The following is a 137,073-nucleotide window of genomic DNA, read 5'->3' as shown; positions in this document are numbered from 1 at the left end:
AAAGACCAGGAGACACTTCTGGCACAGGAAAGCCCGTGTGGTCTAGCATTTTGCTTTTAAAAGATGGGAGAAGGCTTTGGCTCTGTTTTGGGACCAGGACCACCCTGCTGGATCCCACAGCATTGCTGGAGCAGGCCCAACGTGTCAGACCTTCTGCCCCACTAAAAGCCAAGGGTGCAGGGTGCAAGCTGTGCCCCCCCCAGCCTGGCTGTTGCTTCTTGGGGGCTTTCCCCAAAGCAGAGCAGAGCCTCAGCTGCAGCTCCGGTGGGTGGCAGCACTGACACGGCTTCTGCAGGTGTGACACACGGGTGTGACATGCCAGGGGACCTTTGGTGGCCGCCAGCCCCGAGCACAGCTCCTCCAGGAGGTGGGCATTTGCTGGGAATGAGGAGAAAGAACTATTTGCTGGGTTTGGTCCCTGATGTCCCGTGTCACAGTTATTTTCCTGCATCGGTCACAGCTGGGAGCTGCAGTCTGCACTAACTGCTCACTGAGGTTTGTGCTCTTTAAGCCACTTCTGCTGCCAGACCAGAGCTGTCCTGCCTGGCAGTTGACTCCAAAGGAAAACACTTTTGGGAGCCAAAGGGTGTCGGGTTCAGCTCAGCCAGTGTGGCTGCTGGGTGCCATGCAGGGGACAAGGCCAGCAGGAGAAACACCTTCTGTTCCGCTGGCCACAAGGGTTGAAGTCCAGGGGCAGTTCACAAACAGTGCAGGACATTCACCTGCCAGCAGTTCAGAGCAGAGCTGGGGCTGCTTCTCCCAGGGCCGTTTGCATTTCCTTTCTGTGTCCAAAAGAAAGGCAAATGGCATTGTTTCCCTCTCTCCCCACTGCCCAGGTCCCACATTCCCCGACAGCTTATTCTGGGGTTGCTGCTACCTGCTGTTCTTGGTGCTGTTTGCTCTTAGCTGCTCCCCTGCTTGCCTCCTTGCCCTGACCCTGAGCAGTACCAGCCCCAGCTGGAGCACTCAGGAGTTCCCCAGTTGTGGTTAGACCAGCCACTGCTTCAGGCTCACACCAGCAGGGACCCTGCAAGAGGCTGAGATGCTGGGTTTGGTAACAAAACGGAGCCCTACGTGGTGCCTGCAACCCATCAGGCTGCACTTGGGGCGCCAGGTGTGGGTTAGCGGGGTGAGGAGGTTTTGGGGAAGTAAGGAGGGCTGGGCTCAGTGGTGGTTATGAGCAGTGCCCAGGGCCTGCCTGTGCTTGCTCTGCAGGAGGGGCCGGCTGCAGGTAAGGAGCCCAACCCCACCTGCTCACCCTCAGCTCTGGGAACGGCCTCACTGCTTTGCCATGGAATACAGAGAGAGCTCACTGCACCCCCAGAACAGCAGCTCAGCTCCCAAGCTCCCCTGTATTTCAGAGCAGGGTATGCTCACAGTACAGGGACACAATGCCCTCTGCTGTGTCCCACTGCCACCAGAAGGAAACGAGCCCAGGGTCAGCTGCAGAGCAGCCTGGAAGGACCCAGAGCAGAGCAGACACATCCCAGCAGGTGGTGACGAGGGCGGGCTGGAGGCAGCTGCCCCAGGTTCTCGCTTTCCCACAAGGTCACTGCTGAACTGGGTGGGTGCCGCTTTTTGAACTCGAGGGCCTATAAAACTGGGAGAATGAATGCACACAGTGTCCTGTTATTCAAAAAAAGAAAACCTGGTAAGGCAGGTGCAAGGCCAGGCCGGACTTTGCCCAAGCAGGGATTTTCTGCTGTTTGCGCCCACTCCCTCTGGCAGAAGGCAGAAATACTTTGTAGTGGCAGAACCCCAGCAGCAGGATTTTGGGGTAGCCTCTAAAGGGCAGGCAGGAATAGCAGCTTTTGTCACACTTTCCTCGCATGCTTGTCATAAAGCAGACCTGGGGCAAGGGTGGCTGTCTCAGTGCAGTCACGCGCTGCTACGTAGGGAATGGGGAGCCTGAAGCAATGAGCCTTGGTCAGCACTCCTGAGCAAGGCACGGCTCCAGCTTGAGCTCTCTTGAGCTGGGGAGCAAAAGTGAGGAGCGAGGATCCTGAGGACACAAGCAGCTACAGAGCAGAAGCCCCAGCCCTCAGCAGGCAGCCACCTCTCCCTGGGCAACTTCGTGCCCCCTCCCAGCTCATACCTGAACTGCACAGCCCCTCCAAAGCCCTTCTGCAGGACGAACCACACGCTCTACCCACAGATTTGACACTTTTTTCCTTTATGTTGCACTGCAGCTTTAACGAAGATATGAACCATGCAGAGGAACGCCGCTCGTCAGCAGGAGCTCAGAAGAGAACGCAGCAATGCCTGTCAGCAGCGGCAGGGAGAGAGGCTCTCGGCAGAGAGGCAGGTGAACTCTCAGTAACAACATTATCCCAAAGACCCCCACACCCTCCCCTGGCCCACAGTCACAGACCCCACAGCCTTCCCTTGCCCTAGAGCAGCACGTCACCCTCTCCAGCTGGAACGGGAGCCCTTCCTTGGGGTCAAGTTTGTCCCACTTCTGGCAACAGAAGCAGCAGGATGGAAGGCACCTGAGTGCAGGTCAGCCACTAAACCCTCTGCTCAGATGTGATTAAACCTAGAGTCCATTACAGGTGAGAAGAAAGGAACCAGTTTTATCCTTCCCCATTCAGTTTTTGGGCGGCAGCACAATGCTATCTGCTACCTTGAATTGATGGGTTACAGCAATGACGAGCAATGTTCTTTCTCTACTGCAAAGACTATATTTTGTTTTTTGTTTTTTTTTTAAAAGACTGCTGTTTTCCCTGCTCAGGGAGGCAGAAATGTAAGTATTTCCTAAAATAAACTGGCCCTTGTTTTCACAGAAGAGCAGGAATGCCAGAGCAGGGAGGGAGTAAAAACTCAGGAGCACCTGCAGCCAGAACTGAAATGGCAAAGCAGAGGTGAACAGCTCCAAAGAGCCAGGAGATTAAGCTAAGCAATGCATTAAGGATATGTCCCCAAATCTCTCAAGTCTGGCTCTTGAAACCTCAATGCCCTTTTTGCTCCAGCCCCTCCTTCTCTCCTAACTGCTGCTTGGGAATTGCCACAGATGGCTCTGACTGGCGTTGCTGCAGACTGGTTCTATGGTCTTACATTCTGCTCAATACAGGACAACTGAGGACGACTTCATGGAGCTGCCTTCACAGCAAGCTCAGCTGGGGATGCTGCAAGTGCTTACTTGCCCAAGGTAAGGGATCCCTACTTATCCAGCAATACGTTTCCTGTCCCATTCAATGGGCTGCCTGAAAGAGCGGGGAGAAGGATCGGAATCAGTTGAATTTAGCCTTTGAAAAGTCCATTTCTGGATGCTGTTCCATGAACCTGCAACGAACACAAAGACAACAGCTAAGTTGTAAGTCAGCAGAAGACACAGAGCTCTCCCCAGGGACACGCAGCGAGTACCTGCAAGGCTCAGTGCTCCTCCACTCCATTTCAACTCATTCATTCAGCCTCTCCACATCCCACTTTTCAGGTGCAAGGCTGCCCTCTCCCAAGGCGTGCATCCCAAGAGGCATCCCTACTTCCTGCACTATCAAGTTCACTTCCTCTCCACATCCTCCACAGCAGGGATTGTTTGCCTGAGCCCCAGGTCACGCTTCCCAAACTACAAATGGTTTCTCCTCAGCTCGGTACATCAGCAATCCTACCAGCCACCAAGGTCAGCAAGCCCACACACATGGCAGTTTTTTTTATCAGCTACACACCCTTAACTGCTGCCTCTCGGACAGACACGTAGCACTGTGACATGGATTGTGGGGCAGAGGGGAGATTGTAAGGGTAGATTAGGATTTAAGCTCGAGTGTGTTACCTTATGCATTACTGGAGACATAGGGAATATCTCCAGTGCAACCTGAGACTCAGCACAACCTGATTTCAGATGTACTGCAAACTCAGCAGATATGACTATTTGGACACAGATTGCCACATCAGAAAGCTCTGAGAACTGAACTGTGCCTACGGGAGATCAGGAGCGGGGTATCAGGGCACAGAGACGTCCCTGCATTCCTCCTCTGCCCTGCACTTCGCCATGGGACACAGCACAACTCTGTGGGGGTGTACCTATGAGGTGGAGGGACAGGGCAGGCATTTCACTTTTCATCTCCATGGAAATACGCACTGTGAGAGCAGCATCTTTGTTGAGCAGGCAGGAGGAACTCACCAGCACAGAGCAGAACCCACCTGGGTGTCACCCAGTCCGCTCTGGTATGAACAAAGTCTAAACTTCCTATCCATTCTTACCAGCCAATCTGCACACGGGCCAAGCTCGCAGAGCACTGAACCAGTGCTGAGATGCCCTGTACGTCCACCTTCCAGCAGGCAAGGACTAGCTGCCATTCCACAGCTCCTTCAGACGCTGAGGAAGCCTGGTCTATAAAAGTTACACCCTGCTCTAAACTCAGCGCACCGCTCAGAGCAAAGCTTCTTCCAGGACAGATAAGCTGAGGAAGGAAAGGAGCCAGGTGCAGAAGGAAGGCCTGCCTCACCGATCCTCCCTCCAGCCCTGAGACATGCAGGTTTGCACTTTCCAAGGAAGATGCCTGACTCAGAACTGTCTCCACACCTCCCTGCCTGGCCTTGGGGGCTCCATGAGTAATTTCCCTGCCAAGGTGCGTTTGTGCCAAACAAGGCAATAAAGGCATAAAAGGACTATTGGCTTGGAGACAGCTGTCTGGTGACAGGTGTGTAAGGGAGATTATCTGGGCTACCGAGTAGAGGGAGATTAGAAAACAATCAAGACCATGTTAAAGTTCACTAGAGTCAGTACTTCCATGCTCAAATATGCTTTCTGGACTTGAAATCAGAAGATTAAGACAATGCCAGAGCTGGGCTATTCCCAGAATTTCTCATTATGTTATCTACCCCCACTGGCTTTTATAGATGCTGGTGGTTAGCCAACAATTCCGTGACTTTGTAACTGCAGATTTGAACTCAGGTAGAACTGAAGGGCGACCCGTTCCTCGCTCCGTAACACCGCTAGGTACTGGTGTGGAGGGAGGAGAGGAGAGGAGAGGGCTGTGGGAAAGCAAGCACCCCCAGATCAACTGGCTATACCCACTTTTTCAAAATGTCTTGCTTCTTCTGTTCATCAGACGTGGGGAGGCCCATGGATTTCTGTCGCTGATCATACATCATTTTCTCCACCATACTGCGAGTCTCACTGTCCAGGTCTGAGAGCTGAAACCAAGGAATGCCATCAGAATTGAACTCACTTTGCTCAACACGCACACACACACACACACACACACTGCTTGCATTCTCTGATGTGCACAAGCTAGAGAAACATTAGCCGCTCTAACTTATCTCAGCTTTGTTTAGTTGAGGCTTTGGGAGCACCTATCAGATAGGGGCACACACAGCAGTGCTCCCAGCCTTGTTTTGTTTCTGCTGCTAGAACAAAGTCACAGAAGTTGAGTGTCAATGTGTTTATGAGAAGCTACGTTCGTTCCAGAGGAGGGAGTTCTCTCACCTTGGAGTTTTCTGGATTGATTTTCTTGGTGTTGATCTCTGGGTCTGTGGAGACCAGTTTGTTCCACCATTCCATCTTGTTGATCTGAGGGAACGAAGAAGCAACAGTTCTTTCTTTTTCCTGGGCTTGCTCTTAGCATGCTGTGTCTGGAATCAAACTTTATTTGACAGTTCTCTAAGCGTCAGTAAAATCTGAACCTGGAGGAAGGGCATTACTTTCATTTCTAATCACTTCAGCTATCTGGAATTTCCACAACTGACAAACCCAAGAGCACGTTAGATGTCATGGCAATTGCCTGTAGTAGCCAAGAAGGGACATGAAAACTCAAGGACAGACCTTATTGCTGCTCATGTCACTAACAGATGTGAAAGAACAGCATGAATGCACTAAGGAGCAACTTCAAAATACTGATTTCCTTCAGATTCTCCTGAATCGCTGAGAAATTAACTGGAAATCCTGGATTATAGAATCCATCATCCAGAATCCATCATCAAATCCTTAGGATGGGAAGGGATCTTTAAAGGCCACCTGGTCTAACTCCCCTGCAACGAGCAGGAAACAGCTCCATCCGTGCTCACAGCCCTTCCAGCCTGACCTCGAGTGTCTGCAGGGATGGAGCACAACTCACTGTGCCAGAGCCTCACCTCCCTGCAGACAGGCTGCAAACAGCACCAAGTGGCAACACCCAACAGCATCCCTGAGACAGGACCCAGGACGAGCACGATTCTTCTGTTCCAGCTTATAAAGCCCCGTGCTTTCATGAGTTTGGTGACTCTGGTTTCACCAGGGAAGAGGCAGACAGGTCCCAGCCCTCCCCAGTTGACGCCGCTTTACCTTCTCCAGGTGCACGGTGACTGTTTTACCATCTTCAATCAGCCAGGAGCTCTCCTCCACCTTCACTTCATTGAAGAGCTCTCCATCGAGAACAGGAGGATGGCCTTTCAGGCCAACTCTGAGGCGCCGTCTCTGGATATCCACCACCACATCCTTCCCCTTCAGCCGGAAGGTCACCTTGAAAGGGACGGCCAGCTGGAACAGACAAAGGGCAGATGTGAGGAGCAGAGCAATTAAGCCTCTCCTTGCCCTCTTGTGCTGCTGTTGTAAGACTCTTTGCCTTTTGCCAGAGTAAGATACCATAATCCTTGTTGGTCGAGCAAGAGGTGAAAGGATACAAGTGTAAATGCAGCAGCAGGGTGGCCAATGGGTCTTTAAGGAAGGGAAGCAGATTTTCACATCCTGTTCAACTTTGTTTGCCAAAGCTTGGCAGAGGTAACTACAGCTTCTGGGAATTTAATTCAGTTACCAGGCTGTCCCCCAGCTACTGAAATGTCATCATTAAGTGCAATTAACAACCTTCAGGTCTGCTGTTCTTACCAGCACCTACTTTTATTTTGTGGCTGAGATCCCTCAGACCCTGCATATAAGGCAGCACTTACATCCAGCTCTGAAAGAGTCTGTGTCCATCTGTAATTTGGAAGGTCAGCTCCATTGCCAGCATTGGGTTTAAGTTTTCCTTTATCATTCTCATCTTTGTCTTCTTCATCTGTTTCCTAACCAACCAACATAAAGTGAAAGGAAGTTTTTCAGGCCTCCAGACACCCTTCCCAATTCCAGATTTTTAGAAGAGTTCCAGGTCAGTAGAACATATTTGCATAAACTTAACCCAAAACCAAAAGGTTTTTGTGTTAAAATAAAATTACAAGCAGAAAAAAAAAGGCACTGCAGTCTTTGGGAATTCAGCCTTGTTATGACCAGGGCACAGCACAGAAGACAAAATCAGCTTCAGTGCATATTCCCAAAGAAAGGCAGGCAGGACATCCCCTAATATTGACAAGAGTTCTCGTGGTTATCCAGAAACATATTGCTCTCAGTCTAAAACAAAACCCACAGATGACTTTTACCTGCTTGTTAGAATCTGAAGAGTCACCTTCATCCTCTGAGGATTTCACCGGGACATTGTTAACCTCTTTTTGTGCCTCTTTCTTCTGTTTAAAAAGAGAATTAACAGAATAGTCCATATTTGTGTTACTTGCTCACCTGACACTAGGCAGCTTCCACTTCTACAGCAGAAGGTACTGCAATACCTTGCTGAGGGCAGAGGGACTCACTGGCAAACCCACACCAAAATCTAACAGTTGTTCTAGAGTGCTTTACTTCAGAAGCCCCCACCTGCTGCCATCAGGAGGTTCTGATGCTGCAAAGCAGTGAGTCCAAGCCATCTGAACAACCCCCACTACTTGAAACATGCACTGGCAAATGGAGGAGACAGCCTGGACCAAGCTGGCACCCATAAGAGCCAAGTGAAACCCTCACCTGATTGATTTCCAGCTGCAGCCTTTCTGCTTCCTCGTCTGTAAGTTCCTTAATCCTTGGCTCATTTGCTTCCTGTTTTGCTTCCTTGGCAAGCTTTGCAGCTCTCTCTGCCTTCTCCCGTCGTTCTGCCTCTTGTCGAGCCTTCTTCTCCTTCCTCTCCTTTTGAGCCAGTTTGTTGTGATGGTTGAAGGAGTCTGTGATCAGCTGGAAGACAGGGACGTGTACCAAAGGGTTGAAAAAAAATAAAGAAATCTCCCTTTTTTTTATTCCAAACCCAACTGAAGCCAACTCACTAGATACCAAAGTTTTTTGCTTTTTTGTCCTTTGTGCTTTGAGCCTTCCTAACCCAGCTACTCCATACATCCAGGAAAGCTGGAAGAATGGAGACACTGGTCTTAGTTTTTATGCCTGCTTCTGACCTCTCCCCCAGCTGGGCTTTCCCCAGGCATATTTAATGTCTGGATTACAAAACCTTTGCCATGAAGAATTTCTATAGCTCCTGGAATTGTGGCTACCACTGCAACAGCAAAATCTAGCAGAAATCAGTAAGTATCACAGTTTCACTGTGTCACCATTTAGAGGAGGAAGATTCGAAAAGCTCCTTTTACTGAGGGTGAAGTTCCAACAGAAATCTTTGCTTCCAACCTAACTTCAACCTTTCACATTGTTGTGTCTGTGAAAAGCAAACTCTCAAGGTCTCTGATGCAAACGGCTGTGCTGCTCAGAGGGAAAGCTCAGTATGCAGGCAGGAAGCCAGAGCACTGCCTGCTGCTCAGTAATGCCACAGAGCACTGTGCAAAGCTGCACGGATGAGAACTGCTCCAGAAAACAACGCAGAATCTCACAAGAGAAATCAGAGTGGAGAGAGTCCTCAGACGTAGGAGCCAGGTATTTCTGTATGTACAGCCCAGAACCCCTGCGATGAATCAGCACCTTTCCAGAGAAACTCAAAGCAATGGGTTTTGTAACCAACCATCAGCTCTTTCTGCTTTGCTTCTAAAGGGCAAAACAAGGTTTATTTACACAGCCTGAGTCCGGTGTCTCCTAGGACACAGAACTCAAGACATGCATCTCCCAGCCTCTGCTCCTAATTGAACCCACAGGGAGCAAAGCTATTTAGCTATGTAAGTTCCAATAAGAGCAGCCAGGACCCCCAAAAGCACCCATCAGGGCTCATCTCCCAACTGCTACTCAGTTTCATTCCCTGGGAACACAGAATCCCCAGGAATCTGAGGCAATATGTCCTCCAATGGAAGGAAAACAGCACTAGACTTCAATTCATTCTTCCTTTGAAACCGTCCACTTTCCCACCCCTGACCTGCCTTAGTTGTTACTTTGGAGACCAGAGAGAGTACATTCTGCTCTCCATTAGCAATTAATGCCTTCCCTAATGCATTTACCATGGCAACAGCACCTGTTTTGCTCACAGGGAGTTCTAGTAGTCAAAAAGTGCTCACAAAAGACGTGCACTCTGAGTTTTTCCCTCTGTTCCATACAGGCCGTGGGATCTAGAAGCATCAGACCCTTCTACAACATCAGCTTCCCTGTAACCCCTTCAGCAATCACCCAAAGATTGTATGCAAGCAGGGCAGGGACACAGCATCCAGCCGAGCATTACCAAGCAGTTCACATGCTAAGTGAGGGGGAACAGCAAGTACAACTGAGAACCCTTCAGAAAGTCTGGCTAACTTGTGCTGGGACGAGCCAAGGCGCTCAGTCCTTACAGTTACAGCAGCCCGGAGACAAAGGTGCAGCTGCTGGTGTGCAGATGTGGACTTTGAGCTCTTCCTGGGGTGAACAAACAAGGCGACACGCAGTTATCGGCACAGCGGTGTCTGTCACCGTTCAGTCAGCGCGTCTGGCAGATTTGCTTTCCAAACAAGCCTTTGGCCAGAGCATGGCAAATCCCTGCACCACCAGCATCACCTGAGCAAGCGGTCGTGCCTCACCACAGTAGGGACAGCTCGCTGTTCCCTCGTTTCAGTGGTGTGTTTTATTACTGCTCATCCCCAGTTGCATTACAGGGTTTTAGGATGTTCAGGAAAGGAAGGCTTAGCAAGGCATAAACGTGGCTGACACATAAATCAAAAGACATAACACAACTTGCAGACTGTGGTTTGTTACCTTCTCTGCTACGCCATCTTCTCCACCAGTGAAGAAATCTGTTTTACGCCTCAGGAAACTGAAGAATGTGTTCACAAGCTGGGAACAAGGAAGGGGGACAGGAAAAGGACAGGGAAAAAAAAAACACCCAGAGCAATGAGAGCACATCACCCCAAGGCACCTCATGTTTAGTGAACAGTCTTTATTCTGCTCTTCCCATCTGAGTCAGGATCATAATTCTACGATTCCATAATGAAACCCTCTGATTGTTTCCCAGAGAAAATATTCCATGGCTTGTGTGAAAATCCACCTCCTGGCTCTCTGTTTTTCAGGACAGGCACCTATGTGATTTACATTAATAATGTAGGCACGTTATTCTCAGATCACGTTGGAGATGCACAGATGTGGGCACCCCAAGCTGCTAATTAGACCCACTTGATGCAGGAACACTGAGCATGCACATATCCATACATGTGTATGTGTACAGGTTTACACACGTGCTGTATTTTGCTGCCCTGCATGTCTAAGCCCTCAAAGCACACAAGCCCACCTTTCCCAGCTCTGTGTCCCTTTACTTTTACAAAAGAACAAAGTCCTTTTGTTTCCCACTAACTGCCTTGCTACCTGCCAAGTGTTACTGATGAATGGAAACGCACTCTCTCAAAGAACACTGTTGTTTTTTGTTTTCCTTGTATTTTTTCCTCCCATCAGGAATTGCATCTTGTCGGTATTCCAACCTGAACTTTGAGGATTGAAACAAGATGTTTTTAGCACCACTTCTCCAAAATTTTGGGGTGCGGGCGATGCTCCCATACAGCCCTCCTGCAGCTCAGCTCCGGGATTCCAGCTTGAGCTGCCACGTGAGTAAAAGTGAGGCCGCACCGCAGCCTCAGAGCCCCACGAGGAGCCGGGAGGGGGCCGCCGCCGGGTTTTTAGCGGCTCCTTCCGCTCACATCCCCGCCCTCGTGCACCACGCAGCGGAGCCGCGGCCGAGGAAAGGGGTTCCGCACGCTGTTAGCAGCCGCGCCCCGCAGCTCCTCAGCCCCTCGCCAGCACCACGCGCCCCGCAGAGCCGCTGCAGCCGCCACGGCGGGGCCGGAAGTCACGCGCTGCCCCTCCTCCCGGGCCCGCCCGCTCCTCCCACCCCCCCAACCACCACCGGGAGCACGGAAAGGCTTTGGCCGCCCAGGGAACGACGGTGCTACCTCGCACACGCCGCCTTGGTGCTGCTGCGCCATGGCCAGAAGGATGCCATCGAAGCGATCCTCCTGCTCCGCCGCTTCCTCCGCGCTCAGCCCCATCTTGCCCGCCACCGGTCTCCTCAGAACCCTCACGCTACTGCTAACCGGAACCGGAAGCAAGCTGGGCGGAAGCGGAAAAGCGGTACCTCCCTCAACAGCCAATCGCAGCGCTCGGCTGCGCTGCTGCTTTCGCGGATTGGTCGAGGCAGTACCCGCGTTGGAGAGGCGGGAAGAGTGGCGCGGGGCTCGGTTGCTATAGCGACGGCCGGGCCTGGGCCTTTCCAGAAAGCTCGGCCGGGGCTCGGGGCTCGGGGCCGGGCAGCGTTGTTTACTTCCGGGTATTTCCTGTTCTTGCGCAGGGTTTGGCTCTTCCCGAGTCCCCTCCCGTCACCACACGGTTCAAAGAGCCGCTCGTTCAGGCCCAAGCAGGGCCAAGGCTCTGCAGTCTGAAGCAGGGAGAGACTGTGGCAGTCCTGCTGCCTGCTGTGGGCCTTTCCTTACCCCTCGCTGCTGGTTTCACTCCTTTGCACCAAGAGCTGTGTGCCCTTAGGATGAGTTGGCCTTATCCCCACTGCCTACTGCCTGAGGTCCCCCTGAAATCAATCAGCAGATGCTGCCAGTTCCCCAGGCTGACTTGTGCTGGCCAACAGACACAAATACCCGGGTATTTTGTGGTGAAAATCTATAAACGTGGCCCTCAGTTCCCGCTTGTTTATGCCCTTAAGATGTTTGTTCCTTGCAGGGTTCACTGGGCCTGAGTGAGGAATTCCTCACAGGCCCCCCTGAAATCCATAATTGTGTGCTGCCACTTCACTTCTGCTGATCGAAACATACAAATTCAGCGCAATAAAAGGGAAAAATGTATAATCTGGCTCTCACCTACCCAGCATTTCTTCTGCAGCACATGCGGCGCTGCCTCGGGTGTAGTGTGGCTTCACTTATTCACTGGCTTCCTTAACTGTAACAGCACGAATCTCCTGTCAACAAGGTTAGGCAAACATCTGCTGATAAAATGACTTCCAGGTTGCTCTTTCCAAGGCCAGAGCACGCAGGCCATTTGCCATGGTGTCCTCGCTCCAGACGAGCACCGTGTGTGTGTGTATGTGTGTGTGAACTCCTTGGCAGCGACACCTGCCAGATAGCACAGCCTGATTGCAGCGCGGGGCCTTGGTGCCATGGTACAGCCCGGGTTAATGACTTTGTTTATACTGTTTGGGTAATTGTGATAAGGCTGCCCAACCCGCTGCCCCATCCCCGCGCTGCGGCTGCTGGCGTTTCATTGAGAAAACGGCCACTGACGCCATGCTGAGATCTTGCTGGTCCCAGCCAATCAGTCTGGGGACAGCTGGTTGGTTGGGTTGGTTTTTTTTTTCTTTTTTTAATGAGGACCGCTTAATCACAGAGCGGTCAAGGCTGGGAAGGGGTGTTCCACTTGTGACTGAGCCTTATAAGAGCTTGTTTGAACAGCCATGTGCTGGCAGAGCAGAGGGGACAGGTCACTCCCAGGCTGAGACGGGGAGGAAACTTACAGTTCTCTCCTATCTGTGGAGCTTTACAGAGGATACAGGCTCCCAGGCTCTGATGACCAGTAGCACGGACATGGACTGCGAGAGGTGTCAGTGCCAGCATGGAGACAAACACTCAGCCATTCTCTACACCCTCCTGAGCCAGAACCTGAGCCACAGCCCACCCCACCAACGCTGCCTGTGTCACCAGCGCTGGACAGTTTGCCTCCGGACACCCCATATCACCTGCCAGGCTGCCTCCGATGTGTTGGTGAAAACCATCAGCTTCATGAAAAACCTCCCTTCCTTCCACCTGCTGCCACGGGGGGATCAGCTCCTGCTGCTGGACAGCTGCTGGGTCCCCCTTTTTCTCCTGGGGCTGGTCCAGGAGATGGTGACGTTTGAGGTGATGGAAACCCCGGCCCCCAGCATGCTCGAGAAGATCCTCCTCGATGGCCAAAGCAAAAGGCAGGAGCCTGAGTGGACGCAGCCCATGCTGGCCGCCGTGCAGTGGCTGCAGTGCAGCCTCAACACTTTTTGGAGCCTGGACTTGAGCCCAAAAGAATACGCTTACCTGAAGGGAGCCATCCTCTTTAATCCTGGTGAGTGCTCAACCCTCTCAGCTCTGCCTGCTGGTGGTGAGAGAAAGCCCTGCATGAGTTAGCATTTAAAAACACAGCTCTTGGCTTGGAGTCACTCAGAGTTTGGGCAAAAGTGTGTGTGAGAGCAGGGAGAGCTGCTCACGTTATCGTTAGCATCAACAGTGCAGCTTACAGCTGGGATGCAGGGAGGAGAGATACTGAATGCAGTGTTTAAAAGCAGAGACCTCCTCACCTTGCAAACAAAGACTTAAATCTATAAAGGGGGACTTAAATCTATAAAGGGGGACTTAAATCTATAAAGCTTATGTCTGCCCTGTTAGTTATATTTACTCCCTCAATGCAACAGCCCTGAAATCCGTGTCATTAGGGTGGCACTCGGAGGTTTTCTCCAAGACACAGGGAAGGAGATGGGAGAAACCTGGAGCTGTTTTCCAGCCTTCCTCTTCACATGCCTTTCCTCCTTTCTCTTGGCAGATGTCCCAGGGCTGACGGCCTCCCTGCACATCGAGAGCCTCCAGCGGGAAGCCGAGCGAGCGCTTCAGGAAGTGGTGAGGATTCTGCACCCTGAGGACCAGGACCGTTTTGCCCTCATTTTGCTCATCACCTCCACCTTGAAATCCATCCCTCCTGCCCTCATCACAGACCTCTTCTTCCGGCCCGTCATTGGCAGCGCAGACATTGTTGAGCTCATCGTGGATATGCTGTATGAAATCACCAGCTGGCAGCCGGCTCCCTCACCACACACGGCTCTGTGAGCTGCTGTGCTCTGCCACAGCTCTGTGCGTGCTCTCCATCAGCTGGCAGGGCAGCAGGGAGGACTGGGGAGCAGGCACTCGGGACAGGCGCCCTGAGCTCCACAGCTGGCTTTGCGTGTGCCTCTTGCTAGGCTGCAGGGCTCAGCAAGGTGTTAGCAGAGCACTCAGGAAAGCAGCCTTGATTCAGCAGATGTCTGTGGCAGCTCCTGCTCCGCCTCTGCCAGTCTGTTTCAAGGAGTGTGACTGTGTGTGTGTGGCTGTTTCCCTGTTCTGCAGCTGGTAGTACTCAGCTGCTAGCAAGCAGGCCAGCCCCGTGACACAGGGCAGATTGAGTTAGAGCCTGCTCCAGTTGTTTTTTTATCTCAGTGAATCCTCAGTTCAATTAAAACCAATGTGTGTTTTGCTGTTAACTCCAAGAGATGAGGTCTGACCTCAACTCACTGCCCATGACAGCTCAACCTTGTGATAGTGGTATTTAGGGGTGCTGAGTATCTTCAGTGGGATCACTTGTAGAGTATGACCAAGTGCAAACAGTCAGAAATTAGATCTTTAAGTATTGGCCAATGTCTGTTGTGCACGAAATCTCAGAAATATTCATAAAGAATCTTCCTCAGGCAGCAAGAGGGAAAAGTACAAAATCTTACAGGGTGTGCAGCCAGCCGAATTAACGCCTTGTGCCTTTCATCAGATTGCTTCTTCTCTCCATTATGCCATGAGCTGCAACAGGATTGCTCACAGAGCAACGGATTACCTAAGAGCAGTGAAACATATGGCAAATAATGCTGCATGAACACCAGGGAGTCCGTCCTACCCATACACCACAAAGGTGCTTTTAGCAGCATTGAGAATGGCTCAGGCTGTGGGCCTGCCTCTGTTCCTGCGACAGCAAGCAACACACTGAGCTACGGACACCGAACAAACCAGCAGAACTGTTGGTGGCAGAACAAAACATCCCTGCCTTGAGTTACAGCTGGTTAAACGTGTAGCACGTCTGGAAACCTCACTTCTCCTGTCTGCAGCTTTTGTAAACCATTAGATGTCAGTATTTTGTGGGTGAGCCTTCTTTCGGTTTGTATATAAGACACAGTAAATTATTTTTTTAATAAAGCGTTTTACCTTTTGGAAAGCAGTGGTGACTTTCAGGGAGGGTGTCTGTTACATTCCTGGGATTCCGCACTTAAATACTGGCTGCAGGCCTGGTGTGGAAAGGACACCTGAAAGCAGGGCCAGAGCCTTTCCCCTCTCAGCGAAATCCTGCTGCCTCGTCATCGCAGGGCAGCGTTGCGATGTGGTCACAGCAGTGCCTGATTCACAGCCCTGTGGCACACAGTGCCCTGCGCACCCAGCAGAGAGAAATCTGCAGAGGCAGCAGAACCGCAGCCTGTCTGCATGCTGTGCCTTCCTTCATGCACGCAGCCTCGCCCGGAGGTGCTGAGGCAGGAGGTGGGTGCTGACTCACCTGGATGTGCACACAGCCGTCAGCAGGCACAGAGACCAGGCTGTGTGCCACGCGTGGCCCCGCCGAGGTGCCTGCTGGAGCCACGCAAGGTCTCCTGGTTCCCCATCGCCCTGAAACACATCGTGTTTGAACAGGAGCCTGGTGGGAGAGCGGCGCGTTCTGCCCAGCTGTCCCTTCACCCCTGCTGCCAAACCGCAGCAGGATGCTTCCAAGGGGATCTCAGCCCCTGACAGCCATTTTCCAAAGGGAAGGAGGCTGTGAGTCACCGGATGATTTCCGCAGGCCCACGCCAGCCACGAGCTGCTCAGCACGGTGACACACGCGTGAGTCACTGCGTGCAGGGCACCCAATAGCCCCGTTGGCACAGTAACCCAGCAGCAGGCAGGCAGGCGTCTGGGCACAGGGAAGAGCCCCCGGTGCCTCCATCCCACTGTGCTCCCAGCAACTCCTGGAGACAGGAGAGCCCCGTGCATGGTGGGGCGGCGCCTCACTTCAGCCTGATACCACAGCATCACTCTTTTTCCCTGTCCTACGCATAGCTCTCAGAGCTGCTACATTACCTAGCGTAAAAGAAATTAAAAGGAAAATGAAAATAAGGAAAAGGAAAAGCAAACACCGAGACCCCTCCCCGGGTTAGGTTGCACTGACCCCATGGCCTGCAGTACCCCTCCCCGCCACGAGGCGGCGCCATCTTCCCCGCAGGTCTATTGATGACGTCATCACCGCGCGCCCAGCCCCGCGTGACGCACCGCTCGGCGGACAAGATGGCGGCGCCCAGTTGTGAAATCCCTAATGGCGGCGTCGGTGCCGCCCGTTATTGCCTGGTAAGCGGCATCCCGGCTGCGCTGCGCTCTGCCCATCTCCGTGCCTACTTCAGCCAGTTCCTGGAGGCCGGCGGTTTCCTTTGCTTCCACTACCGCCACCGCCCCGAGCGCCCGCTGGCGGGCGGCAGCGATGGGCAGAGCGCAGCGCCCAGCACCTGCTGCTGCCCGGTGGCCGTGCGGCCCGGCCGGGCCCGGCGCTTCGTCCGCATGTACTCGGGCAGACGCTGGGTCGGGCCCGGCGGCACCTCATTGCCTGGCCGCTGCCACGTCCGCAGGGTCCGCCTCAGCCCCGGGACAGGTACGTCTGGGCTCCCCTGTGGGCCCGCTGAGCACAGGGTGGGTCGTCCCCACTCCCTTCCCCCCCCCGCTTTCTCCTTTCTTCCCCTCTGTTCCCTTTTTCCCCCTCTCCCCCCCGGTGGAGTTTCCTTAACACCTTACATCTGTTACGGGGCAAGCAGAGTCAGTTTGGGGGCTGTTCCCTAGACCTTCCCAGGAGGGCCCTGATTTGCCCCTCTCTAGTGTTGGTGTGTTTTCCCTCTCCAGATCACTCCTTCCCTCTTCCAGGCACAGAGACGTTTCCCAGTGCAGTGGACATGAAGGCTGAGGGTGAAACCGTCACGGAATCGGACTTGAAGCGGCTGCCTGAGTTCAACCCCCCTTCCTTTATGCCTTTTGGGAATGTGGGCACCCCTCTGAAAGTCTTTCTGGAGCTGATCCGTGCCTGCAGGCTGCCTCCCAGGATCATCAAGAAATTACAGCTGGATTTCCCAAAGACAGGCTCATCCCGGAGGTATGGCAACGTGCCTTTTGAATACCAGAACACTGAGACGGTTATAGAAGAAGAAAGAGTTTACACTGCTACGGGGGATGAGATCACAGAGGATGAGGGGCCTGTGGCAAGATCTGAGGTGACTGATCCAGCCAGTGCTGAGGAAGACGAGGTGGGGCAGGAAAAGGAGGAAGAGGAGTCGCACTCGGATGACGTGAGTGGATTTTTGTAGTGCTGCCTGCGGTCAGGCATTGCGCTGCAATGCTGAGAGAATTGAGCTAATTTTTAATCTTTTAATTGTACTGGGAAGTCTGCTTGTCTGAATATGGTGTTAAATGTGGTTGTTCACATTCTGAGCTCTTTGGTGCATGTAGTGGTGCAGGTGTTAGTACTTCCAGAGCAGCTTGTCCAAGTGAAAGTGCTTCATGGTGTGAGCACAAAGAGCTCAGTCCAGAGGATGGAGCCCCGGTGGTGGCTGGTGCTGCAGGAGGGCAACTCTGCCTGCTGCGTGGCAGGTTGGTCTGGCTCTGATGTTGCTTGTAAATGAGATGGCTGGAGACTGAGGAGCACATCAGTGTTCTGGAAATGACATGCAGAGTCGTGCAGATGGTTGACCTTGAATGTTCCTGCAATACAAATTAGTCATTTGGAGAAAAATGACTTTCTTGACAAAGACTTCTAGAAAACTGGGCTGGTCTGGCTCTCCAGAGATTATCTTGCTCCCCCCGACAGACGCCTGTCTAGCCTGCTCTCCCAAACCTTTGTTATTACAGAGGCAGTGCAGTCCTGAGGCAAGCCATTCCCGTTCCTGGCTGTCCTGCCATTATGCACCAGAATTAACTTGTATGTCAAATCTTTGCTGCAGTTTTATTCCATTAGATTCTCCTACCAACAGCGGACACAGAGAACACTTTGTTCCTTCCTTTAAAAGCTCTTTATTCAACAGCTGCTTTCAGTCTTTTCCAGACTAAGCCAGTCTGCTCCTCTGGCCGTTTCTCAGGGGCTGTTTCCTGGATCTCCAGCTATTCTTTTGGACATTCCTTAGCTGGTGTCTCCCTTGAAGGGCTGTGCCCAAAGCTGGGCAGACAGCAGTAAAGCTGTCAGTCTGATCTGTGGCTGTGCCAGCAAACTCCTTTTCTGGAACCGATACAATCTCTTTAGGGATCTACTTGAGTGGAATTAATTTGTTGCTAGTGCTGACTTTACCTACAACACACCTGCTCCTTAAATGGACATCTCTGCGTTACAGATCAGGTACGCTGCTGAAAGCATGCTGTGAAGTGGGTGTGATGTGGTATTTTTCACCACTTCTGTCTGCTGACTCTGGCATTAGTCAGGGGAATGAGGTCATCAGCGCTGGTCGTGTCAGTGCCTGAGAACAGCAGGCTGAGACGAGCTCTGTTGACAAAGGTGTTTTATTGTAAAGGCTGTGAGGGTCAGGGAAGTGAAAAGGAGACTTTGTGCTGCTGCTGTCCCCCACCTTTTGCTGGTTTCTTTGCAGGACAATGATACCTGTGAGGAATGGGAGCGACACGAGGCTCTGCATGAGGATGTGACCAAGCAGGATCGTGTGGAGGAGCGGCTGTTTGAGGAGGAGATTGAGCTGAAGTGGGAGAAAGGAGGTTCAGGCCTTGTCTTCTACACAGATGCTCAGTACTGGCGGGAGAAGAATGGAGGTAATGTTGCTGTTTGTGTCGCTGCACTGCAAACTGACTGCCACAAGCTGGGGACTGGGGGCCCAGCCTGGCAGGATCAGATAAATCAAGTATAACCCTTCCAGCTCAGCTGCAGATATGGGCATCTGGTGATCGATTTTTAAGCCTTCCCTTGGTGACAAAACCTGCAGAAGTTCCATCTGATGGCTCCAGGACCTGCTGGTCCTATTAGCAGCCTATTCTGTAAGCCTGTGGCTTGTATACCCTAATATCTGTTCCTTCCCATTTTGTTAGAGAAAACAGGGGATCGACTGCTAGCTAGCAGCTCTTCTGTGTCAGACATCCACAGCCATTACCAAAACCGGTGCTTTTCTTCTCTTGGCAGACTTTGATGAGCAGACTGCTGATGACTGGGATGTGGACATGAGCATCTACTATGACAAAGGTATTTGAGCTTGGAAAAACTTCATAGGAAACAGGGGAGGTTGGGAAGTTCTGAACCTGCAGAATTTTTGACGTGGGGAACTCAGTCATCCTTTGAAAGCATCTGAGACGTCACTGTACTTGAAAGAACATTTTCTGGCTGTGAGAGCTGCCAAAAAGAACAGGTTCTGCTTCCTTGCTGGGTGGTGCTCTGGGGGAAATCACAGCAGGAAATAGCTTTCCTGAGCTGTTCTACTCCGACTCTTGCTTCTTTTTTCCCTAGATGGAGGAGACAAGGATGCTCGTGACTCAGTCCAGATGTGGCTGGAACAGAGACTTCGAGATGGTTTGGAGGATGGGTCTACATCAGGGCAGCAAATCGGCACCTTTGAGAGATACACCAAGGTGAGCTTTGGATACTGAGTGGATGGGGAAAGGCTGTGCTGGTGACGTTCAAAATATGTGTGTGTTGTGGAGGAGGCTCTGGGCAGATGAGGGTGGGCTTTGTTCCAACACCTTTATGACTTTTTCTGCTCTTCCAGGGCTTTGGCAGGAAGGTTCTGGAGCAGCAGGGCTGGACGGAGGGGCTGGGATTGGGGAGCAACAACTCTGGAATGGCTGAAGCTCTTGACAATGAGGGTCAGAATCCCAGGTGCAGGAGAGGTCTGGGGTAAGTACCTTGTACTCCCCTGCCAGCCTGTGTTTGGAGCCTCTGCCTGGCGTCTGCAGCTAACTGGCTTAAAAAGTGAGGACTGTGAACCAGAGCAGTAAGGCTGTGTCCCAGGGCCCTGCCACAGCACTCCTGAGCTGACTGCTCTGCTCTTCCTGACAGGGCAGTACTCTTGGAAGGGCTTGTGTTGTTACATTAAAAGAACTGGAACCGTTTGCAGGTTCATGCAGCACACAAGCATAAGGGAAATCTGTGCTCAGGAATTAAGGGTCGCCTGCTGCAGTATTTCTGTAGGAAAAGCTCAGGTGACCGAGCAAGATTTGTGTGCCATACTTCTGACTTGTTTGTGGGCTTTGCTCAGTGCCTTGTCTCACTGCGAGGGCTGCTGCTTGTTCCTGTCTGTGGGATGGCTCCAGGACAGAACACCTGCACTGTTTCTGCCCGTTCCTCCTTTATAACACGTGGTGGAGACAGCCTGCATCTACAGGGGCGTCCCACTGCCCCAGCGCTACTGAACCCAACGCTGCCTGCTTCCCTCTAGGTACCATGGGGAGAAACTGCCAGCATTCAGCAAGGTGAAAAAGCCACGGAGAGAAACTCCTGTCCTCATCTCAACCATCTACGATGACCCTGAGCCTGTGGACAGTGGTGACCAGCTGCTCAGGCGCCAGCCACCCACTGCCATGAAGTACAGACAGGGCATGCCTTTCGTCCGGGCGTCGCGTGGCACTCTGCAGAGCTCCAGCACTCAGTCACACTGAGCAGAGACAATCACAGAGCCTTTTTACTGCTCCTGCTCCTGTTGACCACAGGCTGGCTCCTGCTGGTCTCAATACTGGAGTAGTTTGTTCATATATTTATTTTTGGAAGAAATAATTTGTAACGGAAAATGCCCTGATTATTTTTTTTTTACTCCTCCTAGAGCTATTAAAGTGAGGGGAGATATTAATGGTCCTATTTGTTCACTGGGAACGAGGTGGGAATTGCATTTTTATGCCAAAGCTTTAAAGCCACTACTGCTGCCTAGATCAGCAGAGCTGCTGTGTTAGGTCCGCAGCCAGCTCAGCCCAAAAAGCAGAGCGCATAGTTCACAGCTCCTTGAGACCTAGGGCAGGACAAGTACAGACAGGGCCAGCTGTGGCAATGTAACTGTCCTGCAGAAAGTTTGCTGCGGGCTCACAGCTTTGTCTTGCTTGGGCGTGACAATCCCACAGTCCCAGCAGAAACTCACTGGGATGAAAGACACGTCCTGGCAGCCTTCGGGAAGGCGTCTCCCTGTGGTCAGGTGTAGCAGCTGCTTCCTTCCATGCTTCTCTGTGACAAAGCCTGGGCTGCAGAGAGCCCTGGGCTGAGAGCTTTCATCCATGTGACCTGGCGTTGTGGTGTTACATGTGAATTAAGTCTCCTCCGAGTCAGTGGGCTCCAGCCTTTTCCTGCTGCTTACTCTGCACTTCTCATTAGGTGTGGCAGAGACAACGTAGAGAGTCATTTCTCTGTTTTTGGAGGCGGAGGTGGGGGTGCTGGGTTTGTGCCTGGAGGAAACGGGTGGAGCGGGGAATCGAACCGGCAAACCCGAGGCACCATTCGGTCCGCTGCGCCCTCCGACCGCTAGGGGGCGCCGTGCAGGCGGTTGCCGTTCTGGGGCCGGAACGCGGTAAGCGGGGCCCTGCGGGCACCCGGACCCAGAGCTGAGACACCGGTGGTGGCGGTGAGCGGGAGGGGGAACACGTGGGGGTGTGGGGGAGACGTGGGGGGGTTTGGGGGCTGGGAGAGGTGGAGGAAGAAGAGAAGGGCCGGGAGTGGGGTGTGGGGACGGATGTAGGCGTAGAGGGTGTGGGTGGGGACGCGGGGGGAGAAGGGGAATGGGATGTGGGGCTGGCAGAAGGGACGAAGGGAAGGACGCGCAGCTGTGATGCTGGCTTTGGGTCCTCACCCTGCTGCAGCACCCTTCCTGATTCGCAGCCACGGGCTCAAGGCCCACCTCGCAGCGTTCGTATCCATGGAAATAAAGCCGTGAATGAGAGCTTTGTATTTCTTGCTCAGGAGGAGGAGATGAGCCGCCATGTCTGAGAGCAGCAAGGGCAGCCCGCTGGCCTTTGGCCAGGTTGTGATCGGGCCTCCAGGCTCCGGCAAGACGACCTACTGCCATGGCATGCAGGAGTTCATGGGCAGGATTGGGCGCAAGGTGGCTGTGGTGAACCTGGACCCAGCCAACGAGGGGATGCCCTATTCCTGTGCTGTGGACATCTCTGAGCTCATCACCCTGTCTGACGTGATGGAGAACTTGAAGCTGGGGCCCAACGGGGGGCTCATCTACTGCATGGAGTACCTGGAGGCCAATTTCGACTGGCTGCAGGAGAAGCTGTCTGCCTTCAGAGGTCACTACTACCTGTTTGACTGCCCGGGCCAGGTGGAGCTCTACACCCACCACGATGCCCTGAAGAACGTCTTTGCACAGTTGGCCAAGTGGAATTTCAGGGTGGGTTCAGTGCTGTGGGCACTGCAGCTGTGCAAGGGGCTCAGGTGCTGCACACCTTGCAGTCGGGGCTTTTTGGTTGTGGATGTGGCTGCTAATGGCTCTTTTCTTCACCATCCTGCTTGTTCTCAAGTTGCCCCAGGAGGCTGTGGATGCCCCCTCCCTGGAGGCATTCAGGGCCAGGCTGGATGTGGCTCTGGGCAGCCTGGGCTGCTGGTTGGTGACCCTGCACACAGCAGGGGATTAAAACTAGCTGATCTTTGGGCTCCCTTTTAACCCAGGCCATTCTAGGATTCTATGATTTTATGCTTGGTGGGACAGGCAGGAGTAGCTTGTTCAGGACGTTTAGCACGGTGCTGCTATGCTGAGCAGAAACATGGGTTCCTTCCTCCGAGATTCTCGCTGCTGGAAGGTTTGTTCTGTGTCTTATTTGAGTCAGTGCTGTATTTCAGGGCAGGGAATGCAGTGTGCGTGCAGGGCGAGTGCAGATCCTCTGCATTGCGCTGTGAGAAATTCAGGTGTCATCTCAGGCCCTGCCTGCTGCTCCTGCAGCCAAACCAAATCGCTGTGCACATCGTAATACGTGCTCTGTGCTTTCTTGCACAATGGAAGATGCAAATTAGGAAGCGCGGGTGAGAAGAGTCCCATAACCACACTAACTTGCCTACGTTGCATTTGTTTTGCATTTGGGCCAAACCATGAATGTGCAAACCACATGTGATGCGAGCAAGAAGGGCAAGTTCGTTTGCTTGAGAGTGTCGCTGGGAATCTGCACATTAGAATTCATCTTTATTCAAATAAACATACACGAAACTGCAGTTACTAAAAAAAGATGGTTACGTTCCTGTTTTGATGGGCACAGCAGTGCTTACACCTGCCTGTGAGCTTTGCTCTGGCTTTGTGTTTTTTTGTGCTGCAGAAGCACGGCTGTGACTCAACCACCCTCAGCTCCAGAGCTCTGCCTGTGAGTGGCATTGTGCAACTGCCAGCAGCTTAGCAGAGATCGCAGACCACATTGTTACAGCCGCGTGAAACGCAGGGAATCGAGCAGCTCGTTAATTTAGTGATTAATTATTATTTCAAACCACAGGGCGCTTGCTTCTCCTGGCACAGTGTGGTGTTCTGCAGTTGCTGCTGTTGAGCTGGCAAACTTTCCTGTGGGGAACGTGGAAACGTTGAGGCAGTTGTGTAGCTCAGGATGGGGTTCACCCCCAAAAACCTGCAGAGTGCAGCCGAGCAGGGAACTGCTGCTGCAAAGAGAGATGTCCTCAGAAACGTGGGAGCAGCTGGGGTGTGAGGGCGTCCTGCAGTGCTGCAGCCTTCCCACAGCCCTCCCTGCGCACAGCATCCTCACTCTGAAGCCCCTACAGGTGTGAGGGTGGAGATGGTGGACCTATCCATGCATTGTACAGATTGTATATCCATATGTATATCCATAGGAGGGTGTTTTATGTACGTGTGATAGCTTTCCCCACGTAGGAATCTGTGTGGTTAGTTACATCTGGGTGGGTTGTCCTTCTCAGAGTCTCCCAGGATTAAGCAGAAGGATTTTCACCTGTGTGCCTTTGCTCCCCAGCTGGCTGCAGTACATCTGGTGGATTCTCACTACTGCACAGACCCTGGCAAGTTCATCTCCGTGCTCTGCACTTCGCTCTCTACCATGCTGCATGTGGAGCTGCCCCACGTGAACGTCCTCTCCAAGATGGACCTGATTGAGCAGTATGGCAAGCTGGGTATGGCGCCTTTCAGAGAGGGAGACGTGGAGTCAGGTGGTGTCAGATGCAGATCAGCTGCCATGGTACAGGGCTGCTTTGCTGGGAGCTGGTTGGGAAAATGGTGTAAATCTCACTGGGTTCTCGGTAGCAGGGAATCACCCACATCTACAACAGGTTTTCAGAGCCTCTCGGTGTTTCCCCACAGCTTTCAACCTGGATTATTACACGGAGGTCTTGGACCTCTCTTACCTGGTTGACCATTTAGCTTCTGACCCCTTCTTCAGAAACTACCGCCGCCTCAATGCGAAGCTGGTGGAGGTGATTGAGGACTACAGCCTGGTGTCCTTCGTTCCGCTCAACGTCCAGGTGATGCAGTGGGAGGAGAGGGGCAGAGAGAGCCAGGATGTTTGGGAGCAGCTGGGTTGCACGTGGACGTGCAGAAAGTGGGGGAAATATATCTTCTGCAAATGCTGCCCCCAAATCCCATATTGCCTCTGCTGCTTTTCCCTCCGCCCCCAGAAGTTGCTGTAACAAATGGGGACAGTGGGGGCTGAAAGGCTTTACAGTGGAGAGACTCAAGGATGGAGGAGGGCAGTGAAATGCACCCAGACTTGCACATGTTCTGTGGCAGCCGAAGGAGAAGGAAAAGCTGATGGGCTTGGAGCTATGTGGGCCTCCTGTCCTGGGGTGGGGAATTGAGACTCCTTCGCCTGCATTGCAATTCTGAGCCATTACCTAAAGCACTTTCAAATCAGGGAGAGCAAAGTAATTTGGAGATGGGAGGAACGCATCTGTGAGCAAGGACTCAAAATGTTAATTTTGCAGTTTGCAGAAGTGTCAACAAAGGGAGATGGGCTGAGATGAGCAGTGATGAAAGGGAGCGAGAGGGCGGAGGGTGTCAGCCCATCGTGTATTCAGACCCCAGGGGGGAGCTCCTCCTTGTCCTGTTGCCCTCTGGGCTCAGGGAGGAGGCAGGCAGTGCCATGGAGGCTTGGAGTGTAGTTCAGGTGGCCCACAGCCTCAGAGAAAATGGGTGGTAAAGGCCAGCATGAGCTCTTGCCCCTGGGAAGGGTTGTGTTCCCTGCGTGTCACCTCTCTCCCTTTCAGGATAAGGACAGCATGCGGCAGGTGATGCAGGCAGTGGACAAAGCCAACGGCTGTTCCTTTGGGGACCAGGAGCACAGAAGCCTGGAAGCTCTGATGTCGGCAGCAGTGGGAGCAGATTTCCACTTTACTTCGTATCCTTCTCCACTGATCCTCCCTTGCTTTAATTTCTCCTGGGTAAGAGGGGCTGGAGGTGGGGCTGGCAGCTTGCAGGTGGTTCCTGCCATGGTCTGATGCTGTGCTGTGATGCAGATGCTCAGCCCAGAGCTCAGCAGGCAGTTGTCCATACCACAGCTACTGCATGCCTTGCTAATTGACGCTGTACATGTGGGAGGAATCTTTTGACAACTCTCCTCTCATTCACACTCACCTGAACTGTTTCTTTACGCTCTGTCCAAACCATACAATTGATTCTCCTGTACTTGTCGGGTCTGGGATCAGCCAGAGCCAGAAATAACTCAGGTGATGCGAGCTGCTGCCAGCACTGCTGCCTCCCTGCCAGCCTTCAGGCACACGTAGGGGTTGGCTCCTCACTGAGAACGTTAGAGCTCCTTGTAGAAGGGAGTGTTTGAGCCCTGCCCTGCCGCCTTGTTTTCCTTAATTAGTGCGTTATCAGCACCCTTGCAGTGCAGGAGAAGTATGTGCAATCTCAGGACAAGACGGTGGAAGAAGAAGTGATGGATATGTAACACACCCAGCTCCGCCGCAGCCGCGCTCTGCTTCGACAGCTCTCCTTTTGCTGCTGAGAGTTTAAGGGACTCTGTGCTGTGTGACTCAGAGCAAGTGAAAGTCTCTCCAGGCAGAGGTCTGCCTGCTGCACTCGCTCACTGTGGGAATTTGCAGCAGTGGAATGGATGGGCTCTGGCTGAGGACAAAGCAAGTTGGGTCTTCTTGGGGCGAGAGAGAGCTGGGTGGGGGTTGTGAGAGAAGAAAACAAGGGAGACTGAGCTTTGCCATGTCTCCTTTTCCCCAGTGAGCCCAAGGTAGATGTGGGGAAAGAAAAGTCGGCTTGTTTCTTCTCTAGTGAGACTTGAGACGTGAGTTCTTGGTTTACTTCCTAGGAGGAGGTGTACGTGGCCCTCGTACTCGGCTAGGAAGCCTCCAGTCTGTCTCAAGGAGGACAGAGAGAAGGTTGTTTTTCTTTTTTTTAAATAATGATGGACTCTTTCTTAATAAAACACTTTGTCTCGCTTTCATCTTGGGAGTTTGCTGAACCTGAATAAATAAAACCGAGTGCTACAAAGCCTGGGGCTAAAAACCCTCTGGTGGGAACGTCACAGCAGGGCTGTTTGCAGTGTTGTGTTCCTCTACCTGGGAACTGTGCAGGTCCTTCTCCAGCTGGAAGTGGGGCTGGGAGCCAACCTGACCAGACTGGGAGCTGAAACTCCATCCTCGTGCCTTGCTGGTGCGGGTTTCCAGCCCGATCTCTGAGCCCCACATCTGATGCAAAAGGGTCGGATGATGTGCTCATAAAAAATAAGCTGATTTATGGCCGATTTTTCACGGCTCTGAGAGATTTGGTGGCTTAAAAGGGTGCTGTTGGGTCAAGCCAGAGTTACCCACGAGCTGCCAAAGCTTTTGTAGCCGCTCGCCTTCTGCTGATTTTACCCCTGCAGCACCTTCAGCCCCAGCCCTGCGGTGGGGAAGATGGAAAATCAAAGAGCTCTGAGCCCCGAGGGGAGCGCTGCCGTGTCCCACAGACCCGGTCCTTCTCCTGCACGTCCCCACGCCGGGAGGGGACAGATCCCGGGGGCTGAGGAGGTGACAGCCTGGCTCCCGTCGCTCCCGTTGAGCAAGCATTGGGCACGGGGCCAGGATTCGTCACCACGGTGCGGGCCTGGCCCTGGGGTCCTGGCTCCCAGCCCGTGTGGTCCCTCCTGCCCCCACCCCCAGCTCTGTGTTCTGTGGGGTCGGGGATTGGGAATGGTTGGGGATGGGGGAATGAGTGGTTGGGGATGGAGAATGTTTGGAGGTGGGGAGTGGTGGGAGATGGGGGATGGTTGAGGCTTTGCTCACAGCTCTGTGCACCTCCATCCCCCTGCCCCACAGCACAGCTCTCCCCCCCCTAAGAGTGGGTTCCAGTGCCCAGGACTGGCTTACTTCGAAGCAGTGGGCTTGGAGTGAGCTGATCCCAACAGCAGCCCAGGAGTGTGGGGCTGGGACCAACACCAACTGGTTTCAGAGCCCCCCAGGCTTGGATGGGCACCATCCCTCACTGCCTCAGCCTTGTGCTATTCTCTGTGTGTGGACAGACACACAGACACGGAGCAAGTGGGACGGAAGGGTCCTTCCAGGCACTGCAGCCATCCCAAACATCTACTCCCAACCACTGCAAAGCCCACCACCAGCCTGGCTGCCTCCCCCTGATTTTGGGTTCAGTGAACTCCCCATCAGGGCAGCACTCACCATGGGCACCCCAAAAGCTGCCCTGCTGTGGCCAGCAGCCCCTGGGATGGGGCTCAGCCTCTGTCACCCAGCCTGGGGACAAAGAACAAGCCTGGCTGTGTGTCCTGCTGCCCGTCTGTCCCGCTTAGGTTGTACAAGCAGTGCCAATGAGGCAGCAGAGACCTATTCCAGTAGCCGTAAAGCCATGGCCAGTAGCAACTGGGTGTGGGGCTGTGCTGGGACCTGCTCCCAGTGCCCACCACCCATCCCCAGCCCTAGGGTGGCTCTGAGTTGGGAACACTCCCTGGACATGGGCACCTGAATCCCGTTGTGCTGCTGCTGCTCAAAAGCCCTAAAATCCACATGCACAGCCCTGCTCTGTTCCTACTTTGGGAAGATAAGGATGGGGAGCCTTGTGGGTATCAGGGATCCCTCCCAGCCCCAAAAAGCCTCCGGGCTGTCTGGGAGGATGGGGAGCAGCACGGCCCCAATCACACTGCAATCTGGGGCATGGTTATCATCTCTCACTGCCCGCCGTCCCCTCCCCGTGTCCCCAACCCCTGGGGTCACGGCCAGCGGGTGCCTGCGGGTCATCCTGCACGTCTGCCGGCCCTGCACTGCCCAATGAGCCTGAGAGCAGCTCCAAGGAGGGGTGGGTGCGTTCTGGGCAGAACAGAGGCCAACCACAGAAGCCGCTCATTTTCCATTCAAAGGGAACCGATGGCACCAATGGACCCCAACCCCATCCTCAACCCCACGGCCTCTCCTCAGCTCTGGGTTGGGGGCTCCCAGCATTGCCTCGCAGGCACTGAGCCGGCTCTGCCACGGGATGCGGGGCTGGGTGAGCAGGTTCTGCTCCACACATCCTCCCACAGCCAGAGCATTCCCACGGCCCCATCCTCCCCACCCCAGGGTCATGCCTCAGTTTCCCCAAACCCAACATTTGACCGTGCCCAAGCGCAGCTCGGTGCAATGTCCCCGATGTCCCCAAGCAAAGACCCCACTGAACCGGCACACCCTGAGTCACGCCGCTTCCTCCTGCCACCCCATTTCCCATCAAAGCCGGGTCCTGCCCACCACGGCCCAGCCCTGCTGCTCTCCATCTGATGAGCTCACGGCCCAGGCTGCCGGGACTGGATTTCAGTGTAATTAACTGTTCGTGTTGAAACTCGCGCTTTGAGAGCTGCGCCCTTCGCTGTGGCTGAGCGCCAGGGCCAGAAGTGCTGAGCTTTCTCCTGCGCCGGCACATCTGCACCTCCACGGGGATGTCCTCACCTTGGTGGGATGCTGTCACCTCCCCTGGGGCAGCTCCACGTCAGTGCTGTAGGGGTTGAAACATCCTGAAATGTCCCCCTGTCTGCACGGAGCCCCAGTAATGGGGTCTGGGATATTGTGGGTTGTGTGGATTGGGTGGGGACAACATGGGGATGGAGACATCATGAAGGTGGGGACACCATAGGGAAAACGTGGGGACGGGATCATTGTAGGGATGGGGACACTGTGGGGATGGAAACACCATAGGGACACCGTAGGGATGGGAAGACCATGAGGGTGGGAACACCATGAGGATAGGGACACTATGAGGACAGGGACACTACGGAATAGGGGCATCATGGGGGTGGAAACTCAATGGGAACGGGAGCACCATGGGGATGGAAATACCATGGGGGTGGGGACACTATGGGAACATCATGGAGGTGAGGACAGTACAGGGATGGGAACAGCGCAGGGATGGGGGCACCGTGGGAACGGGGACACACAACTGCAGGGTTGGAGACGTGGGGCACCCTCTCCCTATGGAAAAACCCACCTGGAATGCCCACCTGGAAAGCCCTTTCTGGGACCCGTCCCTGAGGTCTGGGCTCGCTGAGTATTCCCACAACCCACGGCAGGGCTGGGAGGGGCTGCAGGCAGCCGGACCGGTGCTTTGGGGGCCCTGAGTGCTCCCCCAGCACGGCGTGGCATGCAATGGGACCGGCGCTGGGAGCTTCAGGAGCTGCCTGGGCATGTGCACGGGAGGAGAGATGAGGCGACCACAGAGGCAGGCGTGCACGAGATGGTTTATTGGAGCCGCACAGAGGCTTCGGCAATTCACGATCCTCCAACTGGGTGGGGGGCACATCGGACCCCCCTCCCCTTTTTCCCCATCCCGTCCCATCACCTCCTCCCACTGCCCCCAAGGGACCAGTGGCGTGGCTTCAGCCCCCCAAGACAGTGGGTTAGGGCCCCCCTAAGCCACGCTGGGGTATCTCCCAACCAAAATGCTAAAGGGGTGGGGGGAGCATGACAAGAACATGGGGGGGAGAGGGAAAGGGGAGGCCCTGCCAAAGGGCAAACATATGGACCCCACTCCCGGAACTGGAGGGGGGGTGAGGGTGGGAGGGGGGGCGAAATTCCTTCCCCCCCCCTTAAAAAAAAAAAAAAATAAAAGGAAAAGACACCGAGGGGTTTTGGGAAGGGGAGGAGGGGGAGTCTGGGAGGGAGAGGAGGAGGAAGGAGGTGGGGGACGGACCCCAGCTGCGTGGGGGCCATTCAGTTCTTGGGCTCTTCGCCAGCCTCGCCGCCGTCTTCGCCCGCGCACTCGGCTGTCCATAGCGTCAGGTTGTCCCTGAGCAGCTGCATGATGAGGGTGCTGTCCTTGTAGGAGTCTTCGCTGAGCGTGTGCAGGTCCCCCATGGCCTCGTCGAAGGTGGTCTTGGCCAGCGAGATGGCCTGCTCGGGGGCGTTGGCGATCTCATAGTGGAAGACGGAGAAGTTGAGGGCCAACCCCAGGCGGATGGGGTTCGTGGGCTGCATCTCCTTTTTGCTGATGTCCATGGCCTCTTGGTACGCCTTCTGGGCGCTGTCGATCGTCTCCTTGCGGTCGTTGCCGGCGGCCACCTCGGCCAGGTATCGGAAATAGTCTCCCTTCATCTTCAGGTAGAACACTTTGCTCTCGGCGTCGCCGGCCTTCTTGATGAGGTGCTTCTCCAGCAAGCCCAGCACCACGTTGCAGACCCCCTTCAGCTCCTCTTCCACCTTCTCCCTGTATTCGTTCACCAGCTGCGCTTTGTCGTCGCCCTCCTCGGTTTTGTGCTCGATGCTGGAGATGACCCTCCAGGCCGAGCGCTGGCAGCCCACCACGTTCTTGTAGGCGACGGAGAGGAGGTTGCGCTCCTCGTTGGAGAGCTCGTCGCCGTGCTCCACCACCGCCTTCATGAAGTCCGCCATGTCCTCGTAGCGCTCGGCCTGCTCGGCCAGCTTGGCTTTCTGCACTTGGTGGTTTCTTGCCATGGCTGAAGGCGGACGGGCGCGGGACGAGACGTCGGGGCGAGGAGCGGGGCTGGGAGCCGTCGGAGCCTCTGCTGAGCTTCGCCGCCTCGATTCGCTTTTGGCTGAGCGTCGGAGCCCCGAGCGAGAGCGGGAGGAGTCAGCGAGGCTGAAGGAGCGGCCTCCTCCTCCTCTGCTTCCTCCCCGCTGAGCCCGCCCTTAAAAGCCAAATTGCCGTGAGTCATCGCGCCCCGAGGCAGAGGGGTGCTGGGGAAGGGGTGAGCGGGTGGCACCCACCCTGCCTTCGCTCAGGGTGCCGGGAGGGAGAGGATGAGCTCAGGGAAGTCCTGGGGTCCTCGGAGAGCCCCCCCCCGTCAAGGGGACACCCCAGGGGGACTCCGGATCCGTGGAGAACTCTGGGTCAACGGGAGATCCTGCATTAGTGGGAGACTGAACCGATGGGGGAGCTGGGATCAGTTGGGAACCCTGAACTAATGAAGGTCCCTGGATCAATGGGAGACCCCAAATAAATGGGAGACGTGGAATCCATGGAGACCCCAGACCAGTGGGGGACCCTGAACCAATAGGAAAGCCTAGATCAGTGGGATGCTCGGATCCATGGGAGACCTGGAATCATTGGGGTCCCCAGATCAATGGGAAACCTCAAATAAATGGAAGACTCTGAATCAACGGGGGACCCCAAATAAATGGGAGATCCGGAATCAATGGAGATCCCAGATCAATGGGGGATCCTGAATCATTGGGGGAACCTGGATCAATGGGGGACCCCAAATAAATGGGAGACCTGGAATCAATGGAGACCCCAGATGACCGGGAGACCAATTGGGGACCCTTCCCCATCTGCCAGCAGTGCTCGGAACAGGGAGCAGTGGGGTCGTCACATTGGGGTGAAGCAGGAATGCGGCAGCACCCGGTGCTCCCTTCCCAAACACCCTTAGAGAAACAGCACGGGGTGGGCCTGGCTGTAAAAATGGTCTCCTCCCAAAAATCCTATCGCTGTCATTTTTATATGATGATTAACTCGTTGGTAATTGCGAGGGCTTGAAGGGCAGGTATTTATTCCCACCGGTGGGGAAATCGAGGCAGGAGGAGCAGCACCTTGCCCAGCACTGCCACAGGGATCGGGGCCAGGATTGGGATCGGGGCATTCCCAACCAACACCGCCGGCTCAGGGGAATTGCCCTGGCACTTGGAAGTACTCAACACCAACCCCCTCCCAAAATATCGGGGTGTCCCCAACCCCAGGGCAGCTCCACACCCACAAACCCCACCGGAGCCCCATTAAGGCTTCTCCAGCTCTCCCCCAGACCCATTGCCACGTCCCCCACCCTCTCCATTCAGCCCAGCAGGGCACGTTTCGCTCCCTTCATGCCGCACTGAAAAGAGTTGAGATTTTTTTTTTTCAATTTTTTTTTTGTTTTTTTTCATCCTCATTTTTATTTTACTTCTGCCCAGGAGCGCTGGCGGCCCCGATTAGGATCTGCGCTCAGCGTTGCGCTGCAGTTTCGCTCTCAGCCTGTTCCCACACGCCGGCACAGGGCAGGGTGCGGCGGGCAGGCAGCACGTGGGGATGGGGCCAAGGGCTTCACCAGCACTGTGCCAGCACCCTCGGCCCCATCCCTTCCGTTCTGTCCCTGCTGGGGTTGCTCAGGGCTGGAAGCTGCCGGTCCCAGCTTTGTGCGGTCCCACTCCCCGTCCAGCCAAGCGGTGGGGGCTGTGTGGTTTGGGGCCCAAAGTGGAGCCCACGTGGGCACTGCCTGACCTCACGGATGGAAGGGGCTGTGGTTTTGAACAGAATGCATTTCTGCCCCATCTCATCCCAACATGGTAGCACCCCCCCATCGGAGAGTATGGGGGCAGGTCCCCCTCAGGGCGCAGCGTGGAGCTCGAGGGTTCGGGTGCTGCCAGAAGCACTGAGCTGCTGCCAAATGGTGGCAATGAGCTGAGCAGGAGCTGCAGAAATATTCTGCTCTACCGGTTTTGGTGCAAGTTAGGGGGGGAGGAGGAGGTGAAGGGACGAGCCCCAGCTCTGTGCCCTGCTGGGGGGGGGAGCATGGCCACCCATCACACTCAGAGCACCCACAGATGCCCCTAAACTCACACAGCTTCAGCGAGGGATGCAGGATGGAGCCCAGCACCACAGAGACAGACAGGAAATGGGAAAATCTTTATTTCATTACAAAAGTAAAAGGCAGAATCCTACCAGGCTTGAAGCCCTTTGCACAGGGGGAAGGGACCCATCCCCTCCATCAGAGCCCCATAGTGATGAACCGGGGGGTGGGGAGCTCATAAGGAGGGTGAGTATTGACCATGCACCATCCTACAGGGTCAAGTGGGATGCAGTGGGCAACATGTGCTGGCTCAAACCCAACCCCCCCCGCCCCCCAGGAGGAGCCCCCAGGTAGGGCTGGGTGCTGGGAGCCCTGGCTCAGTTTATGGCCCTTCCCCACGGTGAGTGGGAGGCAGGAGGAACGCAGTATTGCACTCAGGAGGGATGCTGTATGGCTTTTTGGCCCCTGCTGTGGGTGGGGGGCTCAGAAAGGCTTTGGCTTGCACATGGCTGCTCTCCCCCCTGTCTCCCAGCAGGAAGGGGGAAGGCACAGCTCTGTAGAGGCACAGGCGGTGCTGATGGCTGTCGTCATCGGGGAGGTTCGTGGGGTCCTGGCTTCCCCAGGGTGCTCCAAGAGGGGCAGAGGGGCTGCCGGCCTGCGGAGCTCCGTGCTGCCCTGAGCACACTGCACAGCCCCAGGACCGGGGAAGGAGGAGAAAGAACTCACCTTGATGGTAGGCACATGGGAGGACAAATGTCACATTACACACAGGGAAACTGAGGCACGGAGACATGGAGATGAGGGGTGGAACCATAACGTGCTCCCAGTCCGGACAAACCACAAACACATCCCTGCACCGTGCAGGGCACTACTGCAAACATCACGGGGCTGCTGTCCCTAAGCTGGGCTGACCCAGTCCAGCTCCATCTCACAGCACTCGGGGGAGGGGGGAGGGAAGCACCCTGCTGTGCTCACCCAGGCTGCAGGAAGGCGGTGGGAGCATGCAGGTATCAGCACGGCTGGAGGGTGATGGAGGGCTTCACAGGCAGAGCCGGACATGCAGTGGAGATGAGATGGGCTGAAGGAGAAAAAGGAAATCCTTTCTTACCAGCCAGCCCCCAAAATGCAGGGCCAGGGGCAGAGGAGAGGGCACGTCCAATCAGGCTGTGCAGGAAACAGCGAAGTCCTGGCAGGCATCCTCCTGGGGAAGACACCAGAGTTACGCGCCGCAACGCCAGCGGGCACGGGGTGTGCGAGCTGTGATGGATGGAGTGCGGGGCCCAGAGGGAGCTCAGCTCCAAGCAGAGATGCATGAGCAGGGCGACACTTGGCCCAGCCCCGAGACCTGGGGGTAAACCCCCTCCCCCAGTTTCAACTTGGTGCTCAGTGCCCCCTCCCCCCCCCGCGCAGCCCCATCCTGCAGGAGGGCGCCCAGGCGAGCCCTGTGACTAATGCACCATCCAACGTCAACATCCTCTTTTGTCTTAAAGAATAAAAAAATAATTCAAGCAATTAACTCTTTAAAAATATAATTTTATTACAACGAGTAATCAAGGAAACTGGTTTCAATAAGAACAGGAAGGAACCTGGGCCCCGCTGATGACCTGCACACGGCTCTGTTGGCTCCAGGTCCTCCTGCTCAGCCCTTGCTGGCAGGGACAAACCCCTGGGACAGCTGTGCAGCAGCAGGGACATAGGGGCACAGCAGCCTCTCCGGATGCCAAGGTGGATTTTAGGCTTCCAGGCTGAAGCACGCAGCCCATGGGATGGCATGGAGCCACACTGCTCCCATTGCGCTCAGTGAGGGCCATCTGCTGGGATGCAGCAGAAATGGAGCAGCTGCCACGCTCTCACCTGGGCCCCTGGGGCCAGCTGGGCTTTCTGCAGAGGGGAAGGCAAGCTGGTGGCCATGGCAAGCTGGCAGCCCTCCATGTGGGCTGGCTCAGTCACCTGCTGCATACAGCACAGCTCTGGCTAACTCAGCAGGACAAGCTGCCCCCTGCCCCAGGCTGAAACCCCTGCCTGCAACTCCCAGGAAACCCAACCAGGCAGCTTGACACAAAGCCCTGCAAGGCTCCAGCCTGATCCTAACATGCACAATGCTATCTATGTCAAATATAAAAACATTACATAGAAAAAAAAAATCTACAAATTGTGCAAAATTATCCAGCAGCTTTTAGTAACACGATTCAAGTATTGCTAACAAGGCCTGTGAGTCTCCCTCTACTGCTCCTGTCAGCAACCTGCAGAGCTGGGAGCCCAACCCGGCTCAGCCACATCTCCATAGGCTGGGAACTATGCACCAAGGCACACAGGGATCACCCTGAGTTCTCTGCTGGCCCAAAACCCAAAGCAAGAGCACGATGTGAGGCTGTCAGAGATCAGAACACACTTGCTGCTCTCTCTGTGTAACCACCTGGGACAGGCACAGCCCTTGGGAAGTCACCACTTTCCTGCAGCCATCCATTCTCCTACAGGTTGGATGCAGTCGGGCTTCCCTGGCAAGTTAAGGATCCCAAATCTCACAGCTGGAGCTTCCCACAGGGAGAGCTGCAGGATGCTGTATGTGTTTCTTCTTCCTCACTACGAGGGTCCTCCTAACTTGTGCCCTTGCTGCAAAGCTTTGTCTTACTGCCACAGCCAACATGCCAAGATCTCCCCAGCATTGCCCCGGTGAGCAGACAGAATACAGAACCAGCAGCAGACAGGACGCCCAGCCGGCTCCCATGGCTGCACAACCACAACTCAGCAAGGCACAGCAGCTGCTGGACAAGAAAAGCCACTCTGGCAGCAGGTCAAGCTGAATACCTGGCCGCTAAGACACACAACCCCTCTGCATTGGCACGGAGGAGCAAGAAGCGTTCATGGATACAGCAGGGGCAGCAGGGAGCTTCCACCTGCACCAGCCTTGCAGGCAAGGCTCAGCAGCACAGCTCCAAGCAGGATCCCTCTGCCAGCCCACGCCCCGTTCTCAGCTCCTCTCTGCCCCACGCAGGGCACGCAGCCACTGCCCGGAGTGATGCTCCAGGCTCAGGGCTCTCCTCTCCCCAGACCCGTTTTGCTTCCCAGGTGCAGGAGGGATCCCTGCTTCCCCGGCAGCCCCGGGGTGCTGCATCAGTCAGAAGTCCAGGCAGGTCACATCACAGTGAAAGGAAGAAACAAAAAATAATAAATAAATAATAATAATTAAAAAAAAGGCAACGTATGGCTCGACCGAGTCTTTGGCAGATCTGCATCACAAAGCTGTCCTGCCTGAGGCCAGGGAGATGGTGAGAAGGGAAGGTACTGCTGGAGATGGGTGCAGGCATGGCAGGCACTGGGCTACACCCCAGCACCACCTCCTACCATGCTGGTGTCAGGTTTGGCTCCAAAGGAAGGGATTTCGTTCTTTGGACTGGCCGGCGTCCCCACATCTGGCTGGATGAACCCTCTTCTGTCTATCAAACTGGAAAACAAAAGGGAAAAGACGCAAGGGGAGGAGGGTTAGGATGCAGGACATGGAGACCGGATGCACAGCCACTGAATCAAATCATTTTCAGTGATGGTTTCTGCAGACCCTCAGCTGGCCTGGGCTGTAAACCAACCCTGATCATAAAACCAAAACCTTCCTGACACGCAGACAGTTCTGTTGTAGAGATGGAGCTGATGACCCACAGGAGGTCTCCACAGCTCCCTGCCCACCACACAGCCAACAGAAAGGTTTGGGTTGCCACAGACCCAAGTGGGAGCTGCAGAAGGACTTTATAACAGGAATACAAACTAAACGTGGAAAGAATCTAGGTGAAATGTTGTTCTGCAGCCTCCCAGCACGCAGCTCAGCTCCCTGAAACCCATTTAGCATTGCTGAATGGCAATGCTGGCATTTCAGTACCTCTGAGGCCAACAAAGAGCAGTGGGTAATGCAGGGAGCAATGCAGAGAGCAGGATGCAGAACACAGAGCTGCACAGCAGGCAGCCTAACTCTGCCCCAGTGCACCCTCTGGTGACAGAGCAGCGAAAGCAGCTGCTTGTAGCTCCCCAGACAAACACTCAAAGCTGTTCTGGAGAATCTGGTGGGATGCTGCCAAGCATTTCGGGTCATCTGAGCTCTCACCTGGGATGGAATGGTCCACACAGCACCGCACAGCAGTTTGTGAGGATACTTTTATGGCTGTAAGGATTGGCAAACTCTGAACCCCTCTTATTTGACCAGGACCCTTTGATCTGAAAGGAAAGGACACGATTAAGGTAGGAAAGAGGTGATGGTAGGTAATGGCGCGATGGGGGGCTTGGTTCAAATCCTCGCTCAGGAGGTGGGAGGTTGGGCTTAATGCAAACCTCCTCCCTGTGTGATGAGCAGCAGGGCAGCATGACGGCACTGTGCTGCTCCTGCCTCTGCCCAGGCTCAGCAACCAGAAGCTCCAGAGCCGTGTCCCCTCTATGCCGTGCACCATCAGTGCCACTGCCTGACCCTCACCCCTCTTTATTCTCTGCTAAGCTGAAAGCTCTTCAGAGCAGCGCTCTGCCTAACGGTCCCTCTCATGCTCCAGAGGTTAAACAAGCAGTGAGGGGACTCCCAGGTCATTCTGCAACAGGAGGAAGTAATCTCATGTCCCCACCCTCAGCAGCTGTCACAAGGACTCTGATTTTGAAAGTCAGGGCACGTTCAGCATAGGCGCACGCAGGTGGGCAGATGTTGTACCCAGCCCTGGGCCCCTGGATGCAGTGAACCATTCACCACCCTGTTTCCTCCTTCTGTTTTTACTCCCCCTCTGCAGATGCAGCACGTGCCTGGGATGTGGGCAGCACAGCTGGAGGAGCTTTGGGCTCACGGCTGGTGGGGCTGGGCTGTGACAGCCTGCTGCAGTCCAGCCAACCACTCTCAGCCAACAGAATGGGGAGGAGGAAGAAATGAAAGGAGGAGAAAAACAAACAAAAAAAAAGGATTCAAACTTGATGGGATGCAGTGCTGGAAGCTTCCAGCAAGGATGACAGGTACTTCTGATCAGAAGGGTGAATTTTGATTCCTTCTGAGGATCAGACAGATCCTGCTTTTCCATACAGTCTGCCCTTCTCAGGGCACTCACTCAGCCCTTTGAGTCTGCACCACCCCAGCCTTTAAGGCACACCTCTTGAGAAGGCATCTGTGTATTTTTTGCTTATTAGACACGAGGAACTAATAGAGACAAAGGGACTTGCCCAGGGTCTCTCAGGAAACCTGTGGTTAGACAGGATGCTGAATTAAGATCACCCATGTCCCAAGCTAACACCCAAACCTCAGGGGCCTGCTTTCCTTTTTTTAACCTCAGAACTCCTCATTTTAAGCAAACCCATACACAGAATGGAAAAAAGCCCACACGTGTGACCCTGCTGACATTTCAGAGTGCTGCCTCCCAATCTGACACCAATGCTGTCCTCCCACCACGCTGCTGTTTGCTGGTGTTCCCTTGCTCAGCTCTCCAAACCAGGAGCACAGCTGCTTCCTTGTCAGTGGATTATGGCAGAATACCTCACCCAGATCCTGCACCATGGCCAGGGAGTCCTGGGAGCCTCACCTCTGCTGAGAGAGCAGGAGGGCTGGCAGCCCCTCAGCAGATTTTGGGGTGAAAAGTTGAGGGTTTGGATACTCACGTCTTCGTTCGTGGTCAGGTTCGAGGCAACTAAGTAAGTGTGAAAACCTGAGAGGCCCAAAATAGACCAGACTGAGAAAAAACAAATCACCAGCTCCAGCACAGTGAAACAAAAGTCAAGGAATTCTCAGGGAACAAAGTCATCTACACAAGCTGTTTTGGGGAGGCACTCACAGTTAAGACCACACCAACTGGGCCATGAAAGCATCCCAGCTACCTCTCCACCCCCATGCCATTCTGCAGCCATCCACCAATGCATGACTTTCTCCAGATGTTCCTCATCCTTCAGAACCTTGCAAGCTGGGAATCAAATTTGCTACCCAGCCTTAGTCCCTGGCAATGAACTACAAGTGGGAGTAAAGATGAAACCAAACTGGTGATGCCATCAGTCTGTGAGCATCGGATACCTGCCTGCCCCAACCTGGCACCTGGGGTCTGATTAAACCATGGGAATTGCATCAGGCCACCCCTACAAAGAGCCAGCTTCCCTTCTCCGTTACACAATTAATTGCTGCTGCACCAGTGCTCAATTGTCCAAGCAGTTGTTGGCACCAAAAGGATATCTTGCAGGTGTTGTCTTCAGAGTGGTGAGGAATCCATCTCTCTGAGAGCCTGCAAGGCAAATGGGACAAGGAACCACGTTCCAGCAGGCAGCCTCACACCTCCAGGCAATGCTTCACTCCCCAGCACACAGCCACCCCCCGCAGGCCAGAGGGATCTGCCTGGCTGCCCAAAAACACCTGCAGGCTGCAACTGCGCAGAGATGTCAGCGAGCAAGCGCAGGTCCAGGAGATTTAGAGCTGAAGGAGAGGTCACCTCCCCTGCAGGGCTAAGTGAAGACACACTTAAAGCCCACCCATTTGGGATTGCACAAAATGCATTTGCTCTGCAGGGGGATAACTCTGTCACCAGCTCTCAAGGTTTCTCTGCAGAGAGGAGAGGAGCAGTCAGGGCTTCCCCGCAACGTGAACCCCCATTTATTTGGGATACCTGCACTGGGATGCCAGGCTCAAACCCACACAACAACCTCGTGCTGCCCCAGGGCCCCGAGCTGCTTGTCTCCTAAAGCAAGGTGTGCTGCTGCTGCTGCTGGCAGCTGGACTTACGCAGAGTGAGGTGGGTGACGACGCAGGCGAAGATGAAGGCTGTCAGGAAGGAGAGGGAGAGGATGAAGGCGTAGAAGTAGCGGTAGTTGCGCTTCCCCACGCAGTTGCCCACCCAGGGGCAGTGGTGATCAAACCTCTCTGGAACACAGGAAAACAGTGAGGCTGCTGCTGCCCTCCACACGCTGCTGAGCCTCTGACAACCGGCTGAGAACCGAGCTCACACCCACTGTGCCGAGATCAGCAGCTCTCAGCAGAGCATCATTGCTGAGAAGCTTGAAGCAAGCCCTGCAGCCTGTTCATAGACCCCTTCTTAAACATCATTTAAGGTCAAAACTTTCCTATCACCATGCACTGCAAGCTTGCAAGCCCTGTGACCGGTAACATCTCCCATTACTAAAACTGAAAGAGAGCAGGGAAAGCGTGGCAGTTTCTCCAGCAGCCAGCAGCACTGGGTGTGTACCCACAGCATTGCTGCTCTCCCTCTGTGTGTCTGTTCCCTTTGCAGAAAATAATATACAAAGTTATGAAAATACGGCTCTACAATCCAAGAAACTGCCTGGGAACCCATGGCAGGTACAGTATGCCTGGAAGCACTCCCAGCTTCTAATGAAAGGGCTGGATTGCAGACTGAAGCACTGCTGTAACCCTGCTGCAGGGGACATCAACACAAACAAAACTCTGACACAAAGTCAGTGCATGCCTGCTCACCCAGACTGTACCTCCCCAAATGCTGTCCTGCCTGTGGCTGCTTTCCAGGCAGCAGATCCAGTGCAAGGAGGAGCCCCAGCCACCCACAGCTATCCCCAGACATGAAACACATGAGAGCTCCCAAACTTAATCAGAGCCATGGGGTTCTGCTGCTCCATCTGCCCCAGTGAAGTGCAGTGCGTGGCTCCAGGGCCCCACGGGGGACTACCAGGAGCCTCACTCAAGGAGCAAAGCCTCTGCTCGTGCCACTGAGCCCTGTGCTGCTGCTCTGCCCACTCACACTGCTCCCTGCACGGGGACTGGCTGCATGGAGCCTTGGGGGCTTTTCTTGTCCTCCTTCCCTCCTGCCCCACCGCAGCCAGAGGGCACAGAGTGAATGCATAGATGAGCTACACCACAACCTGCAGCAGTTTCTGTACCACCCAGAGGCCAGGGACAGCTTGGAGCCTGCTGCAAACATTGTGCTTGGTGAAGCCTTGACATAATCACAGAATCACAGAACGGCCAGGGTTGGAAGGGACCTTGAGGATGATGAATCTCCAACCCCCTGCCACACGCAGGGCCACCAACCTCCACATTCAATACCAGCCCAGGCTGCCCAGGGCCCCATCCAACCTGGCCTTGAACACCTCCAGGGACAGACGGGGCATCACAGCCTCTCTGGGCAGCTGTTCCAGTAAAACCACACATCATGGAACACTCCCCTCCAAAGCAGGGGAAAGAGACACAGAGCACTGGACATGCTGAGCCCTCAACCCGAGCCACTTCTATTTAAATGAGAAGAGGCCAGACCTCTTGCTATCTCACCATATAACCCCTTGTGAAAAGCAAAAGCAGTCTGCTCAGGAACCTAAGCCGCCCTTACACCCATGGGATGCAAACTGCTGCTTTCAGGACTCACCGACGCAGTTGTCGCAGACGCTGCAGTGAGAGGTGCGGGGGGGACGGAACATTTTGCAGGTGTAGCAGTATTTGAGCTTCACCACGTACTTATTGATGACCACTTCCATCGTGCGGGCTGGCAGGCGGTACGTGGAGGTCCCCATGGCATCTGCAAGGGAGAGGAGGGACAGTCAGAGCAGTGCAGGGGACACCTGACCACCCCAGGATCCAGCTGACACCCCACGGGACCCCAATCCGCTGCCAGGCACGACGAGGCATTGGCACATCCCCATCACAGAGCAGCACAGCAAGCACGTCTCAGGTGCTCCAAGGAAGATTTCATTGACCCATGCACATCAGTGGCACGAAGGGTTCCTTATCCTCGTGGGTGAAACTGAGGATTTGCAGAGGTGCTGTGCGTTTCACCTGTGCGTTGTGCACTTGGAGCTGGCAGCTAGAAACTGATTATCAGCTTGGCAAAATTGGGAGCTGGAAAACCTCTGTGCCATGTCTGCGATTTTGGGTTATTTGTTTGTCTCAGCCGCTCCTGAAAGAGCACATTTCCCACTCCTGGGGAAGGCTTTGAAAATAGAGATGTAACAGAGCAAGGTAAGAGGAAAATAAATGGATTATATTACCAGCAACAGCTGGTGCAGCAGGCAGCATCTGCAGCCAGATTACTGCTGTCAGCACTTATAAATAGAAACACAGATAACCATTCTGAGAAGATTTTCAAGCCAGTTTTTTTAGTCAAGTACAGAATTATCGCCTTGCAGCTGCCCTCAGTGGGCAGATGGGAAATGCTCCATGTCAGCTCTGCTAAAGCATTTCTTACTGAAGGTCAGGGTGCACACACCTTCCTGGCACTGCAGCACAGCAGACAATGGCACTGATGCAGTGAAAAGCAAAGAGCTGGGGGCTGAGCCCATCACATCATTTGTGTCCAGGTCTGGAGCCCCCAGTACAACAAGGACAGAGAGCTGTTGGAGACGGTCCAGAGGAGCCACAAAGATGATCAGGGGACTGGAGCACCTCCCCTACAAAGACAGGCTGAGGGAGCTGGGCTTGTTCAGCATAGAGAAAAGAAGGCTGCGGGGTGACCTCATTGCAGCCTGCAATACCTAAAGGGAGCCTACAAACAGGAGGGGAATCAACTCTTGGAATGGGGAGATAACAGCAGGACAAGGGGAAATGGTTTGAAGTTGAGGGCGGGAAGATTTAGGTTGGATGTCAGGGGGAAGTTCTTTACTATGAGAGTGGTGAGGTGCTGGAACAGCTGCCCAGAGAGGCTGTGATGCCCCGTTCATCCCTGGAGGCGTTAAAGGCCAGGTTGGATGGGGCCCTGGGCAGCCTGGTATTAAATGGGGAGGTATTAAATGGGCTGGTATTAAATGGGGAGGCTTGTGGCCCTACATGTGGCAGGGGGTTGGAGATTTGTGATCCTTGAGCTCCCTTCCAACCCTGGCCATTCACCTCGTCCTCCTTGCAGGGCTCAGGCTGCTCAGCCCAGCCCTCACTATCTGCAGGATGCTTACACAGAGGTTTGTCGTGGTTTACCACAAGCAGCTCTGAAACCCACTAAAGCCTCCAGGAGGGATGGTTCCACTTGGAGTGAGCGCACAGGTTAAGGGCTCCATTCCTTCTCACACTGGCGTTCCAAAGCATCCCAGCACTGGACATCCCCCCCCCTGCACTTCTGGCTGAGTGCTTCCAGCTTACAAATCCACAGTGCCTTTACTACACCCCAAGAGTGGATGGCCCCAGGCCCATCCTGCTCTCTCATCTCCTGCTGCGCAGCCCCTCCACCTTCCCAATGCTGACCTGAGCAAGGAGTGGCAGCTCAGTTCCATCACAGCAAAATTCCTGCTGCGGGGTGACCCCACCAACACCAGCAGGAGGGAGGGCAGTGAGAGATGGGACCATGCATCAGTACAGACCACCCTCACTCACACTGAGATGAAATGACTGGGGGACCACTCTCTGTGCAGCAACAATCTCCATCTCAGCACCAGTTTTAGCTCAGTCGCAGCTGTCCCGTGAAAACAGAAAAGAGGATCTCATCCCTACTTGTTTTTAGAAACATTTCCTTGATCCAGGAACCCTACTCAGGAGATTCTGCCAGTCAAGTTCTCCCCTCAAATCCCAGCTGATGTGGGGATAAGCACATCATCTAGGGAAGCTTTTTATCTTCCAAGCGTGCCTCTTGCTTTCGGCAGCTTTCTAAATGCTGCTTGGTTAATCCTCATCAGCTTTCTGTCTTGTCAGAGTCTCTGCACTACAGCCACGTCACAGAAGGGCAGGGGGGAGGAACTCAGGTAGCACAGAACTGTCTCTTCCAAGAGAGGGAAAATAAACCGAGGTCTGTAGGCTCGGCTGGAAATCAAATCCCCAGAAACCCCAGCCCCAGATCTGCACTACGGCACAGACGATGAACGCTCTGCCTGTCTGCCTCCACGAGTGCAGCAGTGTGACTCTGAATGGGGACTTTGTGCACCCCCAGCTGCAGCACAGCCGCTGACAGCACCACGTTCAGGATGCTGATGTCGTGAGCTCTCCTTCATCTCGGCTCTGTACAGAGCCACAGCCTTGGCTTGCTGCTGTGCTACAGGCACAGGGCTTTGCCTGGGAAAGCAACAGGACAAAGCAGAAAGGAAAGCTCTAAGCAGACAGTGTGCAGAAGCACCCGCAGCAGAGGGCCCAGCTGTCTCACCGATGCGTTTCTCCAGGTCTGCAGCCTCACTGGGGGTGGCTCTGGGCAGGATCCCGGGGTCCCTGCAGCTTGTCTGGAGGAGGCAGCTGATGACGAAGAAGAAGAGGACAGCTGCGATGATGGGGATGGCCAGGGTCAGGTGACGGGCGAGGAAGGGGCAGCTGTGAAATGACCAAAAAAACCCCAAACTCACATATATAAGCACTGTTACCACCCATCCCTTCAGAACCAGCTATCGTTTATTACACAACATACTACAGATTACCGCGGGGAGGGGGTTGGGCTGAAGTAGAGCCCTCTAACACAGCAGGAGCCAGCACAGATCACGACCCGTAACACAAATCCTGCAGCGCCGGAGCTGTGCGGGGCAGCCCCGTGTTCTCCAGCACCAAGGCAGCACCAGGAGCCAGCCGCTCTGCACCTCTGCCCTCCTCAATCGCAGCATCGCCAAACCGCAGGATATCCCCACTAGGAAAGGACCCACGGGGGTCACCGAGCCCGGCCCCCCCCCCCCCCCCCGCAGCCCGGGTTAAGCAGGGATCAAACACGGCACGAGCTTTGCCCAAAGCGGAGAGGGAAAGGAGCGCTCGTTTTCCTCCGCTTCGGGAGGACTCAACACCGAGCTCGGCTGCCCGGCACGGCGCATCCCCCGAACAACCGGCACGGAAAGGACTCCGAGCTCAGCGCTGCCTCCTCCTCCTCTTTTTCCTCCTCCGGGTCCCGGCAGCTCACGCGCAGAACGGGAAGGACGGACGCGATGTCTCGCACCGCACAGCGGGCACCGCCGGCCGAGGGACGCGAAGCGGCGCTGGGGGCTGCGCGGACTCACTCGAAAGCGAAGAACAGAGCGCTGGTGGCCAGGATGAGACCGAGCGTGAGGGCGAAGACTCCGCTGTGCCCCGCCAGCATCAACCGGCCGCCGCAATAGAAGCGGTTGCGGCCCGGGAACACCTCCCATTTCCGTCGGGGCCGCCAGTTCTCGCCTGGACGTTCCGGTATAACGGGCGGCGGGGAAACGGCGGGGCCCGGAGCGGCGGCACCGGGCGGGATCTGCCGGTACTCGCAGTCCTTCATGGCGCCGCCCGGAGCCCGCAACGCCCGGCCCCGCCCCGCCCCGCATTGCAGCGCCCCCTGCCGGCCACCGTTGGGAGCGGGGTGTGACCGGAGAGCGGCGTTGCGGGGCGGCACGGCTCAGCACGGGGGGGTCGGGGGCGTCGTTGCACAGAATCACAGAAAGGCCCGGGTTGGAAGGGACCTCGAGGATCACGATGCTCCAACCCCCTGCCACACGCAGGGCCACCAACCTCCACATTTCACAGCAGCCCAGGCTGCCCAGGGCCCCATCCAACCTGGCCCTGAACACCTCCAGGGATGGACAGGGCATCACAGCCTCTCTGGGCAGCTGTTCCAGCACCTCACCGCCCTCATAGTAAAGAACTTCCCCCTGACATCCAACCTAAATCTGCCCTCCCTCAACTTCAAACCATTTCCCCTTGTCCTGCTGTTATCTTCCCTTTCAAAGAGTTGATTTCCCTCCTGTTTTAGGCTCCCTTTAGGTATTGCAGGCTGCAATGAGGTCACCCCGCAGCCTTCTTTTCTCTATGCTGAACAAGCCCAGCTCCCTCAGCCTGTCTTTGTAGGGGAGGTGCTCCAGTCCCCTGATCATCTTTGTGGCTCCTCTGGACCGTCTCCAACAGCTCTCTGTCCTTGTTGTACTGGGGGCTCCAGATCTGGACACAGTACTGCAGATGGGACCTCACAAGAGCAGAGCAGAGGGGGACAATCACCTCCCTGTCCCTGCTGGCCACCCCTCTTCTGATGGAGCCCAGGATACCATTTGCTTTTGCAATGCACTCTGCTGGCTCATGTTCAGCTTTTCATCCATCAGGACCCCCAGGTCCTTCTCTGCAGGGCTGCTCTCAAGGACCGCTCCTTCCAGTCTGTGTGGATGCCTGGGATTCCCCTGACCCAAGTGCAGAACCTTGCACTTTGCTGTGTTGAACCTCATCAGTTTCAACCAGGCTCACCTTTCAAGCCTGTTGTGGCCTCATGGGATTGCAAAGAGGAGCCCTAACGGGAAGCAGCAGCTGTGAGCAGGGCCAGCAGCTCATTGCCATGCGTTTCCCCTTCTGTGGTAAGGAGGGCAGCTCTTTCTGCTAATTGCACTTGAGAGTTTCGGTCCAGTGGCTCCTTTTGTGAACATAGGGTTTGAGTTTCTTCCCTCCACGAGATGGGAATCTTTCCTTATCATCTTCTGCATAACAGTGGGAGGCAGACAAAACTCTGCCTGCCTGCCAGGAGCTGCTGCTCTTCCACCTCATCTCCTGCAGTGCCAATGGGAAGGTGGGAGGAGGCGAAAAGTCAGGATAACACCCCAGAAAAGTAAGGAGACACTGGGGAACAACCCCATGGGTACAGCCCTGGTGCTGCTTAGGAAGAGGTGTCCACTGCTACGGCTCTGTGCTGAGCAGCTCCTTTTGTTATAATGAATCTGCGAGCACCCATAAAGCACAGGATGCTGTTCAAAGGAAGTGACTTTGGAAGGTGAAGGTGTACAGTTACATCAGCTGTCCATTCCAGGACACAGCCATGCTCTTCAGCTATGTGTATCATCTGCACTCAATCACTACCTAAAGGAAATTCTGTATTACAACACGTCATGTAGCAGAGTGCAGCAGGAGAAAGGCAAGAAAGATTCCTCCATGCTGAAGTGTCTTTTTAGCTGTTACAAAAACAAAGAAATAGCTCTCCAGGTTCACAGTGCATTTCTCAGATGTTTATTTCAGTGCAGATAACTAATGCAACTGCATATTTGAAAGACAGAAGGAAATGTGTTCCAACAGCTTGTTGTATGGGTGCTGTTTATTTTTCTGTAATTACTCTGCTCATATTCTCCAATGTTATGTTAATGAAGTGGCACAAATGTATGCACACACACCTGATAGTTCTGAACTGCTCTCCTGCATCCTCCTTTACATTACAAAAAAACACACCTTTGTTTATTAAGACAGAAACATTACAAAATGAAACTCCAGCAAGTCAGATCTTTGCCAAGAACCCCAATAACCAGGAAGTCGTTTTTCACAAAGCCCCAACAAATCTGACCTTTTCACTGTGGGGGGTCACTGCCAATTAAGCTCCTTGTGTTTCTAGTTGTTATCACAACACCCACACCTACTAAGTTGATAAAATCATAGGATGGTCTGGGCTGAAAAGGCCCACAGTGCTCATCCAGCTCCAACCCCTGCTGTGTGCAGGTCGCCAACCAGCAGCCCAGGCTGCCCAGAGCCACATCCAGCCTGGCCTTGAATGCCTGCAGGGATGGGGATCCACAGCCTCCTTGGGCAGCCTGTTCCAGTGCCTCACCGCCCTCTGGGTGAAAAACTTCCTCCTATATCCAACCTAAACCTACAATATCTGATTGCTTTGGCTTTCAGCTCTCTCTACTACTGCTGACACGAAGCAATGAGTTAATATACTAAACCAGACTGCCACAGAGAACAGCAGCACAAGCAGCTGTGACTCCTTCAGTGTCAGTCCCACCCTCACCTTGCTGCAGGTGGCACCAGCTAACAAGCTGAGTCTTAACTCAGTAATGACAAACCAGGCCAGTGCTTCTGCTTAAGATTTATCAATCCCAAAGAAAATACGTGGAGGCAAGTTAATATCCATCAGTTTAATAGAGAGGCACTCACCTTGGTAGGGGCAGCTGGCCAGCAGAGTGCCCACACCACCCCTCAGTGCTGTATTTGACAGCAGGAGACAAGAAAGCAGCATTCACAGAAAGCAGGGAGACCTGGTTACAGCTGCAGAGCAGTTGCTCACAAACAAGTTTCTTCTTGCTATGTACAGAAGGAAGAGGCAGTGTAAGTGTGTTCCCAAGCTGCCACAAGTCCTTTCTCGTGGGCCAGTCACCTGTTTGGGCCTTGAGCTGTGTTTATCCACGTGTGATGTGAAATGCAAGCTTACCAGGCAAACACACGCGATACAAAGGTTGGCTGGGATCAGTGCTACCTGTAGACTTTCCCCCTTTCATTTTCACATTTTGCAACAGATCCTGAAAGAGAGAGAAAAAGTGAACAAATGTTGACGTCTTTCCATTCCCCCAGGTGGTTCTGGATGGTGCCCTGTCAGTCTCACTTAACCCCTGCTCTCTTCCCAGCCCTCAGCTGCACGTTATGCCTCCATGTTGAGCAGCAGAGGATGCCAAAGGGAGCAGGCCAGTGACTTAAGAATTAAGCCCAACAGATGGCTGGAAGCCTGCAGTGTTTTTCTGAGGTGCAGGACACGCACACCTCACTTCCAACACCATCTGTTACCCACCTTGATGGTGGGAAGTCGAGTCCTAAGATGGCTGCAATTGCTTGTGACATGGGCTACAGATAACAGATATTTGTAAGCCTGCAGAAATCACCAGCACAATTCCTCTCTGAAAAAAGAAAGTTTCGTTTCAGGTCACTCAAACTCTGTCTGTACAGGTTGAAGCTGCATAGGCAAATATGATACTTCAGATGCCATTAAAGGAATCACACGAGAAGAAGGAGGGATTTTGTATTCCATGAAAATAAAACTGGGAGCAGAGCATAAGAATAATGCATGAAATGAAGATATTTATTCTGGGAAATGATTCATGACTGCCTTTAGCTGGCAGATCATGAGCTTGTGGAGGCACCTGTGACAAACTACTCCAGAAGAGATTTTCACTTATCTGAGTGTTGGTTTTTTTTCCCCATTGAGAACTGTACTGTTCTCAGCCTTTTACCCATTGAGAACTGGTAAACCACCTCTTTCTTTCATCTCTCTCTGCAACCAGTGGCTGTGTTTCCCTTTTCTGACTCCCAAAGGGCAGTACTTCAATCACTGTGTGCACTGAGTCTTCTTTCCATTGGTCTAAAATTCATTAAATTATTCACATTGCCTGGTTTGAGAAACATTCAAATTGTGGGCATCAAACAGCAACCAAGCATCCAAGTAACAGCAGGGAACTTACCAAGATACTCAAAGCTTCTCCTTTCACCGTTCTCCAAAAGTCTGCCTTTGGTTCTCCTTCTCCAGTGATGCCTTCCCAGTTGTCCCATGAGGGGATGACAATCACAGTTCAACTCAAGCACCCACCTCAAAAGAAAAAAACAAAGCTTCACTGTTAGCTGGCACAGCAGCAAAGACGACGACAGTGATCACATTCACACCTACCTTCACAATCACCTGCTTCCATGGCAAGTCAAAACAGCAAGAAGATCCATTATTTATGAGCTACAGAATTCCTCCAGAACTGAAGGGATTCACTGAATCCTGACAATTCAGAAATATTTTCTCCAGGAAATTCACTGTTTTAGGTCTTGGTCATATGGTCCTTTCCCATGAAGGAAAGTATGCAATTAACACGCTCCACAGGAAGGTGTGCATGTTGGCGCTGGGAATGTCCCTGTTTTTACTACTTTTATGCTGCCATGCATTCTTATATTTATTTATTATTTCTTTAAATACATTTTCTTTGTATTTCTGAGAGTTCTCAAAATAAAGAAGGAAATACCTCAATGAAAAATGCTGTGCTGAAGCCTACGCTGAATGATCACATATTTGCATGACAACGAATACACAGTGAAGGTGGTTTGTACACCAGATTATCCATCCCTGTTGCTGCACTCATTTTACTACCAATACGAATTCGTGATCTCTGGTAGGGCCTGGACATTGGGTACCAATGTGGAAAGATAAATCTGAATGGGGAAGTGGAAAGGATGATAAAATGCCCTGCTTTGTTAAGTGGCACGTGGAACCAACATGAGACTTGAAACCCTTGGTTAAGAAAGCAAAATAGAGTGGCACTGTAAGTAATGTGGAGTTGTGGTTGTGTGGACACTTCACTTAGCCTCAAGTGGGACCACAGTGACCACATTGGAAGGAATCTGGCCAAGAAAGTACAAGACAGCACTACTTTTGTTGGGCTGGAGAGTGTAATCAGCAGATGTATTTCTCTCCCATGTGACAGGGATGCCCATCCCTCTAAACACAAACTCCACCTGTCTAAAAACCTTGACTTGAGTGGAGGAAAAAGCTTCATCCATGTGTACAAATGGAGTATTATACAAAGCAGAAAGTTAAGGATAGGATCGAGTCAAAGTTCAGAGGCACGTCCCCTGCAGACAGATGTGCAGACAGACCTTGCTCCTCACCTTTCTCCATATTTGGTAGTTAAAGGAAATATTTCATGTTGGCTGGGACATACCACGTAACCAGACCCACTCTCAAGGAAATTCGGCTCCATGGGGCTAATGGGGGCAATGAGAGAACTGGGTGGCAGTGGGGGAATTGGGGGCACTTGGGGTGGTGGGGGCAATGGGGTTAACAGGGGGAAACTGGAATCAGTGGGGGCTACGTGGGGTAACAGGAAGGAAAAACTGGGAACACTGTGGAGAAACTGGCGATAATGGGGGCACTGGGGGAGAACTGGGAGATCACGTGGGCCTCAACCCGGGGAGAAAAGCCGTCGTGACGTCATCGCTGCCCCCCCCCCCCACGTCCCTTCTCATCCTCGCCCCCTCGCGCCCCGCTGTCACTTCGAGATCATCGCAACAGGACGGTGGTGATAACGTCATCATCCTGCGCCGCACCGCCCCCTTAGCAACGTCCCCCTCCGTTAGGCCCCGGGGGCGGACCCACAGTGCAGAGCCGCCCCTGGCGGAGGGCAGGGCCTTCCCTTTGCCCCCCCCATTCCCCCGGCCCGTTAACCCCGCGTTTCTCCCTCGGGGTCCTCAGTTCCCGGCTATGGCTCTGTGGGTGCTGCTGCTCCTCGCGGTGCTCCCCGTGACTCCCTCCGCCTCTCCCCGCTGCGCCCCGCAGTGCCCCCCTGGCACTTACCCGCACCCCCCGGGCCGAACACGGCAGCGCTGCGGTCCCCCGAAGGGCCGCTCGGAGCCCGTCCGGTGCCGAGGTGCGAAATAGGTTGCGGGAGGCCAACTTCCGGTTGGGGGTCGGAAGTGGCGGGCGAATTCCGGGCTAGGCAGGAAGTGGGTGCACTTCCAATAGGGGCCGGGTAGGAAACTGATGAAAAAATGATTTTCCTGCGTTTGGGGTTCCCCGCAATTGGGAATTTCCACAGGGGTCCGCCTGAAATGGGGTCCGGGGGGGAAACAGAACCCCGGGGCCGTTTTGCTGTGGGGTTCACTGCCGCCCCTCACCCCCCGCAGCGCTCCGTTGCCCCGCGCCGCTCTCTTTCCCTCACGGCACCGTGGAGCCGCGCTTTCCCGCGTACCCCTCCGGCAGCGTCCTCCGCTTCTCGTGTGACGACGGCTTCGTGCTGCGAGGGGCCGCGGAACTGCGCTGCAGACCCGGGGGTGTCTGGAGCGACGCCCCCCCCCGTGTGCGACGACGGCGGTGAGTGGGAGAAGCCCTAAAACCCATCGAAAGGGCCCGAAATCCCTCCAAAAGGCCCCCAAGCCTCCAGGAAATGCTCCAAAATTATTTTGTGGGGCCAAAATATCCCTGGGAGACCTCAAGATCCCTCTAAGAGACCCCAGAAATCTTCAACAAGGCACCCAAATCCCTCAAGGTCTTTAAAATTGTCTTAAATGCCCCAAAATTCTTGGGAACTCCCCAAATCCCTGTATATACCCCAATATACTTGTGAGGAGGGACAGAATCTTCTATAGATAGTTCCAAATGCTTCTGGTGTGAGGGCAAAATCCCTCACATAAAAGCCCCCACATCCTTCTGGGGGTGGCAAAATCCCCACAGAGATCCCGAAGTTCTTCTGAAGAGGGGGTGAAATATATCTGTGGGATGGGGCAAATACCTCAAAAGCCCTAAAATCCTTCATAAGGGCCCCAAAATCCTTTCCAGAAGGGGATGTTAAGAGTGTGGGCAGAGCCCTTATCATCACCCCCAAATCTCTCAATGACGCTCCAAAATACCTCGGGGGGGGGGGGGGGGGGGGGGGGGGGGGTAGGAAGGGTGTAAAGTTCCTCTTACAGACCCCAGAATTCCTCATAGAGTCCCCAGAGTTCTTCAGGAGGATGGGGGGGACGACAGGGGTTGGAGGGTCTTTATAGGGCTCTCAGCCCTATAGGGGGGTAAGGAACTTGAGTCTGGGGGATTGGGGGGGTTGGTGGGGGGAGTCTTCATGGGATGGATAGGTGGGTTGCTTGGGAGGGACTCAGTGGTCCCTGTGAGGCTGAGGGGAAAGGAAAAAATATCTGGGGGGTTACGGGGTCCTTGGGGTTTGTCAAGAGACCCTAAGGGCCTGGGGGGGGAGGGGAGATAGGAGTTAAATGAGGGGATTCCTATGGGGTTGGGGAGTCTCTGTGGGGTTGGGGGTCATCCCTCTGAGGTGTGTGGGTCCCTTGGGGAGGGGGTCAAGGGCTACCTCCACTGATTCTCCCCCTAGAAGGTGACTGTCCTCCCCCCGCGACACCAGCGGGGGGGGTGACAACGGGCGGGGGACGGCACCATGGAGCCGAGGTTCGGGTGCACTGTGGGGCAGGGCTGCAGCTTCTGGGACCTTCCCGGCGCCACTGCATGGAGACTGGGAGGTGGTCCGGGCCTGAACCCACCTGCCGCCGTGAGTGGCACTGTGTCCCCATGTCCCCAGGTCCTCATACGTCCCATATATCCATGTTCCCAAATACCCCCGTGTCCCCCAAAATCCCCATGTCCTGTATCCCCATGTGCCATATTCCCATGTCCCTAAATATCCTCATATTGTTCCCTTTTTCCTGTGTTCCAGATACCCACGTTCCTAAGTCCCCAAATGTCTGCATGTCCCCAAGCGTCCCTGCATCTCCACATCCCCATAATGTTCCCAAATGTCCTCATATTGTCTCCACGTTCCCACTTCCCCAAAATGTCACAATTTCCCACATCCCCAAAATGTCCCCACAGACCCCTACTCCTTCGACCTCCCTGAGGACATCAGCAGTGGCCTTGGCTCTTCCTTTGCCTCCATCCTGGAGCTGGCGGGTGCCCACGCTGACAATGGTGAGCTGGGGGATGCTGTGGTGACACCACGGTGACATCATCACAATGACCTCACGGTGACACTGTGGTGACAGACAAGTCCCTGGGACGCCGCATTGTACTGAGCCGCAATGAGTCCCTCCATGTCTACGTGCTTCTGGATGCTTCTGGCAGCGTCCAACAGGACAACTTTGAGCTCTTCCGGCAGAGCGCGGTGGCCATCGTGGATAGGGTGTGAGGGGACAGCAGGGTGGGACCATGGGGAGACCACGGGGGATGGGGAGGGGAGATGGGGTGGGACCATGGGGAGAAGAGGTGGGACCATAGGGGGATCATGGAGAGATGAGGAGATGGGGTGAGACCACAGGATGAGGTTAAGACCACAGGGACCAAGGATGGGATGCGATGAGACCCCGAGGAGATGGAATATGACCAAGGGGGTAGGTCCTACAGGTTGGAGGTCTGGAATGGGTGCCCTGAGCTGTCCTCATCCCCCTGCTGCCCCACAGCTCAGCAGCTTCGAGGTGCCCCTCAGGTTTGCCATCGTCTCCTTCGCCACCCACACGCATGTCATCATCTCCACTATCGAAGATGACGCTTCCGATGCTGACGAAGTCATCGCGCGCTTGGAGGCCATGAACTTTGGTGGTACATCCCCACAGTGGGCGACCCCAAAGTTGGGAACGCACTGGGGACACAGTGACATGGTGTTGTCCCCTCAGTGCACAGGAACGCAACGGGGACCAACATGCATGGGGCGCTGTTGGAGGTCTACCACATGATCCTCTTCCAAAAGGAGCGGTCAACGCGTGACGGCCAACCCAATGCGTGGAGGAACATGCGGCATGTCGTCATCCTGCTGACAGATGGTGGGGACAATGAGGGGACAGCGCTTGGGTGGGTGCTGTGGGGCTGGGCTGAGCTCCATCTGCTGCCCCTTAGGGAGGTTCAACGTTGGCGGACATCCCCGGGATGCAGTGGCCAAGATTGAGGATGTGCTGGAGATCAGAGACGACCGCGAGGAGTACCTGGGTGGGTGTGTGGGGACACCAGCAGGGAGATGGGACACTAAGGTTGGCTTTGTGGATCTCTGAAGTGGATTTGAGGATCTCAGTTGGGGTTTGAGAACACCTGAGGTAGAACTGGGCACCTCAAAGGTGATTTGGGGGACCTCAGAGCTAGACTGGGGACATCCGCGGGGCCATGTGGACACCAATGGGGATATGGATGGGGGAGTGGGGACATCAAGGTAGGGTTTGGGGACCTTGGGAGTGGCTTTGGAGAGCTGAGGAATAGGGTTGAGGTGTCCTCAGTGGTTCTGGGGACCTGAATTGGGCTTTGGGCATCTAGAGGCCATCCTGTCTCCACATCCCTGCCCCCAGTGTCCCTTTGCCCTGGCCACTATTTGCTGTTGCACCAGCAGTGGGGTCAACACCCTGGTTTACTCCTGTCTCCAGGGCCAGTGCCCCATCCTGGGTCACCAACCCTCGATTTGGTGCCTCTAACCCCATACTTATGATCACACCCTGTGGCAGATGGCCCAAACCCCATTCTGGGGGCCCTTAACCCTGTTGCAGTGCCCTGAACCCTGTTCTAGATGCCCCAAGCCCTGCTCTACGTGCTCCAATTTTCATGTGAGACATCCAGACCCCACTTCTGAGGCCTTCAGCCACCTTCATTGCACTCAATCCCAGCTCAGGTTCTCCAAACCCCGCTCCAGGTGTCCCCTGTCCCCTTTCTCACCCCCTGACCTCTCACCCCCAGACATCTATGCTTTTGGGGTGGGGACCCTGGAGGTGGACATGGCTGAGCTGGAGGCAGTGGCCTCGCACCGCCGGGATGAGCGCCATGCCTTCAAGCTGGCAGATGCGTCGGCACTGCGCCAGGCACTGGAGGGGGCTCTGACTGCCACTGCCATCGGGGACCTCTGCGGTGTCATCATCCCTGCTGGCACTGCCCGACCACCGTGGCACGTTGTACTGAGGGTGGGCTCTGGGGAGGATCTGTTCGGGTTGGAGATGATCCACTAGGGGCAATTGAGGATGGAGGGGAACGCTTTGGGTACCATCTTGGATGAGGGATCCTTTGGGGAATGTTGGGGGTCAAAGGAATATTTATTGGGGATTCGTTGAGGATGGAGGGAGGAACCATTGGGGATTGAGGGATCCAGTGAGGATGGGGGGAATGTACTGGGGAACGACCGGGGTTGGGAGGATCCATTACAGATTGTTGGGATCCTTTAGGGATTGGGGGGAAATCATGAAGGATCATTAGGGGTGGAGGAGTCTGTTGGGGATGGGAGGACCCAATGGGGACAGGGGATTCCAATGCAGACCCCGTGTTCTTGCACCCCCTTCCCCATTACTTTCCCAGACTGGAGTGCAGCAGCGTTGTGCAGGGACCCTTCTGGGGGGCCGCTGGGTGCTGACGGCTGCCCACTGCTTCCTGGGGGGTGAAAGCCCCCATGACTGGAGTGCTGAGCTGGGTAAGGCCCCCAAAAGTGGGGACTCCCTCATCCTGATCCCAGAGCCCCCCCCAGCCCACTGGGACCCCAAAATCCAGGACCTCTCCACCCCCATTGGGACTCCCCCCCGATTCCCATTTTTGGGGGTCTGCAGCAGGGGGTCAGGAGCTTTCCATCCGGGGGTGGAACCTCCATGAGGACTTTGATATCCGGGGGAGGGCAGCACGGGGGGTCCCTGAATTCTACGACTATGATGTGGCCCTGGTGGAGCTGGAGAAGGAGGTGGGAGACACAGGGGTCCCCAGGTGAGTGGGATAGTGGGGCTGGGGGGGGGCAGGTTGATGTTGAGGGGTTTCTGACCCCCCTAAGAAATCTAATGCCCGCCCCAAAAAAGGCGCATCTGCATACCCTGCACTGAGAATGCAAACAGAGCTCTGAGAATGGCACCAGGGACCACATGCCAGAAGCAAGGTGGGGCACCCAACATCATCCCCACCTCCCTGTATCTCCGTTCCCACACTCCTCATATTGCCAAATGTCACAGTGCCTCACATCCCTGTGTCTGTATCCCCCCACTATTGTCTCCCTATCCCTACATCCCCATTTCCCCATCTCCACATCGTCCCCAAAAGTCTTCATTTTGTTCCAATATCCCCAAATTTCACAATGTCCCATATCCCTTTGTCACCATCCCCATGTCCCCAGCCCCCCCCATACATCCCCATATTATCCCCATGTCCCCAAATGTCCTCCAGAGGTGGAGCTGTTGGGCCACACTCGTGTCCCCGCCGAGTTTGTGTCACTGGAGGGCAAGAGGTTGAGCGTCAGGATCAAGGAGCAGGAGGAGGTGTGGGGCTGCCCCAAGGCGCAGCTCTACCCCATAGTGGGCCCCAAACACCCTCCACAACAAGGAAGAGTCCAAGGAGGGCTCTGCCCCACAGCAGGATCCTGCCCCATAGCGTGCCTCTGCCCCACAGCGTGCCTCCTGCCTGACGGGTGCAGTGCAGCCTGGGATGCCCCATGCTAATGCCTCTGTGAAGGATGTGGTGACAGAACGGTTCCTGTGCAGTGGGCAGGAGAGCAGCAGTGAGCAGGAAGATGCAGCCTGCAAAGGTGTGTGTGAGGGCACCAAATATCCCCATCGCCACACTCCCATGCCCCCATATTGTTCCCATGTCACTGTACTGTCCCCATATCCCCATACCCCAATGTCCCCAAATGTTCCCAGGTGAATCCGGAGGTTCCCTCTTTGTGGAACGCCGCCACCGTTTCCTCCAGGTGAGTGCTATGGGGGGGGGCCTGAATCCCCCCCTCCAATCCCCCCTCCCCACCCATTTGGGGCTCCCCAATCTCCCCCTCCCTGCAGGTGGGGGTCCTGAGCTGGGGCACCTTCAATCCATGCTACAGGGGGGGCCGCAATGCCGAGGGGGGGCTGCTCCGTGCCCCAGCCCCCCCTGGCCACCACCCCAGGGATTTCGCCATCAGCCTCTTCCGCATTCAGCCCTGGTTACGGCGACACCTGGGGGGGGTCCTGCGCTTCACCCCCCTGTGACTCCCCACCACGGCAGGACTCCCCCCAAGAGTCCTCGCCATTGGACTCCTATAGGAGCTCAACTGGACCCTCCTACCCCAATCTGTACCCCCTCCCCCCCCCCCCCGAATAAAGTTGTGCCTCTCCCAGTTTTGTGAACTTCCATGGGTGGTTGAGATGGGGCAGTATGGGGTGGTGGGACTTCTGGGGTACCATTGGGGGAGCTCATTAGCATCACTGTGCTTAATGAGCTTCAGACTTAACAAGGCCTCACCTGTGGGGAGGGCGGTAGACTGTGTTTAACCACTCCCATTTCCCGTAACTTGCCCAGAGGAGACAATATTACACAATCCTTACTGTCCCCCAGCTCCAAACCCTGACCCACAGAAGAAGCTGGATCCAGACCAATGGCCACGGCCCCATTCCCACAGCTCACTCTCCTGCCGTTGAACCCTCCCAATCCCGGCCTGTAGGTGACCCCAGTCCCACGGCTCTGCACCATATCTCTGCCCCCATGACTGCCCGATAGTGCTCCCTCTTGGCTGCCTAATTACTACCTCACAACCACGCCCCACAGTTCTGTCCTGGGACCCTCCCAGAGGGCTGCTGGGAGCTGACTGCCACACACTGCTTCCTAGAGGGGAGAGCCCCTGTGCCTGGAGTGCTCAGCTGAGTATGGCCTCAAACATAGGGAAGCCCCTCATCCTGCCTCCACAGAATGGCCAGGGTTGGAAGGGACCTCAAGGATCATGAATCTCCACATGCAAGGCCTCCAATCTCCACATTTAACACCAGCCCAAGCTGCCAGGGCCCCATCCAACATGGCCTTGAACACCCCAAAGGACGGGACATCCACAACCTCTCTCAGCAGCTGTTCCAGCACCTCACCACTCTCACGGCAAAGAACTTCCCCCTGACATCCAACCTCCATCTCCCCTCCCTCAACTTCAAACCATTTCCCCTTGTCCTGTTGTTATCTCCCCTTTCCAAGAGTTGATTCCCCTCCTGTTTGTAGGCTCCCTTTAGGTACTGCAGGCTGCACTGAGGTCACCCCACAGCCTTCTTTTCTCCAGGCTGGACAAGCCCAGCTCCCTCAGCCTGTCTTTGTAGGTGAGGTGCGCCAGCCCCCTGATCATCTTTGTGGCTCCTCTGGACCCTCTCTAACAGCTCTCTGTCCTTCTTGTACTGGGGGCTCCAATACGAAGGACACATTACTGCAGATGGGGCCTCATGGGGGCAGAGTAGAGAGAGACAACCCCCTCTCTGTCCCTGCTGGCCACCCCGGCCCCCAGAGCCGCCGGGACTCTCCATCCAGAGCACTCTCCACCCAGACCCCCCCGGCGGCCTTCACGCACCATCACCAGAACGGACCCCATCAGGCATTTCCTCCGCCTTTTATTTCCACGCGGGCGCAGAATTACGGATGCACCCCCACAAACGCGGCGAAATACCTCACGACACGCGACAACTCCGACGTTAGGGCTATGACGTCATCGGCGCCGTTACGATCTGCCACCCCCTCACATCCGCACTGACTTCACCCCGCAGCGACACGCTTCCGGCTGCCCCCGGAAGAGCTCATCCCGTACCCTTGCGCTATTTCCGCTCACGTGCTCAGCGCCGCTGTGCGTCGCATCACGTGCGCATCACGTGCCGCCGTCCCGGGCCGCTGAGGTCGGCGGCGCCATCACGTGACCCGTGCCTACGCGCGGCGGGGCCGAGCGCAGATGGCGGACGCTGAGGCCGAGGCGGCTCCGCGGGCCGAGATGGCGCGGCTGGTGGCGGCGCTGCGGGGCCGGCTGTGGCAGCTGCAGACGGAACTGTGCGAGCAGGAAGTGTCGGAGGCGTCGTCCCGGGCCTACTGCCGCGGCTTCTGCCAGGTACGGGCCGCGGCGAGGGGCCTCTCAGCGCGGTGAGATCGTTGCGAGACTTCAGTGCGGCGGGAGTTGGCGGAGTGCGGCGGGGGGGGGAGCTGTCGCGGTGCGGGGCCGCCGGTGCGGTGAGGCGGAGCGTTGCGCCTTTGGGCCGCGCGGGGGGTTGGGGGGGGGGGGGACGTTCTGCGTTCATCGCAGTTGGAAACGGCGCCGTGTGGGAGTCCGGCCGGCCGGCTGCCCGTTGTGCTGCGTCCGGGTCAGTGCTCGGAGTGAGCGCTGGTTTAATGCCGGTGATGAACGATTTTTGAATTAAATCGTTAAGTTCTTGAGCTTGATTAAGTGTTATGGGTGAACGTGACATATTTGTGATATAGTAATCTGTGCGGTTAATGAGTTATTGCTTCCTGAACGGCATCTGTTAGTGAGAGCTGTGCGGTTACATCATCTGTTGTTGTTGGGTTTGGGTGCTTTTCCTCTTCAATCCGAAAGCGTTCTGTGCTTAAAACCCAACCTGCCAGCCGGTGCTCCCACCCGGCCTTCCTTTCTGAATGGAAGGGCAACACCAGCTGCTGACTGTGGCCAACAGCCTCACGGGTGTCTGAAATGTGGTGTTAGTCCTCACAGGGTTGATTTACACCTGTAGGCTGTGTGCTTGGCCATGCTGTTCTTTTGGGGAAATCAGAGAATCAATAAGGTTGGAAAAGACCTCTGAGATTATTCAGTCCAACCATCCACCCACCACAGTATTGCTGATGGACCGTGTCCCTCAATGCCACCTCCTCATGGTTCTGGAGCACTTCTGGGGATGGTGACTCCACCACTCCCTGTGCAGCCTCTGCCACTGCATCACTGCTGATTCTGAGATGATCTTCCTAATACCCAACCTGACCCTCCCCTGGTGCAACTTGAGGGCATCACCTCTCATCCTATCACAAAAGCAGAGGCCGACTCCCACCTCCCCACGACCTCTTTTCAGGCAGTTGTAGAGAACAGTGAGGTCTTTCCTGAGCTCCTCTTCTCCAGGTGGACCCATCCCATTTCCTCAGCCTCTCCCCAGCACTGTGCTTCAGATCCCTCACAGCTCTGTTCCCTTCTCTGCACCCACTCCAGACCTTCTGTGTCTTTCTCACAGTGAGAGGCTCAAGGCTGAGCACAGCACTGATGTGCAGCTCCAGCAGTGCCAGCACAGAGGGATGGTCACCTCCTGCAGGCTGCATTGCTGCTGACACAGCCAGGATGCCGTGGGGTTTCTTGGCCACCTGGGCACCCTGCTGGCTCGCATCCAACCAAGTGTCACCAACAGCCCCAGGTCCTTCTCTTCACATCTCTTGGCTGCTGTGCCCCAAGCCCACAGCATTACATGGGGCTGTTGTGACCAAAGTGCAGCACTCTGTCTCACTGAAGCTCATCCCATCTGCCTCAGCCCAGCAACCAGCCTGCCTAGCTCCCTCCATTGCACCTTCCTACCCTCAGGCAGATCGATGCTTCCCCCAACTTGATGCTGTCTGTGAACTTAGTGAGGGTGCTCAGTGCTGGAAAGGTTTGTTAGGTTCTGGTATTTGTGCTTTGCAAACTTCAGAGTGCAGCTCACACACACTGCAGTTATCTACCAAGTTACTTGTGCACTGAGATGACCATATGTTTACATGGAAATCTCTGTAAAATGTGTTACTTCTGCCTTGTTTCAGGCTTTACAAAAATGACCTGCAGTGCTGTTTACTGCAGCCAAGCGTTGGAACAAGGATTTGGCAGATGTTTGGCAGATACTGTCAAGATGACCAACACTTGTATTCATTTGGTTGCCCAGAATAAACTTATCCAGTGCTGTCATCAGTTTTGGACAGTTCTGATTGCCATGATTGTTCTCTTAGAGATCCAGGGGAGGGCGTGCAGTTGTTGGGCTGACATCCAGCCACTTCAGTGGGGTGTGAGTTTGTGATGTTGTGCTGTCAAACTATGCTATGGGAGGGTATGATTTTACATCGCTGTTTCCCCTTCCAACTGGGGATGTTTGTGGATGTGGCACAGAGCTCCAGTGATAAAACTTCTCAAGGACTGAATGTCTGCTTCTAAGTTAAACTTAATAGAAAGTTGAATTGAGGTACTTAACATCTTGGAGGCCACCACTGATATCTTGTTATCTGCTCATTGAACTGCAGCAGGTCTTGTGTAGAGAGAAACTCACTTCAGTTGTGTTTAAGTAGGATCTGGAGGTGTAGTTGTGGTGGGGGCTATTAAAATACTTAGGGATTTGCCATCCTGTGGGTACATCTGGCACTTTGGGAGCAACGGATGCCATCAGGGCACAACAGATGGTGAACCAAATAGTATCCAGACTGCTCTGTGCACAGAGAAGCAGCGTTGGCAACACAGAAACTTGTGCTGCTTTCCTGCAGCTCCTTCTGGGAGCAGTGTCTGATGATGCTGCCTTCTTGGTCACCTACCTCTTGGGCAGGAGAGGGAGATGAGTGTTCAGCATGACACAGCTAAGTGTCTCGGCACTAAATAGTGGGTTGGCTCTGCACTGTTGTGATGCACTGCACGTTCACATTATGAGGAACAAGTCTGTTGGGGTAAGTCTATATACACAGACACCAACTGGTAGGGTCAGGTTGTGCGTACATGAGGTTGCTGTGTTGTAAATATGAAGCAGTGTCAATGAGGCAGAGCGTGCAGCACCTCAAAGAACCTCATCTGCTGATCCTCAGCACCAGTTGGGTGGGTGAAACTGTTGGAGGACTTGCAGCTGTGATCAGGTCTGTTAAAGAGGAGATGTCTTTGTATTTATGTTAAACTCAAAGCTGGTGTAAGAACAGCTTTGTGAGAAGTGCACCTGTGCCCTGCAGTGCTGCAATACCTGCTTGGGAATCAGTGCAGAACTGAGGAGCTGGGTCAGTCTGTGGGTTGTGCTGTAGGTGGATGCTTGTGGCCTCTGTTGTCTGTGTCCCACTCTGGTTACATCTGTGGCTGTAGTCAAAGGAAAGAGGATGTAGTGATGGTTTCAGTGTCTGTCTGCTCCAGAAGAAATTCCAGCTCCTTGGCTGCTCAAAGAATTGCTGACTGTAGATGACCTCAGTGGTAAGACAGCACTAAGGGGAAGGGTGTAGTGTTTTCTAGCAAACGAGTATACTTTTGGGAAACATTGTAGAACGTTTTACAGCCTTGTAGTGCCATAGAATCATGGTCACTGAATTGTTTGGGTTGGAGAGGATCTTTAAAGGCCATCCAGTCCAACTGCCAGCAGTGAGCAGGGACCCCCACAGCTCCACATGGTGCTCAGAGCCCCTCCAGCCTGAAAATGATGTACGTGCCTGTCATAAGCAAGTACTAAATTGGGTAAGCTGCCATTAATGGATGTAGTTTTAGTCAGGTACAGTGATCAGTATATTTTATTTCTATAATGATAGACTCCTAGCAGGGTTTCTGGATAGGTGATTTCATGATAGTCATCAGTCTTGTGAGTAGCTCAAGGAATTACAGCTTGACAGCCTTCGTAATTCTTCTAATGCCTTATTTTGTATATTAAATCCTCCACTAGTTTCTTAGAGAGGCACTTACATCAGTAAACAACCATTAGTAACTCATTGCTTTTGTTAATGAGCTTTGTGTGGTTTTAAAGGATGGTTTCTGTAAACTTCCAGCCTCTTTAAAACTGTTAACGTTGTGGTTTGGGTTACTTTATGGTTGAATTCACACAGGGGTTGTATTACTGAGTTCTGGGAGAACAGCCTGCAGAACAGTCTTAGTTTTAGTATTTCCATAGATTTCATTGTTAAGCATCCCATGTGGGTGTGCTGGTGGAGTGGATGTCTGCATTCTTTGACCCTGGGACTGTTAAGGTATGGCTGAGATCACTGACACAGCATTGGGCAGTGCACAGAACAGCATGGAACTAGCTGCTTATTTCTTGCTATGTCAAACACTTCAGAAGTTTCTGACCACTGTAATGACTGCATGTATTTTAGCAGGCTCACCGTTGTGCCTGGTCAGCCATGTCCTGTCACAGTCTGATGTAATCACACGTTATTTCGAGGTGTCAGAGGCACAGCCTGAAGTGATAGGACTTGTCCAAACCCCTGTGACAACTAAACTCTTCCCATACAGTCTTAGCCCTGAGGTTTGCCCAAAGCTCAGCATCGTTGCCTTTTTTTCTTTGGAGCTGACCTTAATGTTGGTACTTGGTTTGGCCTGGAGGAGGTTGTAGTTGGTGAGAACAGCAGCTGCAGGGTGCCTGCCTTCAGAGAGGAGGTGCTGCCTGGAAGCAGGACTGCACTGTCCTTAGCTCAGCACCCTGCCTGCTCTGTGTTATGCAGTGGTTGGTAGGAAAACAACACACTGTTGATTGGAGGTCTAAGAAGCTGAGGAAATGCTACTGTCAAAACTGTACTATTTTTCTTAAAGCAGGCTGGATTTTAGGTGGCTTCTTCAGTACTGTGCCTGTGTTTGGAACATGGGTACAGAATGGTATGATCTGGGTTCTGTAGTTCTGTAGTGTTCTACTGATGGCCTCATGTTTGTTGCATTGTATGTGTGTCTTTAATACAGTACAGCTTGATAGATGTTCTTAATCTCAGTGTTGGGATGTTTTACTGAGGGATGTGGTTTAGTAGAAAGTATTGGTGGGAGGTGGTCTTAAACTGACACAGGGGAAGTTTAGGTTGGATATTAGGAGGGAGTTTTTCACCCAAAGGGGGGTGAAGCACTGGAACAGGTTGCCCAGGAGGCTGTGGATCCCCATCCCTGCAGGCATTCAGGGCCAGGCTGGATGTGGCTCTGGGCAGCCTGGGCTGCTGGTTGGCGACCTGCACACAGCAGGGGGTTGGAGCTGGATGAGCACTGTGCTCCTTTTCAGCCCAGCCATTCTATGATTCGAGGTGGACGGTTGGATTGGATGATCTTGGAGTCTCTTCCAACCTTGGTGCTGCTGTGATCCACTGCTACATGTGTGGATCTGCCTGGGTGACACTTGCACAGAAGAAGCCCTCCTTTGGAATAGGAATCCACTTTCAGAATTCACCCACCATCTCTACTGGATATCACACAATGATGTTTGTTACTTACAGAAAAGTGTGCTATGAGACCTTCTAACAAAAACCCATTTTCTTTCAGACACTTCTTCACTACGCTGGCAGTCGGGGTGCATCAGAACATATTTTACCTTTTTTGGAAGTATATCGGATCTCCATCCAAAGCTTTGCCAACGCACGGCCTTACTTGACCACGGAATGTGAGGATGTTCTCTTGGTGCTGGGCAGGCTGGTGCTGTAAGTGTTAAGTTGGTACACCTGTGTTTTAAAATACATTTAAAGAAAGGCAGAAACAATACTTTACAAATGAACGGGCGAGTGGTTGAAATGCAGTGTAATACTTGACAGCCGTGTTTAAGATGTATTATCTAGTTCCTCCGTACCTGGGTAGGTGTAAAGGTATTGAGAAGACTCTGTTCCTTCATAAAGGTTCTAAAAATTATTTCTTTAGTAGAAGAAGCTGAGTTCTCTTTGAATGCAAGCTTTAATGCTAGACTTTCATGCATAGCTGAAGAAACCTGCATCGGTCTTGGTGCAATTGCTGCCTTTGTGTGTCCTTCTGCTTGTAGTGCAAGGAAGTTGTGAGGAGATCCCCTTCTGAAAACAAGAAGCTGTTTGTGTTGGTTACAGACGAAGTTTTGTGTGTATATAAGCCACGTGTGCCTTAACCTGAGCTCTCTGACCAGTGTCTGTAGGCAGTTGGATGATTTAAAGCAGATGGATTCTTGTAAAGCAATTCTCCTTTTTGTTCCTGTTCTTACTGGTGGATGCAAAATTGGAATTTCTCTTACTTCCTCACAGACACTTTCAAGTGCAGGGGTGCTGTTTGTGATTGCAAAAGCCGCAGTGTAAGGGCTTTCAAAGCCATCAGTTAGCAACCTTAACCCCAGAAGGGTAACAGCACTGCTGGTGAGGTTTTGTTCAAGGCAGAAGGACGAAGTTTCTGAACTTTAGCTATGAAGCTCTGTGTAAAATATGAGTAGTTTGGTTTCTCAGTGGGCTGATTTTTCTCTGTTTTCTCTGCCAGTAGTGATCTGAAGTCAAGTGTTGTTTTTGAGAACACGTTTTGTAATGGATGAGCTTGAAATATCAGTCAGAACCAGATATCTCCTTATGATGCTTTTTTTTTTTTTTAATATTTGGAGTTAAGAGAAAATATGAACTAGCAGTAGTTTATTTTTTTTTTCTACTTCTGCCTAGGAGAGAAAAAAACATAAAATCAGATTCCTTCCCACCTGAATTACCTTACAGTCCTCTCCTTGTTTGTTTAATTTAAGATGCTAACATGGAAACTGAAAGCTTACAGTGTAAATCATTCAGCTCATGGCCTTGTGGTTTCCTGGGCTGCACTGAGTGAAGAGGAATTGTCTTGGGCCTCATATATAATATGTCCCAATGTTGCCAAAAGTAACTTGTTTTAATAAAAAATATATTAGGAAATAAGAGCAGCAACAACACAACAAAACTAGTGGGATGTGTGACCTTGTAGCTGTGAAACCAAGCATCAGTGCCTGGTTGATGGCAGTGGCTGGAGCTCTCAGGGGGTTGTCAGAGATGTCTGATGAAGTTTTACTCTTCCTGTGCTTCATCCATGAAAGCAGAGTTGTTGACAAATGGATGCACTGCCAAAAGGTGATGGCATGAATAAGGTGTGACTGAGAAGTGAGGGGTGTCTTCCTATGGTAAGAGACAAGGCCAGGCTTTTGAGTTGATTTGCAACTCTACACATTCCTCTTGAAGACTGGCAGCTCATATTTTTATGTTGACTGAAACTGGAGTAAAAAATATACAAGAAATTGATGTCTTTCTCAGCAATTTTGAAAACTATTTTCAAATTCTGTTATCAGAATGGAAAGTAGGGCTGCGTGTTTTCCTCTGCTCACAGGACTGTTTTGCCAACGCATTAAAATGCATGAAATCATTTGCCATAACTTGAGCTTGCCGTAACTTGAGCTTGCCATAATTCAGTTTGGTTTGAAGCATAACACTGATGAGTTGATTTTTGACCTCAAAGACACGTTTCAGACACATTTCACTCATTTAAGGAGTGGTCAAACCCACCCAAAATGTTAAATCCAGCTGCCATTTTTAATCTTCAAGTTCTGGCACAGAATTTCCCTTGGATTCCATAAATCCTTGATTTCATTCCACAAACTGTAAAACGTTTGTAACATTTTACCCCAACTTAGCCACCTTCCTTCAGCAAAAGGAGGAACGGCCCATAACCAGCATCTGCACTTCTAAGGAACTCCAGGAGCTGGCGATGATTCAGTCCCTTGGATTGATGACATTCACAGCTTAGATGATGATTTGCATGGCATTATCCTTTTTTAAGCTTTTGCAGATAAATTTTCTTGGTGTAAGACCTGCTGATATTTAACCAGATGTGAGTTGCCGTGGCAATTGCATCCTCTTCTATTAATTTTGTAAGTCCCACTGTTTTACCAACCACCATTGGGGCACCATAGAAGGTCAGAAGTTGGAAGGGCCCACAAATATCGTTGAGTCCAACTCTGTACAGACCACCCAAAACTCAACCCCTGTATCTGAGAGCCTTGTCCAGATGCTCCTTGAACTCCATCAGCTTCAGCAGCTCTACCAGATCTGCTGACAAAAGTTAAATAAAATGGCTTTAATGTAATTTTTTTACTGCTTCATACAAATCATGAGATTTAGTTGTGTATTTTAGTGGCAACAAAGAAAACATTTCATTATCAATACCTCTAATGAGAATGGGGTGTTGGTATTTTCACCGACTGCCAAAGCAGACTATTTAAATTAGCTGCTTTATTCTCCATATTTCCTGTGACAGCTTTTCTTATTTTTCCATCTGTTTGGCTGCAGTCTGCTGATCTTACAGAGATCCATTTTTTATTAGGATGAGTTCTTGTCACATTGCTTGTAGCTGCTGCTGTGATGGTGTGGGGCTGCAGGCCAGGCAGCTGCCTCAGCTGGTGCCCAGCACATCTCTTTGCAAAACACCTTGGCAGTTTTCACTCTCTTATCATGTTCCCATCCTTTTTTTTAATCACTATTCCGCTGGTTCCTACTCATTTAGCTTTAGGTTTGCCTTCTGTCTTTGTATGTGGGGTCAGTGATGCCTGGAGTACAGCTTCTTTCATCTTTCAGGGTGCAGCTTGTGCACTCGGCTCACTTTGTGGCTGGTGTGGTAGAATCATCGTGTTCTTGTTATGGTTACAGTTGAGAGGAATCTGAGGAATGAAAGAGGCGACGCGTGAGGTCACGGGTGGTTCTGTGTCATGGGTTTTAGGTGTGCTCTTTTCCTCACTCTGAGCTCTCCCATCGTATCTTTATATAAGTTTAAATGGGAAGGAGAGAGGAGCTGAGGCAGGGAGTTAGAGGTTGAAGTTAAGTTCTGTGAGGGAGGAATAATATTACTTGGTTTGGGATATGGAAGTGTGCTGTTCTGATGGGAGCTGCCACAGACACAAACACTGCTTTCACACTCCCCTCATCCCCTGAAAATTGATGCTGGTGCAGTGTGAGGATGTTCTGGTCCATTGCTTAACATTAGAAAATAGAAGGAAAGCTTGGAGTGCTTGTGGTGTGCAGGGTGGGCGAGTGAGTGTGAGGGAAAAGGAATGGTCTTCGTTGTGGCCCTTGGATCAAATAGAATTCGGGATGCTCATTTACACAGCAGCAAAGCACAGGATCATAGAGGCTGGGAGGAGTATCTGCCCAACCCAGCCCCACCTGCTAAGGCAGTCATTCGAAAGGGACATCAGCATTTCCACATCTTCAGCAAGGTGTTTTACGTTCTTTTTCAACCAGTGGAAGAAAGGAGACCTGAATGTCTAAGTAGAAAGAACTGTGGTTAGAGCAGCGAGTCTGATGTGTATTGCTTCCAGGAGGAGAGCCCTTGCTTTTCATAGCACCTCTGTGAGGAGGCAGGTGTGGTAGTTCAGTGTCTTTACATGTCTAACACAGCATTATTCTGTCTAATGAGCTGCTGTAATTTAATTCACTAACTCAGCTGTACAGCTCTGCTGGCTGTCCTTAAGGGTTAATTCAACTCAGAGCAAATGCAGAGTAACTTCTGGCTGCAGGTGGATTATTCCTGCTGGTCTTTTAACACAATTAAATTGCTGCCTATAAAAGTGGTAGTGAAATAATTGTATGCAGATATGAAGCGTTGGGTTTATTTGACTCAGAGTTGCTCTGCAGAATAAAAAACATGAAATCAGGGAGTACGTTATGGGTAGAAAGCATGAAATGAAGGAGAAACCCCAAGGCCTTGTTCTTTAACAGAACAAAGGAGTGGGAAGGTTGAACAGCTTTCAGTAGAGTTACACCATGAAATTGTGCCTTTGAATTGTACAGAGTGATGTTAGGAAGAACCAGCAGCGTTCTGAGCTGAAGCCAAAGCTGTTCTGCTCAGTAGCAGTTGACTTTCCCTTTGGGGAGAATGGCATCTTCTTTGTTTTGTGTTCTCATCCAGGGTTGCTCTGAACGGCCGTTCCTCCCTCTTGCTTCTAAGGGAGGACAGAGAGTCTTTGTGCAGCTGTACATGAGTAACTTGTAACAAAAAATTAAAGACAATGACTTGTTTTTCTTGGCAAAAAAAAAGAAACCCAACAAATCTCTGGTTGGCTTTTGTGGCTGTGCTGTAAGCTGTTAGGTGGTGGTGTGCTTCACACTTCAGAAATGGCTCCAGGAGGAGACTGCAGGGCTCAGAGATTTCTTGGCTCAACTCAGTCCTGAGTTGCTACAGCAGATGATATTTTTCTAGGTATAAACTCAGCCCTTTTATTTTCACAGGCTGATATCTCAGTCTGTATTCACATAATGCTTTGGGAATCACGTCTAAAAATCTCTCCATAGGTCGGGCAGCACCCAAGTGCTTAACTGCAGGAAAAGCTCTGTGAAACCTCATTTTGCCTTGTAGTTGAAGCCTGCTATCTTCCCATAACTAGTACATAGATCAAAGAATATTTTTACAGCAAGCTTTTTTCCCCAAATTAAATTAGTGGAAGTAGATAGGACAGTGGAGTCTTTAACGAAAGAAAATGAAGTGTGCATCTTGAAAAGCACATTGACAGCAAAGCTGGGTGTACCCAAACTCACATTTGCTTGATGGCCATCTCTGTCTTTTCCCCTTCCCCACACTTAGCTCTTCTGTCTCTGGGAGCAGTGTGTTGTCCAGTCACATCTTCTAGTTAATATTTGGGAGTGGAGGTATTTAGCAATAATTAGCATGAATTAGAACTGTTGAACAATGTAGGTCTAACTTAGAGCAGCAATTTGGTGTGGTTCTTGTATGGGAGCCCTGGACTGATTTTCTTTCTTAATGTTGAGGTGAAGTGTGGGAACTTTCCTGCTGTACGTCAGCCCTGTGGTTTCTCTAGATGCTGCATTGTGGCTGATGCCTTCAGTTTGACTTGGTGATGTTGTTCTGTGCAGCACTTGGGGTTTTTGTTGTCTGTGTGCTCAGTGTAAGCTTAGATAACCCATTTGTGAACAGTGTAGGCAATAGCCTTAATGCTTTGTCTCCAAAGAAACTGGTCAGCGTTGATCAGGACTTTCCCCTGAGATACAGTGAGTGTTCTAAATGTCTGCAGTCATTTCCTTGTTCTTTTTTTCTCCTTAAAAATCAGCATTAGCCTGATGGTTTAAATGAAGGAACAGCAATTAGGTCTGACGTTCTCCTCCATTTCAGAAGAGTAGAAATTCTGTAGTGCAAAGTTCCTAAGCTGCACTGGACAGAGTTCCTTTTTGCTGATAGCAATCTTATGTTGTGCACGGGGAAAAGGAGCGCTCCTCTCTGTTGATGGCTGCCCAAATCTGGGGCTGCCGTTGGCCTTTAAGTTATTTATGCAGTCAAATGTATTTCAGCGTTGCTGTCACTTCTCTGTTAAGTAATGTCTGTCACAAATGTTATCTATCATAAAGACAGGATTTGTTCAGGTAGCTTGCTTACTTGCCTCTTACTTTTCCAGGAGTTGTTTTGAGCTACTCCTTTCAATTCCTGAAAGTGAATTGCCACATGAGGTGTGGCTAGAATTCCATCAGTCCATACAGGTAAGTGCTCTGGATTTCTTTTTTTTTTTTTTTCCAATTCTACATATTTTTAAATATATATTTTCCTTTTTAAAAAAATCCTCATTCAGCCTTTGCTCAGGTTTAGTAGCATATCTTATTTTAGGAAGAAGCTCATACAGCATGCTGATTTTGATCCAATTTAGCATGTGATCTCAGATGTGAGTAGAGATGTGCTGGGGAAGAGCTGCTGTCAGGACACACTGTTACTTGGTTGTTTGAGTGGCTGGATGTCATCAGCTGAGGGACAGCAGTCTTCTCAGGAGTACAACTTCAGCCTTGCCCAAGTTGATAGTTCTGTTCTGTAGTTAGGTCTTGCTGCAGGGGAGGCAGCAGATGATGTGTGTTTGCAGTGTCTAAGACTGGTGGCTTTGGCTCATCTGGAACATGAATCACAGTAGCAGAGAGGGGCTTGGGATAGGTATCACTAGGAGGCAGCAAACCTCAGCTGCTGTAGTACAATGCTCAAAAATGTGCTTGTCTTCTTTGGCACTTGTTACTTGGGAAGTGCTTTTTGGGTGTAACACATACCTGTCCTCAGATAAGATAAGTTTGTATACCCAGGAGTTGTCCTTTGTGTGTGTGTGTGTCTTACAGAAACTCTGTCATCCAGATTCTTTCTCTGATAAATAATTCCCAGAAGAGATATGAGTCACACTGCTGCATGCAATGCATGCTGAGAACTGGTGACTTCCTAGAGCTGTCTCTTGCAGTATTGCTGCATTAAGCACTTGTAATTTAAGAGATTCTTCTTTGTCTTGTGTATGTTGCACAATTTCTCAACAGTAAGAGCTGGGCATATCTTGAATTACACGCTTTTGTTCAAATGATGCCACAGGAATTATTTATACATTCTCAGGACTTGCAGTAAAACTGTTAGTCAGTAGTGCCATCCATGGCACACAGCACCTTTGCTGTCTGTCCCCTTAGTGCTCACCCCAAGGCTCTCTGCCCTGGCATCCCTAACAGCAGGGAATGTAAAGTCTGATCACTCTCCCATAGGAATGTTTTGAAAAGTGCCTGGTGTTGCACTGCTGAGCAAGATGAGAAGTGGGAGCTGTCAGAATGTGCTTGTACTTTTGTGGATAAGATGCAGGTTTGCTAGCACATCCGTAGCAGTTCTGTTAATCTCCCTGTGATGTTTGTGGTTCCTGTACCATCACATGTGCAGCTCTCCTAAAGCTCCAACCTGAGCATTTTTGGGCAGCAGTGCTGACTTTCCCTGTCACTCACCTGTCAAATTCCATGGCACGCCATCTGGCCGTGTATAAAGTGGGGAACTGATCTTGTGTTAAGCAAAAATAGATACTAAAAAATCTTCCCTCTGAGACTCTTTCTGATGAATTTGTTTTCAAACTGTACAGGAAGAGAAGACCTGAGAGAAAGAGCAGCTGTGTGAGCATGATGGTTGCTTAGGTCATTTTGCTTGAATGCACCTTGAAACTTTTGTGTGTTGTCACTCTTTTTTAGGTTCTTAGCACTGCTTAAGAGCTCCTGGAGCTCTGGTTAGGGGCACTTAAAGTCACTTGAATACTCAGGGTGTGACTGTAATGCTGAATTGTAAGTGACATCCCAGGCTCAAGGGCAGAAATCGCTGCTGTGATCATCACACATCTTTGAATCTGTAAATTAGCACCAGCTCTTCTACTGCTACCAACAGCTGATTTTTGAGATGGTCTTACAGACAGGTGTCTTGCTGGTTTGCTTTTTGAGTAATTTTTAGAGATTGCTTAGTCTTTAATAATGAATTTCAATTAGTGAGCATGCTGGGAGGTCAGAGCTGGAAATCTGGACTGTATTTCTGTCTTTGGGCAGAACTGCATTCCTTCTGTTGGCTTGCTTTTTGTTTTTCTGTCAGAGCAGTCTCAGGTGGAAGCACTGTCTCACGCTAAGTGTACTTGCAGTACATGGAGTGAATGCACTGCATGTGCAGCCCCTTGAAGCTGTCTGTTGTGGAAGAGTCGTGGCACAGCTGGATTTAGAAGAGAGCTCCAGTTTTACCTTGTAGGACTATTTTGGATCAGGTTGCTGAGGGTTCTCCTTCTCATTCTTAGTCATGTTAAGCATCTTTAAGAATTTAAACACCAAAATGCTGCAGTGAGCACATGCTCTATCAGGATTTCCCTTTATTATGACTGTTGTATTGACTCTTACAATTAATGAGGAGTTTAGCTTCATCTGGCTTCTGAGTATTCCCCCTTCATTCTCTTTTCCTGTGGTTGCACAGACCCCTCCAAAGGCCTTTGCTGGACTTGCTCCACTGTGACAAGTGTGTTGTACTACAGCAGAGCCTCAAAAATAGCAGATGGAGGGGAATGAACACTTGGCCAGCCTCTTGGTCATGCTCTGGTTAAGGCAGTTCAGCAGAGGTGACCTTGTTTGCTGTAAAGGCTTGTGACAGACTGATGTTTCCCTTACAGACCCTAAAGGCCAGTTCTACCAAGCTGGAACCAATCCAGTTGGTCACCAGCCTCCACAGATACTTAACATAAGAATCACAGCATGTCCTGAGGCAGAAGAGGCCCACGAGGATCACTGAGTCCTGGCTCAACAAAGGACTCCCCAGAATCCAAACCGTGTTTCTGAGAGCACTGTATGAATGCTTCTGGAGCTGCAGCAGGTGCCTTGGGGTGTTCTGTGCCAGGTGCAACGCTTGGTGTTTCCCTGTGAGGAACTTGCTGATGTATTTCCCTGTGTGGAACTTGCTGAAGTCCTTGTCAGCTCCTTCCTACAGCTTGTTGGAGCTCCTTCTGAACGACAGCTCTGCTCTGCAGCATGCCTGCTATTCTCCTGTTTTTGTGTGAGGTACAGACCAGCAGAAAATGTCCTCTTCCACATTATTCAGCCCATGAATAAAGATGTTGAAAATGTCAGCCCAGCGTTGACCCTTGAAAAATGCTAGTAGGAGACAGCTGCTCTTTAGTCTTTGTATGGTTGATCACAAAGCTTCTGAACCTGACAGTTGAGCTCATTTTGCCACCCACATTATTCTCCCCTTTTCCATATCGTGAAAAGTTAGTTCTGGAGATGCTATGGGAGACTGTTGAAAGTCTCGCTATGTCTGTGTGAGCAACGCTGCCTGCTCTCATGTCATCTGCAGTCTGTTGCTGCAGAGTGTATTCAGACTGATCAAGTGTTACTTGCTAAAGTAAGTCCTTTCTATTTCCAGTCCCACTGTTGTTCTTTATGTGTCTGAATGTCTTAATGTGTCGTTTTCAGGAGAATTTGTCCCACTCTCTTGCTGGAGACGTTGACTGTGATGGCTGACCTGTAGTTCCCTGGGTTCTTCTCCTTGGTCTTGGCAAATGAGGGCAATGTGATTTTGTTTTGTGGTTATTTTGTTGTTTTCTTCTTCCTGTATGCAGCAGGAGCCTTCCCACAGCAGTCATGCTCTTTGTCTGAAATGAGCAGCAGTACTGAAAGCTGTTGTTTGAGGCTAGCTGCTTACCTCCCTGCTCTACTTGCATGGCAAATTGTTTATGCAAATCTCTATAGTTAATAAAGCAGCACAGAATGCATTCCTAACTAGACTGGGGATACACAAAACATGTATTGCTTGTTCCTAGTCTTCCTTGTGCTTCTTGTGACAATAAGATCTCCCACGGATGTAATGCTTCTTGTTAGACCAAGTTGCAGAGCACTGTGTTCTTGCTTGTCCTCTGAAATTATGCAGCTGGTGTGTGATGTGAGCGTGGAAGAAGGTTGCAGGGAGTTCTGTAGTACGTGCATTTTTCTGTTGTTCTTTTTCAATATTGAGTCTTTGTGCAGTTCTTGCTGGGGATGATTTTCTCACAAATTTGCGCGCTTTCTCTGTTAACTGACAAAGCATCCCAAAGTCAGATGGACACACAGCCTCCTTGAAGAGCCTCGTGCTCTGAGTCCATCACTCACTAGGAAACAAAGCTGTCCAGGTGATGAATGGGCCAGTATCAACTTAAAACTGGACACAGGCTTTGGTGGTGAAGTAGTAACTGTTTATCCATTGTAGATAAGACAGGGGGATGGAGCTTGATCCTTGAGGTCCCTTCCAGCCCAAGTCATTCCATGATTATGAGTGTGCTGAGGTCCACTCAGAGCAGGTGTGTATAATTAGAGGGGGAAGAGGTGAAGGTTGCCTGTTGGCTGTGTTTTTAATTTGGTGCTTCTTAAGTAGCTTGTGGAGCAGTGTGGTTTTGTTAGGAATCCTTTAAGAAGCTTCTGAGACTCTCACAGCTGTGGATCAATTGAAGTGAAATCTCTCTGCAGGAATGTAATTTTCTGCTCATGAATCTTTTACTGGGAATAAAGCTGCTCTCCTCAGTAGATGGGTGCATCGCCCAAGAGTTAAATTTAGGTTTCCCTGTGCAGACTTACAGTGTGTGATTTGCTGCAGCATTAGAAATGGAAGTGATCTCACTAGTTGGTCTGAAATGAACATCTGATAACTAGAGACTGCTGAACATTGATATCTAATGTATTGAAGGATAGCTAACCATGAAATGCAAAGGTGTCTTTTACTCTGAATGCCTAATGGGGAAAGTCCTGAGGAGAAAAACTTGGGGGTTTGGTGGACAAGAAGTTGAAGGTGAGCAGCCCGCAGTGTGTGCTTGCAGCCCAGAAGGCCGACAGGCTGCACAGAAAGCAGTGTGGTGAGCAGGCTGGGGGGGAGGTTGTCCCCCTCTGTTCCTCTCTTTTGATACCCCACTGTGTTCAGCTCTCAGCCCCCAGCACGGGGAGGATGTGGAGCTGTTGCCATGGATCTGGAGGAGGCTGTGATGCTCATAGGAGAGCACTGTACCCTACAGAGGGAGACAGGCGGCAAGACCTGCAGTTCTTCAGCTTGGAGAAGAGAAGGCTCTGGGTAGACCTCAAAGCAACCTTCCAGTACCCAACGAGGGCTCCTAAGAAAGCTAGAGAGGTTTTACAAGGGCCCAGAGTGACAGAACAAAGGGTACCAGATTTAAACCGAAAGAAGGGAGATTTAGACTGGACAATTGGAAGAAATTCTTGGTGGTGGTGATGGTAGGGGCCTGGCACAGGATGCTCAGGGTTAGTGTGGGTGCCCCATGCCTGGAGGTATTGGATGGCGTTCTAGAGGAGTGTGTCCCTGCTTGTGACAAGGGGAGGGCTGGATTCTACCGGTCCTACTCAACCCAAGCTGCTGTATACTGTGTGATTAAGAATACTGCTAATTGTAAGCACAGCTCGTTAGAACCAGAGGATGCAGTCGTGTCAAATTCTGTTCAACTGGAGATGTGGCGTGACTGATGAGAGCAGCACTTCATTGCCCAGGCAGCCACCAATTGCTGCAGTTACTTGGGTTCACTTTGTCAGTTTGGGGGAAGTTCTGCTCAGTGATACTGTGAGTTTTTCAGAGATGATTTTCCTGCTAGAAACACAAGTGCTGGGATCTCTGACAGTTCTTTCACAGGTGCTCCCATTGCTCCCATTGCTCAGATCCTTCCATAGCTGAGGATGGCTTTTCATTCATTGCTTCCCTCACATGAGCAGATAGCTGAATGCCACCAACTGCCCTTCCTCTGCATGAACCTTTAGGGTGTGTGTGAATTTGAACTTCATACCAATGTGCTTTGATGCCTCTCAGAGAAACAACCAGCTCCTCACTAGCTTTAATGGTAAATATAACATTTGAGGCTCACAGTACTTCATGTTTAGAGCTATTTAGTCTTAATTCCTGTTTCTCGGATGGCACTCAGTGCTTTGCTGCAGAATTATCCTTCATCTTTTATATAGCAATTTCTTTATTTCTTCTTTTTCAGAAGCTAGAAAATAGCAGTAGACTTAAAAGCGAGGGAAATGCTGCACACATTCATGAAGAAACATGAAAATTGCAGAATCACAACTGGGGAATTTATTATTATTATTATTATTATTTTTGAATTAAGAAGGCAGTTAAGTTTCAGGACGTTGAAATTGGCAAACATTATTACAGAATTAGGGAAATGTACACAAGAAAGGATGCTGTATTATTAAAAGCCCAGTGCAAGCACTGAAGCAGTAATGGCTCTGAAGAACGGTGTGAAATTGTTAGAATGCAATGAGATATGAAGATATGTAATTAAAAATTACATGATTTTAATGGTTGACAAAGACTTCTAATGATTGATTTCCATTTTTTTTTAGGATTCACACGATGCTTTACTGGAATTTGGGAACAACAACCTCCAAATACTGGTGGACATCACAAGGGAAGGAGTGTGGAAAAATCCAGTTCTTATGAAAATTCTGTCCCAGCAACCTGTAGAAACAGAGGAAGGTAAGCAGGAGGTGCTGGCGATGAGGTGGGGTTGTTAAGAAGTAACTCAGTGCACCTTTGGTGGGGAAACAAGGATTTAAAGTCAGAAAGGAGTTGGTTTCAATGGCTTTGTGCAGGACGTGTGTACTGTGTGTTCATGCGTTGCTGAGTTCTGTTTATGGTCGACACTTCCTGGCATACTGAATGATGATCCCTGCTGCCAGATCTGCACTGTGGTTACACAAGTGTCATTAATAGGAATGTTTTCAAAAGGAATTATTTTTTTCTACTAAAAGAAGAGGTTTTGCTCTGTAAGCCGTTTGGCTGCAGAGCACTGATTCTAATATGTGTCATGTAGGAATATTTCAGGAATTCCATCGCTGCTTCTCTGTCTCATCATGCAGGGCTCCTTCCTGGACCTTTGTGTCTGATTGTATGCAGTGTAAGAACACACTGGTTTCTTTCTCCTAATTGTCAAGGGTCTTTTGAATCAAGCGTAGATCTGGAGACTATCAGGCTGTCTTTTTGTAGATCCTGATCACCTGGAAATAATCCCATAGCTGCCCTGAAGCATATTCCTTCAGCTAAGGCCAAGTGCCTGCTGCATCCCTCAAAAGAGAATCAAATTAAGTACAAGATTTTCAGTCAGATGTCTTTTGATCCAGTGTAAAACTGACTTTAACTCCTAATGCAGCTCCTTTGTGGTTTTGAACTTCACTGAATAGATTGTGCTAACTAATTACAGAAAAATCATTAGGAATTGCATTCCTAATATTGAAGGGGCTTGCAGCCTCTTGCGGTGACTGGTTGTATTTGGTTGACCTGGACCAAAAGGCTGGCGTGGCTTTGAAAACTACCTCAGAAATAACATTTTCCCTCTGAAATTCATTTCCCAAATTGTGGAAATATGGGGGTTTTTAACACCTTGAGGTGGAAAAAAAAAAATACTTGGTTGAAATATTCTGCTTCTTTGGAATATAAAGCTGCAATTAAAGGTTGAAGGTGCTGAATCTCAACTAAACGGGTGGAATCCTGTTCAAAATCACCTTATCAGTGCCCTTTGGGCACTGCTGCAACATAATTCCGTGCTACCTTAAGGAATGCTGTCCTTTGGTGTTATTTCTACCCGCACCCTGTTTCCTATAGCCCAGCATTCCTTCCCTCCTGAGTTGTTGGGAATTTGTGTGGGAGAAAATGCTCCATTTGTTGCTGCCCCTTTCCATCACCCATAGTGTTCTGCAGGGGAGCTGGGCGCGTTGCACAGCGTTGTAATGAACTCTGAGTGCAGGGAGGCAGCTTCAGGGAGGTGTGAATTCAGTCAGCTGTGAGTTGATGCATTCTCAAAGGCTTTTTTCTTTCCCTAGCTAATAAATTGATTACACGAGAAGGGCCTTCCTTTCTGCAGATGCGAATAAAACATTTGATGAAGTCCAACTGCATCCCACAAGCCACTTTCTTGTCAAAACTGTGTGCAGATTCTCCAGATATTGCAAATGTTGCATCTTTTCGCCAAGCCTACATCACCTGTGTGTGTTCTATGCTGCCTAATGAGGACTCCATTAAGGAGGTTAGTAAATCATGGTCCCTCTTTATTGGCTGTTTATCAGCATTTTACAAATATATTTGTGCAACACTGAGAGCTGAAGCTGGAGTGTGAGTGTCGCAGTTGAGTTCCAAAATATCAGTGATTTATTGGAGATGACAGCAGTAACTGCAACTCTCCTCATCGAGGCAGGTGAGTGTTTCACTTTTAGCTTTCACTGTGGAAGCTTGACTTGAGAAGAAAGGGCTGAAGGAAGTCTCAGGTCTTCCTTGCTTTGCAAACTGTCTCTCCTCTATAAAATACCATCGACAGAAATGTTCTGGTTGAGTGTCATGTTTTGGAACATGATTGTTTGGAATTCATGCTTATGGGCAGACAGCATGAGATTGGCTTTTGCAGCAGATCTCTTGACCTTTTTGGACCTGGGTTTTAATTGACAAAAGGGAAAAAAAAAAGAAAAAAAAAAAAAAAAGAAAAAAAGAATGCTTGCAAAATGCAGAGTTGGGAGTTGTAGTAGCATTGCCTTTATGGTGTATGGGTGCATTTTGCTAACTGCCCAAATGGAAGAGGGTCCTACAGAAAAGTAAAACTGAGTAGGAAACAGAACTCACTCCTACCAACTCTTGACACCGTTCTGTAGCTGAAATGTGTGATGTAAACTCTATTAAAAGGGGGCAGTGTTTTTGTTTGTGTGCTTGAGGCAGCTTCCTTTGGCAGAGTAAGCATATATTTGTCTTATAAATGTGCTCTTAATTTATTTTCTTTAGATTGCAAAGGTGGATTGCAAAGAAGTACTGGACATCATATGTAATCTGGAATCTGAGGGGCAAGAAAACACTGCCTTTATTCTTTGTACAACATACCTTACTCATCAGCTTCAAACAGCAAACGTGTATTGCTCTTGGTGAGTAATGCATATTACTGCTGCTTTTCATTCTTCTTCCATCAGTGACTTTCGTGTGAGAGAATTAAGCTAATAAAGTGCAAAAATACGTAGTGGAAGTGGATGCATCTTTAACTTAAGAAATATATCAGGCTAAAATACTTGTTTAGATAACTTATGACAAAAGAAACAAAAAAACCTACCACTACCACCAATCCTGCCAACTAAACCACATCCCTCAGAGCCACATCCCCACGGTTCTGGGACATCTCCAGAGGAAGAAACTCCACCACCTCCCTGGGCAGCGTGTCCCACCACTCTGCTGCCCTCCCAGTAAAGAAGTTCTTCTTCATATTTGTATGGAACTTTGTGTTGCAGTTTTTTTCCTCGTTGCCCCCTGTTTTGTTGCAGCACACAAAAGGAAAGAGACCAGCCCCATCCATTTCACTCCTGAACTTCAGATATTTGTAAATCTCAGAGATTTAGAGTCTTAAAGCACCAGGGAAGAGTTGTGTCATTGGAATGCAGATGTCAGCAGCTCTGCTTCGTGCCCTGCGGCAGAGCTGCATTGTGACTCATTGTGCCCAGTTTGAGTTTCTGTCTAAAAAGTTAAGACTGCGATTGTGGTTGTGTTGTTTTTCTTTTTCTTGACTATAAAGGGAGTTTAAACAATTTGTTCAACTCTAGATATCTGTATTAAACAAAATAAATCCTCTTGTCTTTACCCATTAAATAACAGGACGCAAACTGTTTTCATCCAATGCACGCATGGAAGTAAGGCACAGTAACTGTTCTTGTCAGCATTTCTAGGAGATAAAGAGCTGATGGAGGTGTGCAGTGTTTTCTGGCAACACTTAAATTATTGTGACATCAGCTCTGAGGTGTGTAGACTCCATGCAGGCTGTGTGTATCAGCAATGGGCTTATGTTCTGTTCTTAATTTTTGCAGGGAGCTGACACTTTTCTGGAGCAAATTGCAGAGAAGAATAGATCCTTCTTTAGATTCCTTCTTGGAGAGATGTCGTCAATTTGGCATCATTGCCAAGACTCTACAGCATTTATTTTTCTTGATAAGAGTCATACAGTCTGAAGTAAGTATGTGCTTCGTTCCAGAGGCTTTGGGTGCAACTGGAATTGTTTAGCTGAATTTACCGTTCTCTTAATAATTCTGCTGATCTGCTATGAAGACATCAGACATCTGACTTGTTAATGATTAAGGTCTACCAGTGATGAGGGATGGAGATTATGACCGAGTTGGTCCATGGAGTTGTTTCATGTAACCCTGAACTTGCGTACAGTTTGCTGTTCCACCTGGTTTTATACAAGTCCATTGGGCCCAATGGGATTTTTCCCATGGTACTTGGAGTTGCTGATGTCATCACAAGGCCTCCCCATTATTTTTCAGCTGTCTTGGGAATCTGGATAGGTCCCAGTTGACTGGGAGCTGGCAAACGTTTTTCCAGTTTTCAGGAAGAGCTAGAAAGATAATCCTGGTAGTTACAGGCCTGCCAGTCTCACTTCAGTGCCTGAAGAAGTTATTGAAAAATATCTGAAGAACAACATAGTCATTGGTCACAGCCAGCTCTGGTTCGTGAGGGGAAGGTTCTGTTTAATTAACTTAATTGCCTTTTATGACAAGATCACCTATCTAGTTTACCAAGGGAAGCCAATTGTTGCTACCTTTGTGGATTTCAGTGAAGCTTTTGATACTGTTTCTCAGAGGATCCTTCTGGACAAAACGTCCAGCTTACAGCTAGACAGAAACATAAAGGATGAGCGTTGGCTGATGGGTTGGGCCCAAAAGGTTATGGTAAATGGGGTGCTATCAGGCTGGTGGCCAGTCAGTAGTGGGGTTCCCCAGGCCTCCCTTTATGGGCCGCTTCTCTTCAAGCTTTTCATAAATGTAAGATTAGGAGGAGTTTTGAGCAAATTTACATTTAATACTAAATTGCCAGGAGCTGTTGACTGTTTCAAGGGTAGCGAGGCCTTGCAGAGAGTTCTTGACAAAGGAGAGAAGCTCTGCGTCTGGGAAGGGCAGCCTTGGCTACACGTGCATGTGAGATGCTGGAGGGCAGCCCTGCTGAAAGGGGTCTGGGGGGGCTTGGTCAGCAGCAGGGTGACCATGAGCCAGCAGCATGCCCAGGCTGCCAGGAGGGCCGGCTGTCCCGTGGGTGCATCAGGCACAGCACTGCCATCGAGTGAGGGAAGGGATTGTCCTGCTTTGCACTGTGTGGCCTCACCTTGAGTACTGTGAGGATCTTGGGACAGCACAGTGCAAAAAAGGTATAAAACTGTTAGAGAGTGCCCAAAGGAGGACTATGAAGATGGGGAAAGATCTGGAGAAGACATGAGGAGTAGCTGAAGTCCCTCAGTCTCCTCAGCCCAGAGGAGACTGAAGGGAAACATCACTGTGGCCCACAGCTTCCTCATGATGAGAATGGGGGGCAGCACTGATTTCTTCTCTCTGGTGACTGTGATGTGATGTGAGGGAACAGCATGGAGCTGTGACAAGGGAGGGCCAGGTAGGATTCCTCACCATAGGGTGTGTGGGCACTGGAACAGGCTCCCAGGGCAGCAGGCACAGCCTCAAGCTGTTGAAGCTCAAGGAGTGTTGGGACACCACTCTGAGATGTGGATTTGGACTGGATGATCTTTTAGGTCTTTTCCAACCTTGGTGATTCTATGTGTAATGTATAATCTGGTTTTTGAGTTGTCTTGCCTGGAGCCAGGGTTGGACTTGATGATCCTTTGGTCCCTTCCAACTTTTGAGATATTCTATGGTTCTGTGCTCTGACATCTAAACTAGTTAGTGGACTCCTCCACAGTGCAGTAAATGTGAGATGGATCCCCTCACTTAAAGAGTCAATGTTCCTTACATAAAGTAATTTAAAATGTTGTAGGCTGATGGTGATGGACTTGGACATGTAACACTCAGAAGCCTGAAGTATATTCCAAGTCTACTGGATGCTATTGTCACACAGCTCTTTTAGAGAACAGCTCTGGGATGCGTGTACCTGACAAAAGAAAGGAACGTTTGTGGCTATCTGATTTTTTTTTTTTATTTTATTTTATTTTTTTAACAGGCAGAAGAAGCAGGGCTTGCTGTGTCTGTTCTTTTGTGTGTGAGAGCCCTTCAGATCAGATCGAATGGAAGTGACGAAATGAAGACATCGGTGTGTAAAACAATAGCATGCCTTTTACCAGAAGACCTTGAAGTTCGAAGAGCTTGTCAGCTCACTGAATTCTTGCTGGAGCCAACTTTGAGTGGGTTTAATATGTTGGAGGAGCTCTATATGCAACCAGATCAAAAATTTGATGAAGAAAATGCACTGGTTCCAAACTCGCTCCGTTGTGAGCTGCTGTTAGCTTTAAAAGCATATTGGCCATTTGATCCTGAATTCTGGGACTGGAAGACTTTAAAGCGACACTGCCTTAAACTGTTAGGGAAAGCAGGTTCTGATTCAGAGGATGATGTGAGCTGTAATATGTCAATCAACGAAACCGACATGTTAGAAACTTTCTTCAGTGACTGTGATGAGGCAAAGGACCACAAATATTACGATGGGAAAGACCCAATAAACTACCACAAAGAAAAAGCAAGGGTGAAAAAACCAATTGGTTCTTCAGAACGATACCAGAGATGGCTTCAGTACAAATTTTTTTGTGTGCTTTGCAAAAGGGAGTGCATAGAGGCTAGGATACTGCATCATTCTAAGATGCATATGGAAGATGGCATTTACACGTGTCCGGTCTGTACGAAAAAGTTCAAGAGAAAGGAATTTTTCGTACCACACGTAATGGAACACGTTAAGATGCCCCCTAGTAGAACACACAGACCTAAAAAGAAGATAATACTAAAGAAAGAGAGATCACCACAGAAGACAACAGCTTCCAGCAGCCCCACTCCGACGCTTCAGGAGAAATCACATCAGCCAGAGCTCCCCGAAGCCTTTGGAAGTGATGCACATGAATATGTCACGTTCAGCCAGCTGGAGAATTGCCAGCTACAAGACAGGGACATCTACCCGTGTCCTGGGACGGATTGCTCCAGAGTATTTAAGCAGTTCAAATATTTAAGCGTGCATCTGAAAGCCGAACATCAGAACAACGATGAGAACGCGAAGCACTACTTGGATATGAAAAACAGGAGAGAGAAGTGCGCCTTCTGTCGCCGACACTTCATGACGTCCTTTCACCTGCGGGAGCACGAGCGCGTGCACTGCGGGCCTCAGCCGTACATGTGTGTGTCCATGGACTGCTATGCCAGATTTGGGTCAGTTAACGAGCTGCTTAATCACAAACAAACGCACGATGATCTTCGTTACAAATGCGAGTTGAACGGCTGCAACATTGTTTTCAGTGACTTAGGGCAACTTTACCACCATGAGGCACAGCACTTCAGAGATGCTTCGTATACCTGCAACTTCTTTGGTTGCAAAAAGTTTTATTATTCAAAAACTGAGTTTCAGAATCACCTTGCAGTGCACAATATTGCGGTGTCCAATGGGGAGGTGAAGCAAACGATGAAACTTGAAGAGTCTCAATTGCTTGAACAATCTGAAAATTCCCGTCAGAATGAATCCTTGGATCCCACGGCATCGCAGGAAATCCCCCAGATTAAAGAAGAGGCTCTCTCTGATAGTGAAGATCTAGACAGCGAAAGTAATTGCAGTCTTCATTGTGGAAACCACAGCGGGACTGCTGCGGTGAATGAAGGCCAGGTCCCTCCTTTACTGATTGAAACACTGGCTCACGGTCAGACTGTCCCGAGCTTCCTCATGTCCCAGGAAGGAGTTTTCCATTCAGCAGATGTGAAACAGCAGTGTTCCAATGCAGCAGTTTGCTTTGATGAAAAGAAATTTTCTTGTGGCTTTGAAGGCTGCTGTTCTGCACACAAGAACTCCAGAAGTGTGCACAAACACCTGCGCAGGGCTCATCCGTATAACTTCAAAGGGAAAAAAGGTATGGAAGTGAAAACTAAAGACTTTCTTGATTTGTTGAGTGATGCTCCAGAAAGTCAGTCCCCTACAGACATCAGTGCAGAGTTGGGTCATAAGGCAGACAGAAATACCGACTCTCCAGAAAACTCGTGCTGCAATATAAATGCTAAAGGAAACAACAGCTTCAAGGAAGAAACGTATCCTTCTTCTCCAGAAGCGTCTTTTTATGACAGTTCTAAAGAATCAGGTATTGAGGATAACATGTTGGAACTCATGTTAGGCTTAAAGCATCTCAGTTTAAAAAACTCTAACATCCAGAGTTCTTCAAGAAGTAAGCGTGTTTTGGGCTCTTTCCAGTCCTGTTCATCCAGAGACACCAAGTGCCCCGAGTCAGAAGTCGATGCAACTACCTCAAAGTTTCAGTTCCAAGAGCAGCAAGAAAACTTGCCCAGCCAGTACCTTACTCAACTGGCAGCTAAACCGTTCTTCTGCGAATGTCAGGGATGCACGTGTGAATTTGTGACGAGAGAAGCTCTCTTAATGCATTATGTTAAAAAGCATAACTATTCCAAGGAAATGGTTCTTCAGCTGAACATGTTCCAGCATCGCTATTCGCCTTTCAAGTGTCATATTTGCCAAAGATCGTTTACGAGAAAAACACACCTTAGGATTCACTACAGAAACAAGCATCAGATTGGCTGCGAGCAGGTGGCTCACAAGGTGTGTTCTAATGAAAAATTGGATCATGCCAGCTTGTGTCCAGACAGCGTGCACAAAAACAGCGCTGTCCCAACACCTGTCTGTCCAACCAAGGTTGAGTTCATTGACCGTTCCGAGCAGCACTGTCATCCCAAAAAGGAGGAATGCAGTTCTGAGACAGATTTGGAGTCCAGTGAGGAGACGGATGGAAACCTAACAAGAAAATCGTCTAAAATAGCAACTCTGGACAGCCATAGGGAGGAACTGGAAGCAAGGGAAGGGAGAGGCAGTAAAAGAACAGTTGCTAAAGGAAACTTATGTTATATACTGCACAAGTATCACAAACCATTTCATTGCATACACAAAAGTTGCAACTCCGCGTTTACCAACCAGAAGGGTTTGATTCGCCATTATAGGACTGTTCACCAGTATAATAAGGAACAGCTTTGCTTAGAAAAAGACAAGGCAAAAACAAAAAGGGAACTTGTCAAATGTAAAAAAATATTTGCGTGCAAACATAAAGAGTGTGGTAAGCGTTTTTTCTGTTCTAAGGACCTCGCTAAGCATTGTAGTGATTTCCACAATGAACACTTGGATGACCAAAAGCTGCTTGCTGGGACTGAGTCTGCAAGGTTTGCTTGCAATCAAGCCCAGTGTCCTGCTGTGTTTTGTACCTTCAGCAAGCTGAAACAGCACCTCATCGAAGAACATGCCAGCGGAGAGAAAATAAACAAAGATTTTGAAATCCATTGCGACCTCAACGGCTGCAATCGGATTTTCACCAACTACAGTCACTATTCGCAGCACGTGTATTTCCGGCACAGCGAATATTACGACGATCTCTTCGGGAGTCAGAAAGAGGAGCAAGATAATCACGACAAAAATAAAAGTGGGCAAAGCTGTGTGAGAGGCGGATTTGGCCTAAGCAAGCAGAATGGAAAGAGGGTCAAAGACAAACCGAAAAGGATTAGCAGAAGTAAGGACAAGCATTTGCTTAGTTTCAAAACAAAAGAGGAAGCCTTGCAGATGTGTCAGGAGAATTCTAACCAGACCCAGTACCCGTGCATGGTTGTGGGATGTCTGTCTGTTGTCAAGTTGGAAAGCAGCATATTGCGGCACTATAAGCGCACACATCAGATGACCAACATGTACATAGAGCAGAGGATTCAGAAACTCGTTCTTTGCGTTAAATGTGGCACAATGACTGAAAAGCAGGCCTGCTCTGACCCAGCCTTAGACTTGGATAAGAAAGACGTGGAAGTGAAAGAGGAGAAATCAGCTGATCCTGAATGCCCGCAGGAAGCGGAGGAGTCTCTCGTTTCGAACACTGAGCATCAGGATGTGAGCAGCGAGGAGCAGAAGCAATGTCCATCGAGTAGCGAGAGCTTCAGTACGGGTGCCTTCGTGTATTCGGGCACTTTAAACTGTAGCCACAGCTCCAAAAGCAGCTGTTTGGAAGAGCATAACGTCAGGGAGTCGGGCGTGGGGAACACTGAGGAGTTTTCTGAGAACAGTGAAAGAGAAAATAGCTCTTATTTCTCCGGTTTACAATTAGAACTGCCAAGAGAGAAAGAGCCAGAAGGCTGCGAGCAAAGCGCAGTCAATCCAAGTGCAAAAAGAAACGTGCTTTTTGCTACGAAAGACAAATTTCAGAAGCCTCCAGTCTCCAGACCATTTGATTTAAAGACATATAAACCAATGGGGTTTGAGTCTTCATTTTTAAAATTCATTCAGGAAAGCGAGGGAAAAGATGACGACGACGACGAGGAGTTTGATGAGGTGGTGGAATGGGAGTCCCCCGAGCAGCTGCCCATAGACAGAGCGTTGCAGAAAGAGGGAGAGGGTCAGAAGGACTCCACGCTGAACAGCTGTGCGAGTGACAAAAGCGTCGTCGTGCCCCAAAGCGATCCTGGGCAGCTCGCAGAAATGCAGCCCTTGTTGGCAGAGCCCTCATCTGCCCCTTCTTTAGACAACCTGAGGGCAATCTTGGACAAGGCGCTGACGGGCTGCGGAGACCTTGCCTTAAAGCAGCTCCATTACTTAAGGCCTGTAGTTGTTCTTGAGAGATCCAAATTTTCCACAGCCCTTATAGATTTATTTCCGACAAAAAAGGCAGACGAGCTCTGCGTAGGAAGTATGTGAGCAGTTCTGCTTGGAGCAGCTTGCCTGCACTGCTGCTATTGGGGAGAATTCACGTCAGAGCAGTAGCTGTCACAGTTCACACTGTTTAGGTTAGTTTAGACTGTTTAATTACATGAATGTATAATATCTGTCAAAAGCATTGGCCAAGTTAATTTAGCTCCCTCCTCCCCCCTCTATTTTTTTTTTTTCCTCCAATGGACTGCTGATTTTGGTGCTATTTAACACATCAGAGTACTGGAGGCTTCCTCCTGCAGCGTACGTGTGCATGACTGTGTATGGAACAGTGCTGGGGTACCAGGGTTTGGGGCGATGGAGTTGACTTGAATGTGCACCCGAGGGTGCTTTGTGTAACATATTGTACACTACAGCATCTTATATTTTTTGAGTTATGAGTTTCAATAAATTACGATTTTTCACCCATTTATTTACTGTACAGTAAATCCTTAGCGTGGCCTCCTTGTTTTTTGACCTGCTGCGTCTCGTTTCTCACCTTGGAGCGATGGCGTTTGGTTCCTCCATCAGTGTTTTTGCCCCAGTCTCCACGAGAATGGCGGTGAGCAAACAGCAGTGCCGTCCCTCAGCGACTCACAACTTGGAGCAGGGATTTGGGCATCTTCAAAGAATGCAGCGGAATCGGAATCCTTTGGGTTGGATGAAGACCATCCAGGCCAACTCCCTGCAGCGCACAGATTGTGCTCCAAGCAGCAGGGCCCTTTGCTGTATCTTTCCCATCTCATTTTGAAACTGTGAGAGGATGTGTGCATCTTCCTGTTAGGATTTAGGAGAGGAAAGATGAGGTCAAAATGTTAAATCTTGCACTGGGGTTGGGTGTCTGAAGTAAATGAAGCATCCTCCAAAATGCTTGTTGGTAACCAATATCCAGACAGATGAAGGTGGTGTGGCAGCAGAGGTGGAATCTTCCCACCATCATCCCATGACAGATGGCAGCGGGGGGCATCCGACAGAACGGCGCATTTGTGCTCAAGTTTGATTGTAATGAAACTCTGTGCAGGTTGTTTCTTTCCCATTTCTGCTTTCTGGTCCATAGGAAGCTGTGTCCATAGATGGGCAGGGAACATCCTCGTGCAGTTTGTGAATTAGTTGTGGGTTGTTTTTTTTTTTAAATAAGGACAATTCTAGGTGCACAGAATTGTCCAGCAGTAAGAGGGGTTTCAGCTTGGCATGGATGGAGCTCTCCTGTGTGAGAGAGAAATGCATCACAAGAGTTTGCCTGAGACGATGGGATAAATTGCTGTGGAAAGGCTTCTTGCAAATATCCGTCTCCAATGGAACTCAGGGTGCGTTGATTTCCCTCTCCTGAGATGGATGTGGGAACAGCAACAGTTACCATAGGCAGACAGAAGAAGCAGTGCACAAAATCCTGGCTTTCTGGGAGGTATTGCTGCCCTTGCAGTGTGATTAATGAGCAAGACTACAAAGTGCATATTGCTGCAGCATCACCTCTCCCTCCAGAGTCTGGTTTCCTACGTCCTTATGTCAGACTCCCAAATCATTTTAAAAACATGACTTCAACCGAGTTTGCATTTCTTTATGTGGATTATATAAACTCCACTGTAAGTCCTTGTTGCCGAAGAACTCTGTGTGAACTGCTGATGGTGCATCTGGATCCCATCTGTGTCACTGAAGGTGTTGAGCACTGTCCCCTGGGGGCTGCCACCTATCACTGCCTGCACCTGAACGTGGGGCTGAGAGTAGATACACAGAGAAGCTCTGTTGTACTTTGGATCAACTCAAGAAATATTTGTTTCCTGGTAGGACTGCCAAATTTTACTTGCCTTCTATTTCCTCAAACATATTCTGTTTGTTCTGTTGTAGAAATGGGAGGGGGAAGGGAGGACCTGCTTGACTTCACGATGAGCTGACAAGAAATGGCTTAAAAGCCAAATAACTCTTCAGTTTTAAAACGTTTCACTACAGAACCATGTAAACGTGTGAGCACAGAGGTTTGGAGTGGGAGAGAAAGGTTGTCATCCCTACAGGGTTCCTGCCCAGTGTGCACAGCCAGCGCCATAGTAGTGCCTGCTCCCCACTCTCTGAAATCCTCCCATTCTGTTCAATTTGATTCTATTCTGTTTGATTCTATTCGAACAATCCTCTGAGTGCACTGCTCTGATTCTGTATTCTGATCTTTGTGCTCCTGTTCTCTTCCTGTGGTGTCATCCACGCCACATCACGCTACAGGAGGCAATGTAGATTTTGAATTCTAGAAGATCCCACCTTCTGGCAGTCCCTGCAGAAGAACCGCTGTGTGCTGAGGTTGGTCCCAGCACAAGAAGCCCAAGAGATGCACTGGACACGTGCTGGGTGGCCTGATTTCAGAAAGGATTTAACAGAGCTTACGTTGAAGGCAATGAATACTCCATTGCAAGGAGGAGAAAATAAGGAATGGAAAAACTGGAGCTGGTTGAGGACAGCTAAGAGACATCTGTCAATAGCACTGGGGATGAAAGCAAAGCAACTGGAACTCTGCTGGAAACTGGGAGAAGAATAACGTCATTACAGATGGTTATGTCCTGGAAAGAGGCGTTTTTTTAGAAGCAGGGGGGAAGGAGACTTCTGTGGGCTCATAGGGCTGAATGGACACAACTAGCTTCAATACTGAAGACTGCATCCATCCAGTAGGGTGTGAATTCTCTTAAAGCTCTGCTAAAGTCACAGTGAGAAGCTGTGTGGGAGTCGAGTTTCTACTCCTTTGCATTTTAGGTTGCTAAGAAACTCCTTGCTCCTTCAATCATGCTGTAATTCTTGGCTTTGCAGCAAGCTGGGGGGCAGGAGGGAAATGCACACAGCAGCAACGTGGTGTTTGGGAAGGTAATCCACCTCCAGCATGGAGTTCATCCTGGGCAGAATGGAAAACATGAATCGGAAGGGGGATTTCTGAGCAGAAGCAGTAGAAACCAGCAGGAATGGATGGCAAAGATGGGCAGAAAGATTCACCACGTTAGGATGGAGCCAACTGAAAATCCAGAAGGGTTGAGCAGGAGGTGGGGTGGCAGCTCAGAGCTGCGTGAGGTAACAACACAGCATGGGCTGGGGGGGTCTTCAGGTTGCAGTGCTCCCACTCCAACAGCTGGGAATGCTCCCTGAGGGCAGCCAGCCCTGAGCCAGCCGTGCTCCATGCACCAAACCCACGTCTGTGATCTGAAGACAGGGATGTGACGTGGGACAGTATTAAACGTTTCACACAAGTGGGAACAGAGCGCTGATGATTAACTGCTGATCATCCCGATGAATAGCTGCGTGTTGATGCCAGGCCCAAGAAGTGCAGTTCCACCAGCTGGATTCTTTTCCTGGGTGCATGGAAAGCAAATGTCCATCGAATGCTATGATGGCTTTGGAGCAGATGGAAAAGGGACTGAGGGCTTTGGGGCAGTGCTGTCTGTCTGGACTTCACTCGCTGGATCTCTGAGGACAGCCTCCCCACGGTGCTACATTCATTTTGGTTAGAAAAGTCCTCCTGAAAACACCTTGTTCACCCCACCAGCCTCAGCTTCTGCTCAGCCAGCACTCAGGGCTGTGTCCACCGCGAGCCCCCGCATCCCACGTCCTGCGCAGTGAAAACAAGATTTCCTTCTGTTTAGTTGGGCCTTGCTGTGCGCTGCCAGCGGGCAGCCCGGCTCCGTCCCTTCCCCCGCTCAGCGCTCGGGTTTCCTTTCATGCCGTTCGCTGCCTCCGCCGCAGAGCCGGGTTCACCCCGCGTCGCTACTCCGCTCCGGCAGGGGGCGCTGCAGCGCTGGCGGCGGAAGGAGGAAGTGCGAGCGCGGCGCGGGGCCATGGCGCTGCCCGGCGAGCTGTGGGCAGAGCTGCCCGCCGAGAAGCGCATCTTCACCTCCGTCCTGCTCTTCTCCTGGGCCGTGTACCTGTGGGAGGCCTTCCTGGCGCACCGGCAGGTCGGCGGGGCTGAGTCTGAGCGGAGGCCGGCGACGGGCGGGAGCGGGGAGAGCCCGGCCCGACGGTCGGAGCTGCTTCCCCTTCACGCGGCTTTTTCCCGGCGCGCGGCGGGGGTCGGGCGGGGCTCGGTGCCGCTCGGTGCCGCTCGGTGCCGCTCGGTGCCGCTCGGTGCCGCTCGGTGCCGCTCGGTGCCGCTCGGTGCCGCTCGGTGCCGCTCGGTTGCAAACGAGCCGTGCGGTGAAGGCGCTGTGCCGCGCTGAAGGCCTCCGCGCCTCGGCTCAGCGTCCCGCCTTCCTCCGCCGCGTCGGTTCTTATTGCTGAGCGCGGTGCCCTGCGGTGCGGGATGGCGGCGGGAGGGAACCGGGTAGGACGAGCGGTGCGCCCAGCTCGTGAGGTTCAATAAAACCACGTGCAAGGTCTGCACCTGGGTCACAGCAACACTATCACCATCAGTATGAGCTGGGGATGTAAGGACGGAGCACAGCCCTGCCCAAAAGGAGGCACTGATGGATGGCAGCTGGACACGGCAGCTCACAGCCAACCGTACCCTGGCTGCATCCAAAGCGGGGGATCTGCCCCTCTGCTGTGTGCTGAGACCTCACCTGCAGCACTGCGCCCAGATGGGGAGTCCTCAGGACAGGAGAGACGTGGAGCTGTTGGAGAGCGTCCAGAGAAGGGCCACAAAAATGCTCCCAGGGATGGAACACCTCCCTGCGAGGCCAGGCTGAGAGCTGGGCTGTGCAGCTGGAGAAGGGAAGGCTGCGGGGAGACCTACGGGTCTGTGAGTGTCTGAAAGGGCTGTAAGAAAGGGGACAGACTCTTTAGCAGGGCAATAGGATGGGGGAATGGTTTCAAAGAGGGGAGATCTGCATTGGGTATAAGTTGGAATACAATAAGGGTGATGAATCACTGGAATGGGTTACCCAGAGAGGTGGTGGTGCCCATCCCTGCAGACACCCAAGGTGAGGCTGGAGGGGCTCTGAGCGCTGATGGAGCTGTGGGTGTCCCTGCTCACTGCAGGGGAGTTGGACCACGTGGCCTTTAAAGGTCTCATCCAACTCAGACGATTCTATGGATATCCCCTTGCCCCAGCTGTGTCCTCTCCTGTCTTGCTGTGCATCCCCATTCTCCGTGCCCTTGGGCAGAGAGAGGGGCACAGTGCACCTTGATGCCATGTTGGCACATCGCAGCAGCGCACGCAGAGTGCAGCACTGTGAGGGCTGTTGTGAAGACAGCAAACTGCATCTCGGAGGGGGGGAGCAGCAATGGCAGCTGCTGTGAGCCACTGGGTGATCTGCAGCCTGATCCTCTGCTTGAAGGAAGGAGATAAGTGACAGAGCTGAGGAGCTTTTCCTTGGAGGAGGAGCAAAACTATTGAAATGAGGCAAGGATGGATGGAAGAACAGCGAGCAGACTTCCGAAATTTACAGTGAAAAGTTCTTGATCGAAAATGAAATCGCACCCAGTGTATGCAGCCAACTCACAGGGATGATTTCACAGAGGATGTGGTGGTGGGTTTGAAACTCTGCTTAGTCACAATCACAGCACCGTCAGTCTTACCCCATGGAAAGAATTGCTTTCTGTGATCTTTATATAGCAACTTTTTGTGTTAGAAATGGGTAAGCAAGCAGCTCGGTTTCTGGGTCTGGCAGTTGTGCATTGATTGTAGATTTGGAATGTCACAGAAAACAAGAACTTTGGAGTATTTGTTTTCCTATGGAGTTTTTCAGGTTTTTTTTTTTGTTTTTTTTCCCTTTCTGGGGTGGCTGGTGAGCATTTGCCATGCCATACTTCTGTCAGTCTTATTTCTCCCCTTCAGAACACTGGAAGTCAGTTTGAAGTTTCTTTCTCTTTTTCAGAGACGGGTGTACAGGACAACAACACACGTGCCATGGGAACTGGGACAGATCATGGATTCAGAAACGTTTGAAAAATCTCGTCTGTATCAGTTGGACAAGAGCACTTTCAGCTTCTGGTCAGGGCTTTACTCAGAGCTGGAGGGCACTGTAAGTACCAGAGCTGCTCCAGCATCAGGGGGTGATTTTCATGGTGAAGGAATTGTGAAATACTTTGGAGTGATCCTGTGCTGTTGGCACTGTGGCACCTCACATCAGACTGAAATTTGAATGGCTCAGGCTCCGTGTTTCTTGTTTGTGGCTGTATTGCCTTGTGAAAAGAAGAGATGATTCAGGTAGCAAGTGATTTCTCTGTGCAGTGCTGAATAATCCTGCACAGCCACAACCTGTGTAGTTATGCGTTGGGGCACAGCTGAGCCATTATGCTTTCCAAGTAATTAAGGACTATTGGAGTGATTTTCAATTATTACAAATACAAACTCTGTGTTTGAAAGGCTACAGCTGTTTGACTTGTAGGTTCAAATTGAGCAGGAGATAGAGAGACAAACCTGTGAGAACAGGAGGAATACCAAAAGGTCCTTCTTAAGAGAGTTACAATGGGCAACGAGTGCTTTTGTATATGGAAAAGATAGAGCTGAGGTCAGGGGAAGAGAAGGGGAAAACCTAATTACAAAACTCTTCTGATTCATCCTCTGAAGTCACTTCTCATGCTGAAATCATAGCAGCACAAGGTGACAGCCTGCTTCATGTGGGCTCTGTGGTTTGTGTTTTTGTTTTCCAGATGATTCTCATCTGCGGAGGAATTCCTTTTCTCTGGAATCTGTCTGGTCAGATTTCAGGCCGTGCTGGGTTTGGACCAGAATATGAGGTAAGCAGTCTTGAAATGCTACAGAAAGCATTAAACATGGAGTGACCCACATCTCAGCACCGCTTCAGCTAGCTGAGGTGGCAGATGGGGCTTACAGGCTTTTATATTTTAAGTATTGTAGATGTTTTGATCAGGGCTTTGTTTGGACCTTCAAGCAGTCCAGAAAAAGCTTCTGCTCACTTTGAACAAAGCTGTTCTGTGGTGTCAGGATGGCAGCACAGGGGGATGCAGGCTTAGGGGTTCTTTGTTCCCCCTCTCAGGACCACTTTCTGATAGATGAAAGCTTTCGCCTGTCACAGCGTGGGATATCAAATACAGGAGAGTGTGTCAGACATCCCTGCTGTCACACCACAGCAGTGGCTATTGCTGCCAGCTCTTCCATGGTGGGTCCTACAAGCAGCACTGAGGGGGGAGGTTGAACCTGTGGGGTTACTTTCAGTGGCTGAGTCTCAAAGACGACGTGTGATGGCCAAGGCATCCAGTTTTGCATGAAATGTCCTTTCTCACCCATTTTCTTGAGGAGTTGGAGTCTCTCCTCCAAATGAGAAAGGAGGAGTTCTGTTCCAGACACTTTCCTATTCTAGAGAAGATTTGACGTGTCAAGAAAACCCCCTCATCTGATGGCACCTTTGAGGTGTCATACTTCTTCCTGCTTCAATCACTTAAGCCCAAGGTACTCTATTGAGATGACCCCCACAAATAAATAATGTGCCTTCTTTTTTATTTTTGTCTTAGAGCAGGAAAAATAAATATACCTGTGCAAAGGAAATGTCCATCATTCCTTCTGCTCCCATAGCTGGGTTATCATCAGGTGCCCTCAGTTTAGGGTAAGGAAAGCTTGGTGTCCTCTGCTTCACTCTTAGGTTGTGTCAGTTCTGATGTATCTCCTCTGTCTGCTGCCTGAGTGAGCAAACAGAAACACATCTCTTGAAAACCTCTCTCTACCATCATAAAAACCACTTGAAAGCCATATGATCACAGGGAGGTGGTCGTGCCAGTTTTGTCTAAGGTGTTTTTCTTTAAATTACACGGTGAGATTTCCCCAGAATAAATAGTTTAGTCATTATGGATTCATTACTCCTCTACTTCAAAAGTTCTGCAGAAGGCACATAAATAACTTCTGAGATTTAAAGCTATCGCTTTTTGGACAGTTGACCTCTGTTCTACTCAGAAGTCAGTGGTAAAAAGTTTCCTTTCTAAGCAGACCTGAGTAGTGGCCTCTCTTATCTCCAGCTGCTCCATGAGACGTCTGAGATACATGATGACATCCTGGTTTGTATTCTGAAGAAGTTCTGAGCAGTGCCTACACACTGCAGCAACAGTGTGGATGTGGGGGAACTTCCATCTCTGTGTGTGCTAGAAGCTAAGATCAGAAAGGGCTGTTCTCACAATTAGCTGGGTCTACTGCTGAACACAAATCAAAGTGTTCAAGCATCAAGCACCAGATCCTTTATGAAAACAGTTTGCTTTGGTGCAAGGGAGGCTGCTCCAGCAGTCAGTAATCTAACACTCAGAAATGCTGTTTCTGTGAATGCATCTAGCTTTAGCTTCTAACCAGATTCAGTTACACTACTGACATGGAATCCTTTTTGACAGCAGGAATGTTAATCAGTATAGGTCAGTGAATATCAGCTCTTTTGTTTTGCTTTCAGATCGTTCAGTCGTTGGTGTTCCTGCTGCTCGCGACGCTGTTCAGTGCCCTGACTGGTCTCCCATGGAGTTTATATAACACTTTTGTCATAGAAGAGAAACATGGCTTCAATCAGCAGGTATTGTATAGTGGGCAACCTGTGTACTGACCTAATATCTTCCATAGCTTTGGTAGGTTGAGTGGGCTGAGGTATTTTCTGAGATGAAGATCTGCCCTGTGTCGTGCCCCCCGGCTGCAGGGGGCCAGCCTGCTCCTCCAGCCTCTCCTGGACTGCAGGGAACTGCTGCTCTGTGCCTGCAGCAGCTCCTGCCCTCCTTCTCTGTGCTGCCTGTAGCATCTACCTGATTCATTCTCTCAGCTTCTCCCTCCTGTCTCCCATCTGCTGTTGCTCTCCCAGAGCACCCTGGCATTACTTGGCAGCTCAGCTCTGGTAGCAGCTGAGCCCTGTTGGAGCAGCTGGGGCTGCCCCTGAGCTGACACGGGGCCGTGCTGTGCTCTGCTTGCACCAAGCACAAGTTCAGCCCTACTCCTCCCAGAACTTTGCCTCATAAACCCAGTGCGGTGGTGCTCCCAGCGTCGTCTTTGTCCACCTCTGTTCTGTACTGGTGCACTGTTTTCTTTCTGGGGAAGCTCAACTTTGAAAATTGTCACTACAGTTTTTCCTTGACAGCTGTATGTGTGTCTTCTGAAACTGTGCCAATGGCAGCTGCTACTCCAGTGTGTGGGAAGCAAGATTGTTCTGGATGAGACTTAAGCTTGTGACCAGCTCGGAACTCTTGTGCTCCGTTGAGCTCTTGTTTGACATGAAAACCTGTCCTTCTGAAAACGTTGCTCTAGCAAAGCTGGAAAACATGTGCATCTTTTAAAAATATTTTTCTTCTCTTTTTCATACTAGTAAGGAAGTACTCATTCTCAGAGTGTTGATGTAGGTGGTCGTTTGTATCTGAGTGAATCTGAATTAGAGAACTAGAAGTTCCCTTCTCTTCTGCAGACTTAATAGGGAGCTCCTGTTGAGGGAAGGGTGAATGTCCCCGTGTTTCCAGAGCATGAGGAGTTTTTCTTCTGGCAAATGCCAAACCAGAATATCTGTGCAATGTACTTGGTTTGTTCTCTCTCTGTCCCTTCTATTCTGCAGTCCTCAGGGATTGTAAAGGCTGACCAAGTCTCAGTTCTTGCAGTATGTTTATGGCCTGGCCTTGCCTTAGACATGCCTTTGATATTGAAAATCCTTAAATATCCATCAGAAAGCCTCTTTGATTATCTCTCATGTCAGTCCTTTGCAGTTGCATCAGATCTGTACTTGGATTGTCTCTTACCTTATTGGGAACCATCTTGGTTCCAGTTCTGCAAGCTGGTTGTTTCAGGAACACAAAAGTCCTAAGACTGTCAAAATTAGGACCTGTGATGTAGTAAAGGTAGAGCAAACTGGGGACCAGCTGATGGATGGACAGCTTCACTTAAACATCAGTAACCTTGCAGAGTGCATGGTAGGCTCACAGCACTGATCAGACCCTTTGTCTGTAGGGAAGCAGAGGGCCAAAACCTGACCTTAGCAGCTCTTTAAAACTGCCTTGAGACAGCTCACAGAAGCTCTGTAGTTTCTCTGAATGCTTTAGTGAGAGTGAGGAGGATTGAGCTGCCTTTCCTTACGTCTTTTTTTCTCCACAATGGTCCTCATGCCAGAACTGAATGCCAAGTCTGGCTCAAATCCAGTCTGTCATAACAGCTGTCTTACAAACACGGATTCTCTGCCACTCATTTCAGAGCAGTAGGCTGGCTCCTTGAGTGAATGAGCCAGATTCACACCTGGCACTTTGCAACTGATCTTCAGGCTGACTCTTCCATGAGAATGCCTTGATGGAAATGAGGGTTTCTCTTGAGTTTACACCTGCCTTAGAAAGGTCAGAAGAGATGGAGCAAAGTCAGAAAGCACCATAAAAATGGATAGCTCTGTTCCTCCTAGATCATGGTGCTGGCATTAAAGAGAGAGTTGAAATCTATCCAAACTATTGCCCCAAGTTGTTTCACCAGGTTTTTGTTTTTCTTTCCAGACGAGTTCCATATCTTTAACACAGTATGGGGCTTTTAATGCCTTGTTGGAAAGGATCTGTACATAATAAACCCTTCACTTCTGTGCCTTGCAGATAGCTGTAAGTACTGAAAGAACATTTTCTGACAGAGCTAGCTGGGAGTGTAACTGCACTGCAGAATCACTAGTGAAGTTTGATTCAAGTAGAGGTCTTTGAAGCATCCTTTAAACATCTATGAAACATCCATCCTGATAAAGTTATTCTAATTCTGATAGGGGTAAAAGGCCCAGCTGCTACCTGCAAGTCTTCAGGAGGACTTCTGTCCCTTTTCCAGGTCAGACAATCAGCTTGGTGACTGAGTTGAGATGAATTGAGGCAACTGCTCAAAGACAAAATATCCTATGTAACTTTGTTTCTTTCCACTTCCCATTTCTCTAAAACTCCACCATATCTGGAATACTGATTGGTAAATGAATTAAGAGGCAAATAAACTTAACGTTCTCCTTTTCTTCTGTGGTGAAGGATGTATATGCCAGAAAATTCAGGTTTGGGTCAGGTCCTGCTAACAAACTGTGCAGCCACATGGGCCTCAAGTCCAGGTGGATATGTGGAGCCACAGCTGCTACGAGCAGAGCTGAAGAAGTTCTTCCACCCTTTATAACTGACTGCTCTCCTTACCACACATTGTTATTGCCACTTGGTTGTCTCATGACTTGTCTTATTTTGCTTCTGCTTGTCCCGTGTAAGGATCAGTTCACTGACTGCTGAGACCCGTTGGTGTTTACACTGTAAATGTCACTGCTGTCCTTCCTTTGCAGACACTGGGATTTTTTTTTAAGGATGCCATCAAGAAGTTTATCGTGACACAGTGCATTCTGTTGCCAGTGACATCCCTTCTGCTTTATATTATTAAAATAGGGGGAGACTACTTCTTCATCTACGCCTGGCTCTTCACATTAGTTGTGTCCTTGGTGAGTACGAGGGTATGTTTGGGTTCTTCCAAATACATGGCTTGGTGTGCTGACCTGCACAAAATACATAACTGAAAAGAACATAGGAAAGAATCTGCATCTCCTGGGAGTTTTGGTGCCTGCAGTGTTTAATAAATATTTTGTCATGTTTTCACTGCACCTGTTCAGCAGTAATAGCTCATATTAATTGCCCATGCTAATTTGATATTTTAGATTTGATTTATTTTGCATTGGTTCAGCGGAAAATAAACATTCAAAAAACTTTAGAACAGGTACTGGAATTAAAATGCTACATAACGATAGGATGGTTGGACTGGATGCTCTTAGAGGTCTTTTCCCATCTTGGTGGTTCTATGATTCTGTTTTTTCTTTTTTTGTACCTATAGAAAGGGAGCCAAGACAATGACCACTGGTTTAACAAGACAAGACAAAATGTGCCTTGGTCAGTAATATTCCCACAGGGCTTCTTTTCCACATAACGAAACACCAGTTTGCAGTTGTTTTACTTTGCACTGAGACAATTAACAGGTTTCCATTTCTTGCCCTGCTGGTATATCTGCTTTTATAGACTGAATTGGTAATTGAAGGATCCTTTTGTATCCATTAAAATGATTTCATGTTTGATGTGGAGCTCCATGGTGACACAGTATAGTAGCAGCAGTGCCCTGCTGAAGCGGTGAGTCTAGCTCACAAATACTGCTAAAAGATCTTCCAGGATTTTTTCTTCGTGTTTCCCTCTTCTCCCACCTCCCCCTTCTCTCTCCCCTCTTCCTGAGGGTTAAGCCCATGCCCACACACTTTGTCCCTTTCCTCTAACTAGAACTTAAACTTTCTCCCAGTCCTGTCCTTTTATTAAAAGAAAAAAAGGGGAAAAAAAAAGAAAGAAAGCAAGCTTTGTAGGTCCAGAGAGCAAGGGAAAGAAGTTCAGCTTTTCTTTCTGCCAGAGTGTTGCTCTAGCCCTGGCCTTTTTGCTCAGTCTGCATCTGGTACCAATGGGAAGAGATATGGTAACTCACAGCAAGGTTTTGTGATAAAGACCATCAGTTCCTTAGCCTGTAGTTAATACTAAACACAGTTTTGGCTTTTTTCAGGTGCTTGTTACCATCTATGCAGACTACATTGCTCCTTTGTTTGATAAATTCATTCCACTTCCTGAGGGAGAGCTCAAGCAGCAAATTGAAGTCATGGCAAAGAGCATTGACTTCCCATTGACGAAGGTGTATGTTGTTGAAGGTGAGACTTTGAAATCTGTGGATTTTCAGTTTTCTTTCCTGGCATCCTTAAGAGCGTTGAGCCCCTGCTGATCTGGATTCTGCTCTACGGATGTCTTCTTTCCAGCGTTTCACTGCACTGTGTCTTGGCTCTCTCAAGTTCATAACCAGTAATTGGTGATGTGCAACAAAGCCTGTTAATTTCAGGGTTCGTTCAGTAACAGCTAGGTTACAAAGGTTCCTTCCCTGCAAATGCTTTCATAGAGGTTGCCATGTGTTGCCAAAAGACATTGCTGCCTTGTAGCTGGTCATGGGATTTCCTTGATGCAGAGGGACTGGATGCTGAGGCCTCGTGCTCTGAGCAGCTTCTTCCTCTGCCCGTCTGTCATGGTTGAGTGCTGAAGTTACCATGTGTGTACCTTGGGTTGGCAATGAGACAATGGATATCCTATGCCCTGAGGAGTTGATGCAGCTGATGAACACACAGTGGGAGTGTGCCTTCAGCCTGAAGTACCTGATCTTTTGCTGGAATAAATGGAGCCAAATTCCACCTCTTCTCCCATGGAGCCCTTATTCAGTCTGGATTTGCAACGGCTCCTGTCTATAGGCAAAAAAAAAATAGACAAATTGAACAGTTCCTTTGACCTAGACAACTTGTTGGGATCAACTGAAGCAGTCTGTTCTATGGAAAGAGATGATTTTACTGGCCTAAATTCTATCAGTAATAGAAAGAGCCTGTAGGTCCACCATTCAGGTGATTTAGATGAAAATAACTAAAAAATTGCCTATTTCAAACAATTATAATGGACTGCATCTCTTCATCTTCTCTTTCCTTATCTGCTCCTACAGCTTCAGAATTGTGAATAGTCCTTTCTGTCACTTTCAGACAATTCCGAATGAATCCATGACAGGACTTTGCTGGGGGAGCAGCACAAGTTCTTTGCAGAATTCTTTTTCCACTCTGAACCTGATATTACAATAGACATTGTTTTCTCTTTTTTGGATAGCAGATCTTCACTTGGCTGTTTGTTTGTTTGTTTAACAATGAAAAATGTTATTTCTCTATTGCAGTCAGTAAAAGAGATAAATTCTACTTAAAATGCACTTCAGCCCATGAAATCATTTGCTTGAGTGTGTCTGTGTTGTATCAGGACTTTGGCAATTCCTTTGAAAGCATCCATTCTGTCTAAGATTTTATGTATAAGCTTTGATGAGCAGGATTATCTGAACTGTGGTCTCTAATGTTAGTTCTTCCCTGTCAGGTTCTAAGCGTTCTTCTCATAGCAATGCTTACTTCTATGGATTCTTCAAGAATAAGCGGATAGTGCTGTTTGACACGCTCCTGGAAGATTATTCTGCATTGAACAAAGAACCAGGAGAAGGAGAAGAGGGTGAGAATGAAGAAACAAAGTCTAAAACAAAAGTGAGTTATGCTTCCCTACCCTCCCAATGTCTTTCATTCTGTTATTTATGTTTACTTACTGGTGAGATTATCCCTTGTGTCCTAAGGGTCCTAAGTGGGATGCTGAAATCCCAAATTCCATCATCAAAGTATCCCTGAATGGTTACAAAGTGGAATTTCTAGGCTTGGCAGTGTGTGGGTGCCAATAACCACAGACCTCAGAAGTCCACAGGGGCTTTAGCAAACATTGTTTTTCTGCACGTAACAAATGCAACTGATGGAATGAGGGACCTGTTTGGGTTTTTAGCTTTTGTGTCTACTCTTGGGACTGCTGTAGGTAAGCTTCCCTTTGAAGGGAGTGCTTTGCTTATCAGTGCATCATAGGATTGCCTCTTACTTGCAGGCAAGAGCTTTGGTGCTTTGGAGAGAGTTTGGGAGATTTTCCAGCATTGTTCCAGGTCTGCTGAGAAATGTTTGCACAGATAGAAATGAGACATCACTGCTTCATGGTAGAAAGACTGTTGAACTCACAACTTTGTATTTTCCGAATATCATCTTGAAAAAGCCTCACTAAGAACTTGTATGTGTTGGTAGAATGGAAGAGCATAGCAGTGCTGGTCTTGGGAAACTTAAGTGACTTAAGAGAACAAGAAGTGAAAAATATGTTCAGCTGTGCTCAGTTTGACTTTCTTCCCTCAGAATAAAAAGCAAGGATGTAAGAATGAAGAAGTTCTGGCTGTCCTTGGTCATGAATTGGGTCACTGGAAGCTAGGTCACACTGTCAAAAACATTATTATCAGCCAGGTAAGTCATGACAAACTGGTGGTGGTGATTGTTTCAAGTTATTGTTTCCAGTTGTTTTTCTTTTTTTTTTTCCCCTTTTGTTTTCATTTTTGTATCTTTACTGAGTGTGCGGTACCTTCCCGTCCCTTCCTTGCCCCACCTGGTTGGTGGGTAGCATGAACCAGAGAATTGCTCTTGCTCCTTGCAGAAGAAGGGAGGAACATGATTGCCAGTTATGAAATCTGACTCAGAGGGTATTTCTATTTTATTTACTTATTTACTTGTTTTGTCCTGCCTTGTGCATTGCTTATTGGTAAATAACATTATTTGCAATTCTTGTTGTGTGCCCAAATCGGGATTTAGTATCAAAGCAATCTCTGGAGGTTGGGCAACTTCACGTTGGAATGAAAGGAGCCCGATGGTCCATTTATTCGTGCATGTGCCTCTGGTTGTAGCACAGTGTAAGGGAATTCCTTCCCCAAATATCTTACTTCCTAATTTCAGATGTTTTGGTTTCCAGTTCACAGCTATGTACTCTATGTTAATTATTATCAAGTCTATCATGGTGTAATCTAACTTTTTTCCAATTATCACGCACCCATCTTTTCAGATTCCCAACTTTTTTCTTTTCTCCTGTTGATGAGTGCAGGAATGTTATTCTCTTTTTTCTCTAGAGCTATTAATGTTTTTTTTTTTCAGGTTACATCACTGCTTAAGACAATCTCTGATTCCATGCTATGTTTTTCTTATTCATGACACTAAACCCTCCAGTGACATTCTTTCTACTTTGATTAATGCAATTATATTCCAACTTTTGATATTGGTGTTGATCCCTACTAATGATAAAGTAATGACTGATGTTTTTGCCACTATTTAGATATAATCTTGCTGTAATAGATAAACTTTGAAGGAAGCTTTACCTTCACTTCCTGAAATTTTCACCAATTTTTCTGCAATGTTTTATTTCTTATGTTGATTCTTATTGCCACTATCTCTCTTCTGTCCTGTGTGTTTGAACAGTGAGTGTTATTTGCCACATTCCACATTACTCTAAAAACAGCTGTTTGCAGGAATGGAAAAGGCACTAATCTGCTTCCCTGCACACCATGGTAAAGCAGGGAGCTGCTTCTGGACATCCTACCAAGCAATGGGCACATATTGGATTAGATGGAAACAAACATTGTTGCTAGGAGCAGGTGTATGATGGAACAAACAGCAGATACTGCTTTGAGTGATGTGCACACACATGGTTCATCTTTAAACATGTTGGAACCCACGCTTAAATCCAAGGAAATAGATTGTCTTCAGTGTTCCCTATCAGTTGTCTTGTTGTGTTGCCTTTTTGTCTTCCTTCGCTACCTGAGGCATCTTTTTAGGTCACTGACAGAAAATAACACGAAGTCACAAAGTGGATGAGGCTGGGAGGGACTCCAGAGGCCATCGGACCCAGTGCCCTGCTCTAGCAGGGACACGTGGAGCACGTTGCCCTGGACCAAAACAATGAGTTTTTTAATTGCATGCACCCTCAGAAAGCTGGTGAAAGCCAACTGCTTGCTCCTCTGCACATATGAGTTCTGAAGTAATCTGTTTGGATTTCTTTTTATCTTTCCTGTGGAGCTTATATGCAAACCAATTATATTTTAGGGCATATATTAGACTTGGATGAAAAGCTCATCTTAATCAAGAATGCTGTTACATTTCTCTAGATGAATTCCTTCCTCTGCTTCTTCTTGTTTGCTGTTCTGATTGGTCGAAAAGAACTCTTTGCTGCATTTGGCTTCTACGAGACTCAGCCGACCCTGATAGGCTTGATGATTATTTTCCAGTTCATTTTTTCACCTTACAATGAGGTATGGTTTTGAACTTGTCTTTCAGATGCAGGTGCTGAAGTATTGTCCTGTTTAAATAACAATTTTACGTTGACTGTATTATTACTGTGGAGAAAAGTTGGAAGTTTCAGGTAGCTCTGCTATTCCTGTTTCATAAAGATCGTTACTGCTCCATGTAAGACTCCCAGTTGGGGGTATGGCCTGGACAAATCTTATGAGCTCAATCTACAGCCACAGTGATGTGTGGGATGGGGGCAGGAAGGTACAGCAGTGTCTGTTCACTGACAGTGTAAAGAAAGTGCAGATGGTTGAATTTTTAGGTAATTTTAATGTATTTCTCTCCACAGATTCTCTCCTTTTGCTTGACTGTATTAAGCCGACGATTTGAGTTTCAAGCAGATGCATTTGCCAAGGAACTTGGAAAGGCTAAAGACCTATATTCTGCTTTGATCAAACTAAACAAAGATAACTTAGGATTCCCTGTTTCTGACTGGATCTTTTCAATGTGGCATTATTCCCATCCACCCCTTTTAGAAAGACTGCAAGCCTTGAAAGAAGCAAAGCAAGAGTGACAGCAGCCTGTGGGGCAGACAGCGCTTCCATCCAGAGGCAAAGTTAGGAGCATCTCTTAAAAACGGGTGTGATGTTAACAGCACGACAAATCCAAGAATCTTGAAACAGTATTAAATTATGACTTTTTATTTTTTAACAAAAACAAAGTGGTGGAACTTAATTTAGAATAAAGTCCTGGGTGAAGGCCACGCCTCCTATGCTCTGGCTTTTATCTCCGTATAGATTTGTAAGGGGAGAAAAATATAATATTTTGAGGCACCTATTTCTTAAATTTTACATTGGTTTTGATTCTTTTCCCCTTCTTGGTGTTCTGTGAACTTTCTCTGTCTCCACCTTCACTCACAATGAAGAGGTTTTGAATGCTATGGTTTCTCACATCATAACCGTACTAGCCGGTCACTGTGTTTAAAAAGAGTTTAATGCAGGTATGAGCCTTTCTGCTGGAGTTAAATCCATGTCTGCCATAAGGGAAAATGCTGTTTCTCTGAAATGTAGCAATACGGTTGAGTCAGAGTCAAAGAAATAAATCATGGCCTCCTTGAAAATGAGGATTAGTCTGTATTCAGTATTGGTATAGGGGGGATTGGGCTGTCCTCCATTCTGGGGGTGCAGAAGAATGTGATGGAGAAGTGAAGACAGGACCCATGCATTAAAGAAAGTTGTAAGTTCTTTGGTCTTCCTCCTCTTGTAAGCATAATGGTTAACAGCATTTCCACACCTCGGTTCCTTCATTTCTGTCAATCTTTGCCAAATTTAATTGTGTATATGGAAGAGGTCTGATGCTCAGGCTGTGCGTTCATGTCGAACTTTAATTCTGAGGTCTGCAGAGGGTTTTTTCATTCATATGGACTTAACTGAAACAGTGTGGGAACTCAGAAAATATTGCTCGTGATCACTGTAATACAAGTAATCCAAGATACGGTTTGTTTGTATAGGTTGGGGAAGGGTAAAGGGTTATTTGGAGAAATGGCTTCTGCATCTGTCATCACAGGTGAGATGTGGAATTGAATTTACTTTTGAATAAAGATAGAAATTAAATGTGGGTTTGTATGTGCCGTCAGAGTGGACTGAATGCAAAAACTTTATATAAAAATCTGATTTCCTGTATGTTCTAAGTTGAAATGCTCTTCTCAGTTTTGTGCAGAGACAACAAATCAAAGCAAGATCTGATCCTTTTGAGTGCCTGAACATTCTCCAACACTTTGCTATTAGCTTACATTTGTTTTTTTGGTCACAGGGAGAATTGGGAGAATTCTGAGATGGTGGGCATGATGATGCCTCAGGAGCAGTAGGAATAGATTATGTATGATTTGTATTTATAAACTAAAGAATGTGAAGCAAAACTACAGATAGGGATTTAGGACACAGTTTTAGAGGAGCAGCCTATAATATTTTTGGAAATAAAAAAATCATAGGATGGTGTGGGTGAAGGGACCTTAATGATCATCCAGTTCCAGCTCCTCCTCATGGGCTGGGTGCCCCCCACCAGGTTGGGCTGCCCTGTACTCCATTCTTGGCCTTGGGCAACTCCAGGGATGGGGCACCCACAGTTCTGGGCAGCAGTGCCTGCACCTTGCAGCCTCTCAAGTAAAGAATTTGCTCCTCACATCTAACCTAAATCTCTTTTAGTTGAAAATCATTCCTCCTTGTCCTGTTACCATCAGACCATGTAAAACGTCACTCTCCTCCTCTGTATAAGCTTCCTTCAACTACTGTAGGGCTGTAAAGAGGTCTCCCAGGGCCTTTTCCAAGCTGAATACCCTCAGCTCCCTCAGTCCTCCTCCGCAGGGCTGCTCTCCATCAGCAGCACTCCATACACATACCTGGGATTGTGTAGACCCAGGTGCAGCACCTTCCACTTGGCCTTGCTGAACTTCATCAGGTTCACATGCATCCGCTTGTGCATGGATCCATGTTCCTCTGGATGGCATTTCTTCTTTCTACTGCACCGCTCGGCTCGGTGCCATCAGCAAAGTGCTGAGGATGCACTCCATCCATCATTGATGCCACTGGTAAAGGTGCTGAAGGTTACTGGTGCTGAGATGGAGCCCTGGGGGCCACCACCCCCACCCGCACACAGAGCCACTGACCACAGCGCTTTGTCCACAACCACCCAACCAATTCCTTACCCACCAAACAGCCCACCCTTCAAATCTGTCTCTCTCCAGCTCAGAGATGAGGATGTTGTGCACCGCCTTGCATCACCTGCCAGGTGATATCGGTTGCCTTCCCGTTGTCCAGCGCTGCCCCCCGTTGCGCCAGGCTCGCTCTGCCCTCGCCTCTCTCAGATCCCGCCCCTCGCGCCCCAACATGTCCTCCAACGCGCGCCGGTCCCGTCTCGCCCCGAGGCGCTCTCGCGAGGAGACCGAGGCCCATGCGCGAGCTGCGTCCGGCACGCGCGCCCCGGAAGTGACGTCAGGAGGCGGCGCCGTGCGCGCTCGCGGTCCCTTTGTGCGGAGCGGCAGCGGCGATGCTGGCCGGGGGAAAGAAGGCCGCGGAGGCGGCGGGCGGCGAGGGCGGGTCCGAGGCTCCGGTACCTCCGTCGGCTGCTGTAGGAGCGCTGGGTTCCTCCGCTGAGAGCGGCGGGGCCGGAGAGCGCACTCCTCGTAAGAAGGAGCCGCCTCGGGCCTCGCCCCCGGGAGGTGCATCCGAGCCGCCCGCCGCCCCCGCGTCCGGCGGCGAAACCACCGGCATCGCAGAGACCCCCGAGGGCCGCCGGACAAGCCGCCGCAAGCGGGCCAAGGTAAGGGCGGGCCGGGGGGCGGAGCCACGCTCAGTGGGGGCCTCCCCCCCCCCCCCCCCCGCGCCAAGCCGGGGGGGGGGGCCGTGGGGCGGCCGTCGGGGTGCCGGGGCATCTGGGGGGGGGGGGGCGGCCTCGGGGTTCGTTTCGTGTGCGGTGCTACGTGTGTCCTGATTTGCGGTGTGAACGTGGGGGGGTGATCGGTGCTGTAGGGGTGTTGGTGGCACTCGGCTGAATGTGAGCCAGCAGGATGCCCGGGAGCCACACAGCATCCTGGCTGTGTCAGCAGCAGTGCAGCCAGCTGGAGGTGGCCGTCCTCTGTGCTAGTGCTGGTGGGGCTGCATCGCAGTGCTGTGCTCAGCCTTGGGCCTTTCAGTACAAGAAAGATGTGGAGGGAGTAGTGTGTGTGCAGAGAAAGGAAAGGAGTTGTGAGGGGTCTGTCTGAAGCATAGCGCTGGGGAGCGGCTGAGGGAATGGGATGGTTCAGTCTGGAGAAGAGGAGCTCCAGGGGGACCACATCGCTCTCTATAAGTGCCTGAAAGGAGGTTGTGGCAAGTGGAGATCAGCTGTTTTTGGTAACAGTGATAGGATGAGAGGTGATGGCATCAAGTTGCACCATGGGGTGGTCAGGTTGGGTATTAGGAACAATTGCTTCTTTGAAACAGCGGTGATGTGCTGGCACAGTTGCCCATGGGGGTGGTGGGGTCACCATCCCTGCAGGTGCTCCAGAACCATTGTGGCACTGAGGGATGCAGTCAGTGGGCATGGTGGGGGTGGACTGGATGATCTTACAGGGCTTTTCCAACCTTAATGACGGTGATATTAAGCTGTGAGGTGTAAGAGTCTCCAGCAGATGCCAGTAACTGCAACCTGCACTCAGTAACTCTCATTTTCTTCTGAACACAAATGAACGTATTCTTTATAAATCACTTGTACTTGGAAACCTCATTGTGGAAGATTGTGGAGCTCTCAGGGGTGTGTAATGCTGAGGGGATTTGAGATGGAAGCTGACAGGATCTCTGGGGACCCTGAGCTGTGTGGTGTACTGTGTGGCTGTGCCCTGAAAGCAGCACCAACCCTTTGTATATAAGAACTGTCAAATAGGGTCACTCTGATGCAGCTCAGAGGGTTTTACTTGCTTTGTTAACAGGTAGGAATTGCTGCACTGTTTGGGGTATGTTTTGGTGATGCTTCTCTGTGTTGGCAGTATCCATTCCCTAAATATATAATGTGGAGTTCCCAGAACTCCTTCCCACTATTATCAGGTGGCCCTGCCTTGAGTCACTGTCTTTGTGCTGTGAAATCAGTGGAGGTTATCCAGGTTGATTAATAAATACACCTGGTCTGGGAGAAGCATGTTTTTTGTTGGGTTTGACTGCACTCTTAATGCTGTGGGAGCTGAAGGAGGAGGAGAGGCCAGAGGGCTTTGGGGCAAACTGCTTTCTTTTGCTTTCAAACACCTGCGATGCTGTGGAATTGCTGCAAGTTACCTTAGGATGGGAGCTCACAACAGATCTAGCAGTGCTGCATTCACACAACTGTGTAAAAACCAATGGTGCTGGACTCAATTGGGTGTAAAGAGTTGAAAGTGAGTGAATAAGTGTGCATGTTGGTGTTCTGCTGAACGTATGCTTGCCTGTGTGCAGGGCTCCCTGTGCTGCTTTGGGTTGTGGCCATTAATGCCTCTCCTTAATGACACAGCTTTGATGGTAAAAGTGAAAAGCGTCTCATTTTCTGTGGTCAGAAATGCAGTTATTTTTGTTGTCATGTGCCAGGGGCTGAGCTGCAGGGTGTTGGGGGGATACCAGCTGAATTCTTCTTCATTTTCTATTGACTGCCTATTTTGAGAAGCACTTGATTTTGTTTTAGCAGAAATCAGGTAGCAATAGGCAGGGAAATTTAATAGCAGTATACAGAACTTTCCTACTTTGGAAAAAATGCTTTTATTTCTCCTGGGGTTCCTGTGTTCCTTTCAGTTGGGCCATGCTTTTTTCTGAAGCTGGTAATATTTCTTTGTGCTGGAGAGCAGCTGAAGAGATGTGGGAGTTGTATCTGCCTCGTTCCTCATGTTGGGAATGGGGCAAGGTGGGACTGGAATATTTCTTCTCAGTTATTGTGGGTTATTTTGTTTTGCATTATATTTTATCCTTGCCACTGCTTGTAGCACTGTCAGTTATCTCTAGGGACCATAGTGTTTCTAGGGAACTTGCAGGTGTGAATGGTGCCACGGTCACTTCTAACCCTTCTAAGTTTGTGCACTGTGAAGTCTGGATGGAGAGGTGCCTGAATTCAGCAGGGAGTGCAGAACTGGGCAGATGAATCCGAGTTATGGGTTGGGCTCTTGCAGTTTGTATCCCTGAGTTTGACAGGGAGCTGAACACAGGGAAGTAAGCTGCAGAGGTCAAGTGATGATGCTGGCTTAACAGAAACACAGAAATTGGGCTAAATATTAGGAGGAAGCTCCTACTTTTGGCTGTCGAAGACAAGTTATGTTGTGCAGGTGAAAACATGGAATTTGTGGAGCTGTTGAAGACCTGTGTGATGCCTGAGATATAACTCTGGCTGAGGTAGCTCAGGCCTATTCTGTGAGCCTGGAAGTGGTTTTGTTGCTTGCAGTGTTTGTTTTAGTGCTGGGACTTTGACGGCTTCGTGTGTTGATGGTGTGTTGTTCTTTCTGCAGGTAGAGTATAGAGAGATGGATGAGAGCCTTGCAAATCTCTCAGAAGATGAATATTACTCTGAAGAAGAGAGAAACGCTAAAGCTGAGAAAGAGAAGAAGCTGCCACCTCCACCTCCACCTGCTCCTGCAGAAGAAGAGAATGAAAGTGAGCCCGAGGAGCCATCTGGTGAGTGAGGAGAGGCGTTCTCCTGTAGCACTGTTCAAGTCTTTTATTCCCAGAGATAAGTGGTGGCCAGGTGCAGCATCACAGAACTCCTGTCTGGTTTTGAATGATTGTTCTGCACTTGTTTGATTGCTGGAAAGGAGGGTGAGAATGTGCAGGAGTAGCCTGGTGGAGATGTGCATCCATTGAATTCTAAACTAAGCTAAACCTCTCATCCCAGAACCTTGTAGTCCTTACTGACACATCTTTGGAAGCATATGGACTGGAGTAGCAGCTCTCTCCCTTTAGCTGCCATACCTGTTTGTGTACCACCATTCTTATTTGAGAGAGAAGAGGTGAGGTGTATTGGGGGGTTGTTGTACAGGAGAGCCCACTTAATTCACAGAGATTCTCATGGCTTTCAGCAATGAATCCGATCTTAATTTCTCTCTGGATGCTGTTTGTTGGAACTTCAGTGCCCTCCTCTGCCAGGTGGAGAATTGCCTTGTGTTGGGAAGGTCATTCTTCATGGAGCAGCTACTGAGGATCACGGGTTTAGCAGTACCCTTCCCATTCTTTACACTGAATTTACGGCTGCCACTGCTTCGTCTGATGTTGGTGTATCACTGCAGTACCCACAAAATCACATTTTGGAGAGCTCACAGCTCGTCATGCTTGGTGATTTTAGACAATAACTGAAACCTAGGGGTGTCAGTCACTGATGTGAATAACTGTTAGCCACCTTCTCTGCTGCTCTTCATGTACTTCTTTTTGGCAGCCAGATCTGCGCATGCAGAAATGTCAGTTTCAGCATATTCACCGCGTCAGGAAATGCATTAAAGGCCAGCATTGCGTTTTAGCTGTTAGAAATTGCCCTGCAGTCTCTCTCCAGATGCAGGAATGCTGCAACTCATGTGCATGACTGCAGTATTTGTGATGATGAAAAAAGCTCCCCATGCTCATTGTAGCTGATCTATCAAAAAAAACGGACTTAGAGTCGGTGCAACTGAGCAGATATGAGATTTACTATTTAATATAGCCAAGACTTTGGTTTTAATTCTTGAGATACTATATTAAAACAATTTCTGTGTGCTCCTCATGTGCCATTTTCTGCCTAGAATAGTGATTGTTGAGTTTGGTTTAAGACAGAATCAATGTGAAGGAGGAAATGGAGAAGCAGAGGCAGCAGCAGGCTGGTGGTTCTGTGCACCAGCACTCATTCTGTGTTCAGTCTCTCAACTAAAAGCAGTTTTCCAGCAGGCTGTGTCTGCTCAGGTCATGACATTCTTCCCAGAAATCCTGCTGGGGTGCATGACAGTGTGGTGTAGGGTCAGCAGGTGGAAGGAGGCAGAGCGTTCCAGCTGTCACTTCCTAATTGGGCTTGCTGTGTTTTAAAGGGTCTGAAGGTGTGCACATCAGTGGCTCTTTCTGTCCTTGTCTTCATTTGCTGAAGCACAGGCACCAGAGCATCAACTTGTCTACGTTGGCTGTGGAAGTTTTCTGAACCTTGTTATTCAAACACCACTGATAGGAAAAGGAGTGGAGTCCAGTGTACGTTCTCATGTAGGTGCAGTGCTCGTGGCTGAGCTGTTCTCTCTGCGTCTTCTTCGAAGCAAAAATACAGTATTTTGGTCAGAAATGCAATGTAGGACATCCGTGGTAGCACAGGATTACATGATGAAAATTAGGGAAGGTACAGAAGTTAGTTTTCATGTTACTGTCTGTTTGCTGGCAGTGCAGACCTCGGCTTCCTTCATGTGTGGAGTGTTTGAGATGGTTTCTATGCAAAAAGCAAAGCCTACAGTCTTACAGAAGTGTAAAAGTAACAGCAGGCATTTCATTGCTCTGAAATGATAGGAAGGTGATGTTAAAAGGAAACGAAACGTGGCACTTCAGGTCATAGTGAAATGTTGCTCTATTTTGGGCTGGGTTCCATTAACGTGTTCAGCTGTGGGGAACTTGAGGTGTTGTGGTGTACAAGTCTGAAAGTTGCTGCATGCTACAGCAGTATTTCATCATTAACAGAAGATAATTGTCTTCAAATGTCTGCTTCTCTTTATTTGAAGAAATAGTTTGACAGTACAGAATTCCCCAATTAACTTTCAGTGCTGGATGATGTTTGAGTTCCTGTTTGCCACTCTCCCTTTTGGCATTCAGGACCTTGCTGCTTTTGTTTTTCCCCTGTAAGGGTCATTTTTGTTGGCCTTCACCAAATCAAATGTCCATCTTTATACCTTCCTGAATCTCCTTTATGTGCTCCTGCCTTGTAAGCTCTGCTGCATTCTCACTTGGCAGTGTTCTCATGCCTGGCTGCTACTTCATAAAAAGTGGGTGCAATTCAGTGCAGTCCTCATTTCTGTAAAATGAATAGTCAGACTTAGCAGTGCTCTCCCTGCCTTTTCATCCGAATTACCTGTTTTCCTCATCCAACTCAGTGCTTATTTTTGGCCATCCTTTGCTGCTATTCAATATTTTAAAGCATCGGATGAGTTTTTGAAGTAGGTTTCTTTGCAGACCTTATTCCTGTTCAGCTCCCACTCTGTTCTGCTGTTGCCTTACCCAGCTCAGCACTCTGCTCCTGCACAATTGGTGTTCAAGTGCAGTAGTTTGCTGGTGGATCAGCAGTTTGCTCTCTGCTTTGTTCCTTACAGCTGGGATCTGACTTTCTCACTGGGAAGGAGGGAGAATCTGAGCCCTAGCGTGCCGTGTTTCACTATTGCTGTATGTAGACTCTGCACAGTGCTTAGAATTGCATCAAAGCAAGTAATAAGCTTAGTGACCTAATGTTAAAAATGATTTAGCTGTCATTAACACCAAGAAAATACTGTCTTTTTTTGTACTGAAACCAAGAGCAGTTTCATTCCCTCTGTTCAGTGTCCATGCTAACTCAGGGATAGTGGGTGCTGCAGGCTGATGCCAGCATCTTTCTAATTCCTTCACAGCTGTAACTTTCCAATGCAAATTTATGGCTTTTGATATATTCCAAATGTTGATGTTTGACTTGTTACATTCTCTTCCTAGCGTGGCAGCAGGTCCTGTAATGTTGGAATATGCTCCCTGCAAAATAAAGTACTTACGATGCAAGTGAAGTTAGGAGTTCTCTCCTGCTACTGCAGATGGGTTTGTCCAGAAAATCCCAAACTGGGACTTCAGTCAGAACACAAACGTTTGTCTCTGAACTTTCCTGTTAGTGGACTGATGATATAAAAGTACTTCTTCTGCACTGCTGTGACTGCGTGAAAATGTGCTTCTTGTGTCAGAGCCGTGTTGAGCAGTATGACAGGCAGTCCTTCTAAAGCTAATTAAGATTTGGAGTCCAGTATTGAAATTGAGACACTCAGTGAGTGAGGAATTCCTGAGTTACGTCAAGACTTTTAGTTATTGTAACTATTTGAGTTTTATTTGTGGACGTCCAACGTTATGGCATTGTAGGTATTCATCTGGATTATCAAAATATGAGAACATTTGGTTCATTAACTCCAATGAAATCCTTAAACTGTAGGAAGTGCCCATTCCATTTGAGTCAGTGGAGGTGTGTTTGGGCTGCAGAGAACACCTGGCTTGCTGGCTGCTGAACACTTGCCTTGAAGCAGCATTCATACAGGTGTTCGTAGCCCAGCAGCGCTCAGCAGTCCTGCTGTGTTTTCCTGTTCTCCAGAGGTGATGATTTTAGACCAATATTTGAAGATTGCTTATGAGTTGGACTTGGAGCTGGCTTCTCCTGTGAAGGTGAGCAGCTTGTAGGAAGGTAGCTGATACTGGCTTGGTTCCTGTAGACACTGCAGCTGTACTCATCTCTATTTTAGAAATACTCTGTTGGAGTGTAGTCCTGTTCTGTGTAATTTTGTCCTAATGTAATTTTGAAACTTCTTCCAGTCTTTCAGATGAGTGCTTCTACTTTCCTCGTATTTCCAGCTTTGGCTCCATTGACAGGTTGCTATCTGTCAGTGGTGGCTATTGGTGATGTTGGCAATCTGTGGTTCAGCAGTACTGGCATGTGCTTGGCTTCAGAGGTTGGTTAGTTTGTTACAGCACTGTTGGTGTATCAGGGGCTCTGAAGCCAAGATAATTGTTTTGAAGCTTTCACATAAAGTTCCTTTCATCAGCCTTCAAGGAAAGGCTTACAGCACAAAAAGGAGGCTCTCTCTAAAAGAAGAGGTTCAAATTAGAGGTTTGAACTATAGGTTCAAACTAAGAGGTTCAGGAATGGTTTGAACTATCCCCTTGTGTACGAGGAGGCTCAGGAGTCTCAAGGGCAAGATTATCAAATTCTTAAGGTTCTGATGCTATCCATCTACCAGATCTTGGCAGTAAGAAGTGTAATCTTATTATTCGAATCCTAGCCATTGATGGAGTTGGTCATAAGTATTTAGCTACTAGGAATGCTACATACTGTGTGCTTCTTTATTTCCCAAGCAAGTCTGATGTAAAGGATCCAGTAACACAGATAACATCTTAGAAGACCACAGAGTTTGGTGCCCCTGGACCTAAGTTCCAGGAGATGGGATTCTCAGAAAATGGGTTTAGTTAGTTGGTGACATTTAATACCTACAACGCCAACTGCCGGGCCTTTATGTCCAGTATGGTTTAACTTATGGAGTAAGGTCCCTGAGTTCTCCTCTTTCCTTCCACAGGGCAAGCAGGAGGACTTCAAGACGACAATTCTGGAGGGTATGGAGACGGCCAAGCATCAGGTGAGGGTGGCGTTTGATGCTTGCCACTTAGGAGCAAGAGCCGCCAAGCTAGGGAGCGATGCTTGCAAGTGCGCATGGGTGTGGGTGTCCCAAACGTAGCGAGGTGCAGGAGTTGTGTACCCACCTGCTTTTCTAAAAAAAGAAAGTGAAGGGTATTTCCAAACAGCACTTGAGGTCTGTACCACCTCCAGAGAAGGACACTAACCTATGTTGAAATGTCTCAGGCCGATCTCTCATCCCTCCTTTCCTCTCCATGTTCAGAGGAGTCCAAAAATGCAGGAAGATCATTCTTATGTAGACAGTTTTTCCCAGTTAAAATGGCATGGGAAGCCCTGGGCTTCAGCACGAGTAGACCTTTATCTCATTTGCTGAAGAAACATAGCGTGTCTTTTTTGTCTCTTATTTTTTTTTTTTTAAGGGGTTGAGTTTGAGATGTGTCCCAGTGGTTAGCCCAGGAGATCCATCTGTTGTGGACATCAGGAGTCTGCTTTTCAGTGGACATGGTGGCTGGTTGCACTCAACATCTGGTCCAAGCACTGATGCCAGCAGCATGCATTTGCTGTTTAATTCACAGAATTGGTGTCTTCACTTTGAGTCCTTTGAGTGCTACTGAAAATCTTCCTCTGACTCTGCAGCTTTCACCCTCACGTGAGGTGTGAGGATTAGGGTTGTAAGCCATGGAGTCAAAGGCTCCAGAACCTTATTCTGGACCTTCACGTTGCTCTTTGAAGCAAATACAAATTCAGGATGTTTGTCTGAGCGTGCATCCTTGCTGTTTCTGTACAAAGAAGCGTAGCTGTGTTTTGCTTTATACCACTCATGCAGAATTTCTGAATGTTATAGACTGTGGACTGGAGGATGCATTGCTTATTGAGGTAGACATTGAGTGTGGGGAAGTTCTGCATGATTTGCATTACATACATGCTCGAGGGTGTGCTGTAGCAGTGGGCTGACCCCTTAACCAAGTGACTTCCCTTTCCCCTTTGGAGTGTCGTTCATCTGCAGATGTGTCAGTAAGTCTTTAAATGAGCAGCAGCCCTCAGCATCCCTTCTGTGGGGATAAAGATAATTGAAACCTGGGCACATTGGGTCGCTGATAAGAATGCCAGGAAGTGGTGTGTGCCTGGGAATGTGTGTGAAGAGGAGATAGCAGTTGAGGAGGAGACATGTCTGCGTTCTGTGAGAAGTGCCCCAGGGAGAGCAATGAGCAGTTCTGAGTTTCTGTTTCCTTTACCATGTGAAATGATACAGCAGGGTGATTTACCTTTGAGCTGTGTCACTGCCAAAGGAAACTCAAGGATGTTTCATTTGTTTAAGATCGGATGGTTGACTCAAAACAAAAACCAAAACCAAAAAAACCAACCAAACGTATCCCTTCACCAGCAGTACCTCAGCTGTTTCTAAATTGTGATGTCAAATCTTGTGGCTTTTTTTTTTTATTATTATTTTTTGGTAGTATAAAGGATAGCAGTGCTCATCTGGAGTGGTTTTGAAGTTTGGGTTGTAAGAGGTGTAGCCTTAATAAATACAAGCAGCAGAGGAATGCTGTAGGGCTCTTCCTGAGGCTGTCTTGAGCAGGAGTTTCTCTGGTGTTCCGGTTACAAACACAAAGCTCCTCACAAAAGCTGCCATACTGCTTGAAAAGCCTGTACATTGCAGTTCTCTGCTGGCTGTCACTGCATGGCAGGCAGAGTTTCCTAAACAGTACCCTGGGAATGCCCACTCACTTCGGCACGAGCTCATAGAGGGAGCTGGTGGTTCTCAGTTTGTGGCCAATCTGTGCCCGTTGTGCTGCTGAGCCTCTGCCAGCGCTCAGCATGGAGCTGTGCCGTCCTGCACGGCGCTGTCGGAGCAGTGACTTCGGTTTGCCTGTTGTGTCGTGGTAGGAGCACGGGGTTCAGCACATTAATGCATTTGTAGTGTGTTTGGTACAGGATTGGAGTGACAGGCAGCTGAAGGGCCCAGAGCTGTGTGTTACTGGAGGAGATGAAGCTAGCTCTGCTGTGTTTCTTCCCCGTTGCAGACCATTGCTGTCCAGAAGCATTATTGGTGTCTCAGTGTTTCCTAGTATTAATTCCACTTTACTTCCTTGCAGAGCTCTATAGACTCTGGTTTTAATTTCCTCTTCCAATTTCTTGTAAGCAGTCAGAGTTTTCTTTCCTGTTGCCCATCACTCAGTTAGATCTTCTAATCTTTGCTTATGAATGGATTTATTTTTTTTTTCCACAACTATTCCTTAATTTTTTTTTCTTGTAAGAAATGCTTGGAAGCTGTGCATGGCTGCACCAGAACAAAGAGAATTCCTGCTTTTCCCCAGGACAGCACCACATGCGTGTGGACTTCAGGCTCAAAAGAAGCATCTTTGTTAGTGGGACACATGCTGCAAGCTTAAACGTTTTTTGATAGTCGTTACAGTTTTCAACAATTCCACTTTCAGCACATAGTCTTAACCTTGCTGCATTACCCGTGTTCTTCCCTTCCTTGGGGTGCATTGCTTTGTATCCTTTGAGACCTCACTTCTGTCTTATTCTCAAGTCAGCTCCTAGGACATCTGAGGTTCATAGTGCTCAAATGTGACATCTCAGCGTTTTGTTCTCCTTGCCATGCCTGCAGGGTTCCCTCTCTGCGCTCCCTTGGTGCTGTAGCACTTCCTACAGCTGTGCCTTGGTTTGCTGCTTTATATAATGTCCTAAATGAGGTTGAGGCATGTGGGGCACGTAGCTGCACAAGGAGTTCCCTGTAGGTATCTGGGTGCCTTTATGAACAAGGTGTTCCCAATATCCCCTGTTTAACATTACTCTTTTACACATGGAGCCTTTCTAAGGAAGAGACCCAAACCTGCTGTACATGAGTTAGGGAGGGGTGTTGGAGTAGTGTAAGTAGGATTGCATTTCATTGCAGTGCATATTATGGGTATGTAAAAATGGAAAAGGAGAAGCTAAGGCAGAGTCCTCTGCCTTGAGGAGGAGAAGCTCAGTGCAAATGTCACCCTTGGAAAGCAGGTGAGAGGGGGCACTGTGCTCATAAGGCATGGGCCTTTTGGTTTGGAATGGCTCCAAAGTGTTTCTCCTACTCTGACAAAGTGGGAGCTGCTCAGATGAAGGGCAGCACTGAAGCAGTTGTGCTCTACAGATGTTCTGCTGGATTTGCGTTCTGCTGCCCTCCTTGTTGCTCAGATGGCTCTTTGCAGTAGTGCAGCTGTTTTGTTAGCCCCAGATGATGCCTGTAATCCAAAGAACTGTTGACTTGGAAAGCTGCATGCCTTCCAGAAATGAAGAGTAAGCAAAAGCCTGTCCTGAAATTAGCCACTGTGTCACCTCGTGGCTGCTCTGTGTGCATTCACTAGGAAGTGCAGGGCCAAAAGCATTCCTGTAGCAGTTCCATTGCAGTGCTTGTAGACAACTTGTTTTTTTATTGTAGGTGTGGAGGGTGCAGCTTTCCAGAGTAGACTTCCACATGACCGTATGACATCTCAAGAAGCTGCCTGCTTCCCTGATATAATCAGTGGGCCACAGCAGACTCAGAAGGTGTTTCTGTACATCAGGAACCGCACCGTAAGTGAATTGTAACAGTATTGATCACAGAGATGTAGGCCACTTTTGTACCAGAGTATCTTGCAACCAGTTTTGGTGGTTACTGTCATATCATTAGTAGTAGATCTTTGCTTTTGTGATGGTGGTGTCTCATTTCTCGCATCCTGTCGTGCTCTAAGGAACAAATTACCCAATTCTTGGTTAAAGCTGTGCTCTGAAGCTGTGTAATAATCTGTGTTGTATCTGCAGTATTCAAAAGTCATTAACAACCTCAAAACTGTGATGATTCTGCCAATGCAGCTTTTTTAAGGGAACAAGTAGAAAATTGGTACACATGTTCTAGTGTTAGCATGCAGATTAAACTATCTCTGTAGAACACTTGAAAACATGATATATTATTGCATAAATAAGGCAAAAACTCTCACCTTGTATTGCTTTTTACTTAATGTTCTGTTGCTGCATATAGGACTTTCTAGGCAGGATTTCCTTTTTCAAGAGGGTTTGAGTGGATCTTCCCCAGCTGAGGAGTAACACAGTTGAAATTCATTTGAAGTAACAGTAAACTAATGTGAATAAGTGAAGTAATTAATTGTATGTATATGTACATAGAGATTGGATGTAAAAACAGATTGTTGGCTTTGAATTCTTCCAGCTGAGAATGAAATCTTAGAATTGAGTGGTATAGAAGTGGCATGAAGCACTGTGAATGAAGTGGTTTGTTCCACGATCAAAAAGAATGTCAAAAATTACTTGGAAATAAGCAGAATCTACTGCAGGTGAATTTGCCACAGTTGGCCTCCCGAATTATATGGAAATTCTTTCCTCTTTGTCATGCTTGTGTGATATCCATTGTATGTTATCAGTGAGGAGCTGAGACATTTCAGTTCGTAATGGTAGAGAAAAACCCAAGGAAATACACAAGGAAATCACTAGTTTTGGAATGTAAAATGGTGTGGATATGCTGTGTGAGCTGCACATTGCACAGCAAGATGTTTATATATAAACTCAGCCTTGTTTTTGGAGTGTAACTCTCCTCACTGTGGATAATGCCTTTTAATTGTAGGCTTTTACTTTTGATCAGCCCTGCAGTGCTCAGACAATTGGACTCAATTCAGGTCCCTTCCACCCCTTCTGCTCTACTCCCTGTGTGTACATGGGCAGTGTATTCCATGGTATTATCTTAGTAAAGATGGGTTAGGTGATCAATAAACTTCATTAGATAGCAATTACTTCTATAGCCTTTACAAAGGCCATGCAAAATTTGATGCAGCAAAGTCAGATGCGGGCTCATATTGCATGCCTAGTTGAAATATGGCACATTGTATTGCCATGCAAACTGTGTTTATAAGCCATCTTTCCATGTGTGTTTTCTTTTATGTGTGATTAGGAGGTCACTAATTTGATGCATTGACATTTAATGGTACTTTAAATGGTATGGGAGAGTAAAATGGATTGCATTGTTCATTAAAGAATGCTGGAAGGTGAAGCTTCTTGTAATGGATGCAGCACTGCAGAGAGTGACTGTTACAGCATTTACTCTCCTATCAGTATTTGGTTACAAACACATGGAAAACACCTCCTTTGTATTGCTTACTAATGTGTCTTACTGTTTAACAGCTGCAGCTCTGGTTGGATAACCCAAAGATTCAGTTGACATTTGAGGCAACTATCCAGCAATTAGAAGCACCTTACAATAGTAAGTCGAGTCTTTTCCTGCCAAAGCCGTGCTGTGTGTATTGTTGCTGTTTTTCTGTTTTGGGAAAAAGCTCTTCCAAATCAAGAGAGGACTTCATATGAGTCCTTCTGTTAGCGTGGAGTGAATGCATGATGAACATTCAGCTACAAAGCAGCATATTGCAGCATGCTCATGCTAGAGTTGGTAAGAGTTTGCTCCCTTAGTAAGGAAATCTATAGCAGAATTCACATCAGTTGGTAAGTAGATGAGTTGGTAAAGAAGTTTCTTGCAAGTGAATTCACCTGCAGCTGTTGAGGTTTGCTACGACTTCATGGGGGTTTGAAGGTCTGAGAGTTTCTCATTCATGAGCTTTAAGAAGTTGCATCACTCAGTGGCCGTAACAAAAGAAGGCAATACAAGGACAAGGAGTTACTGCTAAATTTCAGTCGAGGCAGTGTCCTATGCTACAAAAATGGAAGAGATAAATAGGAGCACTTTATGTTCTGTACTACTTCTCAGGCATTTGTAACTGCTGTACAGCATGGAAAACAATTTGTGCTTTCCAGAAAGATATTAACTTCAGAAATATCCTTCAGGAGGGTGTATTTCTCAGTAGAGCAGCAGTGAATGCTGTTAGCTCTGTGCTGCTGAACATGCAAATAACTTAAAATGGTGACAATTTTGCAGGTGATACGGTGCTCGTTCACAGGGTGCACAGCTATCTGGAGCGGCATGGGCTGATCAACTTCGGCATCTACAAGAGAGTGAAGCCTCTTCCAAGTAAGGAACTTGAAAGCTGTTTCTAGTTGCAGGGTTTCTTTTTGTTTCTGTTTATTATTGTACAATTTACTAGAACAAAGCTTGGAGCACCTCTGTTATTTTTAGGATTCTGGTACTTTGACAGTAGTAAAGGCTGCAAAGCCATTGATGCGTTAAGTTAAGCACTCTTAAGAGGGCAAAATCGCTGTAAAGCTGTGGCTGCAGAATGAAACTTAGAGAAAGCATAGTGGCAGTTGACAGGTTCCCAATTAATGACTGATGGGAGGTGATCACAGAGGAAATGAAATGCACCTTCATTAGAAGAGATTTTATGTCAACTGTTCCTCACCTCTAACCTAGCAGTAGTGTATGAAGTTTTATTGATCCTGTGATAACTGACTTCAATGATCAGAAACTTCTCAAGTCTTAACCATGGGTAAGTGTTCCTGTATTGTAAGGGATGAGTGAAAGATGCTGGTGAATACTGATCCAGCTCCAAAGCTTTCCAGGTTTTATTCTTCTGGGTCTGGAGGAAATAAAGCTGTGATATATTATCTCACTGTAATGAATAAGAATCAGATTCTTCAAGCAGTTTCCCTCTATGGGAATTCCTTGCCTTCCTTCACAGATAAGCTGTTGGCCAAATTTTAATTCTCATTAAGAATGTGTTTATTTTGTTTTGCTGTTATCATATTACGTACATACATGCTTCAGTTTTCTCTGTGGTTAATTATAAGAAGTTTGTGTTGTCTGAACTGGCGATGAGAAGGAAGCTGTTTTTCATTCCTGGTATCTTAGACACAACTGCTCACATTGTGGTTCACTTCCACATCCTATAACTTCTTTTGTTCTTTCCATTGTTTAGCCAAGAAGACTGGGAAGGTGATCATCATTGGTTCTGGTGTGTCTGGGTTGGCAGCAGCTCGCCAGTTGCAGAGTTTTGGCATGGATGTCACAGTTCTGGAAGCCAGGGTATGAATTTCTGTGCTGTTTTACTTTGATACTGAATCATAAGCAGGAAGGCATTGGTGCACTTGACGCAGTGACTGGAAGCATCTCTGCAGTGTGCCCACAGGTGGGTGCACTTGGCAGCCAGCCGGGGTGCACTGGAGTTCTGATCTTGTCTCACTGGGAACAATATCTGCTCTCATTGGGAATGGATGAATGCTTTGTCAGGGAGGAGTGCCCAGTGAGTGCCCAGTAATGCCTGGAATCTTCATTTGGTGATTAAAAACAGGTATTTAGTGATTAAGAACTGATATACTGGAAAGTAGAATGCAAGTCTGCATCTCAAGAGCTTGTCCATAGGTCAGAATCATTGTCTGGAATTGCAGGTTGTAGTCAGGCAAGATTTTTTTCTTGCTTTTGTATTCTGCATTAATCTTTCCTTGTTTATTACCGTGTGCTTATGGTAATATGTCTTCTTATATTGTAAAGTTGTACAGAGCTCGATTTCACAGAGGGTGGTGAGGCACTGGAACAGGTTGCCAAGGAGGCTGTGGATCCCCATCCCTGCAGGCATTCAAGGCCAGGCTGGATGTGGCTCTGGGCAGCCTGGGCTGCTGGTTGGCTGAAACATACAGTGTTGTGTGAATGAGTAGCATGGGATATTTGCACCATGTTCATTGATCTTTCTCTTGGGTAGCGTCCTGCTAGCTGCACTGGGAGTAGGAAAAGGGGTCTTTTAATTATGGTTTTCTTTTGGTTTGTTTGTTTGTTTTTCCACTCCTGTGTTTAATATGGCAGGAAGAGAATCGTCACTCTTAAGTTAACACATCAAGAATCAAAACCTTTTTTCCCCTTTCCAATGTGGGCTGCTGATTTGTGGTTGTCTTCTGGGTTTATAGCTGTGTCTGCTGAGGAGAATAGTTGAAAAACTGCCCAATGGCCTTTTCTAACACTGAAATTATTTCTCTTATGCACAGACAAATCGTTTCCAGTATTGGATTTGTTGTGGTAGGAAGTAGTAGGAGGCAACATATAATGTAAAACATAATGTAATCTGCCTGTGGGCAATGAAGGATTTTTCTTACAGTCACAGTAAGTCCTAAATTTGTCCAAATCTACATGGGCTTCTTTTTAATTAATGCAATTTTAATGTTTTATCCTTTAATTTAGGCGAATTATTTGCCAAAATTAATTTGCAGAGCTTCTTTACGAAAAGGAATCTACATTCTGTTCCCTGAACCTTTGCCTTTGAAAATGCTGAGCCTATGTCATGTCAAGTTTGTGTTGACTTAAGTAAGATGTGATACCTGAACGTTACCTGAGCTGTAATCTGTTGTGCTTTTAAAAGGATCGAGTGGGAGGAAGAGTCGCTACCTTTCGTAAAGGGAACTACGTGGCTGATTTGGGAGCAATGGTGGTAACAGGACTTGGTGAGTTTTACAGAATAAGAAAGAACTGGGGGGGAGAGAAAGTTCATATTCGCCATATTAAAGAAATAGGAGGCTTTACACCATTCCCTTTCCTGGCCAAAGTAATTGTGTGTGTTTGATTATTGAGAACGAGATGTTCTCGTTTGGCCTCTTCAGTAGTTACCATTTTGTGTCAGTGGATTTTCATAATCTTCAGAAGCTCCTGAAGTTAATGTGTAGCTATGGAAGCTGTTTTTTTTTTCTCTAAAATAGCTTTTAGTGTGAAATCCTTAATTAATTCAGATAGACATCTCAGGAGTACTCTAACTCCAAAAAAATGTATTCCAGGAGGAAATCCCATGGCTGTGGTCAGCAAACAAGTGAACATGGAGCTGGCTAAGATCAAACAGAAGTGCCCACTGTATGAAGCAAATGGACAAGCTGTAAGTCTGATGCTGGTTCTATAAATATTTTAAAAATAAATAGCATCTCCAGTGTAATCAGATGTAGCACAAGGCAGCATCTAGGAAGAGAGGGAGGGAGTAATGAACATGCCTGTCTACTTCAGGCTTATCTGTAGGCTTCTAAAACCTGTTTCTTCCATACAGATCTTTATTTGAGATTTCAGATCTTGTATGGAAGCTAAGCTCCTGTTTGTTCCTCCCAAGGTAGCTGATTTTTTTCCTCAGGCAGTTGACACCTCACTCCCTCTTTGAAAGAATTGCCTGCTGTGCTGAGTCCTTCCCTTTGCACAGTCACAGCATGGTTAAGCTTGGATGGGACCTGTCCAGGCCATCTGGCCCAGTCCCCCCCTGTTCTAGCAGGGCTGCCCAGAGCTGCTTGCCCAGGAGTGTCCAGACAGCTTGTGAATGCCTCCGAGGAGGAGCCTCCACACCTTCTCTGGGCAGCATGTTCCATTACTCACTCACCTGCATGGCACAGAAATGTTTCCTGATGCTCAGACAGAACTTCTCACGATGCACTTTGTGCCCATTGCCTCTTGTCCTGGCTGCCATTGACAAGAACTGGGCTCTGTCCTCTTTGCACCCTCTCTTCAGGAATTTATTATTATCAACAGAATCCTGCCCTGAGCCTCTTCTCCAGACTGAACAATCTGGCTTCCTCAGCCATTCTTCACAGGAGAGATGCTCCAGTCCAACACTCATCTTGGCCTTTCATTGCTCTCTCTCCAGCAGCTCCCTCGTTCAGGGACATCCAGAGCTGGACATGGTATCTCCCAGTGATGCCTTACCAGTGCTCAACAGAGGGAAGGATCACTTCCTTTGACCTACTGGCAGTACTTTGCCAATGCATCCCAGTTACAGACTGTTAAATGTGTTGCATTGCATTGCTAACTCATGTTTGCCTTGCTGTCTGCCAGGATGCTTGGGTCCTTTCCTGCAAAGCTGCTTCCCAGCTGGTTGGCCCATAGCATGCCCTAACACCTGGAGTTGGTCCTCCCCAAATGTAGGACTTCAGCTTCTCCTTGCTGAATGTCCTGAGGTTCCCTGTCAGCCTGTCAGAATCCCTCTGGATGGCAGCAGGACCATAATAGTGTATCAGCCACTCTTCTCAGCTTCGTATTATCTGTGAAATTACTGAGGGCATGCTCTGCCTGTCACTAATGAAGATGTTGAATGGAATCATGGAATGGAATCATTATCAGCAGCTTCTTGGTATTTCAGACTTCAGGAGAGTTACCTTACTGCTCCTCATTCAGAACAAGTGTTATGGAATCGGACTGTTCAGTGGAGTCTTGCTCCCTGTGCCTCTGGAAGGTCTGTTTAGCTCAATAATAGCAAGTCCTTTAATTGCTTTTCACTGAGATGTGCTCTGTGGAAGCATGCCAAGTTCTGACTAGCATTGATTGGAGGAATTGTAGCATTTTGAACGTTAGTTATGAGGTGCCATGAGTTCAGGCTGCACTGGGAAAGGCAGTCTTCTAAAACTTTCTCTCTGCCACTCCAGTATTGTATCTCTGAAGCTCAGAGCTGTGGTGACCTAGATTTTCTTTTATTTGTGAATAGAATATGAAGAACAAAGTTTGTTCTTTTGGTTTGTAGGTTCCAAAAGAGAAAGATGAAATGGTGGAGCAAGAATTCAATCGTCTGTTGGAAGCCACCTCTTATCTCAGTCATCAGCTGGATTTTAATGTTCTCAATAATAAGCCTGTCTCCCTAGGTCAGGCTCTGGAGGTTGTCATACAGTAAGTGACTTCACTCTTCACCATAGAATTTTCTATTTATGGAGGACTAAAAAAATAGGTTATGATGCTCCTAGGGTTAGCACTGCACACTCAATGGATGGCTCCAGCTTCTTGTTTGTGCTTCTTGTATTTCCTATTTATTGAAGCAAAATATGCCAAAGACTTCTAAAGTAGCAAACGTCTTTTCTTGAGTGCTTCCTGAGGGTCACTGCTTCAGTAACTGATAGTGGATAAGTAACTTACTGTGCAGGGGGTGTGCTTACTGCCCACTTATTCTACTGGAAAGGTAGTGCATTTGTAATAGACCTTTTAATAATGCTGGATAATGTCAGGCTTGCATTTCAGCTGGTCAGGTGTCCTTCATTTGCAGATACTTGTATGCAGCAACAAGAAAATTCATAGGTGTTTTCTTAAAGCATCCTGTGTGCTTTTATGCATTTCATCTGGATTGTAATAATGAGCTTTTTCAATACTGCTAGGATTTTGTACTGAGCTGACTCTTATTTGTTGCCTCTTCCAGATTGCAGGAGAAACACGTGAAGGATGAGCAGATTGAACACTGGAAAAAAATTGTGAAAACACAGGAGGAATTGAAAGATCTTCTTAACAAGGTCAGATTTTGTCCAATGATGATGTTTAGAATAGGAAGTTACCACTGTGTTTCTCCAAGGAAAACCCAAACAACACCACAAAACAGTTGCTATTAATACTGTTCTTAAAAAGGCCAGCTGTTCTAAGGCTTGCCAGGTATCACTGCTATGACAAATGAGGCCTGAAGAGCTATTTTAATTCATGCTGCTTTTCTAAGCTTCAAAAACTTCTTCAGAAATAATAAGGGGAAGTACCTGATTTTTTTTAATATCAAAAGACATGAGCAGTAGTGCAGTAGAAAATCCTTTTAAAGGGATTTGAAAGCTACCATACAAGTTGAGTAGGCTTCTTTCTCTTTTCTGTAAGAGAACTTTGTCCTCATGTACAAATAGAAGTGCAGGAGAATAGGTAAAGAGGTAAAACATGAATCTAGGAAAAGAAAGAGAACACATCAAGAGATCAACCACTGTGTTATGTCATAGCTTTTGTTGCAGCTGTTAGAGAGGGAGCAGCAGCGGCCGTGTAACTGTGAAAACCCTTTGAATGCTGAGTCTGGGGGAAAGGATAATCAAATCTGTGATTTTAATGTAGGAACGGTGTTCCAGGCTGCCTCTGGAGTCCCACTTAGTTGTGGTAGGGAGGCTTTTAGATCTCTAGAGTTTCTCAAATGAAGAAATGTCTGAGGACAGCTGATTCTTATTTTTCATTAGCAAGGTTTTTAGTCAGAAGTCACTGATGTTGTGCTTAAGCCACGTTCTTCTGGAGTTGGTGATATTTATTGTGATTCTGTAGGTGTAGAATGGCATGTAAGTAACATCTGGACACCTTTGGTGCAGTGGTATAATTTGAGGTGAATATCCATGTTAGACAGTCACTCATGAAATCTGTCTAGCCCTGTTTCTTTCTTTTTCCCCACTTCCTCTTAAAAAGATGGTAAATTTGAAAGAGAAGATTAAAGAGCTCCACCAGCAGTATAAGGAAGCATCAGAAGTGAAGCCACCTCGGGATATTACAGCAGAGTTCCTTGTGAAGAGTAAACACAGAGATCTGACTGCACTTTGCAAGGTAATGGATGGCATACGTGCAACACTCAATTCAGTGATCTCTGAAAACTTCCCCAGCCAAGTAAAATAATCTCATCTAAATGTTTCCACAACTCTCACTCAGTTCTGACACTCTTTCAGAATGTGAGAGATTGTAACTCTGGGTTGATACGTTGATGACAAGGCTGTATTTAATATCTCAGTTAAGGTGGAGAGTATTAACATGTTGAAGGTTTGGATTTAGCTACCTATGTTAGATCATATCAGAGAGCATTTAGCAGCTCTTTTCCTGCAGTGTGGCCTAGGCTTTGTGTAAGAAACAGCAAGAGAGTACAGTATGCTGAATGAAATGTTGGAAAAATGAAGAACTGGATTTAGGTTTCACAGAAACCCATGAGTCTTGCTGTTATTTCTCTTGGAGCCAGATCCAGCAGGATGCCATGCAATACCTCTCAGTCCTTTTGAACATGAGCTGAGCTTAACATGAACTTTTACTGTGTTTAGGAGTATGATGAATTGGCAGAAACACAAGGGAAGCTGGAAGAGAAGCTGCAGGAACTTGAAGCCAATCCTCCAAGGTAAGGATAGGAGTGTTAAAGATGAGTATGAGGAGAGCAGAGCATTATTCATGTATCACTGTGTTTCTGAAGGGAAATAGTATTTCCTTACAGCATTATACTCTTCTTTGCAAACGTGACTTGGCTGAGTTTGGTTTTGGCATTTGCTTTGTGTTGTTGGTTCTTTTTCTCCCACTGAGGAAGAGCTGATCGAATACATTTTCCAAAGCAACGTGTTCACAACGCCCTGCTCCAACAGGCTAAATGTCTTCTGTCTCATATTCTCTTCCAGTGATGTTTATCTGTCTTCAAGGGATAGGCAAATACTTGACTGGCATTTTGCAAACCTGGAATTTGCTAATGCTACACCTCTCTCTACACTTTCACTGAAGCACTGGGACCAGGTAGCTAATTCATTAATGTATTTGTTTTGCAATGTACTCCAAAATCCATTTCATTCCCAAAACTCTTGAGTGCTATCTGCTTTAATGCAAATGCTGATCTCTTAGATGTTGTCATTCCCTGATGAAATTCCAGGAAGCTTTCTCTGAATGTTGAAACAACCTGTAATAATCCTGTCTCCTAAAACTTTTTATAGTTACTACTTGGTTAGTATCATAGGCTTTACAATCTATTAGACTCATTCTGTTTGTTGGAAACATTTGCAGCTCTGCAGAGTTGCAGATTATTCTCCATGGAGTGATGTGACTGTTACAAACACAGACTTTCCTGTGTCTTCACTTTTAGGACGATGACTTTGAATTCACAGGCAGCCACCTGACAGTGAGGAATGGCTATTCCTGCGTGCCTGTGGCCTTGGCAGAGGGGTTGGATATTAAGTTGAACACAGCAGTTCGGCAGGTTCGCTATACAGCTTCAGGTATGTGGAGCCACTTCATGATAACAGCTGCTCTGAGGGAGAACAATGAAATAAATCACAGCTCAGCTCTTCTGGAAGGGGATGGATCTCATGGAATGCACCTATCTTAAGCTTTAAGTGAGAAAAAGCCACTTTTCTTATTGTGATAGGTTATGTAGGAAGCTTTAATAGATTCATGAATCTTTAATGGGTTTTGCTTCTTTCTGTGGCTGGCTTGACTCCACCATTTTCAGCTGCAGTTACCAATTAAGAGGTTCCCATTCATTCTCCAGTCTCTTCACGCTGTTGTAACTGAAGTTTTTGGAGCAGGAGGACTTTGCTGAAGATGGCACAGGCTGTGCTGTTAGAACTCTGGATGTAAGATCCACGTGGAAGGAATGCTGTTCTTGAGTGCATTAATCTTGGGGAAACTCAGTGAGAAAGTGACTCAGTGAGAAGCACATCCCTACTGGCTGTGTAGATATGCATGTATTTAAAGATTGTGAACCTTTAGGCTTATCCCACTGTGGTCCTTCTTGGATGCTCTGTCAGTTCCACGTTTTGATATTTGCACTGTGTGCTCAGTTATGTTTGCTTGCCTAGAAGTTAGCTTAAGCTTGGTAAGGTTTTCTCTGTAACCTGAACAGTTCCTGCTGTGGCTGTGCTTTTAAGATAGTCTTCTAAATTTTTGTTAACCCAACGCTGGGGTCTTTATAAGGCCTCTTGCCTCACCTATTAAATGACAGTTTTTCACTTCCTTTTCCAGGCTGTGAAGTGATTGCTGTAAACACTCGATCTACCAGCCAGACTTTCATTTATAAATGTGATGCAGTGCTGTGTACCCTTCCCTTGGGAGTCCTGAAGCAGCAGCCTCCAGCAGTACAGTTTGTGCCACCTCTCCCTGAGTGGAAAACTTCAGCTGTGCAACGTATGGGATTTGGCAACCTTAACAAGGTCAGCCCTAGTTGAAGGGACTGCAGTGGGGTGGGGGTTGTGATGGGTGGAATCTGAAATGGTTGTGGTGGATGGAAGGAGAATGTTTCTTCTGTTCCTCCTTTGCTAGGCTTTGGTGTTGACAGTTATCTGAAGAACTGTAAAGGCTTCTTCTTTGTATCCTGGGTGATTTTTTTAACTGGTTACATTTCAGCAGTAGATTGATACAGTACGTTTAGCACAGCTTGGTAAGCAGCAAACAAATAATGTGATAGGATGGGTATTAACCTATGAAACACAGTAAAGGTACATGCTTGCATGTATATATCTCCAGATTTTCCTTCCTGCACTTTTTCAGTGATGAAAGTCAATTAATGGAAATGCCTTGATTTTGATTTTGATTTCTCCCCCCCTGATTTTATTGATTCTTTGCTTCCAGGTTGTGTTGTGTTTTGATCGTGTCTTCTGGGATCCAAGTGTCAATTTGTTTGGTCACGTTGGTAGCACTACTGCAAGCAGAGGGGAACTTTTCTTGTTTTGGAACCTGTACAAAGGTATTTGTGCTGCATGTCTTCTGCCAGTTTCTTGTTTGTATAGACTCAGATCCAGAAAAGAGCACTCCTACAGGTGCTGTTATTTTTCACACATGAATATGAGAAGGAGTATTTGTAGGAAGGCAAATAGAAGCAGAGAGTTGCAATAAATTAGGACAGAGCATGGAAGAGTATGGGCTCATCAGTGCTGAGTTTGAGGCTACATCTGTGAAGTTACTTTGCTTCCCATTGGGTCAGATGGCTGAAAGGGGAAAAGTTAATTGCACTTTTTTGTGGATACATAGGTGAGAGTTAAAATGATAGCAGGATGGAATAAAGTAGAACTGACTGACTTTGTGATGCTGCAGTCATTTATTTCTGTTGTGTGTTGTATTCCTGTAGTGAAAGCATTTGGTGAGAGACTTCTTTAGCTTAGAGAACAAACTAGGGAGAAAATTATCAATCCAGAAACAAGAAACGTAGAAGCAGCATAACACGTGTTGTTATCTGAATTCTTCTCAAATTGCTCTTTTTCTGGATGGTTTTCTACTCCTCCTTTTGGCTCAGTTTGAGATTGTTTCAATCTCTGTGCATTGGAAATGAAAAGAATGTGTCCAGGTGAGCTGTTGTGCTGAATCTTAGTGAAATTTTATCACAGATTCTCTTTTTTCTGTTAGATTGTTTGGAAGATTTTGAGTTACCTGGAACGTGTAGCACAGATGACTGTTAAATCCTAGTGTAAATGTCAATGTCTTCTCCCAAATAAACCCTTTCCCCTCTTCTACATGCTGGTTTTCAATTCATCAGTTTTCTTGATAATGCCAAGTGTTACCATAGTGTGTATTCATCTGTTTTCATCCTGGTAATTCAACGTGGTAGGGGATGATTGAGAAATATTGTTACCTGTTGAATTTATTAGGCTTTTCTTAGCTTTGTGGTTTAGCTGCAGATAAGTCAGACTTGTCTGGTTGAAATGTGAGGATTTCAATAATTCACTTATTCTTCTCTCTCCCACCCTCTTGCTCTCTGGTTAGCACCCATTTTGTTGGCCTTGGTAGCAGGAGAAGCAGCAGGAATCATGGAAAATATCAGTGATGATGTCATTGTTGGACGATGCCTCGCCATCCTCAAAGGCATATTTGGCAGCAGTGCTGTGCCACAGGTTGGTGCAGATAGCCTCCACTGAGATGCCTGTATCCTGCAATAGCATAAAAAGTAGATGGTAACTTTGATGCACCAGTTGACAGACCAAGTGCTGGAAGGCATGAGCAGTATTTCATGTAAGGAGTAGGTTCCATGTGTTTCCCTTATTGCAGGGTAACTGTGGAGCTGTTATTGAAAGTGGCTTTATCATCCTCAGCCTTCTGCTGTTTGCTGTATGGTGGTCAACCATCCAAAGGAAGAAGCAGCTCTGAGTTGTGCTGAGTTCTCTCAAGTGCACATTTATTTAACATGTTTATAGCTTGGCAGCTTACGTGTGGTAAGCACTTAGTGGTGTTGATTTGCTGGATGCCATTCAGCAGTCTGGATACACCACACTCTCCTCTGTGCTGTCTGATGAACTGCATAGAATGCAGAACTTGCTGTGCAAGTACATCTATCAAAGTGGAGAAGTAGAAAAGTTAAACCAACACAACAGCACTTCTCTGGAATGTAATCCATCCTCCTCCTTGCTGTGCTTTTTCTTGTTAGTGTCGTCTTCTCTCTTTCTGGCTGGGTTTTCATTTCCCTAAAATAGATGTAACCTGCACCAGCTTTACTGTGGGTCCACTTTCAGCATTGAGGCCCATTGTGAGATCTGCCCAGAGCCTTCAGCCTCCAGGATGAACAGCCCGTGTCTCCCTCTGCCTCCCTCTGTCTGCCTCCCTCTGTCTGCCTCCCTCTGTCTGCCTCCCTCTGTCTGCCTCCCTCTGTCTGCCTCCCTCTGTCTCTCTCCCTCGCTTTTGTCCTTCACTTTGCATCTTTTCTATTTTGTACTAGCTACAGAACATGAACTGTGTCAGCAACTGAAGCTTCTCTTTTCTCAGCCCAAAGAGACTGTGGTCTCCCGTTGGCGTGCTGATCCGTGGGCCCGGGGCTCATACTCCTATGTAGCAGCTGGATCTTCTGGAAATGACTATGACTTGATGGCTCAACCAATTACTCCAGGGCCAGCCATTCCAGGTGCTCCACAGGTGAGGTATTTCTCAGTTCTACGTAGAAATGTGTCAAAATATGATGGGTTGGTTTCTGTAAAGGTGAAGTCCAGAGGAGAGAAAGCAGAAATTCTCTCCCAGGCTGGGAGCCAGCACAGTGAAGACCCAAGACGTCTCTGGTTCTTTGGGAAGATGAAGTCTTGAAAGCAAAAGCAGAAGGGACTGTAGGGCTTTGGCTTTACTGAGGTGGTTTTTATGGTGGTACAGGTATCTAATAAACATAGCTATTGATAACATGATTTTCTATGGAGTATATAAGACAAAATTGTTGTCCTACTTTTTGTGAGATCAAACTGCCCCAATGTACATGAATTGCTGAAGCTCTCTTTTGCACGTTGTCCCAGAGTTCATGTTCTAGTGTCAGACGTGGTCATTTGTTCTTGACATGTATGTAAATGTGGCCATGGAATTGTAGATACAGCATTGAAATCCTTTTTCAGCATACAGCCTAGGAGGCAAATCTCTATCAGCTCCTCTAAGTGCTGCTTTTGAAGTAGAGTTCTGCCGATGTGTTTGCTTTGATACAACGATAAGTAACAGCACTTTGTCGCTTTGTTTTTGACAAACGTGGAACTGAATCTGTGCAGAAGTCATCTCTGTGTTCTCTGTTCCTCTTTGCAGCCCATTCCTCGCCTGTTTTTTGCAGGAGAGCACACGATTCGCAACTACCCTGCCACTGTGCATGGTGCTTTGCTGAGTGGACTGAGAGAAGCGGGGCGCATTGCAGACCAATTTCTTGGGGCCATGTATACTTTGCCCCGCCAGCCTACACCTGGGGTGCCCACACAACAAGCTACCAGCATCTAAGGGAATGAGGAGGGATCAGAAGAGGACTAACAAAGCCACAGAGCTGCTGCTGGGTGAACAGCTTGGGATGAAGACATTCGTGTAGTTTGTTCAGAGCATCTGCTGAAGGGACTTGGCCATAAGTTGCTGTGTTAGAATGGCCTTATAGAAGCCAGTTGGCTTGGCAACCCTTGACAAAAACCTCAAAAAGCTGTTTCAAGTGTCAGCATGTACAGAATTCTTTACTACCAAATTGGGCAAGGAGGTTTCTTTTGACTCTGTGGGTGCTTTCTGGACGTCAAGCTCATAGTTGGAGTTTTAGAGGGTTTTATTCTACCTGTTCATGTATTTACAATCCAGTAACTGCAGAAAAGGCCCTTTAGAAGTTGGCTTCTACGAGCTGTAGCTTAGTGTAGAATTTGTGGAAACACTTCTGCTTAATTTTGTTCTGAAGAATAATATTTTTGACCAATTTTATTCCTCCCCAGCATTTGAGGATTTGGTGCGACCGTTTCCCTCCCAGTAGCAGCGCATCGACCCCTCCAAAGTGTGCCAAGCATGCTGCAGTGGTAAATATTTTCAACAGAAGAAATGACCCAAACTGGACATTCCAAAGTTAAAAGCTAGGAAAAAATCACTTGTATTTGTTTATATAGAAGCAGAACTGCCCAGGCAGTAAGCTTGTGAAGGACTTCATCTCAGGATCGGTGTGTGCTGCAGCTGGGCTGTGCCTGCTGGGTTTTTACCCCTTTCTTTCAAAGCCCAAAGGGAAACACTTTCCTTTCTGCTGGGTTGGGGAGACACTGTTGCAGCTGCCAGGTTATCCTTAAAGTGACTTTGACTTGGCTGCTTTTCTTTGTTTTCCTTCTTTCTCACCCAGTGCACAAGAACATTCTCATTGTGCAGAGTGCTCTTATTTAATCACTTAGGGCCTTCTCTCCCCTATCTCTAGTTAGCACTGTGTTTTTCTTCTCTGAACTTTTCTCATCTGTCTTCGTAGAGCCTACTGCCATCTCTGTGACCTTTCACACTTTCCTGCTTCCCCTTTTTTCAGTCTTTGTTCTCTCTGATGCTCTGTGTGTACATGTGTGATCTGTCCCACCTTCTGTTCCACTGGTGGATTGGCACCCACCATTTCCTGCTCTTCCCTCAGCACTGTCACTGCTCACCTTATTCCTGAAGGTGATGCACAGACAAACACGACCGCAGCCCCCATTTATTTATAGCTGTGTTGGTTTTATCTGCAGGCTTTCAGACTTGATGATGTTGCTTCTACTGTTTTCTTGTGCCTCAGTCTTCAAGCTGGAGATCACTTTTCCTTCTGATTGTATCTGCTATCTTCATAGGCAGAGCTTCTGGCAGGCACTGAGAATGGAGGGACAGTGGGATAAATCAGAGCTGGTCATCCTTGCTTTCCCTTCCAGGAGATGAGAGGACTTGATGCTGCTTGGTTAGGACCTGGAAGTCCAGCAGGGCACAAAGGAGCAGTGTCCAAGGGAAGTTTCAGAGGGCACAGGCTTATTTGAGACTTAAAGCTTCCCCCCTTCTGTTTAGGTAAAAGCCTACCTGGGATAGAATCCTAGAATGGTTTGGGTTGGAAGGGACCTTTAAGATCATCTGGTTCCAACCCCCTGCTGTAGGCAGGGACACCTCCCTCTAGCCCAGGTTGCTCACAGCCCCATCCAGCCTGGCCTTCAGCCCTCCCAAGGAGGGGGCATTTGCAGCCTCACTGGGCAACCTGTTCCAGTGTCTCACTGCCCTCGTGGTGATGAATACTACTGAGAGAAATGGTGTTCTGTGATGACAGTGTGACAAGCCTCTAAAATCCATCAGTAGTGGATCTGTTTTCTCAGCTGTTGTGATGGAAGGTGGGAAGTGGATCTGAGGATCAGGTGCTGTGCTCTGTAACGTGGCTTTGAGCTTCTGTGGGTCTCTGTATCCATAGGATTGCTGGCAGTGCTGTGGCCATAGGATTGTGGTAGTGCTGAGGACTGTCTTCCCACTTCAGCACTGCCAAAAGCTCAGACAGGCTCTTCTGGTTCACTGGGAACTAAAATAGTCCTCAGCAAAACCAGGCTGTATTTTCCAAGTATCAAGCCACATCACATAACTGATGTTATTCTCAGAGTCGGTGTTCTCCTATTTATGATCATTCTGATGGAGACTTAGATTATTCAGTGGACCAAATCCCCTTAAATGCAGAGTAATTTGAGACATTCACATGTGAACAGACTTCCTTCCACACATTGCCTTTGCTTTAGAAGTGATCAGCTCCATGTACTTCAGGCTTTTAGGAGCATTTGGGGATCAGCACAAGCACAGATGTGCTCCCTGCATGGCCCTGCCTGTGGTCAGTAGCACTGGTTGCAGCCAAAGTAGAGCAGTTGGGTTGGGTGAAGGTGAAGGTCCCAGCCTGCTCCCTTTGTTTTTTGGTTGTGTCCTGGGGGGTTGCTGGGGTGAAGGAAGCATAGGGAAGAACGCTGTTATCCTATGGCCAGCTGAAGTTTTGCAGACCTGGATCAGGTGGCCCAGTGTGGGCTGACCTCGTGTTGAGGTTCGGCCCTGCCAGGCTGTGCAATGCAACTTCCATCCCTCATCCAGAAGCAGGAGCTCTCTGCTCCTTGCAGCACTTGTGTTCCTGAGTGCTGTGACTCCCTGCACTCAGCAGCTCTTCACCTGCAGCTTCTGTCCTCCAGGGACTGACTGCCACCTCCCTCTGGTGGTGGCTTCCATTCCAATTCAGGAGCTTTCTGCTCTGCTCTTTTACCAGGGTTTGGTGGACCTTTGGTACCACCTGTAATGGCTGGTCCTGTTTAAATGCTCCCTCTGCCATTTTCCCACCACGAAGAGCAGAAAGTTTTACAGTTGAATGAATCACCAGATCTCCCTCTCAGCATCCTTCCTCATGGCGTGGTCTCCTTCCAGCTGCTGCCCTGACTTCCCAGGTTGGGATTGAAGGCAGCCAGGCTCTGTCCCAAATGAATGCGATGGAGATTGGCTGCACCCTCTGTCTGCATTGCTCCCCATCTGTTCTCAGGGACTCCCCCCTTCTCGCTCCATGGGTACGTGAACTGTATTTCTGAGAATAAAACTGATTGGTGCTGTGTTTTTTGGGTTGTTTTTTTTCTTCTTTTGGGGGGGGAGGGGAGGTCTTTCTAGTTGAACCTTCCTGCTTGACTCTGAGGTGTGGGATCAGGGCTTGGACTCAGTGAACCCCATGGATCCTTCCAGCTCGGGGCATTCTGTAGGGTGAAGGACCCCAGAAACCCACAGCAGAGCTCTGGGTGCTGAGTGAATGCATGTGCTCACTTGGTTGTGCTTTTTGGATGGGCAAATGGGCAAGAAGGTGTTGATCCTCTGGATATCTGAGCTTGGGACAGGTGCCAGCATCTATTTTGCAATAAACAGCTGTTAGCTCCGGGTCTCTGTGCTCATCTGTATGGAACTGAGGATGCTTGCCATGGTCCTGCCTGCACTGAGAAGTGAGCACAAAGCATGGCCTCTCCATTTTGTTGCCTCAGCATTTGGATTATAAACGTAGGAAAAAGAAATAACCTTCTGGGGGTGTTGTGGTTTCTTTGTAAACCTTCCCAGGTCTCCTGCCATACATCTGAAGGCTCAGCAGAGGGCACCGCGGTCACCGAGGTGCTCGCTTTATCTGGCAGCTTTAAATCACAAAGTGCCCCATAAAGGAGGGTGGCTTAACTCCAATTCGACTTATTTGTACGCTGCAAATTCTTTTTAGGGGTGGTGTTGATTCCAATAGTTACTCTTCCCAGAAATTGATGTTACCAAAGGAGAGTGAGAAGCCACGGGGTGCACCGTATACTTGCTGTCCCTCAGCTTTGTTCCCATCAGTTGATGGCAGCTCTGCAGAATGACTGGCTTGAGTTTGAGTTGAGAACAGAGAACATGAAAGCTGGGACTCCTGTATCGTGCACTGTGCATGTGCCAAAGGGCAAGGAGGGCTGGATGGCCTGGAGTAAAAGTACTTTGGTAACAGCATGGAGAGGTGTCTGCTGAGAAATGGGCAGGAGGACTCTCAGAGGGAATATAACAGACAGCATGCCCTGTGCCTAGGAGAAGTGAGCCCAGAACTCATCCCATGGGATGGGAGCAGCTTGGCTTGGGAAGGAATGCAGTCCTGGGATGCACTGGCATGAGGGTGGTGGTAGTGATGGGTCAGCAGATCTGTGGGCAAGGACAGAAAAAGGGAGCTGCCAGCTTCCTGTGCACCTCAGGACAGCGCTGCTTTGGTTGCAGTGCCAGAACTCCAACATGAAGGCAGTGCTCAGATCCAGGAGAGTGGCTGCTCAGGGACCCTGGGAGGAGAACCAGGAACACAGCAGTGTGGGAGGAGGCTGGGAGCAGCACTACATGAGCAGCCTTCTCACCAGGTTGGCTAAGGCCAATGGTTTGCAGCTGGGATAATGAGAGGGTTGGAGTCATACTGCATTGCACTGGGGATAGGATTGCAATGCACTGCAAGTTGCATTCCGTCATTTGTTTGCAGGCAGAAGGAAGGCAAAGCCACCAAAACAAGGAGATGTGGCTGACTGAAAATGATGGAGCAGTGAAGCTCCATGGCTGAGCAGAGCAGTGCAGCAGGTACCTGTTATTCCATACTGTGTGCTCACATCTCACATTGGGTGCTGTGCCCATGCCTGGCAAATCAGCCACCTCTCTCTGGCTGAGGTGGGCACTGTGGGTGATGGGTGCTGCAATGGTAACAGACACGGGGAAGGATTTGGTTTGGCTGCAGGTGGTGCTGCAAGAGATGGCACTGCGTGGGGCTGGATGTACCACACCAGACACGTAAAAAGAGAAGAGTTTTATTGGTTATATACTGTAGAGCTGACAGCGTTCGAGTCAGGAGAGACATGCAGAGAAGTGTGGTTACATGTGGCATGCAGACTGCGAGCACTGGGACGGGGAGAGGTGAGCAGGGGCAGAGCTGCTCCCCTGGCTCTGTGGTTATGAAAACATTTATTGCATTATTGCCCTCTAACTAAGCTGCCCCAGCCCAAATCTATGTCCGCAAATACAAAAAAATAGATAATTATATATATATTTTTTTCCTCTTTAAAAATACATTCCATGCAGCCCCAGCACCGTCCCCTCCCCTACCCGGATCCTTTCCATCAGCTGCAGCAGCAAAGAACGGCTGGGAGCCCCCTGTGCTGTGCGAGGGGCAGAGCTGAGGGCTGCACTGCAATGTCTGTGTGGTTGTTGCTCCATCCCCAGCACTGGGAGCAGCCCTGCACCCCCTCTGTCCTCTCGCAGAGCTGGTGGCTGTGTGTGGGGATGGGGCTCCATCAGAGTGCAGTGGGGACACTGCAGTGCCTCCTCTACTCTGACCAAGGAGCGCTGACGCAGCAAATACATTTACACCTTTGGAATGAGCCTCGTGGCCTCAGGTCCTCTAAAAGCCCGTTATATTTATATGCTAAAATTACAAATATTTCTTCCGTGATGGCAATATTTACACATACACTATTTTACAGCCGTTCCAAAAGAAAAAAAAAAAAAAAGAAACAAAAAAACCAAAACACAAAAGAAAAAAGTGTGCAATTTGAGTCAGAAGACATCGTG

The 137,073-nt window shown here is 49.3% G+C and overlaps 10 protein-coding genes and 1 long non-coding RNA gene across 16 annotated transcripts; 7 read left to right on the top strand and 4 right to left on the bottom strand.

Moving 5' to 3' along the window:
• Positions 1-2,156: 2,156 nt before the first annotated feature.
• Positions 2,157-11,201, bottom strand: NUDC (nuclear distribution C, dynein complex regulator). Its single transcript, XM_042885579.1, has 9 exons — positions 11,050-11,201; positions 9,866-9,943; positions 7,742-7,945; positions 7,330-7,413; positions 6,865-6,978; positions 6,263-6,457; positions 5,429-5,512; positions 5,018-5,136; positions 2,157-3,282 (listed from the first exon to the last, which is right to left on the bottom strand). The coding sequence occupies exons 1-9, from the start codon at positions 11,143-11,145 to the stop codon at positions 3,231-3,233; spliced, it is 1,026 nt and encodes a 341-aa protein (XP_042741513.1). The 5' UTR covers positions 11,146-11,201; the 3' UTR covers positions 2,157-3,230.
• Positions 11,202-12,527: 1,326 nt separating this feature from the next.
• NR0B2 (nuclear receptor subfamily 0 group B member 2) lies at positions 12,528-14,605 on the top strand. The gene is made up of 2 exons (XM_042885590.1): positions 12,528-13,192; positions 13,667-14,605. The coding sequence occupies exons 1-2, from the start codon at positions 12,667-12,669 to the stop codon at positions 13,945-13,947; spliced, it is 807 nt and encodes a 268-aa protein (XP_042741524.1). The 5' UTR covers positions 12,528-12,666; the 3' UTR covers positions 13,948-14,605.
• Positions 14,606-16,156: 1,551 nt separating this feature from the next.
• On the top strand, positions 16,157-20,679 carry GPATCH3 (G-patch domain containing 3). Its single transcript, XM_042885580.1, has 7 exons — positions 16,157-16,528; positions 16,795-17,213; positions 18,501-18,675; positions 19,040-19,099; positions 19,361-19,482; positions 19,620-19,747; positions 20,289-20,679. The coding sequence occupies exons 1-7, from the start codon at positions 16,171-16,173 to the stop codon at positions 20,506-20,508; spliced, it is 1,482 nt and encodes a 493-aa protein (XP_042741514.1). The 5' UTR covers positions 16,157-16,170; the 3' UTR covers positions 20,509-20,679.
• Positions 20,680-21,382: 703 nt separating this feature from the next.
• Positions 21,383-26,238, top strand: GPN2 (GPN-loop GTPase 2). The gene is made up of 6 exons (XM_042885572.1): positions 21,383-21,455; positions 21,791-22,226; positions 23,800-23,956; positions 24,144-24,304; positions 25,046-25,176; positions 25,659-26,238. Exons 2-6 carry the CDS (start codon positions 21,810-21,812, stop codon positions 25,729-25,731), a joined length of 939 nt encoding a protein of 312 aa, XP_042741506.1. The 5' UTR covers positions 21,383-21,455; positions 21,791-21,809; the 3' UTR covers positions 25,732-26,238.
• A 3,721-nt stretch (positions 26,239-29,959) lies between these two features.
• Positions 29,960-30,829, bottom strand: SFN (stratifin). Its single transcript, XM_042885607.1, has one exon. The coding sequence runs from the start codon at positions 30,698-30,700 to the stop codon at positions 29,960-29,962; it is 741 nt and encodes a 246-aa protein (XP_042741541.1). The 5' UTR covers positions 30,701-30,829.
• Positions 30,830-32,861: 2,032 nt separating this feature from the next.
• Positions 32,862-44,845, bottom strand: ZDHHC18 (zinc finger DHHC-type palmitoyltransferase 18). 4 transcript variants are annotated; one of them, XR_006181424.1, is made up of 10 exons: positions 44,593-44,845; positions 43,764-43,924; positions 41,073-41,222; positions 39,464-39,601; positions 38,921-38,969; positions 38,359-38,461; positions 36,842-36,951; positions 36,094-36,193; positions 33,724-33,826; positions 32,862-33,636 (listed from the first exon to the last, which is right to left on the bottom strand). XR_006181424.1 is itself a non-coding variant. In XM_042885619.1 (9 exons), exons 1-9 carry the CDS (start codon positions 44,835-44,837, stop codon positions 33,908-33,910), a joined length of 1,098 nt encoding a protein of 365 aa, XP_042741553.1. In that variant the 5' UTR covers positions 44,838-44,845; the 3' UTR covers positions 32,862-33,907. The 4 variants fall into 4 exon arrangements, 2 of the variants coding, with proteins under 2 accessions (XP_042741553.1, XP_042741555.1); XR_006181425.1 differs by having other exon boundaries at positions 32,862-33,619; XM_042885619.1 differs by having other exon boundaries at positions 32,862-33,949.
• Positions 44,846-47,424: 2,579 nt separating this feature from the next.
• Positions 47,425-50,729, bottom strand: LOC122187803. 2 transcript variants are annotated; one of them, XR_006181423.1, is made up of 4 exons: positions 50,625-50,729; positions 48,754-48,878; positions 48,087-48,192; positions 47,425-47,820 (listed from the first exon to the last, which is right to left on the bottom strand). It is a non-coding gene; the product is annotated as an uncharacterized LOC122187803 (long non-coding RNA). The 2 variants fall into 2 exon arrangements; XR_006181422.1 differs by lacking the exon at positions 48,087-48,192.
• Positions 50,494-56,862, top strand: LOC122187802 (complement C2-like). The gene is given in 17 exon segments (XM_042885616.1): positions 50,494-50,697; positions 50,954-51,114; positions 51,116-51,140; positions 52,150-52,323; positions 52,644-52,739; positions 52,814-52,950; positions 53,228-53,366; positions 53,441-53,587; positions 53,661-53,750; positions 54,483-54,703; positions 55,092-55,203; positions 55,337-55,487; positions 55,577-55,653; positions 55,938-56,029; positions 56,160-56,295; positions 56,411-56,460; positions 56,549-56,862. Coding segments are annotated over 17 exon segments (2,160 nt in total). The 5' UTR covers positions 50,494-50,531; the 3' UTR covers positions 56,735-56,862.
• Positions 56,863-58,440: 1,578 nt separating this feature from the next.
• Positions 58,441-86,534, top strand: RLF (RLF zinc finger). 2 transcript variants are annotated; one of them, XM_042885600.1, is made up of 8 exons: positions 58,441-58,593; positions 63,697-63,851; positions 69,572-69,653; positions 75,795-75,927; positions 77,271-77,473; positions 78,217-78,353; positions 79,281-79,422; positions 81,415-86,534. In XM_042885600.1, the coding sequence occupies exons 1-8, from the start codon at positions 58,441-58,443 to the stop codon at positions 86,110-86,112; spliced, it is 5,703 nt and encodes a 1,900-aa protein (XP_042741534.1). In that variant the 3' UTR covers positions 86,113-86,534. The 2 variants fall into 2 exon arrangements, with proteins under 2 accessions (XP_042741534.1, XP_042741535.1); XM_042885601.1 differs by lacking the exons at positions 58,441-58,593; positions 63,697-63,851; positions 69,572-69,653 and having other exon boundaries at positions 75,853-75,927; positions 77,312-77,473.
• Positions 86,535-89,887: 3,353 nt separating this feature from the next.
• On the top strand, positions 89,888-104,253 carry ZMPSTE24 (zinc metallopeptidase STE24). Its single transcript, XM_042885602.1, has 10 exons — positions 89,888-90,023; positions 91,884-92,030; positions 92,662-92,748; positions 94,401-94,517; positions 97,248-97,400; positions 98,492-98,633; positions 99,874-100,034; positions 100,713-100,817; positions 102,503-102,646; positions 102,973-104,253. The coding sequence occupies exons 1-10, from the start codon at positions 89,907-89,909 to the stop codon at positions 103,195-103,197; spliced, it is 1,398 nt and encodes a 465-aa protein (XP_042741536.1). The 5' UTR covers positions 89,888-89,906; the 3' UTR covers positions 103,198-104,253.
• Positions 104,254-105,668: 1,415 nt separating this feature from the next.
• On the top strand, positions 105,669-133,130 carry KDM1A (lysine demethylase 1A). Its single transcript, XM_042885589.1, has 20 exons — positions 105,669-105,941; positions 108,619-108,784; positions 113,395-113,454; positions 116,875-117,008; positions 118,605-118,683; positions 119,350-119,442; positions 120,287-120,393; positions 121,718-121,799; positions 122,127-122,221; positions 123,842-123,984; positions 124,505-124,595; positions 125,506-125,640; positions 126,123-126,196; positions 126,468-126,579; positions 126,923-127,055; positions 127,801-127,988; positions 128,407-128,521; positions 129,535-129,662; positions 130,528-130,674; positions 131,317-133,130. The coding sequence occupies exons 1-20, from the start codon at positions 105,669-105,671 to the stop codon at positions 131,500-131,502; spliced, it is 2,541 nt and encodes an 846-aa protein (XP_042741523.1). The 3' UTR covers positions 131,503-133,130.
• The last annotated feature ends 3,943 nt before the right edge of the window (positions 133,131-137,073 follow it).

The sequence above is a fragment of the Lagopus leucura genome, unplaced genomic scaffold, assembly GCF_019238085.1.
Source record: "Lagopus leucura isolate 7727_CA_CO unplaced genomic scaffold, USGS_WTPT01 Super-Scaffold_100051, whole genome shotgun sequence".
Taxonomy (NCBI): Eukaryota; Metazoa; Chordata; class Aves; order Galliformes; family Phasianidae; genus Lagopus; species Lagopus leucura.
The sequence above is the reverse complement of the archived record's forward strand: the minus strand, read 5'-3'. Positions and strand labels throughout refer to the sequence as shown.

Coding starts and splice junctions, on each gene's coding strand:
- NR0B2 (XM_042885590.1), top strand. CDS start 12,667: ATGACCAGTAGCACGGACATGGACTGCGAGAGGTGTCAGTGCCAGCAT. Junction 13,193..13,666: donor AGCCATCCTCTTTAATCCTG/GTGAGTGCTCAA, acceptor TTCTCTTGGCAG/ATGTCCCAGGGCTGACGGCC.
- SFN (XM_042885607.1), bottom strand. CDS start 30,700: ATGGCAAGAAACCACCAAGTGCAGAAAGCCAAGCTGGCCGAGCAGGCC.
- GPATCH3 (XM_042885580.1), top strand. CDS start 16,171: ATGGCGGCGCCCAGTTGTGAAATCCCTAATGGCGGCGTCGGTGCCGCC. Junction 19,100..19,360: donor GAGCATCTACTATGACAAAG/GTATTTGAGCTT, acceptor TTTTTTCCCTAG/ATGGAGGAGACAAGGATGCT. Junction 19,483..19,619: donor CCTTTGAGAGATACACCAAG/GTGAGCTTTGGA, acceptor CTGCTCTTCCAG/GGCTTTGGCAGGAAGGTTCT.
- RLF (XM_042885600.1), top strand. CDS start 58,441: ATGGCGGACGCTGAGGCCGAGGCGGCTCCGCGGGCCGAGATGGCGCGG. Junction 77,474..78,216: donor ATGAGGACTCCATTAAGGAG/GTTAGTAAATCA, acceptor TATTTTCTTTAG/ATTGCAAAGGTGGATTGCAA. Junction 79,423..81,414: donor TAAGAGTCATACAGTCTGAA/GTAAGTATGTGC, acceptor TTTTTTTAACAG/GCAGAAGAAGCAGGGCTTGC.
- NUDC (XM_042885579.1), bottom strand. CDS start 11,145: ATGGGGCTGAGCGCGGAGGAAGCGGCGGAGCAGGAGGATCGCTTCGAT. Junction 7,414..7,741: donor TGCAGCTGGAAATCAATCAG/GTGAGGGTTTCA, acceptor CTTTTTAAACAG/AAGAAAGAGGCACAAAAAGA. Junction 3,283..5,017: donor AAGCAAGACATTTTGAAAAA/GTGGGTATAGCC, acceptor TGTTCGTTGCAG/GTTCATGGAACAGCATCCAG.
- GPN2 (XM_042885572.1), top strand. CDS start 21,810: ATGTCTGAGAGCAGCAAGGGCAGCCCGCTGGCCTTTGGCCAGGTTGTG. Junction 22,227..23,799: donor TGGCCAAGTGGAATTTCAGG/GTGGGTTCAGTG, acceptor TTTGCTCCCCAG/CTGGCTGCAGTACATCTGGT. Junction 25,177..25,658: donor GCAGATTTCCACTTTACTTC/GTATCCTTCTCC, acceptor GTGCGTTATCAG/CACCCTTGCAGTGCAGGAGA.
- ZMPSTE24 (XM_042885602.1), top strand. CDS start 89,907: ATGGCGCTGCCCGGCGAGCTGTGGGCAGAGCTGCCCGCCGAGAAGCGC. Junction 94,518..97,247: donor AACATGGCTTCAATCAGCAG/GTATTGTATAGT, acceptor CTTCCTTTGCAG/ACACTGGGATTTTTTTTTAA. Junction 100,035..100,712: donor AAACAAAGTCTAAAACAAAA/GTGAGTTATGCT, acceptor TTCTTCCCTCAG/AATAAAAAGCAAGGATGTAA.
- ZDHHC18 (XM_042885619.1), bottom strand. CDS start 44,837: ATGAAGGACTGCGAGTACCGGCAGATCCCGCCCGGTGCCGCCGCTCCG. Junction 38,462..38,920: donor CTGAAGACAACACCTGCAAG/ATATCCTTTTGG, acceptor CTTTTGTTTCAC/TGTGCTGGAGCTGGTGATTT. Junction 36,952..38,358: donor ACCTGACCACGAACGAAGAC/GTGAGTATCCAA, acceptor CTTTCCTTTCAG/ATCAAAGGGTCCTGGTCAAA.
- KDM1A (XM_042885589.1), top strand. CDS start 105,669: ATGCTGGCCGGGGGAAAGAAGGCCGCGGAGGCGGCGGGCGGCGAGGGC. Junction 105,942..108,618: donor GCCGCCGCAAGCGGGCCAAG/GTAAGGGCGGGC, acceptor TTCTTTCTGCAG/GTAGAGTATAGAGAGATGGA. Junction 128,522..129,534: donor GTTTTGGAACCTGTACAAAG/GTATTTGTGCTG, acceptor CTCTCTGGTTAG/CACCCATTTTGTTGGCCTTG.